Source organism: Muscardinus avellanarius (genome assembly GCF_963383645.1).
Source record: "Muscardinus avellanarius genome assembly, chromosome: 12".
In the NCBI taxonomy this organism is placed as follows: Eukaryota; Metazoa; Chordata; class Mammalia; order Rodentia; family Gliridae; genus Muscardinus; species Muscardinus avellanarius.
Window position 1 is genome coordinate 54,573,886 of NC_137798.1, and position 114,876 is coordinate 54,688,761.

Below are 114,876 nucleotides of genomic sequence, written 5' to 3' on the forward strand. Positions count from 1 at the left end.
TTTCAAAATAAAAAATAAAAAATAGGGCTGGGGGTGTAGCTCGGAGGTAGAATGTCCCTGGGTTCCATCCCCCGTACTAATATATATATATATATATATATATATATATATATATATATATATATACATGTAGAGCATTTAGAACAGTGCCTGACACATAGTAATTGCTCAATAAATCTGAGTAAAAAAAAAAAAACAATGGGCCAGAAAGAATGGGATATGATTATTATGATAATGTTATTGCAAGACCCCTAGCCTGTGGTAAATCACTTAGAAGCTGCCTTTTCATCCCATAAGGCAAAAAGCAGAACAAACTAAAAATCCACAGTTCTTCCTAGATCTGTCGAAGCAGCAAGGCCACTGGGCAAGCTGCTGCGCCCCAACCTGCGAAAACAGTCTGGCAGGTCTAGAGTGCAACTTACAACGGCGGAAACCTCCGCAGGAATCAGTGCTGCGATGGGAAAACCGTGGGACTGCTGACGGCTCTGTGTGGACACACCTGAGAGTTCAGAGCTCCGAGGGGACCCAGTCATACACAACATCACATTTTGTGAGTTTTACCCCCAGAAACTCCACAAGGTTCTTTTTTTTCTTTTTTTTTTCTTTTTTTTTTTTTCTGGCAGTACTGGGGATGGAACCCAGGGAATTCTACCTCCGAGCTACAACCCCAGCCTGGTTTTTTATTCTTTATTTTGAAACAGGGTCTCACTGAGTTGCAAAGGGCCTCACCGTCCCTGAGCCGCAATCCTCACGTCTTCAGCCTCCCAAATGCTGGGATTACAAGCGTGCGCCACCACGCCCCGCTCAAAGTAGCTCTTTCCAATCATTCGCACAGAAAGGCAGGAATTTCTCTTTGTAAAACTGAAGAAAGGCGTAACTTCTCTGTACAATTTCATATAAAGTTTTGGTTTTTTTTAACTGTGTGATTACTCTGCCATCTAGCTTCCTAAGCCTATACAGCTGTTGGTGAGATTTTCTTGGGGCATATTATAACTGAGCACTACTTTGGTTTAACGTGGACTGTTAAGAACACTTAATGTTCCATGATAGTAAACAAACATGTGCGCATACACACACACACACGCACACACACACACCCCACAGCAATAGCAGGAAGTGTTATGTCTCCTCCACAACAGGAAACAGTCTTTATTTGAAAGGTCAACCTATAGTGTTGTAAGAGACCCCTGAGCCAGCTGAGGTTTCTTCCTGTTAAGTAAAGGTCAACTGAACAGCACTCTTTCTTTTTAAGAATCTGGAATGAGATTTTGGATTTGCACTGAGTGAACTTAACATAAAAAGCCAACTGATAAAACACAGAGCATCTGCCCATCTGCCTAGTTAATAAGAATAATATAGACTTCCGGGAAGATGGCGACCGAGAAAAGCGGGGCTTAAGAGCCCCACTAACAACCAATTTCCATTACCACAAAACCAGCGCCTTTCATAGCCAGAAAACACCATCACCAGAAAAACAAAAAAACCACCAGGCTCCAGAGAGAAAGCGGACTGAGAACAGAGCTCAGGGCCACAGAGGAGACACACGCGCCCGAGGACGCGGCAGCGGCAAACTCAACGGACGGCTACAGCAAGCCGAGGTGAGCCACTGCGGAACAGCCAGGCGGGATCTTTCGGCGCAGACAGCATTTAAAGCTCCCAGTGGCTGAGCTAAGCACACGCTGCAGGGATTCAGAGTGGAAATCAAAACCAGAGAAGAAAAAATAACGCCAGCTTCACGGCCGAGGGCGTGGCAGCGGCGCCATATTGCCACTGGCGGCAGCAGCAGCAGGGAATTCACCGAGTCCAGTACAGCTACATCTGTGTACTCAAGAACAGTGAGTCAAATTGCGGGCCACAGAGGAGAAATCCCAGTACTGTACCCCCTGGGACTTGACTCAGTGAGGGGGTGGCGGTGGCAGAGATATCACACCATAGGAGAACGTGCAACCTGGCGCCCCCCACAGTCTAAAGCAGCCTCTATCGACTCCCTGGGTCGGAGACTCTGTGATACAACCCAGTAAAGGAGTAGTGGGGTCTGAGATAATACAGACTCGAGATCCAGAGCACCTTAAGTGAAGCCATAGTGACCCAAGTGAAGAACCCAGAGAAGGAACAAACCTCCGAAATCATGGGAAAGAGGAATAACACTGGAGTAATGAATGCGCACAACCCCACAACATCAGAACCCGATAAAACAGAAAATCAGAGATTTCTAGAAGATCAAATCAGGAAAATAACTGTAGAAATAATAGAGGTGCTTCGAAAAGAACTCAGAGAGAGCCAAAAAGAGATAAAGGATGCAATTAATGAAGTAAAGGCCTCAATTCAAAGCACAAACAACCGATTAGACCACATGGAGAACAGAATCTCGCTCTTAGAAGATGAGCAATCCAAAAATGAACGCATAGTTTCTAATCTAGAAAAAAATATCCGACAGCAGGAATCTGACATTGAAGAAATATGGGCCCATCTTAAGAGAGCTAACCTAAGAATAATTGGAATAGAGGAGGGAAAAGAAAGTGATACCAAAGGGATCAACAATCTCTTCAAGGAAGTAATAGCAGAAAATTTTCCAAATATAGAGCAAGAGGTTGATACACAGATCCAGGAAACTTATAGAACTCCCTTTAGACAGGATCGGAGAAGAGGATCCCCACGCCACATAATTGTCAAAATGACCAATGTGGAAGCCAAGCAGAGAATCTTAAAGGCAACAAAAACAAAGGGCCAAGTGACATTCAGAGGCAAACCAATTAGAATCACTCCAGACTTCCCAAACCAAGTCATGAGAGCCAGAAGGGCTTGGAGTAACATATTCCAAACTCTGAAAGAAAACAACTTCCAGCCAAAAATTTCCTATCCAGCAAAACTTTCTATCAAATTAGATGGAGAAATAAGAAGCTTCCATGACAAACAGAAACTGAAGGAATTTATGTCTTCAAAACCAGCGCTAGAGAAAATACTCAAAGAGATTAACTACAAAGAAGAAATAGGTAACACTCACCAGAACCAGAGAAACAAGAGTTTCCATCCAACAGACAACTAAGATTGGTTATCTGTGGAGATTCATTATTTATGTTAGTCTTTTACCTATCTCTAAATTGTATTGTTTGCCTTTATTGTTGTTAATTTTTAGGATTTCTAGTTGGAATATTAATATACCTTCAGATATAGCATTTGGAAATATTTTATCCCATTCTATTAGTAACTGTTAACTCTGTTTACATTGTCTTTGGATATACAATATTTTCTTTTATTTTTTTAGGGAGCTTGTATATTCTTCTGTTGCCTGTGCCATTGAAATCATATCCAAGAAATCACTGCCAATTTCAATGTTGTGAGGTTTTATGACCCAGATTTTCTTCTAAAAGTTTATAGTCTTAAGATTTATATTTAGGTCTTTTATCTATTTTGAGTTAATACTTGTATGAGGGATTAGGTAAGGGTCCAATTTTATTCTTTTCCATGTAATTATTATTTTTCAACAATATTTAGTTAAAAGACTATTATTTCCACCACCAAATGTTCGTGGAAACCTTGTCAAAAATAACTTGACAATATAGGGAAGAATTTAGCTCTAGGCTTGTATTTAACTACAATGGTCTATATATCTGCCTTTAGAACAGTACTACACTGTTTCAATTATTGTAGCTTTATATGGTTTGAAATCAGAAAATATATATCTGCTAGCTTTGTTCTTTTTCAAGATCGTTTTGGGTATCTAGAATTCATATTCCATATTAGGATAGATTTTTTTTCTGAAAAATAAATATATAAATATATGATAGTTTCACCTAAAAAAACAGAAAAAAATATGCTCAGGTAAGAAAGAAAGCAAAAAGAAATATTGAAATGTTATCTTTAAATCATCAAAAGCTTGGTATCAGACAAATGAAACTGTTATGTGAGATTATCATTTTTAATTTTGGATAAATTGCTATAATACTAGATGTCAACCACTAAGCCAAGCATGGGAAGGAGGGATGGGGAGAGAATGGGGTGGGGATCGGGTGGGGGTTGACTGGGCGATGTGTGCATATATGTCTACAAAAGTTTGTATCCCACTATGATGTATGAATACAGTGCACCAATAAAATAAAATTAAAAAAAAAAAGAATAATATATACTATAGCCGGTCGTGGTGGCGCGCGCTTGTAATCCCCGCTCTTGGGAGGCTGAGACAGGAGGATCGCACACGTTCGAAGCCAGCCTCGGCTACTTAGTGAGGCTCTCAGCAACTTAGTGAGACCCTGTTTCCAAATAAAGTATAAAATAAGTCTGGGAGTATAGCCAGGGGTAGAAAAGCCCCTGGGTTCCACCTCCAGTACAACAAAAAAATAAATAAATAAAAGAATAATATATATATTATAGAGTGTTGTTGCTAGGAAAAAGTAACTTACCTCCAAGAGAAGGAACGGAAATCTGTCTTTTGGCATGAAGCTGGGTTTGAGATCAGATTAAGCACTATTCTTGAGAAGAGTCACTAATATCAGACAGTAAATGTCCTCCTCTCCCAGGGGCTAGAGGATTGCGTGGCCTAGAAGCAGGAAACAACTCAAGCAGCGGAGAGACCCTTCGCATCCAGCATAGGACCTTGCCCTGAGGTCTGTGTTTCTCCCAAATGCCCCCACACACACACACACACAGTGTATATTTCTTTCTATTGAGCTACCTAGTTTAAAAATGTTGCCAGGCGTGGTGTCACATGCTTGTAATCCCAGCATTTGGGAGGCTGAGCCAGGAAGATCCGCGATTCGCGGCCAGCCTCAGCTACTTACTGAGGCCCTCTGCAACTCAGTGAGACCCTGTTTCAAAATAAAGAATAAAACAGCAGGCTGGGGGTGTAGCTCAGCAGTAGAATGCCCTTGCATTCCATTCCCAGTACCACAAAAAAAAAAAAAAAAGAAAAGAAAAGAAAAGAAAAGAAAGAAAGAAAATGTTATCTTAGCTTATTTTTTTAAAGTGTTTTTTGTTTTTGTTTTTGTTTTTGTCTTTTGGAACCAGGGATCAAACCTAGAGCGCCACACCTGCAAAGCAGGCACTTTGCCACTTAACTACATCCTGGCCCCAAAGAAAATGTTTTCAAGCCAGGTGTGGTAGTACACACAAACACACACACACACACACACACACACAGAGTACTTGGGATGCTGAAACAGTAGGATTGCAGGTTCAAGACCACCCTCAGCAATTTAGCAAGATTCAGCAACGTACCGAGACCGTTTCAAAACAAAAAATAAAAAGGGCTGCAGATGTGGCTCAGAGGCAGAATGCCCCCTGATGAATTGCCTTTATCTTTTCCTCCTCCCACTTTCTGGCCTTTTTAATTAAATGTAGGACTTCTAGAATTTTTATCATAAGCATCTGGGACTCATTGGGTTACTGTGTAATCATAGTACTGTGATTCTCTCCATGCTCATTCATAAGTTTATATATCCTGTCTCCTGTCAGCTCATTTTAGTGAAACTTCGATTGGAGACATTTTCCCTTCACTTCAACACTGTCCTGAACCTTAACCTTGAGAACAACAGCTTTTCTGAGTCCTGTGAAAATATGTAGTGAATCATTGAGCCTGAGGGTGCTGCTCTTAGGAACCACACAAAAAAAAAAAAAAAAAAAAATTGCAAAAAAAATTGCAAAAAAAAAATCTTTTTTGTGTTTTTCTGCTCTAAAAGGCTCTAAATAAATGTAATAATAACAACTGATATTTCAACAATAAATTTGCATACAAGGACATAGCTTTCCAATTTATACAACAGAAACTTTAATATGGAACAAATGTGTATTGTATAAGTTTGGATGAACTCAAAACGCTTTACTTTTGAATATGCGCCATGTAAGTAAAGTGAAGAAGAAACATCTTGAGACACCTCAAACTGTGGGTTTGAGGGTTATTTTCATGAATTTAGCATTTGTTACGCCCTAAAGTTTTCCTATACTGTGACCGTGTGTGTGTGTGTGTGTGTGTGTGTGTGTGTGTGTGTGTGTGTGTTTACTGGGGACTGAACCCAGGAACATTCTCTCTCTCAGCTACACTCCCAGCCCTATTTATTTATTTATTTATTTATTTATTTATTTATTTATTTTGCAGTACTAGGGATGGAACCCAAGGGGATTCAATCTCCAAGCTACACCTCCAGACCTATCTTTTTTTTTTTTTTGGTGGTACTGGGGTTCCTGGAAGCCCTTTTACCTCTGGGCTACACTCCCAGACCTATTTTTACATTTTTATTTGGAAACAGGGTCTCCTAAGCCAGTGCGCGCGGCTGGCTTCGAACCTCCTGTCTCTGCCTCCCAAGCGCGGGGATTACAAGCGTGCGCCACCACGCCCGGCCAGACCTATCTTTTATTCTTTATTTTGAAACAGGGTCTCATTGAGTTGCAAAGGGCCTCACTAAGTAATAGCTGAGACTGTCTGCGAACTGTGATCCTCCTGTCTCAGCCTCCCAAATGCTGGGATTACAAGCATGCGCCACCACACTCAGCTTATTATTATTATTTTTTTTTATAAATAGGGTCTCACTACATTGCTGAGGGTTTTACTAAATTGATGAGGCTGTGCTCAAATCTGTGATTCTCAGCCAGGGGTGGTGGTGCAGACCTGTAATCTCAGTACTTGGGAGGCTGAGACAGGAGGATCGCATGTTTACAGCGAACCTCAGCTACTTAGTGAGGCCCTCCATGAGCCAGTATTGAAAAATTGCTTTGGTATTAATTTCCAAAATGTAAAAGGTAGTCAGGGCCTGGGTGCAGCACAGGCACTCCAGTAAGGAGTGTCACCCCCAGTAGAGGACTGTTTCAAAATAAACAATAAAACATGGCTGGGAGTGACTCTCAAGTACTGGGATTACAGGCATGGTACCACCACCCGCAGCTTAGTGTTGGAGCTCTGAGCCAACCTGACCTCCAGAGCGGGGCCTTGGAGTGGGAGGATGCACTTCAATCACTTGTAATGATTCAGTCAATCATGCTTACTTAATAGAATTCTGAATTCTAGCTGGGTACAGTGGCACATGCCTGTAATCCCAGTATTTGGGAGGCTGAGAAAAGAGAACCGTAGGGTCAAGGCCAGTCTCAGCCATTTAGCAAGGCCCTCAGTGACTTAGTGAGACCCTGTTTTAAATAAAAAATAAAATAGGGCTGGGAGTATAGCTCAGAGGTGGAAGCCCTAGGTTCAATCCCCAGTACCACACACACAAACACAAAACAGACACACACACACACAACTCTGAATTCTGAAGCACAGTGGAGCTCCTGGTTGGTGAGCACGTCGAGGTTCTGGGAGGGCGTCATGCTGATTCCACCCTGACATGGAAGGTTTGTGTTTGGGACCTTCTCAGGCTTCATCTTATGTGTCTCTTCATTTGGCTGGCCCTAATTTGTGTTCCTTATAATAAAACTGTAATTGTAAATACAACATTTTCACAAACTGTATGAGTTAGACTAACAAACCGTCAAACCTGAGAGGATTTGTGGGAAGCCTATGGATTTGTGGCTAGTTGGTCAGCAATGCATGTGGCCTGGAGACGCCCACTGTGCAGCTAGCAGATGACAGCTTGATTGAGGGCCACGCCCTTTAACTTTGGGGTCTGGATAACTCTAGGAATTAATGCAAGAAACAACTTTCATTATATTAGCTGGTGTCAGAACTCTTTTAAATCTTTGCACATTATTCTTTTAAGCCTCCCCCCACTGTTTAATTGGTATATTTTCCTGTCTCTGAAAATTGTCAGAATCTTGAAACGGAACACTAGTAATGGAATACATACTTTCTAATAAAATAATGGAATTTTCTTCATTTAACAGTTTTTAACAGTGGTACGGTCTTCAGGAACAAATTAAAGTCATTAACAAGGAAGAAATGTATTATAAAAACCTATAATAGCCCGGCACAGAGGCACACACTTGTAATCCCAGTACTTGGGAAATCTGAGACAGGAAAATCCAAGTTTGTGACCAGCCTCAGCTACTTAGGCCCTCTGCAACTTAGTGAGACCCTATTCCAAAACTAAAGAATAAAAACTAGAGCTGGGGATATAGCTCGGAGGTACACAGCCCCTGGGTTCAATCCCCAGTTCCAAAAAAAAAAAAAAAAAAAAAGAACGAAAACCTATAATAAATGTCCCAGATGAGAAGTAGCTATTGTCAACATGCTTTGCTCTCCTGGTAATAAAGAAGCTACAAAGCCAGGCATGGTGGTACACACTTGTAATCTCAGTACTTGGGAGGCTGAGACAGAAGATCACAGGTTCGAAGCCAACCTTGACAACATAGCAAGGCCCTCCACAACTTAGTGAGACCTTGTTTCCAAATAAATCAAATTAGGCTGGGGGTTTACCTTGGAGGTAGAATGCCTCTGGGTTCAATCCCCAGTGCCACACACAAAAAAAGAAGCTACAAGATGGGCCTGGTGGCACACAGCTGTACTTGGGAAAGTGAGACTGAAGGATCACAGTTCACAGCCAGCCTTAGCAATTTAACGAGAACCTGTTTACAAAGAAAAAAAAAAAAAAAAAAAAAAAATATATATATATATATATATATATATATATATATATATGAAGTGTGGCAAAACTTTAAAGGAAAGAAAAAACAAAAACAAAAAATATCCTCTAGCTTCAGCAAGTAATGAGACTCTCATCAACTTAGCAAGACCCTATTTCAATCTAAAAATAAAATAGGGCTAGAGTGTTCAGCTTGAAGGTAGAATGCCCCTGGCTCTATCTCCAGTGCCAAGAATAAAAATAAAAAAAATAAAATAGGCCTGGGAGTGTAACTCAGAGGTAGAATGCCCCTGGGTTCAGTCCCCAGTAACAAACAAACACACACACACACACACACACACACACACACACACGCACACCCCAAAAAGTAGGGTTAACAACATCAATAAGATGGCACAGTAAGGGAGATAGCCTTGGAACTTTGAGTCAGACAATTAAATTATAGCTCCATGATTTATCAGTTGTGTCTTTGAGTAAATCACTTTATCCCTACCAGTCTCAGTTTTATGATCTTTAAAACACAACAATCCTTGATCTGCTTGTCTGGCAAAGCTGTTTCAAAGATCAATAGAGACAGTGAATATGGAAATACCCTATAAAAACTAAATCAATGCAAAATCCCGGCATTATAAAATTTCAGATCCAAAGATATCTTTTCAAATGTAACATCTGAAAGATAACAATTCAGATATACAAGAGTAGTGTTTTTCCAAGAACTGTGAATGTCTCTGCCCCGGCAACAGAAGACAAGAACATAGAGGAATGTGAGCGATGAAAACCTGAAAAAGTTGAATTTTTCAGCCAGTATATGAAAGGCGCCTTCACCCATACGTCCTGACAGAACACCAGTAACTAAGCCCTGCTGGGCACAGAACTGCTCAGAATTGCAGAAATTAAAATGTCTGACCCAACTGGCCTGAAACCAAGTCGTATAATGGTAAAGTTTGGCTTCTGTATCCTTCTTACCCTGGGTAGCTCAGGCGCCGTCAGCACTAACGGAGTGGACCAGCCCCATCTTCTAGGCTGCAGTTCCAAATATGAGTCCTCTCCTTTCATGGCTGACAGACATATCCTCTGTACTAGATGTCCACACTTAATCTTCATGCATGTTAATAAGAGTTAATAGCCATCAAAGGAAGAACAGATGCCCGAGTATCACCATGAAATGGAATTTGTCAGTATGTGAAACAGGAGCACAAGGTGGCCCCGACTCCGCCCATGAAACTCAGCTGAACAGATTGCCAAGAAACGGTTCCACTTCTTTTTATTTGATTCTCTTATTGATTTGTCTGTGCTGCCATGAATGTTTATCACTCTGTCAACTAGTCCTTTAATTTGCAATCTTATTATTTTAGGAAATAAAACACAAACCTCCCTTAGCATTAATATAATGAGATATTACTCTTTATGGACGCCTGTTAGGGGTTTTAGTAACCCACATTTCTTTGGATCCCGGGGAAAAAGCTTATTGATTTTTCCAGCACTTGCTGTTTGTGCTGGATGTTTGGCAGTAGAGTCGTAGCTAGTCGACACAGGGGAGCTGTTTACATTATCGGCATAATTACTATTAGGTTGCACAATGTGCATCATGCAGCTGGTACTTACAGTCTTGCAACATTATGAAACTAAGCTGTTCTTTTTCTCTCACTGCTACAACAGCTAAAATCATGTACACATGTACACTGCTTTTCTTCTGAACCCAGATTATTTATAGTAAGAAGTCACAAAGTTAGCTCCTAAATGTGGGCCTCTCGGAAGGCTTGTTCAGAGAGATCAATGGGATCCTGCATTCCTAGTGACAGAAATACTATAATATATATATGCAGACTATAATAATTATTATATATTATATAAATTATATATTATATGTTATTATATATAATTATTATATATAAACAGACTATAATAATATATATTATATGTATGGAGAAAGAAGGCATGACTTTTCTCTGAGCATCAGCCTCCCCTGTTTTACACCCATTTCTCCAGGTACCTTTTCTCTCTCCTCCCTTTCTTCCAGATCTTGAAAACTTTAGCCAGTCTGTTTTGATGGTAATGCACTCCCTTTCCTATTTATTAATGATGCTATGTATTTCAAGATTATCTGAAGCCAAACATGGTGGTACACGCTTGTAATCCCAGCATTTGGGAGTCTGAGAGAGGAGGACTGTGGTTCATGGATAGTCTCAGCTACTTAATGAGTCCTTTGCAACTCAGTGAGACCCTGTTTCAAAATAAAGATTAAAAAAACAGGAAGCTGGGCATGGTGACGCACGCTTGTAATCCCAGCAATCAGGAAGCTGAGACCAAAGGATCGCGGTTCACGGACAGCCTCAGCTACTTTGTGAGGCCCTCTGCAACGTAGTGAGACCCTGTTTCAAAATAAAGAATAAAAAATAGGGCAGGGGGTGTAGCTCGGAGGTCAAATGCCCCTGGATTCCATCCCTAGATCTGGAAAAAAAAAAAAAAAAAAAGATTATCTGAATTAACAAATGTTTCACAATAATGCTTTAATGGCAGCATGCCACATCTGGTAAACTGACCAAGGACAGGGAAAGCACCATCCAGGAGTTACCCATGCATAAATGGGAAGGTCTGCAGGCAGAACAAGAATCCAGGAAAATATATAATCAGATGGTATGTATCCAAAGGTGAAGGTTGGTCATTGTGGATGAGAGCTCAGCTTCCTGAAGTGTGTTCTTTGGACTCCCGGGATAGCATCCACTCGAGGTCCACCTGTGCCACTTCCACAGCCAGACTTAGATCTTGCCCCAAGATTGGGGTTCTCAAACTATGCAGGGGAGCAGGAATGTTTTTATAAACAGAGAGAAAACTGTCAGGGTTCTAAGGGGCCCAACCAAAACAATGGAGAGGGTAAGTGATAGGACATTATGGTTCTACAGGCCTTTCAGACATCTGTCCAGAGTTGTTTTTTTCAGTCAGAAGGTATAGTCTAAGCCTGGCATGGTGGCACATGCTTGTAATCCCAGTACTTGGGAGGCTGAGACAGGAAGATCACAGGTTCGAAGCTAGCCTCAGGTACTGAGTGAGGCTCTCTGCAACTTAGTAAGACCCTGTTTTAAAATAAAGAATAAAAAATAGGGCTGGAGGTATAGCTCAAGTTAGAATATACCACAAAAAAAGAATGTTCTAAGAGTTTACTCTCCAGTACAGTACCATAAAAATAAATATAGACTAGAATCAAATCCAGCAGTACTCACCATTGACATATATAATAAGCTGTTTTAACAGAAGGATTTTCAGTAAGCAAAGAAAGCCAGTTCTAGCTTTCTAAAAATTCTTTCTAATTAATCAAGTGACTTCGAGTTCAAGACACTGAATGATAATTTATACAACTAGATTAAACTTGTTACTTCCTATTTAGTTTTTTTTTTTTTTTTTTAGGTACTAGGGATAGAATCCAAGGGCATTGTACCTCCAAGCTATACCCGCAGCCCTATTTTTTAGTATATTTTTATTTTTGAAACAGGATCTGAGTTGTGAATGGCCTCATTAAGTAGCTGAGGCTGTCTGCAAACCATGATCCTCGTGTCTCTGCCTCCCAAATGCTGGGATTATAAGCAGGTGCCACCACACCCCGCCTCCTATTTAGTTTAAAACTCTAAAAAACATGGGACACCTGGAACTAGCACAAATTATCATCTAATTTTTGGCCTTTATAAAGCCTTGATTCCAGAGCCAGGCGTGGTGGCGCACGCTTGTAATACCAGCATTTGGGAAGCTGAGACCTAAGGATCACAGTTCGCGGACAGCCTCAGCTACTAAGTGAGGCCCTCTGCAACTCAGTGAGACCCGGTTTCAAAATAAAGGAAAAAAAAATTGGGGCAGGGGATGTAGCTCAGAGGTCGAATGCCTCTGGCTTCCATCCCCAGACCCACAATAAATAAATAAATAAAGCCTTGATTCATACACACTCCTATAGAATAACAACAAACTAAGCCTTCTTCTACATTCTCGATTAACCCTTGGAAAACATCTTTTCTTCCTTTTTCTTTTTTTCTAATTTTTGTGGATATTGAGTAAAATCAGATACTTTTGTTATGCCCCTAGTATAGTCTGTACCCAAAAGCTCATATTCCTAAAGCACCAATGATTTGTGCATTTGGTGGTGGTGAGGAGATACTACAGATTGAATCCAGAAGTGTTCTACTCTTGAGCTACACCCTAGACCCTAGCCCTGTTGTTATTATTACTTTGGTGGTACTGGGAATGTTTGAAATCCAAGGGCATTCTACCTCTGAGCTACACCCCCCAGCCCTATTTTTTATACTTTATTTTGAAACAGGGTTTCACTAAGTTGCAGAGAGCCTCACTAAGTAGCTGAGGCTGTCCACAAACCCCGATCCTCCTGTCTCAGCCTCCCAAGTACTGAGATTACAAGTATGCACCACCATGCCTAGCCCTTAGCCTTATTTTACTTTTTATTTTGAAGCTGGGTGGGTTTAAGTTGCTGAGGTCCTAAGTTGTTGAGACTGGTTTCAAACCTGCAATCCTCCTGTCTCAGCCATTTCTGGGTGAGAACTACCTTTAATGGTAATTGGCAGCCAGGCATGGTGGTGCATGCCTGTAATCCCAGTACTTGCAAGGATTCCAGGTTCAAGGCCAGCTTTAGCAATGTAGCACTGTTGCAATGTAGCAACATAGCAATATTGACCCTTTTCAAAATAAAAAATAAGGGCAGGCATATGCTTGTAATCCCAGTACTTGGGTGGCTGAGACAAGAGGATCATAGGTTTGAGAGATCAGTCTCACCAATTTAGTGAGACCCTGTTTCAAAATAAAATCAGTGCTGGGCATGGTGGTTCATGCTTTTAATCCCAGCATTTGGAGGCTGAGACCAGAGGATCGTGGTTCGAAGACAGCCTCAGCTACTTATTGAGGCCCTCCCCAATTTAGTGAGACCCTGTTTCAAAGAACAAAAATTAAAAGCAATCCAAATTGGTCACTTCAGCTTCCCTCCTGTCATATTTTCCTTCCTGTCAGATGAAACTTCAGTAGAGATCAATTGTATCCTAACTAGGGGCACAAAATCCAGTTGATCAGTTCCTGCTTAAACAGAGTCCTAGCTTGGCTTCTAATACGTTTTGGTTTTTCTTCCTGTCTACTTCACTCAATTACAGGTATTCACCAGCAAGCCTGGCTCACCAGTGAACTCCTTTTTTGTGGTGCTGGGATTAAACCCAGGGGTTCTACCTCTGAGCTTCTACTTCAGTTCTGCAAGAGGGCCTCAGCTCTAGCCTCATCTTATTTTCAAACAGGGTCTCACAAGCAGGGAGTGGTGGCACACGCCTGTGGAGACGGGACTGTAGGCTTAAGTTCAGGGCTGGGGATATAGCTTGGAAATAGAATGTCTCTCTGGGTTTAATCCCCAGTATCACATACACACAAAAGAAAAAAAAAAGAAACCAAGCTACGAATCAGGCCAGAGCCGGGTATGGTGGCCCCGGCTTGTAATCCCAGCATTAGGAAGGCTGAGATAGGATCAGTTCCCAGACAGCCTCAGCTACTTAGTGAGGCCCTCCACAACTTAGTGAGACCGTTTCAAAATGAAAAATAAAAAAGGACAGGGGGCGTAGCTCGAGGCAGAATGCTCCAGACCCGCAAAATAAATGAAAACAAGCCAGGCATGGTGGCACATGCTTGTAATACCAGCATTTGGGAGGCTGAGACAGGATCATGGTTTGTAGATAGCCTTGACTACTTAGCAAGGCCATTTGCAACCTGGTAAGACCCTGTTTCAAATTAAAGAGTAAAAAATAGGGATAGGGGTATTGCTCAAAGGTAGAATGCCCCTGGGTTCCATCCCCAGCTCCACACACAAAAATATAAAACAAAATTGTTATTTACCAAATTTCAGCATTTATGACAGAGAACAAATCATGTATTTTGAGAAACTGAGCCAGGCAGGCCTGACAGCACATGTTCATAATCCCAGTACACAGGAGCCTGAAAAGAGGATCACAGCCGGGCGTGGTGGCGCACGCTTGTAATCCCCGCGCTTGGGAGGCAAAGTCAGGAGGATCGCGCAGGTTCGAAGCCAGCCGCGCGCGCTGGCTTAGGAGACCCTGTTTCCAAATAAAAATGTAAAAATAGGTCTGGGAGTGTAGCCCCGAGTTAGAAGGGCTTCCAGGAACCCGAGTACCACCAAAAAAAAAAAAAAAAGAGGATCATAGGTTTGTAGCCAGGCTCAGCGACTTACTGACACTGCTTAAAAAAAAAAAAAGGCTAGGAGGTAGAATACACTCAAATCAAAGGTTTTTCTTAAACATTTTATTTTATGTACAAAGAAACATGGTCTTTCACTGGGTAGGCATCATGGATAATCCATTCAAGGAAGATCACTCAGTCCAACTGGAAAAAAAAAGAGGTAATTTTTATAATGCTTTAATTTCAACCTACCCCCCCACAAAGACTGGCTCATTCTAGAATGTTTAACTAGAAACACAATATGCCCAAGCTAAAGACCCAGACTTAAGTAATTTATTTACTGAATGCCTACAAACCACTCTACAAACCCCAACTTTTAGTACTGGTAAATTCACTCCTTCCTTCAAGCAAAGTATTTACCAATAAAAATACTACATAGCCCGATATAGTGGACCACACTTGTAATTCAGTTCTTGGGAGGCAAGACAGGAGGATCATAGGTTCCTGGCCAGCCTCGACAACTTAGCCACACCCTGTTTCAAAACAAAAAATAAGGGCTGGGACTATGGTTCAGAAGTAGAATGCCCCTGGTATCCATTCACAATACCACCAAAAAAAAAGATAAAATGATATTTACCAAATGCTCAGGCCAGTTTTATCAAGTAGGTTACTATAATTCAGTGGGACAGAGTTCACTCTCATCTGTGACACACTTGTTCCCATTGAGTTATTTAAACTACATTTTAACACCAGCATATAATGATTACATATTTGGTCAATGCTGTTAAATTTGCATTAAGAACATTTTCTAGCCGGGTACGGTGGCGCTTGCTTGTAATCCCAGCATTTGGGAGACTGAGACAGAAGGATCAGTTTGCGGATAGCCTCAGGTAATTAGTGATGCCCTTTGCAACTTAGTGAGACCCTGTTTCAAAATAAAGAATAAAAATTAAGGCAGCGGGTATACCTCAGAGGTCAAATGCCCCTGGGTACCATCTCCAGACCCGCAAAAAAAAAAAAAAAAAAAAAAAAGAACAATTTCTACCTGTTACACTGAAAAGACCTCACATTAACTTACATTCACAAAATCAACCCAACATCTACTTTAAATGAGTTAATATCCTCTACAAAACTAATTATAAATCAAAATGCTGGTGTCTTTCTCTCAAAGAGCCAGCCAGAAATTCATTTTCAGCTGGGCATCGTGGTGAACATTTGTAATCTCAGTACTTGGGAGACTGAGGCAGAAGGATCACAGGTTCAAGGCCAGCCTCAGCAATTTGGTGAGACAGTTTCAAAATAAAAGTAAAAAATAAGAGGACTGGGAGTGCAGCTCAGACGTAGAAAGACCCCGGGATTCAATCCCTAGTAACATAAAGAAAATAAAGACCCCGGGATTCAATCCCTAGTAACATAAAGAAAATAAAATTAAAGAGCGGGGCATGGTGACACACACACCCACAATCCCAGTACTCGAGAGGCTCATACAGGAGATCAGCCACAGGTCTGAGGCCAGTCTCAGCAACTTAGCAGAACCCCGATTCAAAATCAATACTAGAAGCTGGGTGTGGTGGTGGCAAATGCTTGTAATCCCATAACTTGGGAGACTGCGACTGTAATACTGCAAACTGGAGGAGGGCCTCAGCAAATACTGAGACTTTTACCAGCCTAGCAAGACCCTGTTTCAAAAACACAAATAAAAAAATATGGCTGTAGCCCCTGAATTCTATCCCTAGGACCACACGAAAGAGAAAAGACTAGGGATGTAGCGCAGTGGCAGAGCGCCCGGTACGCAAAAAAAAAAAAAGAAAAAGTATGCCCTCAAAGGGCCAATATGTAAGGTAAAATTTAACCCTAGTGACTTCCGTTAAGTGAAATATTTTATCCAACTTTGTAAGTGACACCTAAGTGGCGTGGCTGTCTTAAGGGGAGGGGTAGCTAGGAAGGTTCATTTCTAAGGCCTTCACCCTCCCCGTCCAATTATCTGGCTGCTCAACCTCCCGCCGGCGTCACCGGCTCCAAGAGCCCGGCCGGCGAAGGCGCCCAGCCCTGGGCGCGCAGGGCCCGCACCTTGATGAAGCCGATGTCCTTCGCGTACTGACGGAAACACTGGCGGCACATGTTGAGGCCGTACTTCCGAATCAGACCGTGCCGGTTTGAACAGACGCGGCTGTGAAAGAAAGAGACGGCATTTTTGTAGGTGGCAGTTATCCCAAGGTCCGCACCCGCCCGCACCACAGGCCCGTAATGGCGCCGGCCGCGACTCCCATTCGTTTTGCTGCAGCGCGGCCACAAACTCCTCGACTTGAGACTTTGAGCAGCCTCCACACCCAGAGCAACCCTTCCGTAAAACCACACTACTTCTCACCAGGAGCGAGAGCCCTGGCCGAACTTCCGCGGATGGCTCCAATAGAGCTGCTGGTGACCCATCTTGCTTCCAAGGCTGCAACGAGGCAAAAGGAGGGAGTTGGGGCACGCAGGCGCACTTCACATTTTTTGCCCGGAACACTGCTTACCCAGAATGCAGTGCTGAAAAGTGACGCGTGCGCAGTGTGGCGACGTCGCTTTCGCCTCCAGCGACCGCGGAGTCCTTGCAGGCCGGCCCCGCTGATGACGTCACCACAGCTCACGTTCTAGTTCTACTTCAGCGCCGGGCCAGACCGCCGGGCGCGGTGGCGCGCGCCTGTAGTCCCAGCTACTCGGGAGGCTGAGGCGGGAGGATCGCTTGAGTCCAGGAGTTCTGGGCTGTAGTGCGCTGTGCCGATCGGGTGTCCGCACTAAGTTCGGCATCAATATGGTGACCTCCCGGGAGCGGGGGGCCACCAGGTTGCCTAAGGAGGGGTGAACCGGCCCAGGTCGGAAACGGAGCAGGTCAAAACTCCCGTGCTGATCAGTAGTGGGATCGCGCCTGTGAATAGCCACTGCACTCCAGCCTGGGCAACATAGCGAGACCCCGCTTCTTTTGAACATCTCAGAAGTAAACGTCTACTTTCAAGAAGCAAATCATTATTAAGTGTCTTTATTGGCTTTGCCTAATCGTGCCGTTTACATTTCTTTAATTATAATTTTACTCATGAAAAGCTGATCTTGATTTTGAAAAGCCTCGGCTCAGCACTGACACCTACTGGAAAGATTTTAAAAACAACTTGAAGTATACTGTAATAACTAGGAGTCAACGATAGGGGTATAACTTAGTGGCAAGAACTTTTGCCTAACTTGTAAAACACTAGGGTTGATCCGCCACTCTGCAAAATAAATAAATAAATAAATAATATCTACACACATACATATATACACGTATGTGTGTTTGCATATATATAACATTTATATATCATCTTTCTTTACATATCATACCTGTCATGAGCAACAGATAACTTCTGTGACTGAAAAAAGAATTTCAACACTCACCAGTTAGAGATAATGTAATTGCCTCAGAAATTTCCTGAGCCAACGCATTATGTCTTAAAATTATAAGCCTGGTTTGTTTGTTTTTTGTTGTTGTTGTTTGTTTTTGTTTTTTGTTTTTTTTTTTTTTGTTTTTTTTTTTTTTGTTTGTTTTGTTTTGTTTTGTTTTTTTGCAGTACCGGGGATTGAACCCAGGAGCATTCTACCTCTGAACTACAACCCCAGCCCTATTTTTTTTAATTATTTTTTATATTGAGAGAGGGTCTCACTAAGTCACAAAGAACCTCACTAGGTAGCTGAGGCTAGCCAGGAAACTGCAATCCTCCTGTCTAAGTCTGGGATTACAAGCATGCGCCACCACGCCCAGCCTTGGGCTTGCCTGGGTTTTTAAGAATAACCAAGCTCTGTTTCAGATTTTAAAACCACATATTCCATATTCCTTTCCTCCCCAATGCATCTCCTTTCTACCTAAAATTTTATTTCATCTATTCTACTTCATCAATACCCAGTGTTTCTCACAACAGACCATAAAGCAAATAGAAGGGGATGAAAAACAGTGAAAATATACAGCAAAACTGGGGAATGAAGGTGAATTTAAACCTCCTTGTGTGAGCATTGCCTACATACTTTATATTGATAAGTACAGAGAAAGATGTATCCATATAGATACATATATAATAAAGTGTATCTATAAAGTAACTTTGAAATGTGTCTTTCTTATAAAGTATATCTATAGATATAGAAGACAAACCATTATAAAAATTTTGGACTAGGCGTGGTGGCAGTGGTACACACTTGTAATCCCCACGCTTGGGAGGCAGAGACAGGAGGATCCTGCAGGTTTGAAGCCAGCCTCTCTGGCTTAAGAGACCCTGTTTCCAAATAAAAATATAAAATAGGTCTGGGAGCGTAGCCCGGAGGTAGAAGGGTTTCCAGAACCCCAGTACCACCACCAAAAAAAAAAAAAAAATGGAGTTAGAACTACCAGGCCAAAGAATATAAGCTTTCATACAAATGTATTAAGAACTTGCCCCATAGAAATTATAATAAATAGCTGGGCGTGGTGGCTCACGCTTGTAATCCCCGCGCTTGGGAGGCTGAGACAGGAGGACCGCGCAGGTTCAAAGCCAGCCTCAGCTACTTGGTGAGGCTCTCAGCAACTTAGTGAGACCCTGTTTCCAAAAAAAAAGTGTAAAATAGGTCTGGGAGTGTAGCCTAGAGGTAGAAAAGCCCCAGGGTTCTACCCCCAGTACCACCAAAAAAAATAATAATAATAAGTAAATAAGAAGAAGGAAAGAAAGAAATTGTAATAACTAAGTCCTGCATAATCCCAGCACTTAGGAGGCTAAGACAGGAGGATTGCAATTCATGGACAGCCTCGGCTACTTTCTGAGGCCCTTTGCAACTCAGTGAAACCCTGTTTCAAAATAAAAAAAATACAAAATATAGGACTGGGGATGTAGCTCAGAGGTGGACCCAGTACCACAAAAAATAAAATAAAGAAATTGTAAAAACCTTACTCTTATCCACAGAGTGCCTATTTTCCCACATTCTCTCAACAGAGTGAACTAGCAAGCTTTTTTTATACTTGTCCTTTTCATGGAGTAGAAATGGTAGTGCTATTTCAATTTGATTCTTTTTTTTTTTTTTTTTTTTTTGTGGGTCTGGGGATAGAACCCAGAGGCATTCGACCTTCGAGCTACACCCCCTGCCATATTTTTTTTGTTGTTGTTCTTTATTTTGAAACAGGGTCTCACTGAGTTGCAGAGGGCCTCACTAAGTAGCTGAGGCTGTCCGCGTACCTCGATCCTCCTGTCTCAGCCTCCCAAATGCTGGGATTACAAGCGTGCGACACCACGCCCAGCTCTTTCTTTCTTTCTTTCTTTCTTTCTTTCTTTTCTTTCTTTCTTTCTTTTCTTGTCTTTCTTTTTTTTGTGGTACTAGGGATTGAACTGAGGGACATTCTACCTTTGAATTACACCCCAAGCCGTGTGTGTGTGTGTGTGTGTGTGTGTGTGGGTGTGTGTGTGTGTGTGTGTGTGTGTGGTGTTGGGGATGAAATCCAGGGGCCTTCTACCTCGAGCTATACTCCTAGACCTCTTTTATATTTTATTTGGAAACAGGGTCTCACTAAGTAGCTGAGGCTGCCTTTGAACCTGCTCGATCCTCCTGACTCAGCCTCCTAAGTACCAGGATTACAAGCGTGCGCCACCACACCCAGCTTCCAAGCCCTATTTTAATTATATTTTTGAAACAGAGTCTCCCTAGGTTGATGAGAGTCTCACTACTTGTTGAGACTATCCTTGAACCTGCGAGCCTCCTATCTCAGCTCCCCATATACTAGAATTACAGGTGTGTGCCACTACCCCCAATTTATTTTCAATTTTTGATGAAGCAGAGACTATTTTGAAATACTTATAAGCTTTTTTATATATCTTTTATATATCTTTATTTGAAAACTTTGGGTCCATAACCCACTTTGTTTTCATTTTAAATTATTTTATTTTGCCAGGTGTGGTGGTGCACGCTTGTAAGGCTTGGGAGGCTAAGACAGGAGGATCACGCAGGTTCGAAGCCAGCCTCAGCTACTTAGTGAGGCTCTCAGCAACTTAGTGAGACCCTGTTTCTAATAAAATATAAAATAGGTCCGGGAGTATAGCCCGGAGGTAGAAAGCCTCTGGGTTCCACCCCCAGTGCCACCAAAAAAATAAAAAAAAAATTATTTTATTTTTATTCTGGAAATTATATATTTACTTAAAACCCAACAGGGAGCTGGGCATGGTGTTGCACACTTGTAATCCCAGCATTCCAGAGGCTGAGACCTGAGGATCAAGGTTTGCGGGGGGGGGGGGGGGGGGGGGGGGGGGGGGGGGACACGACAGCCTCAGCTACTTAGTAACTACTTGCAACTCAGTAGCATGCTGTTTCAAGAATAAAAAAAAAAGACCAAAAAATAGGGCTGGGGGTGTAGCTCAGAGGTATAATGCCCCTGGGTCCCATCCCCAGTACCACACACACAAAAAAAAAAAAAATTGGGTAATAAGATCCATTCAGCTGTTGCATAAACATTTTCAGTTTACTCATGATGTATCCTTTTATTTTTATTTTTATTTATTTATTTATTTATTTTTGCAGTACTGGGGATAGGACTCAAGGACATTCTACCTTTGAGCTACACCCCCAGCCCTATTTTTTATTCTTTATTTTGAAACAGTCTCACTAAATTGCAGAGGGCCTCACTAAGCAGCTGAGGCTGGCAGTGAACCTGCGATCCTCCGGTCTCACCTTCCAAGTACGGTGATTACAAGTGTGATGATATTTCCTTTAAATTATCTCATATAAAGTAAACTACTTATAAAGTACACTTTAAACTATAATGATGATTTAAAAATAAGTACAAACCAGGTGTGGTGGCACACATTTGTAATCCCAGAACTTGGGAGGCTGAGACAGGAGGATCAAAGTTTCACAGCCAGCCTCTGCTACTTAGTGCAGTCTTCCACAGATTAGTGAGACCTTGCTTCAAAATAAAGAATATAAAAAATAGGGCTCAGGGTATAGCTCAGAGGTATGATGCCCCTGGGTTCCATCCCCAGTACTGCAAAAATAAATAGATAATTAATTAATTAAAATAACCACAACAACATAAAGAACTCTTTAAAAAAAAAAAGGTTTTCTTGTGAAGTTATCTTTTAATGTTTTTGGTACCAATTTTGGGTGAACCAGGACGGCCACTTCCTGATTCATTCAACAATCTTCCTGCTCTGATGGTGTTTGGATGGTGTCTTGCCTGTATATAGCACTAAGGTCCCCATCAGAGGAGCTTTCTTCTCGTTTCCCTGTTGTCTGATTGAGTATATATATAATTTTTCATCTTAATTTCCATTTCAGTGAATTGCCATTGTTTGTCCTGGTTAGAGCATTTGTTCCTCTTTATTTTTGAAACAGGGTCTGAGTTGCAAAGGGCCTAAGTAGCTGAAGCTATCCATCAACCGGGATCCTCCTGTCTCAGCCTCCCAAATGCTGGGATTACAAGTGTGCATCACCACACCTGTCTTAGGCTATTTTTATAGTTTAATTTTCTCTATGGCCATGAAATTAACATTGCTAGTTGCCCAGTAGTTTTGATGCTCAACTCGATGTACAAGCAAAAATACTAAGTGGAGGGCCTGCGTGGTGGCGCATGCTTGTAATCCCAGCGTTCGGGAGGCGGAGACTGTAGGATAGAGGTTTGTGGACAGCCTCAGCTCCCTAGCCTCAGCTCCCTAGCGAGGCACTTCACAACTCAGTGAGACCGTTTCAAAAATAAAAGGACTAAAAAATAGGGCTGGACATGTAGCTCAGAAATAGAATGCCCTTGGGTTTCATTCCCAGTACCGCAAAAAAACTAATAATAATCATTAATAGTAAGTAGAAAGGTAGTCATTTATTATCATAACCACTCTTTTTTCCTGAAAAAGTACGATTTTCAGAATGCAGAATCAAGCTGGGTGTGATGACGTATGCCTGTAAAGTACTTGGGAGACCGTGACAGGAGAATCTCAGGTTCGAAGCCTGCCTTGGCAACTTAGTGAGGCCCTCCTCAATTTAGTGAGATCATTTCAAAGCAAAAATAAACTAGGTCTTGGAGCTAGGGATAATGGTGCACACTTGTAATTGGGAGGCTGAGAGACAGGAGAACCGCCGTTAGAAGCCAGCCTAAGCAACTTGTGAAGTTCTCTGCAAGCCAGGCATGGTGGCAAACGCTTGCAATCCAGCATTCGGGAGACTGAGACCCGATGATCACGGTTCTCGGACAGCCTTAGTTAGCTACTTAGTGAGGCTCTTTGCAACTCAGTAAGCCCATTTCAAAATAAAGAATAAAAAATAGAGTTGGGTGTGTAGCTCAGAGGTAGAACGCCCCTAAACTCTATCCCCAGTACCTCAAATAGAAGGAAAGAAAAGAGGAAAGGAAGAAAGAAAAGAAAGATAGGAAGGAAGGAAGGAGCGGGACGTGGTGGCGCACGCTTGTAATCCCAGTGCTTGGGAGGCTGAGATAGGATTGCACAGGTTCGAAGCCAGCCTCAGCTACTTAGTGAGTCTCTCAGCAACCTAGTGAGACCCTGTTTCCAAATAAAGTATGAAATAGGTCTGGGAGTATAGCCTGGAGGTAGAAAAAGCCCCTGGGTTCCACCCCCAGTACCACAAAAAGAAAGAAAGAAAGAAAGAAAGAAAGAAAGAAAGAAAGAAAGAAAGATAAAAACTGGGCTGGAGGTGTAGCTTGGAGGTAGAATTCCCCTGGGTTCAATCCCCAATTCTGAAGAAAAAAAAGGGGGGAGGCTGGGAGTGTAGCTCAGAGGTAGAATGCCCCTGGGTTCAACCCCCCCCCCCATGAACAAAAAGAATGTGGAATCAACAGGTAACATTTTGGGTTCAACACGTTGTATGTAAACAGGGATCTTCATTTTAGGGTAAACTATAATTTTTGCCACCTTTCAATCGAAAAATAGTATTTCTGAACACCATCTCACAATTATGAAAGTGCAATTTAGACCAAATGAAATGTAGAATATAAAACTGGAACAAGCCGGGTGTGGTGGCCCTTGCTTGTAATCTCGGTAGTTGGGAGGATGAGACAAAAGGATACCAGGTTCTAGAACAGCTTCCTAAACATAGTGAGACTCTCAGCAACCCAGCAACACCAATCGTGCGCGTGGACACACACACACACACACACACACACACACACACACTCAAGAACCAGGGTAAAGCATGAAGCTTCCAGGCTCTCAGAAACCTATCAACACACACACACACACACACGAACCAAGAGCACAAACTTTTTTTTGTGTGTGTGTGGAACTGGGGTTCCTGGAAACCCTTCTACCTCCGGGCTACACTCCCAGACCTATTTTTAAAATATTTTTATTTGGAAACAGGGTCTCTTAAGCCAGCGCGGCTCCTGTCTCAGCCTCCCAAGAGCCGGGATTAAAAGCGTGCACCACAGGCAGTAACTTTCTCAACAAAACCTCCAAAGCTCAGGAAATTAAAGCAAGAATAAACAAGTGGGATAACATTAAACTAAAAAGTTTCTTCTCATCAAAGGAAACTATCAATAACCTAAAGAGGAAGCCTACAGAATGGGAAAGGATCTTTACCAGCCACCATTCTGATAGGGGGCTAATATCCAGAGTATACAAAGAGCTCAAAAGGCTCTACACCAACAAAACAAACAACCCAATCAAGAAATGGGCAAATGAACTAAATAGACACTTCACAAAAGAAGAGATACAAAGGGCTAATAGATACATGAAAAGATGTTCTTCATCACTGGCCATCAGGGAGATGCAAATCAAAACTACACTGAGATTCCATCTAACCCCAGTGAGAGTAGCAAGCATAAAGAAATCAAACAACAACAAATGCTGGCGAGGATGTGGGGAAAGAGGAACTCTTTTACACTGTTGGTGGGAGTGCAAACTAGTTCAGCCACTATGGAGATCTGTGTGGAGATTCCTAAGAAAGGTGGGAATAGATCCACCATATGATCCAGCTATACCACTCCTGGGTATCTTTCCAAAAGGGTTGAATTCAGAGAAATACAGCAACATATGCATACCTATGTTCATAGCAGCACAATTTGTAATAGCCAAAATATGGATCCAACCCAGATCACCATCAACAGATGAATGGATAGCAAAACTGTGGGAAATACACACAATGGAATTCTATTCAGCCATAAAGAAGAACAAAATTTTATCATTTGCAAGAAGATGGAAAGCCCTGGAAAGCATCATGTTAAGTGAGATCAGCCAAGCACAGAAGGAGAAGATACACATGTTTCCTCTAATATGCCCAAACTAGAAAACACAAAGGATACCAGTAGGACCCCAGATATTAGAGGGGAAATACTAGCTAAGTTTTAATGGAAAGATAGGAGAGGAGAAAGGCCGATCTTGATTAAGGAGCATCTTCACCTGAACATGTGTAAAATTATGAATAAGACATGGTTAACCTGGCCAACCATTGGTGGGGGGGGGGGAGAAAACGGGGGCGGGGGGAGAGGGCACCAAATATAGTGTAAATGTATACTATTTATGTTCAATAAAAAAAATTGTTAAAAAAAATAAATAAATAAATAAATAAAAAAAAATAAAAAAAATAATAAAAAAAAATAAAAAAAAAAATAAAAAAAAAAAAAAAAAAAAAAGCGTGCACCACCACGCCCGGCAAGAGCACAAACTTTTAAGGAGGCGCCACTCTCAGGCTCCTAGTCTTGCCTCGTTAAAGTCTAAGCCTCGGACGCCTTTCTGCCCTCGAAAGGTCTCAAATAGAATAAGGAGTTCAAAGAGCACGGGAGGGGCCTACCCACCATGATAAAGTAAGATTTGTCCAACGAGAATTGCCAAGTCAAATGCTGTCACCTAAAGTTGGCTCTGGATTGACAGGTGTCGTCTCCAGGGGACGGCCACCAAAGAAGCGTCAACTCGTCCTGGCCGGCTGGTGGGAAAGCTCGTAAAGTGCCCAGTGCCTGCCCTGGGCAAACTCTACGTCCCAAACATGCCGGTCCTAAATCCTACGTGTGTGGCCCTCGCCAAGCGCCAAAGCCCTAAGCGTGCTGTAAACCCGGTGCACTGAGAAGGCCGAGCCTGCAGGAGGAATCCGGCACCAACAATAACACCGCGGCCGCCAGCTGCAGGAGCCCCGAGGTGGGGTAGGACGAGTCGCCCTCGTCGGCCGCCGGTTTCGAGAGGGTGCAAGCTGAGTCCTCGTGGGGTCCACTACGAAATGCACGGCTCACGGCCACCTGGAGGGCTCGGTCCGGCGGCAGGGAGCGGACACGGCCATCTCGGGACTCGCGGAGCCCGAGAAGTCGACCCTTACAGCTCAGGCGGATCCGCGGGCAGCCCGCGCGCTCGAGGACCCCGGGGGCTTGGCGCGGCGCGGCGGGAAGAAGGAAGTTTCAAAGCGGAGCGGCTCGGCGGCCGCAGCTCGGGCAAGATGAAGCTGCACTGCGAGGTGGAGGTGATCCACCGGCACTTGCCGACCCTCGGGCTGAGAAACACGGGCAAGGGTGTCCGAGCCGTGCTGAGCCTCTGTCCGTCGCGGCCCCACGCGAGGGGCGAGCCGAGTAGTCCTCCCACCGCCTGCCTGCTCATCTCCACCATGAAGGACAGGCGCGGGACCCGCTACCAGGTACGCGGAGGTGTGGCGGGCAGGCACGCCGGGGGAGTCAGCCCCGCGCGCCCGGGTGGAGCCCGGCCCGGCACTCGGTCCCTCCATCACTCGGACCTAAGTCCCGCGAGTCTTCATGCCCACCGAAGGAAGGAAGCTTTTGAGAGTGCACTTTTTTCCTTGCCCTTTCTGCGATTCTGGGGTTACGATGTTGCTATTCAGTGGTAGAAAACTACCCCGCCCCTTTAAAGCCTTTGCAGTTTGAGCCTGCGCGAAACAACCTCCGGTGAAGCCACTAATTTGGGGGAACAGTAAAGTAACTGCACTTTACTGTTCGTAAATATGCCTTTCCCCTCGTTGACTTTACATATGTTCTCTACTGCTGTAACTGTCCCATCCGTCTCATCCATTTGTCCAAAATCTCCATAATTCTTAAATTCTCACCTTTAAGATCACCTTCCTACTTCTAGAATAGGTAAGATTTCCTTGTCTAGATTCTGGCAGCCTACACTTCTTTTGTCTAAATACTTGTCCTAATTACTTGTTTAAGCTGGGTGTGGTGGCGCACACCTGTGATCCCGGTGTTTGGGAGGCTGGAACAGGAGAATTGTAGGTACGAAGCTTGCTTGCCTCAGCAACTTAGGCCGTCGGCAATTTAGCGAGACCTTTTTCCAAATAAATAAAATAGAATAGAATAAAATAGTGCTGGAGGTGTAGCTCAGGGGTAGAATGCCTCTGAGTTTAACTCCCAGCATCACAAAAAAAAAAACAATCTTTTTTTTTTTTTTACTTGTTTAATAATTGTGTCATCAGATTGTCAACTTTGTAAGTGTAGTTACCATGCTGGTCTTATTCACTACTATTTCTCATACCCCTGTCATAGTACCTGGTACATACTGGCTTTTCATTAAACAGTTATTGAAGTCAAAAGTAAAAGCAACACCAATCATGAAAAAATTGGGGGCATATATCATGTTTCAGTAACTGTTCTAGCTCTGGGGATACAGTAGTAAACAAGACTCTCAAGCCTTTCCCTTTCATGGAATTTGTATATAATTTAGGCATGTCCACCCCACATTAATGGAATGAGGTTATAAAAGCAATTAAGTGCCAGGAGTGGTGGCACACGCTTCTAATCTCAGCATTTGGGAGGATGAAACAGGAGGATCACGGTTCAAAGACAGCCTCAGCTACTTAGATTCTTTGCAACTCAGTGAGACCTTGTTTTGAAATACAGAATAAAAAATAGGGCTGGAGGTGTGGCTCAGAGGTAGAATGCCCCTGGGTTCCACTCCCAGTACTGGGGGAGGGGGGGTACTATTGGCAGTTCTTATTGTGGCAAGATAGTTGAAATAGGAGAAGAGGGACATTCTCCCAAAAATGGGATTTTGCTCTCAAAAAAGAGAGTATCTGAACAGAGCAATAATACCTGCCACAAGCCAGGAAGAAGGAAAACTGCTCAAATGCTAAAAATAAAAAAAATCAAACAATAAAACTATGAAACACCCAGATTAAAGGACTAAAAGACAAATCGAAACATGGCAAAGTATCTGACATATTCTATTTCTAGTGTTATTAAATGACAACACCTAGTTTTGTCCTTTTTTTCCCATTGGTTTTAAACAGCTGAAGGGAAACATTGAGCAATTCTTCATCAAATTTGTGGATGAAGGGAAAGCCACTGTCCGGTTAAAGGAGCCTCCTGTGGATATCTGTTTAAGTAAGGTATGGTATTAAAAACAGTAATGGGTAGGTTGCTTGAGTGTGTTTGAAGACAGCTTTGCCAGTTCAATCTCTAGTACTGTGCGTGCACATGTACACACGCACACAAACACACATACTTTTTTGTTTGTTTGTTGTAGTGCTGGGGGTGGAACCCAGGGGCTTTTCTAAATCTGGGCTATACTCCAGACCTATTTTTTACTTCATTTGGAAATAGGGTCTCACTAAGTTGCTGAGAGCCTCACTCAGTAGCTGAGGCTGGCTTCCAACCTGTTTGATCCTCCTGTCTCAGACCCCTAAGCACCGCTTTGTAAGCGTGCACCACCACACCCTGCCAAACTTTTTTTTTTTAATGGTGCTGATGGTAGTGGGGATTGAACTCAGAGGCATTCTACCTCTGAGCTACATCCCCAGCCCTCCTTTTTAATTTTTTATTTTGAAACAAAGTCTCAATAAGTCACACAGAGTACCTAAGTTGCTGAGGCTTGCTGTACCTGCTATCCTGTTTCAGCCTCCTAAGTAATATGAATACAGGTATGCACCACCTGCCTGGCTTAAAAAAAGAGGTGTTTTTTTTTTTTTATTTTGGGGTTGAGGATTGAATCCAGGGACATTCCACTTTCAAACTATACACCCATTCCTTTTTTTTTTTTCTCAGTACTGGGGATGGAACATATGAGAAGTCTACCTCTGAGCTATACCCCCAGCCCTTTTTTTTTTTTTTTTTTTCCTGTACTGGGGATGAAACCCAGGGACATTCTACTTCTGAGCTACATCTCTAGCCCTATTTTTTATTCTTTTTTTTGAAACAGGGTCTCACTGAATTGCAAAGGACCTCACTAAGTAGCTGAGGCTGGCCTCAAACTGCGATCCTCCTGTTTGAGCCTCTCGAATGCTGGGATTACAAGCATGCAGCACCATGCCTGGCTCTAGAATGGGTATTCCAAACACAATTCCTAGCCGGGCGTGGTGCACGCTTGTAATTCTAGCGCTTGGGAGGCTGAGACAGGAGGATCGCACAGGTATGAAGCCAGCCTCAGCTACTTAGCTACTTAGCGAGGCTCTCAGCAATTTAGTGAGACCCTGTTTCCAAATAAAGTATAAAATAGGTCTGGGAGTTTATAGCCCAGAGGTAGAAGAGCCCCTGGGTTCTACCCCCAGTACCATAAAAAATAAATAAATAAACAAACAAACAAACACTTTTTTTTTGGTGATACTGGGAGTGGAACCCAGGGGCTTTTCTACCTCAGGGCTATATACTCCCAGACCTATTTTATACTTTATTTGGAAACAGGGTCTCACTAAGTTGCTGAGAGCCTCACTAAGTAACTAAGTAGCTGAGGCTGGCTTCAAACCTGTGTGATCTTCCTGTCTCAGCCTCCCAAGTGCGGGGATTACAAGCATATGCCACCATGCCCAGATGTAATATATATTATTATTATTAACTAAGCAGATGGGCAAATGCTCTGTGTTTTATTAGTTGGCTTTTCATGTTAACTTCACTCAGTGCAAATCCAAATCTGCATTCCAGATTATTGAAAAGAAAGTGTGCCACCACATCCAGCTAAACACAATTCTCTATATAACATTTTTCGAAAACTCTTAAGCTTGAAATTCAGACCGAATAAAATACTAAAAAATTTATTTTTACAGCTAATTTTAACAAATGATTATGTCACCTTCATATATAACTATGGAATTTGTTTTTTGAAGATCTGTCCTGTATGCATTATCTAAAAAATAAATTTAACCAGGCATGGTGACACATGCCTGTAATCCCAGTATTTGAGAGGTTGAGAGAGGAGGATTGAAGGTTTGAGGACATCCTAAGCAGGTAGTGAGACTCTAAGCAACCTAGGAAGACCCTGTTTGAAAATAAAAACAACATACAGCTGACAGTGTAGCTTGTAGGTAGAATGCCCCTGGGTTCATTCCCAATCATCACAAATAAATAAGTAATTTATTTACAGGCTGGCTGTGGTAGCACACACCTATGATCCAGGTTCTTGGGAGGCTGAGACTGGATGATTACAGGTTTAAGGTCAGCCTCAGCAACTTAGTGAGACTCAGCAACCTAGGGAGACTTTCAAAGAAAGAAGAAATATAAAAAAAGGGCAGGGTATATAGCTCAAAGGTAGAATGCCTCTGGATTCCATTCCCAGTACCAAAATAAATAATTAACAGTTTATAATTGTACAACTTATTTTTATTTATTCAGGCCAATTCTGGCAGCTTAAAGGATTTCCTTTCAGCTGTGAGACTGACTCACAGAGGCTGTGATATCAATGCACCACTTTCAACACTTACACCAGTGAAGACTTCAGAATTTGAAAAATTTAAAACTAAAATGGTTATCACATCCAAAAAGGACTATCCTCTCAGCAAGAGCTTTCCATATTCTCTGGAACATCTTCAGGCTTCTTATTGCGGGCTTGTCCGAGTTGACATGCGCATGCTGTGTTTAAGAAAACTAAAGAAGTTAGACTTGAGCCACAATCATATAAAAAAGCTCCCAGCTACAATTGGAGACCTCATACAGCTTCAAGAACTCCACCTGAATGACAATCACTTGGAGTCATTTAATGTGGCCTTGTGTCGGTCTACACTCCAGAAGTCACTTCGGAGTTTGGATCTCAGCAAGAACAAAATCAAGGCGCTCCCTGTGCAGTTTTGCCAGCTTCAGGAACTTACAGATTTAAAACTTGATGATAACGAATTGGTTCAGTTTCCTTTTAAGATAGGACAACTCACAAACCTTCGATTTTTGTCAGCAGCTCGAAATAAGCTTTCATGTTTGCCTAGTGAATTTAAAAATCTATCCCTTGAGTACTTGGATCTTTTTGGAAATACTTTTGAACAACCAAAAGTCCTTCCAGTTATAAAGCTACAAGTACCATTAACTTTATTGGAATCTTCAGCACGAACCATACTAAATAATGGGTAAGACCTTTATATTCATAAAATGTAGCACTTTGGTAGCATCTTAGTATTCTCTTTAAACTCAGAGTAAAATACTCAATGTTTAATTTAGCTTCCAGTATACACAACCTGACCGCTTGGTGTTGTGATCTTTTTGATGTTTCCTACCTCTGCTTGGAATGATTTTCCTCCAGGAAATCTCATCGCTCACTCCCTTGCTTCATTCGGTTCTCAGCCCAGGAGTCATTTGAGAGAGGTCATAACCTGCAAACATTTTATTCCCTGCCTCCATGTGTGTGTGTGAGATATATATATATATATATATATATATATATATATATATATATATATATATATATATATATATATAGTTGTTTTGGTACTGGGGATTGAACCCAGGGACATTCTACCTCTGAGCTTTACTCCCTGCCTTATTTATTTATTTATTTATTTTGGTGCCAGTGATTAAACCCAGGGTCATTCTACCTCTGAGCTACACCTTCAGCCTGATTTTTTCTTTTCTTTTCTTTTTTGCGGGTCTGGGGATGGAACCCAGGGGCATTTGACCCTTGAACTACACCCCCTACCCTATTTTTTATTCTTTATTTTGAGACAGGGTCTCACTAAGTTGCAGAGGGCCTTACTAAGTAGCTGAGGCTGGCCGCCATCCTCCAGTATCGGTCTCCCAAATGCCGGGATTACAAGTGTGTACCACCACGCCCGGCTTTTATTCTTTATTTTGATACAGGGTCTCACTAAGTTGCAGAGGGCCTCACTAAGTAGCTGAGGCTATCAGCAAACCATGATCCTCCTGTCTCGGCCTCACAAATGCTGGGATTACAAGCGTGTGCCACCATGTCCGGCTGCTTTGAACTCTTGTCTCAGCCTCCCAAATACTGGGATTGTAGGTATGCACCACCATGCCCGGCTAGAACTTGCATTGTGTGTGTGTGTGTGTGTGTGTGTGTGTGTGTGTGTGTGTGTGTGTGTGTGTGTTACTGATATTTGAACCCAAAGGCATTCTGCTTTCAAGGCACACCCCAGACCAATTCAATTTCTTACTTGGAAATAGGGTCTCTATAGGTTACTGAAGGTCTGACTAAATTGTTGAGGCTCTCTTCGAACCTGCAATCCTCCTGTTTTAGACTCCCAAGTACTGGGATTACAGTGTACGCCATCATATCTGGCTAAACTTGCATTTTTTTTTTTTTTTATGGTATTAGGGATTGAACCCAGGGACATTCTACCTCTGAGCTATACCCCCAACCCAATTTTTTATCCTTTTTTTTTTTTTTTTTTTTTTTTTTTTTTGTGGTACTGGTGTTCCTGGAAACCCTTCTACCTCCGGGCTACATTTTATATTTTTATTTGGAAACAGGGTCTCTTAAGCCAGAGAGGCTGGCTTTGAACCTGCGCGATCCTCCTGTCTCCGCCTCCCAAGCACAGGGATTACAAGCGTGCGCCACCACACCCGGGTATCCTTTATTTTGAAATAGGGTCTCACTAAATTGTGGAGGGCCTCACTATGTTGCTGAGGCTGGCCAAGAACCTGCAATCCTCCTGTCTCAATCTCCCAAAGGCTGTTATTACAATGGTGGGCCACCACACCTGGCTCAACTTGAATCTTTGTTTAGCAGTACTGGGGATGGAACCCAGGGGCATTCTACCTCCGAGCTACACCCCAGCCTTATATTTTCTTTTATTCTTTATTTTGAAACAGGGTCTCACTGAGTTGTAAAGGGCCTCACTAAGTAACTGAGACTGTCCGTGAACTGTGATCCTCCAGATGCTGGGATTACAAGCATGCACCACCATTCCCAGCTCAACTTGCGCTTTTTTTTTTTTTTTTTTTTTTCCAGTACTGGGGATGCGACTCAGGAATATTCTACCTCTGAGCTACACTCCCAGCCCTATTTTTTATCTTTATTTTGAAACAGAGTCTCATGGAGTTGCAAAGGGCCTCACTGAAGTAGCTGAGGCTGTCCATAAACCCGGATCCTCCTATCTCAGCCTCCCAAATGCTGGGATTATAAGTGCGCCATCACACCGGCTTCAACTTGTGGGGTTTTTTTGTTTTTTGTTTTTTGCTTTTAGCCCAGGAGCATTCTGCCTCCGAGCTGTATCCCCAGCCCTATTTTTTATTTTTTACTTTGAAGCAGGATCTTAATAAATCGTGGAAGGCCTCACTAAGTAGCTGAGGCTGGCCGTGAACCTGTGATCCTACTGTCTCAGCCTCCCAAGTACTGGGATTACAAGTGTGTGCCACCATGCCTGGTTTCAACTTGCATCTTTTAACAAATTCTCAAGTGATACTGATGCTACTTCTCAGAGGACCATGCTTTAAGAACCACTGTTTTTCAGTATTGACCCTTGCCTAGGAGTGAAGGATTACCTAAGCTTACAAATAATTTCCTAGAACAGTCCATGGGTTGTAAAAGATCTAATAAATATTTATTGGATGTCTAAATTTGTTTATCTGGTAAGTAGAGGTCAATCAATGCTATCATTAGGAAGTTTTTTTTTTTTTTTCCCCAGTACTGGGGATTGAACTTCAAGCTGGGAGGTACATTCTACCTCCCAGCTACACCCCCAGCCTTATTTTTTTATTCTTTATTTTGAAACAGGGTCTCATTGAGTTGCAAAGGGCCTCACTACGTAGCTGAGGCTATCCACAAATCATAATCCTGTCTCAGCTTCCCAAATGCTGGGATTACAAGTGTGCACCACCACTCCCAGCTAGGAATTCTTAAATAATATGGATGAAAAATATAGATGTCTAGATTTTAACTGAAGTCAACTAGCTCAGATTCTCCAGAGATGAACTTTATTATATGCCAGAATTTTAAAATGTATTTTAAGAGCTAGGCACATGTGTAATCCCGGCTACTTGGAGGTTGAGGCAGGAGCATTGAAAGTTTGAGGCCAGCCTGAGCAATTTAGTGAAATTGTTTCAAACTAAGTTACCAGGGCTGGCCTTGAACCTCATTCTCCTGTCTCAGCCTTTCAAGTACTGGAATTACAAGCATGTGCCACTATACGTGGCTGACAAGTGACTTTTCATTCTGTTGAGTTAGTTTTGCTATCAGGTGATCATGCTGAAAGATACTTTATGGACTGATAAATACCTTCTTTGGTTCAAAGTATGTCATAGGCAGTTTTGTAATATATTTGCCTATTGCCATTCAGAAAAATAAAACAATATGTGAAGTCCCCTTAAGTTGTAATTTTCTTTTTTGTACTACTGGGGTTTGAACCCAGGGGCATTCTGTCATTGAGCCACATCTCTAGTCTCTTTCCCTTCCCTTTTTTTCTTTCTTTTTTTTCTTCTTATTTTTGGTATGGTATTTGGGATTGAACTCAGAAATGCCATACATGTGAGCTACATCATAGCCCTGTTTTATTTTTTATTTTGCAACCAGGTCTCACTGAATTGCTGAGGCTGGTCTCATACCTGCAATCTGAGCCATGCATGGTGGTGTATACTTGTAATCCCAGTACTTAGGAGGCTGAGACAGGAGGATTGCAGGTTCACGGCCAGTCTCAGCTATTTAGTGAGGCCCTCAGCAACTTAGTGAGACTCTGTTTCAAAATAAGGAATAAAAAATAGGGCTGGGAGCCAGGCATGGTGGCACATGTTTGTAATCCCAGCATTTGGGAAGCTGAGACAGGAGGATCACAGTTCATGGACAGCCTCAGCTACTTAGGCTCTTTGCATATCAGTGAGATCTTGTTTCAAAGAATAAAAAATAGGGGTGGGATGTAGCTCCAAGATAGAATGCCCCTGGGTTCCACCACCTGTACTGCAAAAAGAAATAAAAATAAAAATAGGGCTGGGGGTATAACTCAGAGGTAGAATGCCCCTAGGTTGAATTCCCAGTACCACAAAAAAAATTTTTTTAATTAAATTTTAAAACCCCCTGCCATCTGTCTGTCTCAGCTGCCAAGTACTGGGATTATAGGCATGAGCCACCACACACAGCTTTCCCTAGCCGTGTGTGTGTGTGTGTGTGTGTGTGTGTGTGTGTGTGTGTGTGTGTGTGTGTTTTACTGGGGATGGAACCCTTCTACCTCCAGGCTACACTCCCAGACCTATTTTTTTTTTTTTAAACAGTCTCTTAAGCCAGCGCGACTGGTTTCGAACCTGTGTGATCCTCCTGTCTCCGCCTCCCAAGCGTGGGGGATTACAAGCGTGCACCACCACACCTGGCAACCCTTTTAAAATTTTAATGCAGGGTCTCACTAAATTATCCAAACTAGTCTCAGACTTGAAATTCTCCTGCCTCAGCTTCTTGAGTCACTGTGATTACAAATGTGCATCACTATACCTGGTTATAACTTTATTTTCTTATTATAATTCACTGTCCTAATAATTTGTTTTAATATATGAAATTCTAAATCTAGTAACAAAATATTTCACATTTTTTCCAACAGGATTCCATATGGCTCTCATAGAATTCCTTTCCATCTTTGCCAAGATTTGGACACTGCAAAAACTTGTGTTTGTGGAAGATTTTGTCTAAACTCTTTCATCGAAGGAACTACTAACATGAATCTACATTCTGTTGCCCACACTGTGGTCTTAGTAGATAATATGGGTAGTACTGAAGCTCCTATTATCTCTTACTTCTGTTCTCTAGCCTGTTATGTAAACTCTTCTGACATGTTAAAGTAAAAGGTGATACCACAGAAAGATGTTTCATTCAGTTATAAACTAGATTGCACCAGGCGTGTTCGGCACATAACTGTAATCCTAGTACTCAGGTAGGCTGAAACAAGAGGATCACAGGTTTGAGAACAGCCTCAGAAAGTAGTGAGACTCAGAAACCTGTTTTGAAACAAAATATAAAATAGAGATGAAGGTGTAGCTTGGTGGTAGAATGTCCCCGAGTTCAGTCTTCAGTACTACAATAAATAAATAAACAAATGAGCTTGGAACTCATTTATTACTTAGAATTTAACAGTGTCAAAGTGGAAAAGGAATCCTTTTGTGTACTTGCTTCAAGAAGAATGTGTATTCTGCTAACATTTTTAAGTTATTTGACTCCAAAACTTTATTAAAACTTTAATTTTAATTTTGTTTTATTAGCTTTATTCATTTATTACAGTTTAACTTCTCACTAAGTTTTCCAGGTGGGGTTATAGGGCTTTCTCTAAATTAGTTTTTAAAAAGCCAGGCATGGTGGCACACGCTTGTAATCCCAGTGCTTGGGAGGCGGAGACAGGAGGATCGCACAGGTTCGAAGCCAGCTGTGCTGGCTTAAGAGACCCTGTTTCCAAATAAAATATTAAAAAAATAGGTCTGGGAGCATAGCCCATAGGTAAAAGTTCCCTGGGTTCCATCCCCAGTACCACCAAATAAATAAATAAATTAGTTAAAAAGATACTGATCTGAATCACTCTGATCATGAAAATGTCTTTATCAACTTTCTTCTTGCATTTCGATGAAAGAAATTAAGTTTCTGCATGCATAAAATACTTTGGAGAAGTAATGCTCCAAATAGTCCAAATTTGTTTAAGATGAAACGATATACAAGTTGAGCATTTCTAATCCAAAATCTGAATTGCTCCAAAATCTAAAACTTTTGAGCACTAACATGCCAAGAGTGGAAAATTCCACACCTGACCTCATAGGAAGTGGTTGTAGTTAAAATGCAGACACACTTTAAAAATACTATATGAAAGTATGGCTATGTGTATGGGTATATATGAAACTAATTTTGTGTTAAGACTTGGGTCCCATCCCCAAGATATGTCATTTTATGTTTAAATATTCTAAGATCTCAGTCAGACATGGTGGCACATGCCTATAATCCTACTTGGGGGCTGAGACAGGAGGATCATGGGTTGGAGGACAGTCTTTGCAAGTAGTGGGACTCTCAGCAACCCAGCAAGACCTTTCAAAACAAAGGGCTAGGGGTTTAGTTCAGAGGTAGAATGCCTCTGGGTTCAGTCCTCAGTACCACAAAAACAAAATACCCCCATAAATATTCCAAGATCTTTAAAAACCAGAAATCTGAAACTCTTCTGGTCCCAAGCATTCCAGATAAGGATACTCCATCTACATAAGTTGCTAAACACACCACTTTTTCATGTGTCTTTTTTCTTTTACTGGGGATGGCACCCAGGAGTATTCTACCTGCGAAAAATACCCCCAGCCTCTTATTTTTTATCTTATTTTATTTTTTGCAGTAGAGGGGATGGAACCCAGGGACACTCTACCTCCGAGCTATACTCCCAGTCCTGGTTTTTTTTTTTTTTTTTATTCTTTATTTTTGAAACAGGATCTCACTCAGTTGCAGGGCATCTCGCTGAGACGTAGCTGAGGCTATCTGCGAACCACAATCCTCCTGTCTTAGCCTCCTGAATGCTGGGATTACAAGTGTGTGCCACCATGCCCAGTTTATTCTTTATTTCTTGAAAGTCTCACTGAGTTGCAAAGGGCCCAAGTAGTTGAGGCTGTCTTCAAATGATGATCTTCCTGTCTCAGATGCTGGGATTACAAGCATGCACTCCCACACTCAGCTTTCATGTGTCAGACTACATATGGAATGCATAGTCACCAAGCATTAAGTAGGAATTGCCTTAATATCTGTCTTTCACAGCCAGTAATGGTACAGATGGGCACCTGTAATCTCAGCACTTGGGAGACAGAGAAAGGATTACAGGTTCAAAGACAGTCTTGGCAATTTAGCAAGGCTCTCAGCAACCTAGTGAAACCCCGTTTCAAAACAAAACAAAAAAATAAATGGGGGTGCAGTTTGGACATAGAATGCCCCTGGATTCAATCCCCAGTACCAAAAAAAAAAAAAATAGAATGGCTTTCACATAATATTTGTTGTGACTTACAATTTTTTTTAAGGTTGAGTGAGGGAGCAGAAATTTGCCTTTATTAATTGCAATCTATTTACTTGAGGGTGGATATAGTTGTTGGTTTTATTTTAGGGCCATTTTTTCCTCCCCTTTGACAGCACTGGGGATGAGACCCAGGAGCATTCTATCTCCAAGCTACTTCCCTAAGCCCTATTTTTTATTCTTTACTTTGAAACAGTCTCACTGAGTTGCAAAGGGCCCAAGTAGCTGAGGCTGTCCTCAAACCATGATTCTCCTATCTCAGCCTCCAAAACACGGGATTATTACAAGCATGTGCCACCACGCCCAACTTTTTTTTAAGTGTTTTTTTATTTCTTTGCAGTACTAGGGATGGAACCCAAGGGCATTCTACTTCTGAGCTACAATCCCAGCCCAATTTTTTATTCTTTATTTTTATTTTTTTTGGTGGTACTGGGGATGGAACCCAGGGGCCTTCTACCTCCGGACTATACTCCCGGATCTATTTTTATATTTTATTTGGAAATGGTCTCTTAAGCCAGCTGAAGCTGGCTTTGAACCTGCACGATCCTCCTGTCTTAGCCTCCCAAGCACAGGTGCGCCACCACACCCAGCTTTTTATTCTTTATTTTGAAACAGGGTCTGAGTTGCAAAGGGCCTAAGTAGCTGAGGCCGTCCACAAACCCTATTCTCCTGTCTCAGCCTTCCAAATACTGGGATTATGTACCACCACACCCGACTTTAACTTAAAAAAGTGGTGGCAGCCAGGAGTGGTGGCTGCAAGTTTATAATCCCAGCATTGAGAGGCTGAGACAGGAAGATTGTGGTTCATGGACAGCCTAGGCTACTTAGTGAGGCCCTGTTTCAAAATAAAATATAAGCTGGGCATGGTGGCACACGCTAGTAATCCCAGCATTTGGGAGGCTGACACCAGAGGATCTCGGTTCGAGGACAGGCTCAGCTACTTAGTGAGGCCCTTTGCAACTCAGTGAGACCCTGTTTTAAAATAAAAAATAGAGCAGGGGGTGTAGCTCGGAAGTTGAATGCCCCTGAGTTCCATCCCCAGATCCAGCCAAAAAAAGAAAAAAAAAGCGGGGGGGGGGGGGGTGGCAAACACCTATAATCCCTGTCTGTACTTGGGAGGTCGAGGCAGGCTAATCGCAAATTCAAGGCCAGCCTCATTAATTTAGCAAGGCCTTGTTTCCAAATAAATCAAAGAGCTGGGATTATAAGAGGTAGAATACCTCTGGTTCAATTTTCAGTACCAAAAAAAAAAAAAAGAGAGAGAGAGAGAGAAAAGAGGCTGGTGATGTAGCCCAGGGATAGAGTTCCTCTGGGTTCTACCCCTTGTAATGAAAAGAAAAAACATACTTGGTGCTCAGAACTATGCAGAGTTTTAGGCATACTCTCTGAGGTTAGAACTATCCTCAGTTGATAATGGGAGGCTAATATATATGTGAAATTAACCAAAAAACAAAAAATATTTAAGTAGTTATTTTCCCTCCATTGCATCAATTAGCTCTAACTTGGTTGTAATGTTTGAAGCAGGACTCCTGTTTCCTTAAAAATACAAAATTCTAACTGTTGGGAACCAAATTTAGAAGGAATTTCATAAGAGGATAAACCTTAATTCACTTCCAAAGAATTTACTCGTTCTCTTAAGAACTACATTTTAAAAAGCAAAAAAAGGGGAAAATGCTATATTAAACATGCAATTCTACTTCTGAGTAAGAAAGGTAAGAAAAAACAAAAGTCTGGGTATCATTATCACTGTATTTATTTTCCTACAGGTAATCTTTTATAGCGTCAACATTTTCCCCTCAAAAGGACAAAAGGAAAAGAGTCACAGGTTTAGAACTGGATCACTTGGCCCTTTCTCTTCTTGTCTCCTCCCAGTTCAAAATGCTTGCATCTCTTAATGGCCAGCATCCTCTTGGATCTGCAGTTGGGCTCAACGCATTCAAGCCTTAGCACAATCTTCTTTGTGGTTTTAGCCTTCTTCCGGAAAATTGGCTTTGTCTGCCCACCATAGCCGCTCTGCTTCCGATCATAGCGCCTCTTTCCTTGGGCATACAGAGAATCCTTGCCTTTCTTATACTGGGTCACTTTGTGAGGCTGGTGCTTCCCACACTTTTTACAGAATGTCCTTCGGGTCTTGGGTACGTTGACCATCTTTAAAGTTGAGCTGTGCACACGATGAAAACTAATGAAATATTTAAGGTAGCAGATATTAAACTTTTTTTTTTTTTTGGTGGTACTGGGGTTCCTGGAAGCCCTTTTACCTCCGGGGTACACTCCCAGACCTTTTTTTTTTTTTTTTTTTTTGGAAACAGGGTCTCTTAAGCCAGCAAGGCTGGCTCCGAACCAGCATGATCCTCATGTCTCTTACCTCCCAAACGTGGGATTACAAGCGTGTGCCACCACGCCCGGCGATATTAAACATATTGAATGGTGAAAAGTGCTGCACTTAAGATATTTACAGAAAAAACTACTTTAGTTAAAATTAGTAAAGTATAAATCCACCTGGCATTCATTTTCCCCATAAATGTATGTACAAGTGCACACTTGTGGAACATTTCATTCACTGGACAGGGTTGGGGTGTTGAATGGTAGAATGCTGGCCCAGCATGAGAGAGGCCCTGGTTTCAAACCCAGCACCTTATATACTTATTAACTGGAGCATTTATTTCCTACTTATATTTTTTGGCAACGAAGCCAGGTGCGTTCCACCTCTAAAGCTACACTCTCAGCCTTTCTTTAAATTTTGAAACAGGGTCTTGCTAAATTGTGTTGGCTGGCCGGGAACCTGCGACCCTCGGGGCTCAGTTCCCCAGGATTACGACCACGAGCACCGCGCCCGACCAACTGGAGCGCGAGACTCACCTCAGCGAGAGGAGCAACAGCACTGGGAGTGGCCAGTAGTCAGTAGGCTACAAAGCGGCGTCGCTTAACGCTTTACAGTGGCTGTCGAGATAAAAAAAAAAAAAAATGGAGTGGTGTTTTATCTAGTTTTCGTCCAGAGGGGTTCAGACGTAAAAAAAACAAAACACGCGAATTTCTTTACGACCCCCCCCCCACCTTCCTCCATTTTCTAGCTCTAGCGTGGCTAGCGCACCGCGCGGGGCAGTCGTCCTGCTGCGGCCCGCCCCGTCCCTTCTCCCAGAACCACGTCGACGCGGTTTCACTTTCCCCGTGGAGACCCGGGGCGGTCGGCCGCCTCAGGGCTGACGTGTCACGAGGCGGCGGCGCGCCCGAGCCCCGGCCGCCATGCACGCGCGCCCGCCGGAGGGAAAAGCCAGTTCTCAAGCCCAGCCCCGCCGGGGCGGCGGGCGGCGCTGCCCCCTCCCCGCAGGGCCTGCCCTTCCCCGGGTTCCGAGGCTCGGGGGCTCCGGCCGGGACGGCTACCGCCCGGCTCTCCACATACCCGGTGGTTCACGGCCGCCGTGCTCGCCTCGCGACGCTCACGCCTAACAGGAAAGGGCGGCGCGGAGCGGAAGTAGGAACCGAGCTTGAGCGACAGGCCTGCGAGCCAGTGGGCGGCCGCCCGCGCCGGCACGGCGCCTGCGGACGCGCCAATCGGCGGCTCGCGGGGCGGGCCGAAGGGCGTGGGCCCCAGGGCCCCGGCGCTCGGCGGCCAGTGTCGGGTTGTCAGCGCGGCGCTGGCGCCGAGATCCGCGGCAGCGTCTCCGTTCTCGGCCGTCCGGGGCCGGAGGATGCGATCGCCGAGGACGCAGGGCGGCTGGAGGCGCAGGTAAAGAAGCCGGAGTGCGGCGGGGCTGCTTCCGGGACCTGCGGTGCCGAATGGAGAGGACCGAGGCGACGCGGAGCCACGGCTCCTAGTCGCGGGAGCTGCAGCCGCCAGGCGAGGATGTGCGGAGCCCGGGCGGCTCGGGGCCGCTGAGAGCCTTGGGGCCCCAGGACCCCCGGGCCCGGGATGAGTTAGCGAGGGCGGCCGCGGGGCCAGTTCCTATCGCCGCAGGCCCAGGCGCCCTCCCGCCCGTCCCGTCCTCGCAGAGGCCGCCAGCTCCTTTCCGCGCCCGCCCGCCCGGCCGGGAGACCATGAGGTTCCGCATCTACAAACGGAAGGTGCTAATTCTGACGCTCGTGGTAGCCGCCTGCGGCTTCGTCCTCTGGAGTAGCAATGGGCGTCAGAGGAAGACCGAGGCCCTTGCCCCGCCGCTGCTGGACGCCGAGTCGGCGAGGGGCGCAGGCGCCCGGGGCGGGGACCACCCCGCCGTGTCGGTGGGCATCCGCAGGGTTTCCAACGAATCGGCGGCACCCCTGGTCCCCGCAGCCCCGCAGCCCGAGGCGGACAACCTGACGCTGCGGTACCGCTCCCTCGTGTACCAGCTGAACTTTGACCAGACGCTGAGGAATGTAGATAAGGCTGGCACCTGGGCCCCGCGGGAAATGGTGCTGGTGGTACAGGTGCATAACCGACCCGAATACCTCAGACTGCTGCTGGACTCACTTCGAAATGCCCAGGGCATTGACAACGTCCTTGTCATCTTCAGCCACGACTTCTGGTCGACAGAGATCAATCAGTTGATCGCTGGAGTGGATTTCTGTCCGGTCCTGCAGGTGTTCTTTCCTTTCAGCATTCAGTTGTATCCCAACGAGTTTCCGGGCAGTGACCCCAGAGATTGCCCCAGAGACCTGCGTAAGAATGTAGCTTTGAAACTGGGATGCATTAATGCTGAGTATCCTGACTCCTTCGGCCATTATAGAGAGGCCAAATTCTCCCAAACCAAACATCATTGGTGGTGGAAGCTGCATTTTGTATGGGAAAGAATCAAAGTTCTTCAAGATTATGCTGGCTATATATTTTTCCTAGAAGAGGATCACTATTTAGCTCCAGACTTTTACCATGTCTTCAAAAAGATGTGGAAATTGAAACAGCAGGAATGCCCCGAGTGTGATGTTCTCTCTCTGGGAACCTATATTCCCAGTAGTAGTTTCTATGGCATTGCTGACAAGGTAGATGTGAAACCTTGGAAATCTTCAAAGCACAATATGGGTTTAGGCATGATGCGGGATACGTATCAAAAGCTGATTGAGTGCACAGACACTTTCTGTACTTATGATGATTATAACTGGGACTGGACTCTTCAATATGTGACTGTATCATGTCTTCCAACATTCTGGAAAGTGCTGGTTCCTCAAGTTCCTAGGATTTTTCATGCTGGAGATTGTGGTATGCATCACAAGAAAACATGTAGGCCATCCGTCCAGAGTGCCCAAATTGAATCACTCTTAAAAAATAATAAACAGTACCTGTTTCCAGAAACTCTAATCCTCAGTGAAAAGTTTACTATGGTAGCTGCTTCCTCGCATAAGAAAAATGGAGGGTGGGGAGATATTAGGGACCATGAACTCTGTAAAAGCTATAGAAGACTGCAGTGAAAAAAATTATCACAAAAGCAAAAGTGACAGTCTTCTATTTTTGATATTTGTCTCAACAGGCTATACAATTGTATGAAGGGGGTTAGGAACTGGTTTCTGCTTTAATACAAAAAATTTTCTTGTAAGAGATGTCCAAATACATAGTAATCTTTTTCAATTATATCCGATTAAGGTTTAAAACTGAAGTTTTCATTTTGAGTGTTGAGTTTTTAGAGCTAAGTCTGTATCTGCTAACGATAATTGTTAACTGATGTGAAAGGAGAGGGGAAATTTTATTTAAATTGCATCTGTTAATCTTTCTATCTGAAACTTTGTATACTTTTCCACTTTAAGAACTTATTTTAAGTACAGAAAAATTTATTTGAAACTGATAGCAGTAAAAAGTATTACAATGAAATCATTAAAGTATTAATGAAACCAGCCCAGTTTCACTCTTGACACAGTTATTAGGAAGGGATTGACTCAGTGGGTTAAAAACGCGAAAGTTTTATTTGAAGCCGAGAAGCCGGGCGTGGTGGTACATGCTTGTAATCCCAGCATTCAGGAAGCTGAGCCCGGAAGATGGCGGTTCGTGGACAGCCTCAGCTACTTAGGTCTTTTGCAACTCAGTGAGACCCTGTTTCAAAATAAAGAATAAAAAAATAGGGTTGAGGGTGTAGTCCAGAGGTAGAATGCTCCTGGGTTTCATCCCCAGTACCGCAAAAAAATTTAAAAAAAGGTTTATTTGTTAAACACCCTCTGAGAACAGTCATTTTCAGTATTACAGATTCCTGTGCTGTTGCCTGTGGTTTGGAACCTTCCTAGAACACACTTTCTTTTGGAATGTATTTGATTGGTAAGAAAGTTTAAACATCTTCACCTCATTGTAGAAATACAGTGGTCTTGATTTTTTTTTCTTTTAGTGCTGCCAAAATAAAAATACTCATTTTTGCATAAAAAAGTACTTAATCATTTTTTGGAATAAGTTTGTTTGCTCTTTATGCTGAATTTGTAAAGGCATTCTAAGTTTTTTTAACATTAGTGTTACATCTTAATATTTACTAGCTATACATTGTACAATGAATTTGAAATAAAAATCTGTCATGACATTGCATTCCCTTTTGAAGAAACTACTTAGCTTTCAAATTAGCCAGGAATAGATAATGAACAATAAGAGGCTGCTGTGTAAGAAAAATATAGTCTAAATTGTTTTTGAAGGCCAGAAATGATATAAAGTATAAAGTTCAGTTAGTGCCAAAGCACAACACATTTCAGTGCCAGCTTTAGCTGAGATTCTATTGTGTGTGTGTGTGTGTGTGTGTGTGTGTGTGTGTGTGTGTGTGTGTTACTGAGGATTGAACCTAGGACGCTTTACCACTAAACTCTACACCAAGAGAAATAAAAAGGGCTATTTTTATTTTCAGACAGGGTCTGGCTAAATTGCTGAGACTGGCCTTAGCTTGTGATCTTCCTACCTCAGCCTCTTGAGTAGCTGAGATTACTCAATTGTGCATTGTGCTACCATGCCCAGCAAAATCATGCTTTTAAAGAAAGAAGGGCAGCCGGGCGTGGTGGCGCACACTTGTAATCCCCTCGCTTGGAAGGCGGAGACAGGAGGATTGCGGAGGTTCAAAGCCAGCCTCGTTGGCTTAAGAGACCCTGTTTCCAAATAAAAGTATAAAATAGGTCTGGGAGTGTAGCCCGGAAGCAGAAGGGTTTCCAGGAACCCCAGTACCACCAAAAAAAAAAAAAAAAAAGGCAGCTGGGCGTGTTGGCGCAAGTTTGTAATCTCAGCATTCTGGAGGCGGACACAGGAGGATCACAGTTCATGAACAGCTTCAGCTACTTAGTCCCCTTGCAACTCAGTGAGACCCTGTTTTAAAATAAAGAATCAGCCGTTGTGGTGGTGCACGCTTGTAATCCCCGTGCTTGGGGGGCTGAGACAGGAAGGTCACACAGGTTCGAAGCCAGCCTCAGCTACTTAGTGAGGCTCTCGGAAACTTAGTGCGACCCGGTTTCCAAATAAAATATAAAAATAGGCCTGTGAGTATAGCTCAGAGGTAGAAAGCCCCTAGGTTCCAACCCCCAGCACCACCAAAAAGTAAAATAAAATATTAGGGTTGGGGGTGTCTCAGAGGTAGAATGCCCCTGAGTTCCATTCCCCAGTACCGCCAAAAAAAAAAAAAAAAAAAAATTATATATATAGTGAGACCCTGTTTTCAAATAAAATATAAACTAGGTCTGGGAGTATAGCCTGGAGGTAGAAAGCCTCTGGGTTCTATCCCCAGTACTACAAACAAAAAAAGTATGGGGGGAAAAAAAAGACAGGTGCAATAAATAATAGGAAGCAAGCTTAAAGTTTACTCCATTTTTTTTTTTTTTTTTTTGGTGGTGGTACTGGGGATGGAACCCAGGGGCCTTCTATCTCCGGGCTACACTCCCAGACCTATTTTATATTTGGAAACAGGGTCTCTTAAGCCAGGTGAGGCCTCTCTTTGGTAGTTTAGGTATTAAAACAATTGATTATGAGCTAGACATGGTGGCATGCTTCAAACCTGTGCGATCCTTCTGTCTCAGCCTCCCAAGCGTGGGGATTACAAGTGTGTGCCACCACGCCCGGCTAACCCTTTTATTTTTAAAAGGTCTCTCACTATGTTGCCGAGGCTAGTCTAAAACCTGTAATCTTCCTGTCTCAGCATCCCAAGTACTGGGATTACAGGCATATGTCATCAAGACTGGCTTATTCTCATTTTTTGTAAGGAAAAAAAAAAATCCTTGTTGCCCAGCACGGTGGCACACACTTGTAATCCCAGCATTTGGGAAGCTGAGACAGGAGGATCGTGGTTCAGGGACAGCCTCAGCTATTTAGTGAGGCCCTTTGCAACTCAGTAAAACCCTGTTTCAAAAAAAAAATAAAGAATAGAAAATAGGGCTGGAGGTATAGCTCAGAGGCAGAATGCCCCTGGGTTCAATCCTCAGTACTGGGGGGAAAAAAAAAAACCTTAAGATTTTCTCAGCCAGGCATGGTGGCACACGCTTGTAATCCCATTGTAATCCCAGTACTTGGGAGGCTGAGACAGGAGGATCGTGCAGGTTTGAAGCCAGCCTCAGCTACTTAGGCTCTCAGCAACTTAGTGAGACTGTTTCCAAATAAAATATAAAATAGCTCTGGAAGTGTAGCCCAGAGGTAGAAGGCCCCTGGGTTCCATCCCCAGTACCACACACACACACAAAAATCTCTTTGCCTGGTAGTTTGGGTACTAAAACAATTGATTATGAGCTGGACATGGTGGCATGCGCTTGAAATTCCAGTACTTTGGAGGCTAAGACAGGAGGACAGCAGGTTTGAGGATAGCCTCAGCAAATAGTGAGGCCCTGTTTCCAAATAAAGAAAATAGGGATGGGGTATAGCTCAGCGATAGAATGTCCCTGGGTTCAATCCCCAGTGCCACCAAAAAAAAAAAAAAAAAAAAAAAAAAAATTATGAAAGTGGCACACTTTTTTTTCCCCTAATAAGGAAGACTATTACTGTTCTAAAATTCGTAAATGGGCCAGGTGTGACAGCACATACACATGACAGCACATACCTGAAATTCCAGTATTTGGGAGACTGAGACAAGAAGGATCGCAGGTTTGAAGCCAGCTGCAAATTTTATGAAGACTTTTTAAAATAAAAATGGCTGGGGGTGTAGCTCAGAAGTAGAATGCCCCTGGGCTCAATCCCTTGTGTCAATAAAAAAATTCCAAGAAATTCTTTTTTGTGTTAACTGGGGTGGAACTTAGTGGCCTTTGACCTCTGGGCTACACCTCTAGCCCTATTTAACCCAGATGCTCCTGTCTCAGCCTCCCAAATGCTGGGATTACTAGCGTTCACAACCATGCCCAGCTCCAGCCCTATTTTTTGTTCTACCTCTGAGCTACACTCCCAGCCCTATTTTTTTTTTTTTTTAAACAGGGCCTAGGTAATAGCTGAGGCTGTTCACAAACTGCGACCCTCCTGTCTCAGCTTCCTAAATGCTGGGATTGCAAACATGTGCCACCTTGGCTGGCTTGTCCCTATTTTTTATTTATTTTGAAACAGGGTCTAAGTTGAGGAGGGCCTCCCTAAGTAGTTGAGGCTGATCATGAATCTGATTTTCCTGTCTCAGTCTCTCAATACTGAGATTACAAGTATGTACCACCACACCAGCTCCTATTTTATATTTGGAAACAGGGTCAAAGTTGCTGAGAGCCTTATTAGGTTGCTGAGGCTGGCTTCGAACTCACGATCCTCCCATCTCATCCTCCTAAATACTGGAATTTCAAACATGCTCCAGCATGCCTAGCCAAGAAATTTTTTTTTTTTTTTTTTTGGTGGTACTGGGGGTGGAACCCAGAGGCTTTCTACCTCCGGGTTATACTCCCAGGCCCACTTTTTTTTTTTTTTTTTTGTGGTACTGGGGTTCCTGGAAGCCCTTCTACCTACGGGCTACACTCCCAGACCTATTTTTACATTTTTATTTGGAAACAGGGTCTCCTAAGCCAGCGCGTGCGGCTGGCTTCGAACCTGCGCGATCCTCCTGTCTCTGCCTCCCAAGCGCAGGGATTACAAGCGTGCGCCACCACGCCCGGCCCCAGGCCCACTTTTTAAAAATATTTTATTTGCAAATAGGGTCTCACTAAGTTGCTGAGAGCCTCACTAAGTAGCTGAGGCTGGCTTCAAACCTGTGCAATCCTCCTGTCTCAGCCTTCCGAGCGCTGGGATTACAAGCGTGCGCCACCACACCCAGCCCAAGAAATTATTTTTATTTTATTTTTGGTGGTACTGGGGATGGAACCCAGAGGCTTTCTACCTCCAGGCTATACTCCCAGCCCTATTTTATATTTTATTTGGAAACAGGGTCTCACTAAGTTGCTGAGAGCCTCACTATAAGTAGCTGAGGCTGGCTTCGAACCTGTGCGATCCTCCTGTCTCAGCCTCCCAAGCGCTGGGATTACAAGCGTGCACTACCACGCCCGGCGTAAGAAATTATTTTGAAAATTTTAAAAACTCAGCTGGAAGACAGGCATGGTGACATACTTTGTAATCCCAGCATTTGGGAGGCTGACACAGGAGGATTGCACTTTGTGGACAGCCTCAGCTACTTAGGCCTTTTGCAACTCAGTGGGACCCTGTTTCAAAATGAAGACTAAAAAATAGGGCTGGGGGTGTAGCTCAGAGGTAGTTGCCCCTGGTTCCATCCCCAGTAATGCAAAAAAATCATTAAATAGCACAAGTTATAGAATTGATGCAGACAGTGTCCCTGGGTTCCATTCCCAGTACTGTATTAAAAAAAAAAACAAAAGTTCATTTGGTTATTTGTATTGTAATTTTTTGTTGTTGTTGTTTTTGAGGTACTGGGATGGAACTCGGAGCTTTGTGCCTCTGAGCTACACTGCCAGCCCTATTTTTTAGTCTTTTTATTTTTATTTATTTATTGCAGTACTGGAGATGGAACCCAGGAGCATTCTATCTCCAAGTTACACCCCCAGCCCTATTTTTTAGTCTTTATTTTGAAACAGGATCTCACTGAGTTGCAAAGGGCATAAGTAGTAGCTGAGGCTGTTAGCGAATAGCAATTCTCCAGTCTTGGCTTCCTCAATGCTGGGATTACAACCATGTGCCACCATGTCCAACTCTGTATTGTAACTGTTTAGATCATTAATATTTAAGAAGCTATATTTACAGTATAAATTCATACTATTCAGTGAGACTTAAAAAGTTGAGATTCTACTTTCATACACATATTTTTATTTCTATCTCAGCATTTTTGAGAATTACTTTTGTGTGACAAACAAAATTTGATAAATATCTGAACTTTAATAAAGTAATGGTAAACAAAAGCAAAAGTAAACACAACTCAATATATACAGCATATATTTAAACAAAAAAAATTTTTTTTGTGGTGCTGGGAATGGAACCCAGGGGCATTCTACCTCTGAGCTACACCCCCAGCCCTATTTTTTAGTCTTTATTTTGAAACAGGGTCTGAGTTTCAAAGGGCCTACGTAGCGGAGGCTGGCTTCAAACCTGCACAATCCTCCTGTCTCAGCCTCCCAAATGCTGGGATTACAATCGTGCACCACCACGCCCAGCTATTAAAACAATTTTAATTCTCCAATAGAAACAACACATCAAAAGAATACAAAACTTTTCTCTATAATTAAGGAAACTTTAACTTCTAAGGCAAAAGTAAGTAAACGTAGTTTCCCCACTAGAATCAAAATTGTAAATTTAATTTAATTTTGTTGAATAACTTTAAATAGATAAACTATTTTAGGTCTACATTTTTTTTTACTCAGATTTTAAATTCTATACAATTAATCCAAGTCATACAGCAAAGGATTCTCAAAACTGAATGCACAATGAGTCACATGATCCTTAATAATCTGCACAGTACCATCCTGCATATTGGTTTCTTTTATGCTGCTGAAATCAGATATATTGTGAACTATAGATTTGTTCAATAACAAAGATGTGTGATCTCCATCCAATTCTTTTTCTTTGGTTATTACTGGTTCATTTAAATTATCTTTTTCTTCATTTGAGTAAGTAACACTTTTTTCTTTTATAAAATCAGATTTCACTTTTGCCTCTAGATGCTGAGATTTTCCATCAGATTCTTGTTGAAAGCCTGCAATGGAACCACAAGTATCTGTGTCTAGAGCTTCAACTACCTCAGATGAATCAGAATCAGCTGTTGAAGTGGGAGGATGTTGTACATTTTTAGTTAGGTAACATTCTTCATGGACTCTTTTCTCCTTTCCTTGAAGCTGACCAGGATTACTACACTCCTGCAACTATCAATAGAAACAACATGTTAATAACTCTTTGAAACAAAACAATTAAATTGTAGTATGCTCTAGCCTGTGCTGTCCTCTGTGATGCACACCTGTCATCCCAGTACTTTGAGAAGCTGAGACAGGTTTAAGGTCAGCCTCAGCAACTTTATCAAGGCCCTTTGTTTCAAAATAAAAAAGGGCTGGGGGTATAGGTCAGAGGTAGAATACCCTTGGGTTCAATCCTCAGTACTGAAAACAAAATTATTTTTCACCCTCTGAAAATCAGACTTTTTATGTGGTACTAGGGATTGAACCCAGGGATTTTCTATAGTTCAGATTTTCTATCTGAACTATATTCCAGCCCTATTTTGCTTATTTTGAAACAGGGTCTCACTAAGTAGCTGAGGCTGGCAGTGAACTTGTGGTCCTCTGGTCTCAGCCTTCCAAGTACTGGGCTTACAAGCATGTGCCACTATACCCAGCTCAAGAGCACTGTTGAATTTGAGTTTCCTTAAATTTTATTTTGTGGTACTGGGGGTGGAACCCAGGGCTTTCTACCTCCGGGCTACACTCCCAGACCTATTTTATATTTTAATTTGAAACAGGGTCTCAGTTAAATTTCTGAGAGCATCACTAAGTAGCTCAGGTTGGCTCTCAACCTGTGTGATCCTCTTGTCTCAGCCTCCCAAGTACTGAGATTCCGAGTGTGTGCCACCAAGCCCAGCTTGAGTTTGCTTGAATTTCTGGGATTCTTCCGTATTACCCTTCCCTCAGTCCATGTGTGTGCCAGCCAGTGATACTAGTTACTAAATTCTTTTTATGTTCAATATTGAAGACTATAAATAAAAATGACCAAACCTCTGTCTGGTTCAGCTGGAAAGAATGAACTCTTATGACATAATCGCTATGGTTTGAGAGTCAAAAAAGACTTCAACCCCGCATAAACTCAAAACTTCCCAAACATCTGGTTCTAATTTGAGAGCTATTTGGGGATTAAATGAGGCCAAGTGAAAATAATGGAGGGTTTAGCACAGTTCGTGAACCTGCAACCCTCTTTTCTCAGCCTCCCCAATACTGGGATACAAGTGTGGGCCACCACACTTGGCAGAAGTCTTAATGTCATTCTGCCCAGCCACCTGGACACTTTGTTTACAGTTTGACATAAAGAAATCAAGAATTTAAGTTATTTGTTAGGCTACCACCCCCCACCAGTACAGGGGATTGCACTCAGAGGCATTCCACCTCCAAGCTACATCCCCAGCTCCATTTTTTATTCCTTTATTGGAAAAAGGGGCCGGGCATGGCGGTGCATGCTTGTAATCCCAGCATTCGGGAGGCTGAGACCGGAGATCGCGGTTCACAGATAGCCTCAGCTACTTAGTGAGGCCCTCTGCAACTCAGTGAGACCCGGTTTCAAAATAAAAGAATAAAAAATAGGACAGGTGGTGTAGCTCGGATGTCGAATGCCCCTGGGTTCCATCTCCAGACCCGCAAAAAAAAAAAAAAAAAAAAAAAAAAAGTCTCACTGTGTTGCAGAGGGCCTCAGAAGTAGCTGAGGCTGGCCATGAACCTGCCATCCTCCAATCTCAGCCTCTCAAGTCCTGGGATTACAAGCATGTGCCACCACGCCTGGCATATTTGTTAGGCTTTTAACTTTGCCTTTAGTCACTCTATAAATCCCACCAAAATCTTAACCTTTGCTTGAATTCGGATCTTCTCCTCAGAAACCTGAAGCACTTCAATTGCTGGTGGAGTTAGTGGCCTTGTCTGTGTGAAAGAAGAGCTCAAGACGTCTTCAATAAACTCATCAACATTCTCTTCATTGACAAACAACCTTTCCTAAAATAAAAAGGGGAAAAAAATTCTGCCTCACAGGTCACACTTGACAAAGTTGTACTTAAAAGTATCTCACAAAAGGTTTCATACAGTTCAGGGTTATACTCTTTAAAGTGTTTACCTTTTTGTGTGTAAAAATGAACACTACCACACACAGCTAAAATGTTTATGCCAGGTGTGGTGGCACATGCTTACTGTTCTAGTACTTGGGAGGCTGAAACAGGAAGATCACAGGTTCATGACCAGCCTCAGCTGTTTAGTGAGACAGTTTCAAAATAAAGAATAAAAAATAGGGCTGGGGGTGTAGCTCAGAGGTAGAATGCCCCTGGGTTGCATCTCCAGTACAACATACACACAATTTTTTTTTTTTTGAGGGGGTACTGGGTATGGAACCCAGGGGCACTGTATATATATAATTTATATATATAATTTAATATATATATATATATATATATATATATATATATATATATATATATATATATTTAAATTTATTTTTGTGGTACCGTGGGTGGAACCCAGGGGCTTTTCTACCTCCAGGCTATACTCCCAGACCTATTTTATATTTTATTTGGAAACAGGGTCTCATTAAGCTGCTGAGAGCCTAAGTAGCTGAAGCTGGCTTCAAACCTGTGATCCTCCTGTCTCAGCCTCCCAAGCACTAGAATTAAAAGTACGAGCCACCATATCCAGATAGTCTTTTTATTTTTTGAAACAGGGTCTGAGTTGTGAAGGGTCTCCCTAGGTCTGTTCACGAACAGATCCTCCAGTGTCTGCCTTCCAAATGCTGGGATTACAAACTTGTGCCACCACACCTGGCCCTTTGTTTGTTTTTGAAGATTTGAAGAAGTTTATTAGAAAGATAGAAATACAGAGGATAGGTACAGCTCCATACCAGACTGGCATGGAGGGGTGACTCGAATGAATACACCTTTTGTTTTTTGAAACAGGGTCTCGCTAAATTGCTGAGAGCCTCACTAAGTTGCTGAAGCTAGTTTCAAACCTGCAATTCTCCCACCTCAGCCACCCAAATAATGGGATCACAGGCATGTGCCACCACACCTGTATGCTGCCTTGGAAAAATAAATTTTATTATTGTCCAGTATGATACAAGCGGCCCCAAGTGTGTGTAATTGTATATATATTTTAAAAAGAACCTGTAGAGCATGGTGGCACATGCCTATAATCCCAATACTTGGCAGGCTACGACAGGAGAATCAGAGGTTCAAGATTAGCCTCAGAAACCAGGCGAGGTGGCACATGCTTGTAATCCCAGCGCTTGGGAGGCAGAGACAGGAGGATAGCACAGGTTCAAAGCCAGACTCAGCTACTTAGTGAGACACTGTTTCCAAATAAAGTATAAAATAGGTCTAGGAATATATCCCGGGGTAGAAAAGCCCCTGGGGTCCCCCCCCCCCGCCGTAACACACACACACACACACACACACACACACACACACACACACACACACACACATACAGAGACTAGCCTCAGTACTTGAGAGGCTAAGATAGGAGGATCACAATTTTGAGGCCTCAGCAACTCAGTGAAATCCTATTTCAAAAACAAAAAACCAGGAATAACTGAACTGGTGGATATGACAGGGTCACAGCTGGGAAGAGAATTCCGCAGGGCTGGAAGACTCTGGCAAAACTGAAGCCATTATCACTCTTGATTTTAGTTATAAGAATGATAATATTAATGAAATTTGAAAATTGCTTTGAATGGGGATTGCTGTTTTGAAATAATCTGAAAATTGATGTGAATATGACTGGAAAATACCCGTAAGATTTGTGCTGGGAATAGCACTAAGAATAATATGACTATGGGAGAACTTTCAAGAAGCTACATAGAAAAGAGCTCTTTGAGCCAGGCGTGGTGGCACACCCTTGTAATCCCAGCATTCAGGAGGCTGAGACTGGAGGATCGCGGTTCGCAGACTGCCTCAGCTACTTAGTGAGGCCCTCTGCAACTCAGTGAGACCCGGTTTCAAAATAAAGAAAAATAAGGCAGGGGTATAGCTTGGAGATTGAATGCCCCTGGGTTTCATCCCCAGACCCGAAAAAAAAAAAAAAAAAAAAAAAGGAAAAGAGCTCTTTGCTCCTCTGCTTACAACACCTAACTCAAAGTTTTAGCCATGTAAGGAAAAGTTAACTTTAGGCAAACTATACCTACTGTGAAAGGCCTTCCATATGTTGCTTATAAGTTAGGGGGTCGCCGGGCATGGTGGCGCACCCTTGTAATCCCTGCGCTTGGGAGGCTGAGACAGGACGATTGCGCAGATTCGAAGTCAGTCTCAGCTACTTAGGCTCTCAGCAACTTAGTGAGACCCTGTTTCCAAATAAAATATAAAATATGTCTGGGAGTGTAGCCCGGAGGTAGAAGGGCTTCCAGGAACCCCAGTACCAAAAAAAAAAGTTAGGGGGTCAACTGTAGTATCCCCCTTAGGGGACTAGCGATCATCAGAAAACTTTCCCACCTCCAACCAATCCTCCACTTTCCTATACAGGAGTGTATGATGAATGGAAAGCACAGAGTTAATATTACTGGAAAATGGCTCAATGTGAGGACTCTGCCACTCCTACATAGTGCTGGGCAGGCAGAGACGTCCTTGGTTGCCTGCTCACTAAAGCAAAAGAGTTCTCTTGGTAAACAACTTAATAGGTATTTTATAAAATTAGATGTAGGCATTGTATAATAGAGAAATAGAGTAAGTTTAGTATGGATTTGGTGGTTGGGTCAGAATAAATTAATAGACTACTTAGTGGTCAAAAATAGCAGATAAAATTAGCAGCTAATTTTAGAAGTAGAAACATTAGGTTTAACATTTAATAGTTAAGGATAAGTTTAGTTAAAGTTTATTATGAGTGATAAAGAAATTGGCCAGGCGGGGCTCCCCTTTTTGGTGTTTCTGACCAAAGAGCATAAAAATTTAAGAAAATAAATTGTGCGCTTTATATTTTAAAATATGAAACATAGAAAGTAAAATGTTTTATGCCCCTTAAAGATCTCTTAAAATCTTTGTGTTCCTTCTAATGGAGAAGCCCCTTGTTTTCTGTACTTTTGGGCTAGCCTTAGGTTTGAAGGTGCTTTGCAGAGCTCCACTGTTAGTTAATAATTAGAATAAAACTGATTTTTGTGGCTAGGTAACCAGAATGAATGGTATGATGTTAATTTCGGGTGTTTTTTTTTCAACTACGGTATTGGGATATGAGCTTATCGGGGCAGGTTGAATTGTTCCAGATAAAGCACAAAACGTACCTAGGTGTACTAAAAACATGTTTTGCTAAAAGCTGTTTCATATCCAGGTGTATTGAGGATATGTTTTGCCAAAAGTTGTTAATACCAAATATTTCCATGTAAAAACATATAAAAATAAAGCATCAACTCTGAATGACAGAGTCACGCCTCCAAAAAAGGCGGTCTCTCATTTCCTCAAGTTGCCGACTCCTCACCACCTTCAAGAACCCCTGAATTGGCCGGAGCTGGTCTTCGGCACTGAACCTCCCTTAGGTTCAATCCCCAGTAGCCCCCCCAAAAGATACATATTTATAAAACCAGCTCATTGTTGCCCCCAATAAAGTTATTTTCCTCTGTCCTTTTATATAAACATAATTACAATTTTTGAATTTGTGAATACATAACAAAAGTGAACCTTGGAACAGAATAAAAAAAAAATAGGGCTGGAGGTGTAGCTCAGAGGTAGAATGCCCCTGGGTTCCATCTCCAGTACCACATACACATATATTTTATTTATTTTTTGCGGATAGAACCCAGGGGCATCTACCTCCGAGCTACACACCCAGCCTATTTTTTCTTCCATATTTTGAAACAAGGTCTCAATGAGATGCAAAGGGCCTACTACTAAAGTAGCTGAGGCTGGCCGCGAACCTCGATCCTCATCTCAGCCTCCCAAATGCTGGGATTACAAACAGGCGAACCATACCTGGCCGGAACAGAAAAATTTTACATTTAGAGTAATTTGCCTTGCTATTATTTGAAGACATTTATCTTTGCCTTATTGCAAAAAAAAAAAAAAATCTTGATTTGATTTTTAGTTAACCGAAGAAAAATATTTGTAAATGCTTATTATATGTTTTAGTCTATTTATTTATTTTTGCGGTACTAGGAATGGAACCCAGAGGCATTCTACCTCAAAGCTGCACCTCCAGCCCTATTTTTTTATTCTTTATTTTGAAACAGAATCTCACTGAGTTGCAAAGGACTTCACTAAGTAGCTGAGGCTGTCTGAGAACCAGGATCCTCCTGTTTCAGCCTCCGGAATGCTAGAATTACAAGCGTGAGCCACCACGCCCAGCTATCTTTTTTTTTATTTTTATTTTTTGGCGGTCCTGGGGATGGAACCCAGGTGCATTGTACCTTTGAGCTACACCTTCAGTCCTATTTTTTGTCTTTTTATGTTTGAAACAGGATCTCACTTTGTTGCAAAGGGCCTAAGTAGCTGAGACTGTCTTTGAACCACGATCCTCTAGTCTCAGCCTCCCGAAAGCTGGGATTACAAGAGTGCGCCACCACTCCTGGCCCTTAGTCATGATCTTTTAATTATGTTTTCTTTTTTTCTGTGTGCTGGGTCTGAGCCCAGGGGCATTTTACCTTGGAGCAACACTCCCAGCACTATATTATTTTATTTGAAAACGGTCTAAGTTGCTGAGAGCCTTGGGTAAGTTGCTGAAGCTGGCTTCAAGTCTTTGGTTTTCTTGTCTCAGCCTCCCAAGTACTGAGATTACAAGTATGTGCCACCGCACCTGGCTTAATTAATTTTACATTTTGCTGGACCAGGCTCTCTGTAGATTTGTTATAATTCATTAGTCTTGCTGGGCGTGGTGGCACACGCTTGTAATCCCTGCACTTGGGAGGTGGAGATAGGAGGATCGCGCTGGTTCAGAGGCAGCCTCGCTGACTTAAGAGACCCTGTTTCCAAATAAAAAAATACAAAATAGGTGTGGGAGTGTAGCCCGGAGGTAGAAGGGCTTCCAGGAACCCCAGTGCCACCAAAAAAAAAAAAAAAAAAAAATTCATTAGTCTTCACATTTATTACAGCTGATGGGACCATAATGTCCAATTCTACTTCCGGCCTTAAAGATATAGAACACAGCTGCCTTAATTCCATTTTGGTTTAGTTTCTTTGCTAAAATGTTTCTTAGCATACTAGAAAATCAGGTTAAAACATACTCTTCAATATTCTTCTTCCCAGCTAGGCGTGGTGGCGCACTCTTGTAATCCCAGCATTTGGGAGGCTGAGACAGGAGGATAGCAGTTCAAGAACAGCCTCAGCTCTTAGTGAGGCCCTTAGCAACACGTGAGACACTGTTTCAAAATAAAGAATAAAAAATAGGGCTGGGAGTGCAGCTCAGAGATAAAATATCTCTGGATTCCATCCCAAGTACTGCAAAAAAAAAAAAAAATCACCAAAATCTTCCCACATTGTGAGTTATTTTTATTAAAACAATAACAGGAAAATGACTGCCCTTTCCTAAATTTCCCCTTTCTGATGACAGATATTAGATTTTATATTTTATTTTATTGTTACTGGAGATTAAACCTAGGGGCATTCTACCTCTGAGCTACACCCCCAGCCCCTTTTTTTTTATTTTGAAACTGGTCTCAGCAGGGGATGGGGGTGGTGCATGACTATAATCCCAGTATTTGGGAGACTGAGACAGCAGGCTCAAGGACAGCCACAGCAATATAGGAAGATTCTCAGGAGCTGGGCATAGTGGTACACGCTTGTAATGCCAGCATTTGGGAGACTGAGACAGGATTCCCAGCCAGCCTCAGCTACTTAGTAAGGACCTCTGCAACTCAGTGAGACCATGTTTCTTTTTTTTTTTTGGTGGTGGTACTGGGAACGGAACCCAGGGGCCTTCTACCTCCGGGCTACACTCCCAGACCTATTTTATATTTTAATTGGAAATAGGGTCTCTTAAACCAGCTGAGGCTGGCTTTGAACCTGGGCGATCCTCCTTTCTCAGCCTCCCAAGCGCTGGGATTACAAGCGTGCACCATCACGCCGGGCATAGACCGTGTTTCAAAATAAAAAATAAAAAATAGAGCTAGGGTGTAGCTTGGAGGTAGAATACCCCTGGGTTCCATCCTCAGGATTGCAAAAAAAAAAAAGCAGCAGCTTATAGCTGAAAAAGCATAGGATTCAGATTCATACTTGCATATGAGTTTTGTTTTGGCACGAGATATTGAACCCAGGGACACTGTACCTCCGAGCTACACCCAGCCCTTTTTATGTTTTGCTAGGTTGCTGAGTGTCTCACCATGTTGCTAAGGCTGTCCTGGTACCTTCAATCCTCCTGTCTCAGCCTCCAAAATACTGGGATGACGAAGGGCGTGAACCACCACGCTACTTTTTCTTTCCAGAAACATACTATTATTATTACTTTCTAACCTTGGAAAAAAGTGATTTCTCAATTTAAAATATTTGCACTTTGAGCCGGGTGTGGTGGCACACGCTTGTAATCCCAGCGCTTGGGAGGTTGAAAGAGAAGGATTGCACAGGTTTGAAACCAGCCTCAGCTACTTAGGCTCTCAGCAACTTAGTGAGACCCTGTTTCCAAATAAAGTATAAAAATAGGTCTGGGGGAATAGCCCAGAAGTAGAAAAGCCCCATGGTTCCACCTCCAGGAACACACACACACACACAATTGCACTTTGGAGCATTTCTTAAAACTGATTTGGGTCACAAACCTCTTTGAGAATATGACTTAGTTTTTTTTCTCCGGGAGATAGCGTCCTCAACTTTTGGCATCAATTCCAGAGGTCTAGTAATTACTAAAAATCCTTTCAGCTGGGCATGGTGGTGGCCCACGCCTGTAATCCCAGTATTGGGAGGATAGGATTGCAGGTTCCAGGACAGCCTCAGCAAGTAGTGAGTGAGACTTCCATCAACCTATCGAGACCCTATTTCAAAATAAAAATTATAAAATAGGCTGAAAGTATACTTCGGAGGTAGAATCCCCCTGGGTTCAATCCTCAGTAACAACAACAACAAAAAAAAATCCTTTCAGTCTTCTCGGAGGCGATGGATTCAACGAAAACAATTGTAGTAGGGGCAAATTTGCAGATTTGAAACCCACCCACCAGAGAGAATGTGTGTAAATCTTTTTTTTTTTTTGAAAATATGCTTAACAAGCACCATCATCACGTGAAAAGTTATGGAAAATGCTTTAAGATAAACGGAGAGGTGCCTGAAACTGCAAATTGTGGAAGTGAGATGGAATATTTCAAATATTAAGGCTCTAGAAAGAACTGTTACCTCCAAAGAATCTTTGTTTAAGCCACAATACCACTCTCGCCAACTTCCATGGCTCTCTGGAGATTTGGCCAGTACTATGGCGGCATTGTGTGCAGAAACGCTAATCACGGGTTCTTTGGTGCTCAACTTATTCTCCGGAGCCACTTGCAAGAAGAAGGAATAAACCAGGTCTTGTGCGGAGAAGCACAATCTGTACCCGGTGGGGCTCAGATCCCCCTGGAGACTCTGCGGCCGAATCCGAGGCACCTGAACGAGCACAGTCAAGGAGTCTTCATCCTGACGACACTGCAGGGGAGGACACAAGGGCTCCCTGCGGTCGGCGCCCGGGCCGCCCATGGCTGGAACCGAGGGCTCGCCGCCCGGGTCCTCCGCACGCTCTCTTTCTGCCGGAGACCCCCAGGCAAGGCCCTGGGATGAAGTGCTCGGGGGGGCTCCGCCACCGTCCCCAGGTGAGATCTCTGCTTCTGGAGGATGCTGATCCCCGAGTCCCGGCGGCGACCCCGAGCTCGTTCCCACGTCCTGTTCCAGGGACTCCGGGACCGCTGCGGCGGCGGCGGCGGAAGTGCGGCTCGGGCCGGAAGCGCCGCCCGGGCCGGGGTCCCCCTCGCGGGCGGAAACGCGGGCCGCGCCGGCGGGGCCGAGTCCTCCCGCCGACTCTTCAGTTCCGGGTCCGTCCGCCGACTCTTCAGTTCCGGGTCCGACCGCCGACTCTTCAGTTCCGGGTCCTCCCGCCGACTCTTCAGTTCCGGGTCCGTCCGCCGACTCTTCCGGCTCCGGGGCGGGCTGGGGGCGCGCGGCGGACGGCGCCACGGGCAGCGTGACCACCAGCTGGCGCCGCGCCCGGACGAACTGGGCCTGGCCGCGGCTGTCGTCCACCGCGTAGGGGAGCGCGAGCCGCAGCCGGTAGTCGGGCCGCCGGGAGTCGAGGCTCAGCAGCTTGCCCGTCACCTCCAGCGCCACCTGCTGGGCCGAGCGCAGCAGCGGCAGCTCGACGGTGACCACCAGCTCGTGCGGCACGGGGCCGGGGGCCGAGTCGCGCGAGCAGCGGTAGTCCTGCAGGTCCACGCGGTGGCGCTGCACCACGCTGCAGCGGGGCTCGGTGGGCGCGGGCGGCCGGGCCGGCTCGGCGGGGCAGGGCGCGGGGGGCGTGGGGGCCGCCGGGCGGCGGTAGGGGTAGGGGGGCGCGGGGAGCGGGTCCTCGGCCTCGCCGTCGGGCCGGGCCGGGGCGCCCCCGGGGAGGGGCGAGCGCAGCACGGCGGCCTCGGGGGTGCCCTTGTACTTGATCTTGAGGGTCTTGGCGTTCCGGCCGTCCAGCTTGACGCCGAACTGCCGCTCGACGGCCTCCAGGGCCGTGGCGTCCAGCATCTGGCGGAAGCGCGGGCTGCGCCGGGCCAGCGCCAGCGCGCCGGGGTGGAACACCACGTCGTAGACGGTGTAGCGGCCGCCGCGGCCCGCGTACTGGCGGCCGGGCGCCAGGCTGTAGGGCAGCGACCAGTGGCTGCCGGGCGCCCCGCCGCCCCCCGGGCCCGGCCGGCCGCGGGGCGCGCCCACCAGCGCGTTGCCGCACACGTTCACGAAGCAGCGGCGCGCCCCGTCCAGGCTGGTGCGCAGCACGTAGCCCGGCTCCGGGTGCACGAACTGCACCCGCACGCCGCGCTCCCGCTCCAGCGCCGCGATCTCCTGCTCGTAGCGCCGCCGGTTCTCCGGGTCCTGGAGCTCCTCGGCGTACTCCGAGAACATGCGCCGGAACTCCGGGTCCTGGAAGGCGGAGGTGAGCCGCTGGACCTCCTCTCCGCTCAGGTCCAAGTCGTCCAGCGGCGAGGAGCCCGCCGCCTTCGCCATGCTGCGCTGCCGGGGCCGAGGGGACCCGCGGAGCCGCAACCGCCCGCGCGTGCCTGTTGTCATGGCAACGCCGCCGCGCGGGGGGCGGGGCGGGGGCTGTCGTGGAAAGGCCTTGTAGTTTCTTCAAACCAACCAGCCGCTCTAATACTCTGATGGCTTCCTTTTTTACATTATGATGCCAGTTTTGAGATGGGCTGCAACACTTTTGCAGTTTTTTGCAGTCCGTTCTAAAAAAAAAAAATGGCAGAATTTCCGACTTTAGGTAACACTCCTTCGTTGTTCATAAGACTTTTAAGAGAAACCTCATCCCTTTTTTTAAATTTTTGCGGTACTAGGGGATCATTCTAACTCCGAGTTACACTCCCAGCCCTGTTTTTTAATCTTTATTTTGAAAGTGTCCGAGTTTGTAAAGGGCCTCACTAAGTACCTGAGGATTCTGTTCTTAGCCTCCCAAATGCTGGGATTACACACATGTGCCACCATGCCCGGCTTAACGCTCATCCCTTTTTTACAGACAAGATGGGACCAGAGATACCTGTCCAAAGTTACATAGTATATTCACTTTGCTAAAGAGGATATTTTTCACTTTGCTAAAGAGCATTTCAGTAATGGGGATCAAATCCAAGGCCTCAAAGTATGCTAGGCAAGCGCTCTACCATTTCAGCTACACCCTCAGTACATTTTTTATTTTTACTCGGGATCCTTCTGACTCCGCCTCTTGAGTAGCTGAGGTTACAGGTGTGCACCACTGCCTCTAGTCACTACATTACAGTGGCATAAAACAAAATAGCAGAACATCTGCTTTGGTTTGAAAGTTGTGTTGGAAAATTAATCCCCAGCGCAAACGTTGGGGTTGGGGCCTCATGAAGGGTGGCTGGGCCCTGAGGCCAGAATGTGTGGGTTAGTTGATCAATTCTACCCCCTCTTTCTCTGCTCTTCTACCATGAGATGATACGGAAAGAAAGGTCTCACTGAGCATGGTGGCATACCTGTAATCCCAGTACTTGGGAGGCTGAGGGAGGATCACAAGTTTGAGACCAGCCTCAGCAATTTAGTACAACTTCTCAGCAATTTAGTGAGAACTTGTTTCAAAACCAACAAACAAAAACAGGGCTGGGGTGTAGCAAGTAGAATGGCCTTGAAGCCAGGAGTGGTGGCGCACGCTTGTAGTGCCAGCGCTTGGGAGGCTGAGACAGGAGGATCACACAGATTTGAAGCCAGCCTCAGCTACTGAGTGAGGCTCTCAGCAACTTAGTGAGACGCTGTTTCCAAATAAAGTATAAAATAGGTCTGGGAATATAACCTGGAGGTAGAAAAGCCCCAGGGTTCCACACTCAGTACCACAAAATAAATTATTGAACCTCTGGTATTGTTATGGCAGCAAAAACACACTAAGACATGTGCTGAATCAAACATTATGAGCCATGTAAACGAAGCCTGTAAACCCAGTACTTGGGAGGCTGAACAAGGATCATAGGTTCAAAGCCAGTTAGCAACCTACTGAGACCTACTGTTTACAAACAAACAAAGAATGGCTGGAGGTGTAGCTCAGAGATAGAATGCCCCTGGGTTCAATCCCTAGTACAACACACACACACACAAATTAGGGACTGGGGGTGTAGCACCAGTGGTAGGGCCTACTGTCTATTATGCTGGAGGGCTTAGGTTCAATAGATCCACAGCACTGTAAAAAGGAAAAAAAAAAAAAAGTATTATAGCCAGGCGTGGTGGTGCACACTTGTAATCCCAGCATTCGGGAGGCTGAGACCAGAGGATCGTGGACAGCCTCAGCTACTTAGTGAGGCCCTCTGCTACTTGAACCTGACTTCAAAATAAAGTATAAAATATAGGGCAGGGGGTATAGCTTGGAGGTCGAAAGCCCTTGGGATCCATCTCCAGCCCTGCAAAAAAATAAAATAAAAATAAAAAAGTATTATAATTGAACTTTTGTGGGTTTTTTGTTTCTGCAGTACTAGGGATGGAACCCAGGGGCATTCTACCTCCAAGCTACACCCCCAGCCCTATTTTTTATTCTTTTTATTTGGAAACAGGTCTCACTGACTTGAAAAGGTCCTAAGTAGCTGAGGCTGTCTCCAAACTGCAATCCTCCTGGCTCAGCCTCCCAAATGCTGGGATTATAAACGTGTGCCACCATGCCTGGCTTGAACTGTGTGTGTGTGTGTGTGTGTGTGTGTGTGTGTGTGTGTGTGTGTGTGTTACTAAGGATGGAACCCAGGGGCATTCTACTTTAGAGCTAAACCTCCAGCCCTATTTTTTAATCTTTATTTAGAAACGGTCTCTCTGAATCACAATGGGCCTCACTAAGTAGCTGAGGCTGTTCTTGAACCTCCTATCTCGGCCTCCCAAATGCTGGGATTACAAGTGTGGGCCAGCAAGCTCAGCCACAAACTTTTGTTTTTAAATGCAAATGTGTAGTGTATCTTAATGCAGATCTACATATTTTTTAAAGGTGGCAGAAAATATTTTTCCTACAAAACTTCAAATGTGTACCGTATTTGTTAACTATCAAAATTTCATAAAATATAAGTTTAGGCAGAGCAAGGTTTATCATAATTTTATTATAAATATCATAATTATGTTATAAAAAATTGTTCAGGAAATTGATGTTTTGTTTCTTCTGATGGTCTTTAAGAATCTCAAAAGCCTTGAAGTTTGCTGAAAATAGAAGAATTCATAAAATTATTGTTTATAGTTAATTCATTTTAAAAACAGGTCAATACATGCATATTGTCCCAAATTCAAAAGGTGACACTAAGAAATTTGTCAGTATTCTTATAAAAAAAGGAAAAGATATTCTAATCATATATAAAGTTGTGTATATGGGAGTTTATGCTTATACACAAGTGGCATGGTATTACATACCTGTAATCCTAGTACTTGGGAAGCTGATACAGAATAGCAGGTTCGAAGCCTCCCTCAGCAATTTAGCAAGACCCTATTTTTTTTTTTTTTTTTTTGGGTGGTACTGGGGTTCCTGGAAATCCTTCTACCTCCGGGCTACACTCCCAGACCTATTTTTACATTTTTATTTGGAAACAGGGTCTCATAAGCCAGCGTGCGCGGCTGGCTTCGAACCTGCGTGATCCTCCTGTCTTGCCTCCCAAGCGCGGGGATTACAAGAGTGTGCCACCACACCCGGCCCAGCAAGACCCTATTTAAAAAAACTTTTTTTTCATAAAAGGGCCAGGGGTGTCGCTCAAAGTGAGAATACCCTGGGTTCAATCCCTAGTACCAAAATATGTACATATAAGCTGGGCGTGTTGGCACAGGTTTATAATCCCAGTGCTTGGGAGGCTGAGACAGGAGGATCACACAGGTTCAAAGCCAGCCTCAGCTACTTAGGCTCTCAGCAACTTAGACCCTGTTTCCAAACAGTGTATAAAATAGGTCTAGGAGTATAGCCTGGAGGTAGAAGAGCCCCTGGGTTTCACTCTCAGTTACACACAAAAAAAAATTTATATATACACACATATTTTTTAAAAATGTACACAAGTGCTAAAATATGCAAAGTATTCTGTGCCTTTTCAACTAGTATATACATTATATTTATCTCTAATTCCTTTATAGCTGTAAAATTTAAGTAAATTACAAAAGGTCTGAATAAGCACATTTTGTTTTGGGGGACTAAAGGATTGAACATTTTTTTTTTCGGTACTGAAGGTGAAATTCAGGGGCATTCTACCTCCAAGATACACCCCCAGCCCTTTTTATTTTTTTAATTTTTTATTTTGAAACAGGGTCTCACTGAATTACAAAGGTCTCACTAAGTAGTTAAGGCTGTCCGTGAAACACAATCCTCCTGTCTTAGCTTCCCAAATGCTGGGATTACAAATGTAAGCCACCACCCTTTTTTATTTTGAAACTGAGTGTTTCTAAGTTGCTGAAACTGGTCTCAAATCTGTGATCTGTCTCAGCCTTTTTTTTTTTTTGGTGGTACTGGGGGTGGAACCCAGAGGCTTTCTACCTCCAGGCTATACTCCCACACTTTTTTTTTAATATTTTATTTGGAAACGGTCTCACTAAGTTGCTGAAAGCCTCACTAAGTATCTAAAGCTAGCTTCGAACCTGTGCGATCCTCCTGTCTCAGCCTCCCAAGCGCAGGGATTATAAGCATGTGCCACCACACCCAGCTCTGTCTCAGCCTTTTAAATACCGGATTACTGGCACATGCCACCATGCCCAGCTAAGTATGCACATTTAAACTGTTACCTTTATAACATCTGCAATAAAAACCACACCTACTATGCATAAACCCAAGTGTGTACCTGTGGGATAAATCCTAGAAAAGGAATTATACTTTAGGTCTTAATACATCTTGTCAAATTGCTCTCTGTAAAGGTTTTCACCATTTTTTCATTCAGATCCACTACATTGAGAAGGCACATTTCCCCACTACATCACCAATACTGTGTTTTCAAATAAAATTGTATCTGAAAGCTCATGTACTACCTCATAAATATGTGTAATTTTTGTGTCAATTTAAGTACATATTTAAGTATATATTTGTATAAAAATATAAGTACACACATTAGAAAAAGGAAAAGCATGTGTTGAAACAGGACTAATCTTATCTACTTAGACTATATTCTATGATTAAACTCTACAATATGATTTTTTGTTTTGTGTGTGTGTGTGTGTGTTACAGGGTACTGAACCCAGGGCATTCTGCCTCCAAGCTACACCCCCAGCCCTATTTTTAATTCTTTCTTTCCTTTCTTTTATTATTTATTTATTTATTTTGGTACTGGGGATGGAACCCAGGGGCATTCTACCTCCGAGCTATACTCTCAGCCTTATTTTTTTAGTCTTTTTTTTTTTTTTTTTTGATACAGGGAATGGAACCCGGGGTCTTCTACCTCTGGGCTATACTCCCAGACCTATTTTATATTTTATTTGGAAACAGGGTCTCACTAAGTAGCTGAGGCCGGCTTCGAACTTGTGATCCACCTGTCTCAGCCTCCCAAGTACTAGGTTAAACAAGCATGCACCACCACGCCCGGCCAGTCTTTTATTTTTTGAAATGGTCTCACTGAGTTAAGAAGGGCCTTGCTAAGTAGCTGAGGCTTTCCACAAACTGTGATCCTCCAGTCTCTACCTCTCAAATGCTGGGATTACAAGAGTGCACCACCATGCCCAGCTTTTATTTTTTTATTTTGAAAGAGAATTTTGCTAAATTTTTGAAGCTGGCCTGAAACCTGTGATCCTCCAGTCTCAGCTTCCCAAGAAATGGGATTACGTGTGTCTGTAGGCATATTTTAAAATCTCAAAACACAACTGGGCGTGGTGGTGCACGTTTGTAATCCCAGTATTTGGGAAGGTGAGACAGGAAGATTGAAGTTCACGGACAGCCTCAGCTACTTAGTGAGGCTTTCTGCAGCTTAGTGAGGCTTCTGCAACTTAGTGAGACCTTGTTTACAAAAATAAAGACTAAAAAATAGATGCTGGGCATGGTGGCACATGCTTATAATCCCAGCATTTGGGAAATTGAGACAAGAGGACCGAGGTTTGCAGCTAGCTTCAGGTATGGTGACTCTTTGCAACTTTATGAGACCCTGTTTCAAAATAAAGAATAAAAATAGGTCTGGGGGTGTAGCTCAGAGGTAGAATGCCCCTGGGTTCCATCACAGTACCACACACAAAAAAATAAAGAATAAAAAAACAGGACTGGAGGTGGTGTTTGGAGGTAGAATACCCTAGGTTCCATCCCTAGTACCGCAAAAAAAAAAAAAAAAAAAAAAAAAAGGGCTGATGGTTGTGTAGCCCAGAGGTAGAATGCCTCTGGGTTCTACCCCAAGTAGCGCCAAAAAAAAAAAAAAAAAAATCTCAAGACACCTACAGAACATGTTTCTTAGCAATACAACAATACAACACAAAGAGAGCCCCTGGCTGTTCTGTGAACACTTACCTATCTTCTACTATCTTATTCGAAGGGTAAAAAACTTTAAACGAGAATCCACTTCTTGGAAAAGAGCCCTTTGGAGAGAAAAATGCCCATAAGTGACTACTCAACTTTTACAAAAATAATTCATGTTTTAAATCAAATTTCTTTTTCATGGCTAAAAGTTACAAGGCATGACTATGAAATTATGTGACAGATTTTAGCATGATGTATAGAAAAAAAGGCTGTTACTTTAAAATATCTTGAAGCAAAAGTCAAGTTCACTAGACAGTCTTATGCTAACAGATGTGACTAGAAAATATTTAGGAGTAGCTCTTAGTGTAAGAAATAAACAGCACTGTGTGATGCTAGATATACATCTGACACACTCAAACATTAGTTTTAAGAAGTTGTCCCTGCCTTTTTCCTCAGTGAAAATAGGGTTTGAGCCTGGCATGGTGGCGCACCCTTGTAATCCCCACGCTTGGGAGGCGGAGACAGGAAGATCGCGCAGGTTCAAAGCACTGGCTTAAGAGACCCTGTTTCCAAATAAAAATATAAAATAGGTCTGGGAGTGTAGCCTAGAGGTAGAAGGGCTTCCAGGAACCCCAGTACCACCAAAAATAAAAAATAAAACAGGTTTGATTGCCTTTCCAGTGTGCCCCTAAAGCAAATGAGCAGTAATTGCACTATAAATTGTCTGCTACGAAACTTAAGGGGACTGAATAGGCTCTGCTCTTTCAGTCTTTGTGTCCCCAGCCCCTAAATTAATGTCTGGCCCATAGCAGGCATTAACGTGAGTAAGTATCAGGAGAATGAAGCAGTATCTAAAGTGAGTTATTAGCTTGCCCAAGATACAACAGGTTAAAAAAAAAAGATAAAATGATGGTGTAGGAGGTGGTTGTTTATTTCCAACATGGAAAAAGGAAAATTTAAATTTTATTTATTTATTTTGGTGGTACTAGGGTTCCCGGAAACCCTTCTACCTCTGGGCTACACTCCCAGACCTATTTTTATATTTTTATTTGGAAACAGGGTCTCTTAAGCCAGCAAGGATGGCTTCGAACCTGCACAATCCTCCTGTCTCCGCCTCCCAAGCGCGGGTATTATAAGCGTGCGCCACCATGCCTGGCGAAAATTTAACTTTTAAGTTTAAAAAGGAAAATTTAGAGATAAGGCACATATAACTAGAACATTAACTATAAGAGTGCCCTGAGAGTTCAACTTATTTATTTTTAGTTCCATAATTTGTGTGTGTGTGTGTTGTGTGTTACTGGGGATTGAACCATTTTAGCTTTAAGGTATACCACCAATCCTATTTTTATTTTGAAATAGGGTCTCACCAAGTTCCAGAGGGCCTTGCTAAATTGCTAAGGCTGGCTGTGAACATGTGATCCTCCTGCCTCACTCTCCTAAGTACTGAGATTACAAGTGTGTACCACCTCGCCTGGCTGAGGCCACAGATTTCAAGCAATTAAGTCAAACAAGTCAATTATGTTCATCCTTAGAGCAATGGTTCTCAAGTGGTAATAATTTTGAGCCTCAGGGGACATTTGGCAAATGTCTAGAGACATTCATGACTGTCAAAACTGGAGACGCTATTGGCATCTAGTGTTCAGAGGCTTTAACATGTGCTGTTCAACATGCTACAGGGCCAAGGTTGATAAGCCCTGCCACAGTCAGACATGTCTGACGAGCTGGGCCTGGTGGCACACGCTTGTAATCCTAGTACGTAGGAGGCTGAGACAGGAGGATTGCAGGTTTATAGCCCAGCAATTTGTGAGGCCCTCCACACCATAGTGAGACCCTGTTTCAAAATAAATAATAAATAATAGGTCAGGGGATATAGCTCAGAGATAGAATGCCTTTAGGTTCCATCCCCAGTACCACAAAAATAAAAATAAAAAGTTTTACAGAAGTAGTAACCAACAGTAAGGCATAACATTTCTAGAATTGACGGAGATAAAACATTATTAAACCTTAAAATTTACAAGAATCAGGAAAGCATACAGATTAAAAACAAGTAGTAGCCAGGTGTAGTGGTACACACTTGTAATCTCAGCATTTGAGTCTGAGATAGGAGGATCCCAGTTCATGAACAGTCTCAGCTACTTAGTGAGACCCTATGCAACTCAGTAAAACCTTGTTTCAAAATAAAGAATATAAAGCAGGGCATGGTGGCACACGCTTGTAATCCCAGCATTAGGGAGGCTGAGACCAGAGAGGATCGCGGTTTGTGGACAGCCTCAGCTACTACTTAGTGAGGCTCTTTGCCACTTAGTGAGACCCTGTTTCAAAATAAAGAATAAAAAATAGGGAGGGGGTGTAACTCAGAGGTCGAATGCCCCTGGGTTCCATCCCCAGACCTGAAAAAAAAAAAAAAAAAATATATATATATATATATATATTGAAGATTTTGATTGACAAATTCAGAACACTGAAGTAATTTCAAGGATCTACATAAAATTTAAATAAAATGTGTGCCAATGAAACTTTATCAGTCTTGGATTATTGACACTTTGGCCATTTCCAAAAATCACAATCCTCCTAAAAGGATAAGAACCAATAATATGGTAAAAAGGAATGAAAATCAGGGTCTGAAGAAAAGGGAATCTCACAGTATATTACTTTGAAGGGGAAATTTGCGTTTGCGGGCCTGTTCTTGTTGTTTTGTGGTACTGGAGATTAAACCAAGGGACACTCTACATCTGAGCAACACCCTCAGCCCTATTTTATTTGTTATTTTGAAATAGGGTCTTGCTATGTTATAGAGCAGTAGCCTTAAACCTGTCTCAGTCTCCCCAAGCTTTTTTTTTTTTTGGGGGGGGGCGGGGTGGTGCTATAGGATTGAACCAAGGAGCATTCTACATCTGAGCTATACCCCTATTTACATTTTTTTTTTTTTTTTTTTTTTTTTTTTTGGTGGTACTACCCAGAAGCTCTCTACCTCTGGGCTACACTCCCAGACCTTTTTTATATATTTTTATTTGGAAACAGGGTCTCACTAAGTTGCTCAGAGCCTCACTAAGTAGCTGAGGCTGGCTTCGGACCAGTGCGATCCTCCTGTCTTAGCCTCACAAGTGCGGGATTACAAGCATGCCCCACCACGCCGGCCTACTTTTTATTTGGAAACATCGTTTAACTTGTTGACAGCTTCACCAAGTTGTTGAGGCTGGCTTTGAACCTGTGAGCCTCCTCTCATCCTCCTAAGTACTGGGATTACTGACGTGCATCACCACGCCCAACCTGGCTTTTTTTTTTTAATGTCACATTACTTTATAGTCACATCCTCCTATGCATATCAAAGTAATGTCTCATTAATAGTATATTTTTACCCCAACAATAATTTTATTAAATATACTTTTCAAATTTAAACAAATGTTGTCTAATCTTGACAAGTGATAATTCTATAAGGTTGACTACATGCTTACAGGGTTTATGCAGAGGCACTCAGTGTTGGTCACGGTGAAAGGATCATATTTGTCTGCAATGACAAGTAGATCAGGCACAGGATACACTCGTAAAGCATAGTCATACGCCCAGTACACTGGGCAGACGTAAAGAGGGAGAGGAGTCAAATGTCCCTGGGATAAAATAGTCTTTACAAACTACAACAGAACACAAAATAAAGATTTCAGTTCATTTGTAAAAGTGAAAACAGCTAACAAGTCATTTAAATTAAGTAGTAAATACCAGAGGACCTAGACAAATAAGGAGGCTTTGAATCATAGAGCTTTGGGAAATACAGTTATGAAAATATCCTGTATGTTAGGAGGGAAAAAATCTATAAACTTTCATCTGATACCACATACCCTAACACTGACTTTCCCAAGTAGTCAAAATGGATCAATTGTACTTACAGATGTCTAATAAACTCAAGTGTGTGTGTGTGTGTGTGTGTGTGTGTGTGTGTGCGCGTGCCTCACGCTAGAGATTGAACCTAGGAACATTCTACCTCTAAGCTACACCCAACCTTATTTTACTTTTTAATTCTGAATCAGGGCCTCACTAAGTTGCTGAGGCTGGCTGTGAACCTGTTATCCTTTTGTCTCAGCCTCGTAAGTACCGGGATTACAAGCGAGCATCACCATGCTCAGCTCTCACTTATTCTGTTCATCTAAAATTAATTTCATAGCTTGAGTAAAGCCAAGAATCAATATTTATCCTATATAAACTTGCACGCGCCACAACACTGGGCACATCAGGGAATCTTAAAGCTACAAAAACACACTGCATATCTTCCTGACATGCATGTACCATGCGAAATGTGTAATAAATATGATAAATATAAAAATCTTGTTCAAGTATACATATGTTTTGAAGTATGATTTAACAATTTAATGGCAAAGCAGGAAGCTTCAAAAAATTTGCCTACTTGTTCTGGGCTTTCCACTGTACCCTTAGGGGATTCTTCAGTAGAAAGCTGAGAAACACTTTCTAAGAGTCCTGACTTACTAACAAAAGGGTATTCAAATTGCTTCGAACCACAAGTAGACTTTATAACCCAAAGGCAAATTACTTAGCAGAACTTTTTATAACACAAGATAGTTTAATAAAGAAGACTCTTTACTTACATGATTAGGAATATCCAAACTGCTACTTGGAAAACGGACACAGTTTCTACACATTTTATTCACTAAATCTTCGCGAAAGACAATAATTTCTTGTGTACAATACTGAATTCTAGAATAAGACAAAATTTGTATTTTACTTCCTTAGAAAAAAGTGAGGGGTTCAGGATTTAGCTCAGTGGCACAGGGCATGCTTAGCATGCACAAAGCCCTATTTTCAATACTTGGCACACACACACAAAATAAAATAAAAAGATAATGAAAGAAAAAATTATGAGATAAAATAAAAGAAGGGGGCTGGGGTGGAACTCCGTAGCAGTGTGTACCTAGCATGTGCAAGGCTCTGATTTTGATCCCTATCACTGCAAAAAGAAAAAAAGTTGGGTTTTTTTGGCGGTACTGGGGATGGAACCCAGGGACATTCTACCTCCAAGCAACACCCCAGCTCTATTTTTTATTATTTATTTTGAAACAAGGTCTCACTGAGTTGCAAAGGGCCTCACTAAGTAGCTGAGGCTGGCTTCGAATTTATATAATCCTCCTGTCTCAGCCTCCCAAATGCTGGGATTACAAGCATGCACCACCACGCCTGGCTGAAAAAAGATAATTTTAAAAACAAAGACAAAACTCAAAAGCCATTCCCACTTCCCACTATTTACCACAGCAAAATTCAACCAGTCTTTTTTTTTTTTTTTTTTTTTTTTTGCGGTACTAGGGATGGAATCCAGGGGCATTCGACCTCCAAGCTTCAATCCCTGCCCTAGTTTTTATTTTTTATTTTGAAATCGGGTCTCACTAAGTTGCGGAGGGCCTCACTTAGTAGCTGAGGCTGTCCACAAACTACGATCCTCCGGTCTCAGCCTCCCGAATGCTGGAATTACAAGCATGCGCCACCAAGCCCAGCTCCCAGACCTATTTTTTATTCTTTGTTTTGAAACAAGGTCTCACTGACTTGTGAAGGGCTTAAGTAGCTGAGGCTGTCCATGAACCGTGATCTTCCTGTCTCGGGCTCCCAAATGCTGGGATTACAAGTGTGTACCACCACCCCCAGCTTCCCAGCCCTATTTTTTATTTTTTATTTTGAACCAGGCTCTCACTGAGTTGGAAAGAGCCTCACTAAATAGCTGAGGCTGGCCGCGAACCACGATCCTCCTGTCTCAGCCTCCCAAATGCTGGGATTACAAGCGTGGACCACCATGCACAGCTGACATTGTTTTAAGACTAGACTAGAGAGAAGAAGGGTAGACACTAAAGGCCAATTAGAAGACTATTAGAGTAATCCAGGCTAGAGAAAATGGTAAAGGGTCAGAGAAGGGGAGGTGGAGAGTATGGGCCAGATTCTAGATGTATTCTGAAGCTGAACAGACTTCCTAAAAAGCCACATGTGAGAGAAACCACAAAGTTCTTGCTGGGAGCAACTAGAAGGATGCAGGTGGGAACTTAGGGAAGGTGCAGACAGGTGAGGGGTTGAGGCAGGGAGGCAGAGCAGAGTCCACTTTCAAGGCATCTGTTTGGCAGCCAAGGGGACAGTGAGTGAGCAAGTGGATCCATGAGTCTGGAGTCGAGAAAAGCTATATATATATATTTAGCTATTTTTAAATGTCCATCTATTATTTAAGTTCTTAAATTCATTACTGGTAAATTATTTAAATATACATTTAAAATATTGTCGCCAGGTGTGGTGGCGCATGCTTGTAATCCCCGCGCTGGGGAGGCTGAGACAGGAGGATCGCACAGGTTCGAAGCCAGCCTCAGCTACTTAGTGAGGCTCTCAGCAACTTAGTGAGACCCTGTTTCCAAATAAAAATATAAAAAATAGGTCTAGGAGTATAGCCCGGAGGTAGAAAGCCTCTGGGTTCTACCCCAGTACCACACATACACAAAAAAATAAATAAATAGCCGGGCGTGGTGGCGCACGCTTGTAATCCCCGTGCTTGGGAGGCTGAGACAGGAGGATCACGCAGGTTCAAAGCCAGCCACACTGGCTTAAGAGACCCTGTTTCCAAATAAAAATATAAAATAGGTCTGGGAGTGTAGCCTGGAGGTAAAGGGGTTTCCCATAACCCCAGTACCACCAAAATAATAATAATAATAATAAATAAATAAATAAAATATTTCCAAAGCCAGGTGTGCACACTTCTAATTCCAGTACTTGGGAGGCTGAGACAGGAGGATCTTGGTTCGTGGATAGCCTCAGCTATTTAGTGAGGCCCTCTGCAACTTAGTGAGACCTTTTTCAAAAATACAAGAATAAAAAACAGGACTAGGGTGCAGTTCAGAGGTAGAATGTCCCTGGGTTCCATCCCCAGTTCCGAAAAAAAAATTTTTTTTTCAAAGTTTTGAGAAATCTAAAAACAAAATTTATTTTTATATTTATTCTTTAATAGTCAAGAAACACAAAGAAAGCTAAAGAATTAAGTGATTTTTTTTTTTTTTTTTGGATGTGGTGTAGGTATTGAACATTGGGGCATTCTACCTCTAAGCTACACCCTCAGCCTTGTTTTATTTTCTATTAGAAAACAAGGTCTCACTAGGTTGCTGGGGGCCTCGTTAAGTTGCTGAGACTGGCTTTGAACCTGTGATCCTCCTGTTTCAGCTTCCTACATAATGGGATTATAGGAATGCACCATCATATCTGGCCTAATTTTTAAATAGAAAAAAAAAATAACATTTACCTGCAAGGATTAGTAGTAAAAACTGAAAAAGGTACCCTTTGTCTGAATTCATTAGTGATGCTTTCAGCAAGTGGTGGCCTACAAAAAAAAAATTTATATGATATAGTATATATTTTTAAATTTTACCAAATTTTCTTGAATATAGCAAAAATATGAATAAAAGTTACCTAGGTAAGATGGAACCAAATCCAGGATCCTCTGGACCAGGTACAAACACAAAGCGACTACTGCAACAAAATTCAACATAATTCATTTAAAAATAATAATAATGATGATGTGGCATCACTACCCAATACTCTAATAACAAGTCACCACCTTTAACCAATCAGGAGTTCTAACATTTTTTAATTTTGAGTTTTTTGGTGTGTGTGTGTCTGTGTGTCTGTGTGTGGTGCTAGGGACTGAACCCAGAGGTATCCTACCTCCAAGCTACACCCTCAGCTTGATTTTATTTTTATTTTAGTTGCTGGTAGCCTAAGTTGCTGAGGCTGGCTTCAAACCTGTAATCCTCCTGCCTCAGCCTTAACTTTACCCATTTTACTAAACTGTTAAGTCTCCAGCCCAAGCTGGGCATGATGGCACAAACCTGTAACCCCAGTATGTGGAAGGCTGAGACAAGAGAATTGCAGGTTCAAAGCCAGCCTCAGCCATTCAGTGAGGCTGTCAGCAACTTGATGAGACCCGGTTTCTTTTTTTTTTTTTTTTTGGTGGTACTGGGGTTCCTGGAAGCCCTTCTATCTCCGGGCTACACTCCCAGACCTATTTTTACATTTTTACTTGGAAACAGGGTCTCCTAAGCCAGCGCACGCGGCTGGCTTCGAACCTACGCGATCCTCCTGTCTCTGCCTCCCAAGCGCGGGGACCGTTTCTTAATAATAATAATAATAATAATAATAATAATAATAATAAAAGATAGGACAGCTGGGCCTGGTTATCCAAAAAGTTGCAAAGGGCCTCACTAAGTAGCTAAGGCTGGCCACGAACTGTGATCCTCCTGTCTCAGCCTTCCAAATGCTGGGATTACAAACATGTGCCACCATGCCTGGCTCTTCTGTTTTTTAAAAATAAACTACTTCAATAAAAAATATATAAAGAGGCATCATTACCTTTGGTGAATATTTGGGTGTTCACATATTATATCTGCCAAAGTTTTTAGGGAATCTAAAATTTTAAAGGGATATTAAATTTAATTTACATATATAATAAACAAAAATCAAATTATGTTTAAAGTATATTGATAAATGTAACCCTACATCTTTTGAACATAATTAAAATATTATGGATATTTTTATCAATATTAACATTATAATATGTTAATATTATAAACATTATAATAAACATAACATGTTTATCAATATAAACATATGTTTATCAATATTAACATATCAATAATAACATTGTTATTTAATAGATTCTCAATACCTCTCAAAGCTTGAACTTGATTTTTTCCATATGGTGCTGATGAAAAATTACCACAGAAAATAAAGCAGGTTGGAGGTGCTGGTGAATAACCTAGAGAATAAAGGAACAACACTTTTCTAGTCTGAAAATCAAGCTTAAAACCTTTCACTCATGAGCTTGAGCTTCAGCTTCTTGAGTAGCTGGTACTACAGGTATGTGCCACTGTGCTTGTCAGAATTTAGTTATTTATTTTGTGTGTGTGTTTGTGGTACCGAGGATGGAACCCAGGGGCATTTTACCTCTGAGCTACACCCCCAGCCCTATTTTTTAGTCTTTTTATTTTTGAAACAGGGTCTCACTGAGTTGCGAAGAGCCTCGCTAAGTAGCTGAGCCTGTCCGCAAACCGCAATCCTCCAGTCTCTGCCTCCCAAATGCTAGGATTATAATCGTGTGCCACCATGCCCAGCTAGAATTTAGTAATTTAGTTTTAAGACATGACCCCTTAGATCAAAAAAGAAGAAAGATAAAAAGAAAAAAAAAACCCAAACCCCTACCAGAAAACATTGTGTGAAGTTTTTCCAATACTTCCACTTGGTCCAACCAAACATCAGATAAAAATACAAACATAGCATCTTTATTCTCATCTTCCAGTTGTTTTAGTTTTGCAGATGTCTTCACAGATGTATTAGAAGGCCCTCCAAAAAAATTAGTATTTCCATAGTATGCCCTGTGTAATTAAAACATAATTATTATCTTCTATCCTAGAATCTATTCAATAAGAACAGCCATGGTGGCTCATACCTGTAACCCCAGTCCTCAAGAGGCACAGGAATATCACAGGTTCAAGACCAGCCTCAGCAACTTAGCTAGATCCTGTTTCAAAATAAAAAATAAAATAAGAGCTGGGTGTGATGGTGCACACTTATAATCCCAGCATTTAGGAGGCTAAGACAGGAAGATCGTAGTTCGCAACTAGCCTCAGCTATTTAGGGAGGCCCTTTGCAACTCATTGAGACCCTGTTTCAAAATAAAGAATAAAAAATAGGGCTGGGGGTGCAGCTCGGAGGTAGAATGCCCCTGGGTTCCATCTCCAGTACCACAATAATTAATTAATTAACTAATTAAAATAAGAAGCCAGGTGTGGTGGTGCACACCTGTAATCTCAGTACTTGGGAGGCTGAGACAGGAGAATCACAGTTTTGAGGGCACCCTCAGCAATTAGTGAGACTCTCATCAACCTAGTGAGACCCTGTTTCAAAATAAAAATAAAAATAAACTAGGGCTAGGGGTGTAATTTGGAGGTTGAATGCCTATGGGTTCAATCCCCAGTGCCTAAATAAATAATAAATTAAATAAATGCCAGAGGTCCTTGAGTTCAATCTCCAGTACCACAAAAAATAAAAATAATGCTAATGTCACAAATCACACAAAACACAATATTTCACAGTAACAAGTATTTACTGTATATTATTATTTTATTATTATTATTTTTTTGCGGTACTGGGGATAGAACCCAGGGGCGTTCTACCTCCAAGCTATACCCCCAGCCCTATTTTTTATTCTTTATTTTGAAACAGAGTCTCACTGAGTTGTAAAGAACCTCACTAAGTAGCTGATGCTGGCTTTGAACCTGCATGATCCTTCCATCTCAGCCTCCCAAGTACTGTGATTACAAGCATGCACCACTACGCCTGGCAATATAAAACGTTTTTATTTGTGTGCTGGGATTGAACCCAGGGCCTGGTGCATGCTAAACACTCGTTCACCGCTGCTCTCCACCAAAACTTGTGGAGTTTTGTCTGCAGTACTAGGGATTGAACCCAGAGGTACTCTACTACTCAGCCAGCCTTGAACTTCTAGTCATCTTGTCTCAACCTCAGACACTGGATTACAGGCTGTGCCTAGCCAAAAAATTGTTTTAATGACTCAGCTATGTATCCAACGCAGCATAGTGGCTGCAGTCGGAAGCTCTGGAGTCAAAGTACCCTCTGCTCCTAAGAAACCTTTGTGACTCTGGATGAATCAAGCCTTGATAGCCTCTTTTCTCAAATGCAAAGTGTCCAGACTCATACCTATTACCCAGGGTCACTAGAAGAAATAAGAGATAATGCACAGAAGGCCCTAGGGTACAGTGCTGGGTACAGGGTGAGCACGCTAACATTGGAGCTGTTACTGGTGACACCAAATGGATATGGCACTTTCTTTTTTTTGTGTGTGTGATACTAGGGGTGGAACCCAGAGGCTTCTCTACCTCCGGGCTATACTCCCAGACCCATTTTATATTTTATTTGGAAACAGGGTCTCACTAAGAAGCTGAGAGCCTCACTCAGGAGCTGAGGATGGCTTCAAACCTGCGTGATCCTCCTGTCTCAGCCTCCCAAGTACAGGGATTAAAAGCATCCACGCCCGGCTTGGATATAGCACTTTCAAAGAAATGATCTTGCAGTTTTTAGGGGAGTGCAGAAAGTTGATATAATTGCATGAAGCCTGAATTCAGGATATACCCAAACATAAACCAGACCATCACAAAGAAACACCAATTAAGATACATCTTGACAAAGCTGAGAAAAGACTTAAGAACATCTTTTTTCCTTGGTCCATGAAATGTAAGGTGCAAAGGCAGGAGCAAGAGAAATACTCAAATACCTACAGGCCCCAGGAAGATGACACCAAATTATTGAAGCAGAAACTAGCTGAGACCAACCAGCACACACACATGCCCTGCACCAGGTGAGCAGTCAGTGCAGGGCAAGTGTCGCCAGGTGAGAATTCAGGGGCTGTAAATGTCAGATCTGAAGGTTCAAGAGAACTCAGAAATCTAGACTTTTATGAGAAATCTCCTAACTTTTATACATTGGAATCTAAATTAAAATGTTCTTTTATACCTGGGGGTGGGCAGAGGAGGTCTACAGACCACATTCAACCCTCAGGTCCCTACTATAACATTTAGAGCCTCGTTTAGCCTCTGCTCAAATACCCCAAATGACAGAAAACACCTACCTTTTGGAATCACTGACACCTGTAATCCAAGTGCTTGGGAGGCTGAGACAGGAGGATCGCAGGTTCAAGACCAGCCTCAGAAACTTAGTGAGACCTGCTTTAAAATGTATTTCAGAGGTAGAATGCCCCTGGGTTTACTCTCTAGTACCACAAAGAAACAGAAATTTTAAAAAAGAGCTATTATTTGCCTCTTATAACTTTTACTGCTTAATAGAATGTGAAAAATCACACACACACACACACACACACACACACACACACACACACATTTACACACATTTTTGGTACTAGAGATGGAAACCAGGGGCATTCTACCTCCAAGCTACATCCCCCAGCCCTTTTTATTTTACGTTTAAATTTTGGAACAGGGTCTTGCCAGGTTGCTGACAGTCTCACCTGCTGCCCTGCACCTTATATTAACATAGGAATTACATTCTTCTAAGTGTTTTCCTATCTCTCTCATAGTACCTGAACTTCTATCAACCTTCTGGACAAGTCAGAAAAGAAAATTAAAAGCCTTTCCCAGTTAAAGCCAATGGGCACACATGCCACTGCAACTAATCTTGGTCAATATCCTAGTTTTCATTATTTATATATAAACCCAGTCTTCTTATCTTCCATTGTCCTTTCTATCTATCTATCTATCTATCTATCTATCTATCTATTTATTTATTTATTTATACATACTAGGGATGGAACCCAGGGGCATTTATTTATTTATTTATTTATTTATTTATTTATACATACTAGGGATGGAACCCAGGGGCATTGTACCTCCGAACTACACCCTCGGCCCTATTTTTTTTTTTTTTTTCAGTCCTGGAGATGGAAGCCAGGGGTATTCTACCTCCAAGCTACACTCCCCAGCCAGATTTTTATTCTTTACTTTGAAACAGGGTCTTACTGAGTTGCAAAGGGCCTCACTGAGTAGCTGAGGCTGTCTCCAAACCGGGATCCTCCTGTCTCAGCCTCCCAAATACTGGGATTACAAGCATGTGCCACCACGCCTGGCTTTTATTTTTTAGTCTTTATTTTTGAAACAGGGTCTCACTGGGCTGCAAAGGGCCTCGCCAGGTAGCTGAGGTTGTCTGCAAACCACGATCCTCCAGTCTCAGCCTCCGGAATGTTGGGATTAGAGGTATGTGCCACCATGCCCAACCGCTCTTTCCACTTTATAACAGAGCATGAAACCATGTAATAATTGAGATATGATATACTATCTTATATTTACTACTGCTAATATTGTAAAAAAAAAAAAAATTGGAGGGATACTGGAGATTGCAACCTTCTACGCCCAATCTTTCTATTTTCTATTTTGAAACTAAATTGCGGAGGATCTCACATTGCTGAGGCTGGCTTCGACCATGCAATCCTCCTCTCTCAGCCTCACAATTACTGAGATTACAGGCACCACCACACCTGGCTCCAGAATTATAAGGCAAAGAGTTTAAATAAAACATTTGATACCTAGTAGTATTAGAGGGCTCCGTGGGGGGAAATCCAAAGGCATTGACATGAAACACTTGATCTTCAAACCAACCTGAAAAAACGATAGGTGACAAATCACTTATTGTTGTCCAATTCTCTTCATTGAAAAGGACAAAACCACGTTACAAAGTAATAATGCTATAGTCTCCTGCCCTGTGAACTGACTACAAAAACTGCAAACCCCACTGAGCTGCTTAACACCTTCAGAGCCATGGAAAGTCGAAATTCTGTAAATAAAAACACCTTAAATAAAGAAACAGACTGAGAAGTGAGAAATAAAATGTTGTGGTTTGTTTTTGTTTTTTGCTTTTTTGCAATAGTGGGGATTGAACCCAGGGGCATTCTACCTCTGAGCTATCCCATCCTTATTTTTTTATTCTTTCTTTCCTTCTTTCTTTCTTTCTTTCCTTTTTTTTTTTTTTTTTTTTGTGGTACTGGGGGTGGAACCCAGGGGCTTTTCTACCTCTGGGCTACACTCCCAGACTTATTTTATACTTTATTTGGAAACAGGGTCTCACTAAGTTGCTGAGAGCCTCACTAAGTAGCTGAGGCTGGCTTCGAACCTGTGCGATCCTCCTGTCTCAGCCTCCCAAGCGCGGGGATTACAAGCATGCACCACCACGCCCGGCTCATTCTTTATTTTGAAACAGGGTCTCACTAAGATGAGGAGGGCCTCACTAAGTACCTGAGGCTGGCTACAAACCTGTGATTCTCCTGTCTCAGCTTCCCAAGTACTGGGATTACAAGTGTACCCCACCACGCCTGGCTATACATACATACATACATACATACATACACATATATATATGTGTGTGTGTGTGTGTATATATATATATATATATATATATATATATATTTTTTTTTTTTTTTTTTTTTTGGTACTAGAGATGAAATTCAGGGGCATTCTACCTCCAAGGTATACCCCCAGCCCCTATTTTTTATTCTTTATTTTGAAACAGGGCCTCACTGAGTTGTGGAGGGCCTCATTAAGTAGCTGAGGCTGTCCATGTACTGCGATCCTTCCATCTTAGCCTCCCAAATGCTGGGATTACAAGTGTATGCCACCAAGCACAGCTATCTATCTATCTATCTATATATATATATATATATTTTTTTTTTTAAACAGTGTCTAACTAGGTTGATGAAAGTCTCACAACTTGCTGAGGTTGTCCTCGAATGTACAATCCTCCTGTCTCAGCCTCTCCAATACTAGGATTAGTAGCATGCATCACCATGCCGGGCAGGATTATACTTTTTAATTTCATACTACATACTAGAGTATGTAAATTAGATACATAGATTAGAAAAATAACTCTTTTATGACCCTAGGAAAAAATCTAAAACTTTTTTTCAACATTATTGAAACATACCATACAATTCACCCTTGAAAGTATACAATGTGGTGGGTTTTGGTACACTTAAAAGTTGTGTAGTGCCGGGCGTGGTGGCGCATGCTTGTAATTCCAGCGCCTGGGAGGCTGAGACAGGAGGATCGCACAGGTTCAAATCCAGCCTCGGCAACTTAGTGAGGCTCTCAGCAACTTAGTGAGACCCTGTTTCCAAATGAAGTATAAAAATAAGTCTGGGAGTATAGCCCGGAGGTAGAAAAGACGCTGGGTTCCACCCCCAGTACCACCAAAAAAAAAAAAAAAAAAAAGTTGTGTAGCTAGCCGGGCGTGGTGGCGCACACTTGTAATCCCAGCATTTGGGAGGCTGAGGCAGGAGGAACTTGGTTCGAGGACAGCCTCAGCTACTTATTGAGGCCCTTTTCAACTCAGTGAGACTTTGTTTCAAAATAAAGAATAAAAAATAGGGTTGGAGGTATAGCTCTGAGGTCGAATGCCCCTAAATTCCATCCCAGTACTGAAAAAAAAAAAAAAAAAAGTTGCGTAGCTATCTCTAATCATTTCAGAACACTTTCATTACCCCAAAAAGATTCTATTAGCCTACTATCAGTCTACAAGTTACCTGGTTGTCAAGAATATGTTCTCATACTCAATGTTCTCCCAAATTATATCATGTCAACACATCTTACCCAACACAGAAATGGCTTTTCTGTAAAACAAAGAAGAGGACAGGAAAAAAGCAGACTGACTCACCTTCTGCTAAGACAAAGCACGCCTCTGTGTACAAACCACTATGGAACTGGTGCACGGCAGTTATGAAAAATAATTCTATTACAGGTAATAAAGTCGACATGCATTTGAGCCCCAAAAGATTTCTTTGCTTGTTCGTTTTCAATCTCTGGGGATTGAATCCAGTAATGTTCTATCTTTGAGCAGCATCCCCAATCCCTATTTTTTTTTTTTTTTAATTTGAAACAGGGTATCTACTAAGTTACCACTCGCTGGCCTGAAAAACTTCCTGTCTCAGCCTCCTAAATACTGGGATTATAGGCACATGCCACCATACCAGGTAGAACCCAAATGAATTTTAAAACTTCATATCTGAAATTGTGAATAGTCCACAGCCTAGATCACGGCTTAGAAATTTTCAGGATTAAGGCCGGGCGTGGTGGCGCACGCTTGTAATCCCCGCGCTTGGGAGTCAGAGACAGGAGGATCGCGCAGGTTCGAAGCCAGCCGCGCGCACTGGCTTAGGAGACCCTGTTTCCAAATAAAAATGTAAAAATAGGTCTGGGAGTGTAGCCCGGAGGTAGAAGGGCTTCCAGGAACCCCAGTACCACCAAAAAAAAAAAAAAGAAATTTTCAGGATTAAAACCCAGGCTAAAGCTTAGTAATACTGGCTATACAGTACACTCTTAAAATGTTATAAACTCTCTCAGTGATTTGTGTAGAATCTTTAATTAAGGAATAAATGTAGTTTTGTCTCAATCTGGACCTGGTGGCACACACTTGTAATCCCAGCACAAGAGAGGCTTATGGCCAATCTCAGCAATTTAGTGAGGCCTTGTTTGAAAATTAAAAAATAAAATAGAGTGGCAGGTATAGCTCAGAAGTAGAATAATGCCCTTAGGTTCAATCTCTAGTACCAAAAAAAAAAAAACATAAACTGAGACAAAACTACTTTTTTTTTTTTTTTTTTGGGTGGTACTGGGGTTCCTGGAAGCCCTTCTACTTCTGGGCTACACTCCCAGACCTATTTTATACTTTTTTATGTGGAAACAGGGTCTCTTAAGCCAGCACGGCTGGCTTCGAACCTGTGCGATCCTCCTGTCTCCGCCTCCCAAGCGCGGGGATTACAAGCATGCGCCACCACGCCCAGCTACAAAACTACTTTTTGTGTATGTGTAGTACCAGAGATTGAATCCAGGAACATTCTACTATAAGAAGTTACATTTTAACCCCCGCCCCCTTTTTTTTGTGGTACCGGGGATGGAACCCAAGGACATTCTATCTCCAAGCTATACCCCTAGCCCTAATTTTTATTCTTTATTTTCAAACAGGGTCTCACTGAGTTGCAAAGGGCTTCTTCACTAAGTAGCTGAGGCTTTTCACGAACTGCGATCCTCCTATCTCAGCCTCCAAAATGCTGGGATTACAGGTGCGTACCACCACGCCTGGCTCACTTTTTATTTATTGTTTTGAAACAGCATCTCCCTAGGTTGCTGAGAGACTCACTACATTGCTGAGGCTGGCCTTGAACCTGCCTTCCTCCTGTTTCAACCTCCCAAATATTGGAGATTACAGGTGTGCTCCACCATGCTCAGCTGCATTTTATTTCTATACTCCTATGCTTCCACTATATGAAAAGTTACACTGTAAGCTTAAACAGGTAAATAATCAATTCTTTCAACTCGAGCAACATAGTTATTGTTCTTTAATGGTCCTAGCCATCAAACACAAGACTTCACACATCTAGGTTAGCACTCTACCACTGAGCCACACCCCTAGCCCTGTAACATAAGAGAGTGTGTGTGTGTGTGTGTGTGTGTGTAGCACTGGGGATTGAAAGGGCATTCTAGCCATAAGCTATACCTCCAATCTGATTTTTTTAATTTTAATTTAATTTTATTTGTTGGACTTGGAGATTGAACTCAGGGGCTTTCTACCTCCAAGCTACATCCCCAGCCCTATTTTTCAATTTTATTTCAAAACAGAGATTTACTAAGTTACTAAGAGCCTTGACATATTGTTGATATTTTTTTCCCCCAGTACTGGGGATAGAATTCAGGGACATTCTACCCCCAAGACATACCCCCAAGCCTATTTTTCTATTTTTTATTCTTTATTTTGAAACAGGGTCACAATGAGTTGCAAAGGGCCTCACTAAGTAACTGAGGCTGGCCTTGAACTGCGATCCTCCTGTCTCTGCCATACCATACCCAGCTTTGATGCTGATTTTGAACCTGAGATCCTCCTGTCTCAGCCTTCCAAGTTCTAGGATTACAGGAATATGTGCTACCATGCCTGGCTAGAATTTTTTCTTTTTCTCCTCCTTCTCCTCCTCCTCTTCTTCTCCTTCTTCTTCCTCTTCTTCTTCTTGTTTGTTTGTGTGGTACTGGGGGTGGAACCCAGGAGCTTTTCTACCTCTAGGTTATACTCCCAGATCTATTTTATATTTTATTTGGAAACAGGGTTTCAATAAGTTGCTGAGAGCCTCACTAAGTAGCTGAGGCTGGCTTTGAACCAGCGTGATCTTTCTGTCTCAGCCTCCCAACCGCGGGGATTACAAGCGTGCGCCACCACGCCTGGCCCCGGCTAGAATTTTTAAAACAAAGGATATAGCTTTACTAAGATCCAGTTGTACAGTTCCAGTAGGATCTTCCAGAAAAAATTTTCCCTAAAACAAAATTAAACAAAATATATTCACATTTATGCAAAAATGAACACCATAACATAATAACTAAAATATTCACAAGTTTGAAACTGAGTTATAGTCAAGAGAACAAAGTTTCTAGTCTAGGCTTTTCTTTTATTTGCGGTACTAGGAATGGAACCCAGGGGCATTCTACTTCCAAGCTACATTTCCAGTTCTATTTTTCAGTCTTATTTTTTTAAACAGGGTCTCACTGAGTTGTAAAGGGCCTCACTAAGTAACTGAGGCTGTCTGCAAACCACAATCTTGCAGTCTCGGCCTCCCAAACGCTGGGATTACAAGCATGTGCCACCACGTCCGGCTTGGTCCAGGCTTTTCTGTTACTAATTTGTGAACTCAGAGTAATCACTGGAGACTCAGAGTCCTGACAGGTACTCCAAGAATGACTGCTACACACGGAAAGGCAGCAAGAGAGACCCTTACTGGCTGCCACATGCCTCGCCACCAGCACCTCTAAGGGACCGGATGTGGCCGGCAGCTTGCTTATTCAGAAACCGGGTATTCTCAGTTCAACTAGAGGTCACTGAGACCTACTTTCAGGGTATGCAAATTGAACACCTGGACGAGACAGTCCTTCCTGGTGTCTACTCAGGAAACCAAATGTCGAGGTTACTGAGAGATTGAGCGATCTGTGAGAAATGGGCACTTGTACCTGCTGCATTAATAGTCTATGGTACCAACATTTACCAACCCAGGTCTGAAAATGACAGTCTAACGCATATCAAGTTGAACTTACCTCTTTTAATTGTGTTATCATTCCAAGAACAATCACATCTCCAATTTTGGTTGTACTACCCAATAAGGTTTCTATTGTTTTAAGCTAGAATAAAACAAAACAAATTCTTAAAGATTAAAAATATATTCTTTTAGGAAACTAACTCTTTTTAGCTTTTTTTTGTGTGTGTGTGTAGTACTGGGGGGTGAAACCCAGCGGCTTTCTACCTCTGGGCTATACCCCCAGACCTATTTTATAATTTATTTGGAAACAGGGTCTCACTAAGTTGCTGAGAGCCTCACTAAGTAGCTGAGGCTGGCTTTTTTTTTTTTTAATTTATTTTTATTGGTGCATTGTAATCATATATCACATTGGAATACAAGACTTGAGAGGATATACAAGCACACATCATCCAATTAGCCCTCATCCACTCCCCATCCCATTCCCTCCCCCTCCCTCCGTCCCATGCTTGTTTGGTGATTAACTTTGATACATATGTTTATGTACCTCCTGCTTTTTAAAGAGGCTCCATCCTCCCCTATTCCATACCCTCTGATTGGTCACCTTAATTGCTTCACTATAGGGCCTTTTCTATAGCCCGACCACTTCCTGTTGCCCGTTTCCTCCTAGTTATTGCTGATTAGGGGAAGCATCTGGTTTTAATTTTCTGCGATATTTCTCTGTGCATGCCGCGTTGAAAATACCGATCCCATTCTTGACGGCCCCAGTTGTAGCCTGGCTACCCGGTGGACTGATCCAGACCTCGCTGGCTCAAGCAGCGGCCTTGCTGAGGCTGGCTTTGAACCTGTGTGATCCTTCTGTCTCAGCCTCCCAAGCACTGGGACTACAAGCATGCGCCATCACGCCCAGCCTGGAAACTAATCTTTTTATAAATACATTTGGGGTTCACATTTCAGTATTCACAAGTACCTTATAGTAGAAAAAAAAAAAAACCTAGTAAGTTTAATTTTACCCTTTAAAAGGTGTACAATGGACTGGAAGAATTATGCCTAAAGAAATACCAGTCAACTCAGGCCCTTACCAATAATGAAAGCCTCATAACATGCCATTCTGAATAACAAGTACATTTATTTTTTAAAATACAGACTATCCATTTATTTTACTTACTCATTACATCTCAAAAACTAAGTGTTGTTTTTGTTTTGTTTTGTTTGCTTTTTGTGGTACTGGAGATTGAACCCAGAGGGTCTTGCTAGGTTGCTGAGTCTCGCTACACTACTGAGTTTATCCTTGAGCCTTTAATCCCACTGTCTCAGCCTCCTAAGTACTGGTATTATAAGCATGTGCCACCAAAAGCTAGTTTGCCATGCTCAGCCAAAAGCTAGTTTTTTAAAAAGTTATATTATTGCCAGGCGTGGTGGTCAAGTCCCAGCACCAAAGCAAACAAACAAAAGATCAGCTAAGTCTCAAAGCTACTTTGGCAAAGAGGAGAAGAGAAATATACTTTTAGACTGTGGGCATCTGAGTCACCACAGGAAACCTAATATACAGGAGAAAAACACATGTAGAAGATGGTCTCTGGTAAGGAGATATAAGTAATGTCAATTTCCAAAACTTAATACAATTTATACTTCAAGTGAAAAGCAGAAACTGTCAAATGCTAAAATCATTTTCTCTTTGCTGTGCTGGCATCCAAGATGAATTTGTTTATGTTCTTAGCATAATAAATTCTGTCTAACAAAGGATCGCAGGTTCGAGGACAGCCTCAGCAGGTAGTCGTACTCTCATCAACCAAGCAAGACCCTGCTTCAAAATAAAATAAGAAAATAGGAGCTGGGCGTGGTGGCGCACGCTTGTAACCCCCGCGCTTGGGAGGCTGAGACAGGAGGATCACACAGGTTCGAAGCCAGCTTCAGCTACTTGGTGAGGCTCTCAGCAACTTAGTGAGACCCTGCTTCCAAATAAAGTATAAAATAGGTCTGGGAGTATAGCCTGGAGGTAGAAAGCCTCTGGGTTCCACCCCAGTGCCACCAAAATAATAATAATAATAATAATAATAATAATAATAATAATAAAATAAAATAGGGCTGGAGGTGTAGCTTAGAGGTAAAATGCCTGTAGGTTCAATCCCCAGTACCAAAAAAAAAAAAAAAAAAACTGTTTAGAGCCTGAATGGAAATGGTGAGGCCAGACAGAAGTAATAGCTAAGAACTCTTCCCTAGAATATCCTTCCTGCTACAGAGGCGGGACAGAGCCACACAGATGGACTGACAGTGGCCACACGTGTTGCTGGAATAAAAGTAATAGTACTATTTGGTAACTGCTTTCCAAAGTATAAGAGGATAGAAGTGGACTACACACTTTTACTTTTTTTTGGTGAACTAAAGTTGCGGAGTGTCTAAGTAGCTGAGGCTGGCCGTGAACCTTTTATCATCCTGCCTCAGCCTCCCAAGTACTGGGATTACAGGCATACTGCCACCATGCCAGGCTAGAAGCACCATTTATAGAATCAATGAGAAAACATGGACTAGTCCTAGGGTTGCTGAAACGTGAGGGACAGAGAAGAGAGGTAACATGTTTTCTGCTGATAAAAAGTAAAGGCATAGCTGGGCGTGGTGGCGCACGCTTGTAATCCCCGCGCTCGGGAGGCTGAGGCAGGAGGATCACGCAGGTTCAAAGCCAGCCTCAGCTACTTAGTGAGGCTCTCAGCAACTTAGTGAGACCCTGCTTCCAAATAAAATATAAAATAGGTCTGGGAGTATAGTCTGGAGGTAGAAAGCCTCTGGGTTCCACCCCCAGTACCACCAAAAAAAAAAAAAAAAAAAAGTAAAAGCATAGCTGGATGTGGTGCATACACCTGTAATCCTAGTACTTGGGAGACTGAGACAGGAGGATCAATAGGCTCGAGGCCTGTCTCAACAACTAAGTGAGGCCCTCTGTAACTTAGACCCTGTTTCAAAAAAAAAAAAAAATAGGGCTAGAGGGGGTGTGTAGCAAGAGGCAGAATACCCCTGGGCTTAATCTCCAGTACCAAAAAAAAAAAGATTCTACAGAACTTTTTTTTTTTGGCGTGGGGGATTGAATCCAGTGTTTCCTTTGTACCTTAAATATTTTTTTTTCACTCTAACTATACAGTACATTTTAGTTGAACAAGTGTGTGGTGATCACAAGAGGGATGGAGAGAACCATTATTTTGTAGGCCAGTCAGGTCAGTTAGTTACAAAACAGTTGCAGTTTTCATTTACAATGCAAAGAGTTAAAATTAAGCATTCAATATTAAACTCATACAATTATACGCCCTATATAATTAGGGTAATGTTCTAACCTGGAATTTGCTTCCGATTTCATCGGGGTGAGAACCTATCACCGGAGGAGTAAATAATTCATGTCTGTGAGTCCTCTATAAAAAAGAAAGATTCATATGAGTTACTCAAGCAGACATTTAAAACGAAGATTCAGCCGGGCGTGGTCGCGCAAGCTTGTAATCCCAGCATTCGGGAGGCTGAGACCAGAGGATCGTGGTTCGCAGACAGCCTCAGCTACTTAGTGAGGCCCTCTGCAACTCAGTGAGACCCGGTTTCAAAATAAAGAATAAAAAATAGGGCTAGGAGTGTACCTTGGAGGTAGAATGCCCCTGGGTTCCATTCCCGGCACCACAATAAATAAATAAATAAATAAATAAATAAATAAATAAATAAATAAATAATAGGGCTGGGGGTGTAGCTTGGAGGTAGAATGCCCCTGGGTTCAATTCCCAGTTCCACAAAGAGAAAAGAGAAAAAAGAGAAAACAAAACAAAACCAATAAAACACTGTGCTGAATGTGACAGAGGAAATAAACAAGGAGTTTGCATTCTGCAGAGATAAGCACCCTGAATGCAAGCAGGGTCCATCCTCGTAAATTGCATAGAAGAGAAACTTCTCAGTGTGGAAAGCAGGAGGAAACCGCAGCCAGCTGGAGATCAAGAAGGACTTGAAAAAGAAGGAATGTACAAAGGAAGGAAGGTTTCACAGTGGGGAGAGAGAGAAGAACTGCCAACAGGTTGGCAAAGTCACAGAAGTAGAAGAAATAAACATCCTGCCTTTCAGTTTTGGCTCCAGCACTGTACAACTAATAGAAAAATAGATATTGAGCCAAAAATAGATGTGTGAAAGAACTTACCTACCAAGAATAACTCGTATGTAATTCAATAACAGTAAAGTTCCTTGAAAGAATTCTATGTAAAACCATGGCACAGGCAGAGCTGTATTTGAGAAGATTCAGCTCTCAACCTGCGTAGGTGACAAGCAGCAGGGAACAGACATCCTCAGTGCTCAGCTCTGGAGTCTTTTCTTAGGGTCTGCCCTGCGGACATCTGTTCCTCCCTGAAACCTCCTAGCACATCTGCCATCCTAGCCAGCGCCCAAATCCTCTCCTCTTCCCTTCTCTCTATCACCTCTCTCAGGGCCTCATGGTTGCAGTTCGTTTTGTTTTGTTTTGTTTTGTTTGTTTGTTTTTGTTTTTTCAGTACTGGGGATTGAACCCTGGGGCATTGTACTCCTGAGCTACACCCCTAGCCCTACTTTTTAAGTCACTCTTTTTTTTTTAATTTATTTTTTGCAGCACTAGGGATAGAACCCAGGGGCATTCTACCTCTGAGCTACACCCCCAGCCCTATTTTTTATTTATTTTATTTATTTTTTTGTGGTACTGAGGGTAGAACCCAGGGTTTTTTCTACCTCGGGGCTATATTCCCAGAACTTTTTTTTTTTTTTTAATATACTTTATTTGGAAACATGGTCTCACTAAGTTGCTGGGAAACTCATTCAGTAGCTGAGGCTGGCTTCAAACCTGTGCGATGCTCCTGTCTCAGCCTCCCAAGAGCTGGGATGACAAGTGTGCGCCACCACGCCGAGCCTTATTCTCTATTGAAACAGGGTCTCCCCGAGTTTCAAAGGACCTCACTAAGTAGTAGCTAAGGCTGTCCTCGAACTGCGATCCTTCCGTCTCAGCCTCCCAAATGCTGGGATTACAAGTGTGCGCCACCAGGCCTGGCTTCTTTTTTATTTTTCACATAGAGTCTCACTGAGTTGCACAGTCTCACTACATAGCTGAGACTGTCCACAAACTGTTATCTCAATGGTCTCAATTACAGAGAACCCAGGAATATTCTGGTGAAAGACCAACTTTGGATTAAAAAACTATACCCTTTAAATATCCCTGAGGAGCCAGGCATGGTGGTGCATGCTCGTAATGCAGTACTTAGGAGGCTGAGACAGGAGATCACAGGCGCAAGAACAGCCTCTGCAAGTAGTGAAACTCTTATCAAACTAGCAAGACTCTGTTTATATAAAAATAAAATAGGGCGAGGGGGTACCTCAGAGGTAGGATGACCTTGGCTTCAATCCCCAGTGCCACAAAAAATTAAATAAATATATATCCCTGAGATTTCCTGAAGCTGAAATAGGCTCTTGTCTCTCCCAAGTTTACGTGGTGTATCCCCTCTCCAACTTACCTGGTGCAAAATGGTGTATCGTTCACGATACAGTTCTGCTTTATCTCTTGCTGTTCCGAATAAATTTGGAGCAGGGTAGTTGGTCATTAACAGACTAGAAAAAAGAAACACTTATTTTTTACTATCATAAACACAAAGGTAGGCAAAAAGTGAGACATAAGACTATATATCCCTTTTGAAAAAAAAAAAAAAAAGGTACACCTGAAATAAACTTAAAATCAATAGATGGGTCAGCATAATCTCAACATTTGGGAGGCTGAGACAGGAGGATCTCAGTTCAAGGACAACCTCAGCTACTTAGTGAGGCCCTTTGCAACTCAGTGAGACCCTGTTTCAAAGAATAAAAAAACGCCGGGCGTGGGGGCGCACGCTTGTAATCCCCGCGCTTGGGAGGCGGAGACAGGAGGATCGCGCAGGTTCGAAGCCAGCCGTGCTGGCTTAAGAGACCCTGTTTCCGAATAAAAATATAAAATAGGTCTGGGAGTGTAGCCCAGAGGTAGATGGGCTTCCAGGAACCCCAGTACCGCCAAAAAAAAAAAAAAAAGTAAAGAATACAAAATAGAGCTGGGGGTGTAGCACCACAAAATAAATAAATAAAAAAAAATTAATAGTATACTTACGGAAGAAATTTTTTCCTTTCTGAATTGTATATAAAACGTGGAATATCAAAAGCTCCGATGATATTGAAAATATGCTCTCTGAAAAACATCCCACAAAACACAGATGTGATTTACTAAAATGCAAGTGTACTAAGTGAACATAATAACTTGCATTCCAATGCTTTATCATACTCCGCGTATTTCCTCAGGCCACCGCACACTTTCTTACAGTGTTAAAAATAACATCGGGAGCCAGGCATGGAGGCACAGGCCTGGAAGGCCAGTACTTGGGAGGTTAAGACAGAAGGTTGATGGCTAGAGGCCAACCTCACCAGCTTAGTGAGACTCTGTTTAATAAAAAGAAAAAGGGCTGAGCGTATAACTCAGAAGTAGAATGCCCCTGGATTCACTTCTCAGTACAAAAATCAATAATCATAAGAAAGTAGTCAGGCATGGTGGCCTACACTTGTAATCCCAGTACTTGGGAGGCTGAGACAGGAGGAGCGTAGGTTCACGGCCAACCTCAACTATCATGTGAGGCCCTCTGCAACTTAGCAAGACCCTATTTCAAAATAAAGAATAGATCCAGGCATGGTGGCACACACTTGCAATCCCAGCATTTGGGAGGCTGACACAGGAAAATCACAGTTTGAGGACCGCTTCAGCTACTTAGTGAGGTCCTTTGCAAATCAGTGAGACTCTGTTTCAAAATAAAGAAAAAAAAAATAGTGCTGGGGGTATAGCTTGGAGGTAGAATGCCCTTGGGTTCCATCCCCAGGACCACACACACACACACACACACACACATAATAATAATAATAATAATAATAATAATAATAATAATAATAAAATAGGAAAACCAGGCATGGTGGTGCATGCTTATACTCCCAGCATTTGGGAGACTGAGACAGGAGGATCACAGTTTGCGGACAGCCTCAGCTACTTAGTGAGGCCCTCTGCAACTCAGTGAGATCCTTGTTTGAAAATAAAGAATAAAAAATAGAAGCTGGGCATGTTGGCACATGCTTGTAATCCCAGCATTCAGGAGGCGAGACCGGAGGATCATGGTTCTTGGACAGCCTCAGCTACTTAGAGAGGCCCTTCACAACTCAGTGAGACCCTGTTTCAAAAATTTAAAAAAAGGACTAAAAGATAGGGCTGGGGGTGTAGCTCAGAGGTGCAATGCCCCTGGGTTCCATCTCCAATACTGAAAAAAGATCCAGGCTTGGTGGTGCACACTGGCAATTCCAGCATTTGGGGGGGTAAAACTGGAGGATTGGGGTTCACAGCCAGCCTCAGCTACTTAGTGAGGCCCTTTACAACTCATTGAGCCCTGTTTCAAAATAAAAAATAAAAATAGGACTAGGGGTATAGCTTGGAGGTAGAATCCCCCTGGGTTCCATTCTCAGTACCGTAAAAAAAAAAGAAGTACTGCCAAAAATAAATAAATGAATAAAAATAAAGACTAAAATATAGAGCCGGGGAAGCCGGGCGTGGTGGCGCACGCTTGTAATCCCTGCACTTGGGAGGCTGAGACAGGAGGATCTCACGGGTTCGAGGCCAGCCTCAGCTACTTAGTGAGGCTTTCAGCAACTTAGTGAGACCCTGTTTCAAAAATAAATAAATAAATAAATAAATAAATAAATAAATAAATAAATAAAAGAGGTCTGGGAGTATAGCCCGGAGATAGAAAGCCTCTGGGTTCCACCCCCAGTACCACCAAAAAAAAAAAAAAAAATAGGGCCGGGGGTATAGTTCAGAAGTAGAATGCCCCCAGGGTTCAATCCTCAGCACCACAAAAATAAATAAATAAATAAAGTGACAAATTTTTTCTCTTGAGAGTATTGAGAATGCTTTCTTGTATCTTGAAAGGATACTGTGCAAGCCGGGCGTGGTGGCGCACGCTTGTAATCCTAGCATTTGGGAGGCTGAGACCAGAGGATCACGATTCGCGGACAGCCTCAGCTACTTAGTGAGGCCCTCTGCAACTCAGTGACACCTGGTTTCAAAATAAAGAATAAAAATAGGGCAGGGGGTATAGCTTAGAGGTCAAATGCCCCTGGGTTTCATCCCCAGACCCACAAAAAAAAAAAAAAAAAGGATACTGTGCAATCTAAAAACTTTACCCTCATTATTATGGTTGTTGTTATCTGGGGATGGGGGATTATACCCAGGGGCATTTTACCTACAACCCACACACCCATCCCTATTTTCTGTTTTTGAAACAGGTTCTCCTTAAGTCGTTGAGAGTCTAAGTCTAAGTTGCTGAGGCTGGCCTGGAATCTGTGATTCTCCTGTCTCTCAGTTTCCCAAGTATTCAGATTTTTTTTGGGGGGGTGACACACCAGGGACTGAACCCAGGGGCATTCCACCTCCAAGCTACATACCCAACCCTATTTTACTTTTTATTTTCTATTATAACAGAGGGTCTTACTAAGTTGCTGAGGTTCGCCTTGAACCTATATTTCTCCTGTCTCAGCTTCCCAAGTATTAGGATTACTATTTACTTCCCAGCCCTATTTTTTATTCTTTATTTTGAAACAGGGTCTCACTAAGTTGTAGAGGGCCTCACTAAGTAGCTGAGTCTGGCCTCAAACCTATGATCCTTCTTTCTCAGCCCAAGTACTGGGATTACCAACATGCACCACCATGCCTGGCTTTTTTTTTTAAACAGTGTTTCATTAAGTCCCAAGTACTAGTATTACAAGCACCACCAGGCTGGGCTTATTTCATTCTTTCTTTCTCTCTCTGTCTCTCTCCCTCTCTCTCTCTTCCTCTCCCTCCCTCCCTCTCTCTCTCTCTATTTCTTTCTCTCTTCTGTTCATAGTTCTAATCAATTCTAATGGGAAAAGATTAACAACTACTAACCAAAATAAGATTCATAACTACTTTCAATCATCTCCATTGGCCCAAAAAGGGAAAAAAAAGGTTAAAGTTAAACCCTGTCAGCCAGGCGTGGAGGCGCACGTTTGTAATCCCAGCATTCGGGAGGCTGAGACCAGAGGATAACAGTTTGCAGACAGCCTCAGCTACTTAGTGAGACCCTGTTTCAAAAATAAAGAATAAGCCGGGCGCGGTGGGGCAGGCTTGGAATCCCCGCGCTTGGGAGGTGGAGACAGGAGGATCGCGCAGGTTCGAAGTCAGCCACACTGGCTTAAGAAACCCTGTTTCCAAATAAAAAAATATAAAACAAGTCTGGGTGTGTAGAAGGTTTCTATCCCCAGAAAAATAAAATAAAATAAAAAAATAAAAAATAGTGCAAAGGTTGTAGCTTGGAGGTTGAATGCCCCTGGGTTCTATCCCGAGACCCGAAAAAACAAACAAACAAACAAACAATAAAACCCCCACCTCTCTGTCCATTCTTCTACATGTTTTCCTCCCATGAATCTGAAAGTCTCATATTCAAAGGAGGAAAGGAAAAAAGGGCACTCGGAGAAATAAATCCCCCAAATTATTACCCTCATCTGCCATTCACTATGTGACCAATGTTAATCAATCACTAAACTTCTCTGGACTGATCACTTGCCTGACACAAAAATAAATAATACTTCTGATACTTAATTCAGTTCATTTCCAGCACACAGAATATAAAGTCAGAATGGATGGTAAAGCAGCAAAAGTCAGTAATAGTACAAACAACACTATAATCTTACACCCTAGGGAAAAAACATCAAAGATGAGTCCTTTAATAATGAGATTTTTAACTGGGCGTGGTGGCACACGCTTGTAATCCCAGCATTGGGGAGGCTGAGACAGGAGGATTGAGTTTCAAGGCTAGGCTCAGCTACTTAGTGAGTCCCTCTGCAACTTAGTGAGACCTTGTTTCAAAATAAGGAATAAAAAATAGGGCTGGGAGTATAGCTTGGAGATAGAATGCTCCTGGGTTCCATCCCCAGTACAAAAAAAAAAAAAAAAAAAATGAGGTTTATAATGGAGGCTGTCACTTAAAAAGAAACACAGAAATACCAACTACCGCTATAGAATTGTTCATCACTATTTATACACTCAATGAACTCCTACTTCATGAGGCCCTTTACAACTCAGTGAGACCCTGTTTCAAAACAAAGGATAAAAAATAGGGCTGGCAGTATTGCTCAGAGGTAGAATGCTCCTGGGTTCCATCCCCAGTACCGAAAAAAAAAAAATTATATATATATGCTTATATATATAAATATATATATAAATTCTCTCTCTCTCTCTCTCTCTCTCTCTCTCTCTCTCTCTCTCTCTCTCTCTCAACACCCCCAAAGAAGGAGGGGCAAAGTTAATTCTGTCCACGTACATGGTCTCGTCGACCGACTGGCTGCATTCCTGGACTGCCGCCTCCACTACAGATCGTTCAATCATGTTTGATGACACTAAAAAGAGAATTTCAAAGTCAGATACTTAAAAACAGGCATAAAAATTTAGCTCTTTACACAGATAGCTCTTTTCCTGAAAATAATATGTAAATGCTAATTCTGGGAATACATTCAGTATCCCTTATAAAAACACTTGGCCATTGCCAGGCTTGGTGGCGCACGCTTGTAATCCCCAAAACAGGAGGACTGCACAGGTTCGAAGCCAGTCTCACTGATTTAAGAGACCATGTTTCCAAATAAAAATATAAAATAGGTCTGGGAGTGTAGCCCGGAGGTAGAAGGGTTCCATCCCCGGTACCACCAAAAAAATAAAAAATAAAATACTTGGCCAGGTGTGGTGGCACATGCTTGTTCTTGGAACGACAAGACAGGTTCAAACCCAGCCTCCACAATTTAGGGAGGCTCTCAGCAACCTAGTGACACCCTTTTCCAAATAAGAAATAAAATCATGCTGGGGGGGTGTAACTTGAAGGTAAAATGCTTCTGGGTTCAATCCCCCGTACCAGTAAATAAATTTTTTTTTTTTTTCCCAGTACTGGGATAGAACCCAGGGGCATTCTACCTCCAAGCTGCACCCCAGCCCTATTTTTTATTCTTTATTTTGAAACCAGATCTCACTGAGTTGCAAAGGGCCTCACTAAATAGCTGAGGCTGGCCGCGAACTGCGATCCTCCAGAATGCTAGGATTACAAGCATGTGCCACCACACCCGGCTTCCAATAAATAATTTAATTAAATAAATAAAATACTTGGAAGCTGGGCATGGTACACATGCCTGTAATTCCAGTACTTGGGAGTCTGAGATAGGAGGATGGAGGTTCAAGGACAGCTTCAGAAAGTAGTAAGACTCTTATTAACCTAACATGACCCTGTTTCCAAATGAGAAGTAAAATTGGGCTGGTGTGTACTTCAAAGGTAGAATATCATTGGGTTCAATCCTCAGTACCACAAAATAAATAAATAAACAAACAAATAAAATACTTGGGATCAGAAATGCTCAGATTGTTTTTTTTTTTTTTTCCCCCTGCAATACTGGGGATTGAACCCAGGGCATTCCACCTCCAAGTTTTTATTCTTTATTTTGTAACAGGGTCTCACTAAGTTGCAGAGGGCCTCCCTAAGTAGCTGAGGCTGGCCATGAACCTGTGATCCTCCTGTCTCAGCCTCCCAAATACTGAGATTACAAGTGTATGCTACTACGCCCAGAATTCTGATTCTTTTCTTTCTTTTTTTTTTTTTTTTTTTTTTGGATTTTAGAACATCTGCAAATACATAATGAGCTATGTTGAGGATGGGACCCAAATCTAAATATGAAATTCTTGTATGTTTTATATATGCCTTATATACATTGCCTGAAGGTAATTTCTTTTGTGGGGGCAGGGGTACTGGGAAATGAAACCAGGGATCTTCTTCCTTTGAGCTATACCTCCAGGCTTTTGTTTAAATTTTGAAACAGGGTCTAAGTTGCTGAAGTTGGTCTGGATCCTGCAATCCTCCTGTCTCAGCCAACCAACTACTAGAGTTATAGGTGGGTATCACCAAACCCTGCTGCCTGAAGGTAATTTCACACAATACGTGTAGGCCGCCTGGGACTGTCACATCAGGTCAGGTGTGGAATTCTCCACTTGTGCTATCATGTTAGTGCTCAAAAAGTCTTGGATTCCGGAGCATTTCTGATTTGGGATTTTCAGATTATGTATGCTCAAACTGTATAGTTTCAGGAGGAAAAAAGCCTTATAGCAGAACAATAACGATAGCTCTGTCTCAAATATCTTAATTTTCCATACTTGATTGCAATTATAATATCTGAATATAAAGTGAAATGCCTTCATTTGGTAATTATCTCCTAGTATAAATTTAGTTCTAAAACCATTTCCATAAACTCTTGATTTTTCTTTCTTCATAAGCCAGGCGCAGTGGCACATGCTTTTAGTCTTAGTACTTGGTTGGGAGGCTGAGTCAGGAGGATTGCTGGTTCAAGGACAGCCTCAGCAAGTAGTGAGACTCTCATTAACCTAGAGAAACCCTGTCTCAAAATAAAAATAAAATAGAGGTGGGGATGTAGCTCAGAGGTAAAATGCCCTTCAGTTCAATCCCAGTACCAAAGAACAAAAGAATTAAAAATGTGATAAAACATTTTCTCCTGTATCATGGAATATGTTACTTCCCACATAATCAAAGACATTAGCTTCTACACAACATGAAAGTGAACCACACCCACTTCTATCCTTCAGGGCACTAGAGACTGGACATTTTTTCCCCAAAGAAAAGAAAAGGATTTCTCCTTTGTAGGCCCATGCTTGTGGTATCAGATGAAATATTCAATTGACAGATCTCTGAAGAAAGCAAGAGACAGGGAGTTAACCCTGCTCACTTTCCTCTTTTTCTCCCAAACATTTAAGGGAACCTATCGTAAGACACAGCAACAGGTATGCAGAGAGACAAAAGTGACCATATGGAACCTGATCAAATTCAGGAGTCAAGCCGGGCGTGGTGGCGCAGGCTTGTAATCCCAGCATTTGGTGGCTGAAACAGAAGGATCACAGTTCAAAGACAGCCTCATCCACTTAGTGAGGCCCTTTGTGACTCAGTGAGACCCTGTTTCAAAATAAAGAATAAAAAATAGGGCTGGAAAGATGGCTGTGAGGTCTCCACCAGGGAGGTAGGGACTGTAAAGGGTTCCAGGGGAAGATCCTGAGGAAGGAACTGAACTAGCCGCATGAAGAGAAACGCTACCACACGCGTCCCACAGACACTGGAGCATCTTAATACAGAATCTTCAGCTTCTATTTAAATCTAGACTCTAAGCTGGGCGTGGTGGCGCACGCTTAAAATCCCAGCGCTTGGGAGGCTTGAGACAAGAGGATCGCACAGGTTCGAAGCCAGCCTCAGCTACTTAGTGAGGCTCTCAGCAACTTAGTGAGACCCTGTTTCCAAATAAAGTATAAAAAAATAGGTCTGGGAATATAGCCCGGATGTAGAAAGCCCCTGGGTTCTACTCTCAGTACCACCAAAAAAAAAAAAAAAAAGAAAAGAAAATGACAATAACCACTTAAATCAGTCTACATATTCAATGCAATCCCTATCGAAACACCAGTGGCATTGTTTTCCACAGAAATAGAAAAACCCATGCTAAAATTCATATAGAAGCCAGGCGTGGTGGCACAAGTTTGTAATCCCAGCACTTGGGAGGCTGAGCCAGGAGGATCACGTAGATTCGAAGCCAGCCTCAGCTACTTAGTGAGGCTCTCAGCAACTTAGTGAGACCCTGTTTCCAAATGAAATATAAAATACTTCTGGGAGTATAACCCAGAAGTAGAAAAGCCCCTGGGTTCCACCCCCAGTACTACCAATAAATAAATAAAATAAATAAATAAATAAATCTAGACTCTAACTTGCATAGCGCTATATTGACAATTTGAGAGTTAGCAAAAAATGTTACTTACAGGGCTGCTTTTCAACTGCATCGATGATCTTTTCCAGAGTATCCTCAAGCTCTACTTCATTGACGGATTGAAGAGCTTCTGTGAGGTACTTAATAGCTTCGCTGATAGGAGAAGACAAGAAAAGAGAAGGCAGGGCTTTGGTAAGTAAAGGCTAAAAATTTTATGTCAAAAAGTGGCAAACAAGCCTGGCATGGTGGCGCACGCTTGTAATCCCTGTGCTTGGGAGGCGGAGACAGGAGGATCGCGCAGATTCAAAGCCAGCCAGTGCTGGCTTAAAAGAACTTGTTTCCAAATAAAAATGTAAAAAATAGGTCTGGGAGTATAGACCGGAGGTAGAAGGGTTTCCAGGAACCCCAGTACCACACACACACACACACACAAAAGTGGCAAACACTTATCAATGTGGCCTTGAAATTAAGATCCATTCACTCCTCCCTTCAAGCAGTACTCTCCTTCCATCCTTCTATCCTGTGCCTGCACAACAGTTCTGAGAGCCCGACCCACTCCTTCCTCCAAGGGGCTGCCTGGACCAGTCCTCCATGGCCACAGGCTCCCCTTCCTTCTGAAATTGTTTAGAAAATCATGTATATGTATATATATGTATATATATGTATATATATATATATGTACATATAAATTTATATACACACATATATATATAAATGTGATATGTCTATTTGTATACAGGTTTGATACATCATTTGAACCTAGCATTATTTATTACCTTACTTTTAAGGAATTTGCCTTAATGTCAGGCACCACTTCCTGAACACAATACTCATATATTAATTGTTAATACATTTGCTCAAAATGAGTTCTAATAATTTCATCACTGTTTTTAACTGTAAAAATAAAAAAATTAGCCGGGTGTGGTGGTGCACGCTTTTTGGGAGGCTGAGACAGGAGGATTATGGTTTGAGCCAGCCTCAGCTACTTAGTGAGGCCCTCTGCAACTCAGTGAGACCCTATTTTAAAATAAAGAATAAAAAACAGGGCTGGGGTGTATAGCTCGGAGGCAGATTGCCCCTGGATTCCATACCAAGTTCAGTAAAAAAAAAAAGTAAAAATTAAAATATAGGGGTGTAGCTCAGAGGTGGAATGTCCCTGGGTTCAATTCCCAGTACAAAAAAAAAAAAAAAAAAGGTGGTCCATAAATATTTGCTGATTGAATTCCTAAAACCACACATTAATCTGGGTGACAGCTCTTAGGATGGACCAGAACCTGAAAAGCCAAATAGGATCTGACCTCAAGGCGGGTGTGGTGGTGCACGCTTGTAATCCCCGCGCTTGAGAGGCCGAGACAGGAGGATCACACAGGTCTGAAGCCAGCCTCAGCTACTGAGTGAGGCTCTCAGCAACTTAGTGAGACCCTGTTTCCAATAAAATATAAAATAGGTCTGAGAGTATAGCCCAGAGGTAGAAAGCCCCTGGGTTCCATCCCCAGTACCATAAATAAATAAATAAATAAATAAATAAACAAACAAACAAACAAATAGGATCTGGCATCTGTCATGTAGCATCAGGCTCAAACAGTGGCTCTGGCCTTACTGTTGCTGCTCTGCTTCAGGGTCTTTGTATGGTCATTTCCTCCTACCTTCTTTCTACCTTGTCACATCCTGCTGTGTGTGTGTGTGTGTGTGTGTGTGTGTGTTACTGCAGATTGAACCTAGGGCATTCTACCTCTGATGTAAACCCCAGCCTTTTTTTTTTTTTGGCGGTACTAGGGATAGATTGTACCTTCAAGCTACACCCTCAGCTCTATTTTCTAGTCTTTTTATTTTTGAAACAGAGTCTCATTGAGTTGCAAAGGGCCTCACTAAGTAGCTGAGGCTGTCCTCAAACCTGCGATCCTTCTGTCACATCCTCCCAAATATTGAGATTACAAGTGTGTGCCACCACACCCGGCTGCAAGACCCTTTTTTAAAATAATAAAAAATAAGGTAGGAGTGTAGCTTGGAGGTAGAATGAACCTGGGTTCAATCCCCAATACCACTAAACAAGCAAACTGCTCAACCTACCAGGAATCAAATCCTGCCAACCACTGAATAAACTTGGAAGTGAATGCTGGCCAGTCTGACATTTGAGATCACCCCGCCTTAAGTGTAGCCCTTGAAAAAAGCTGAAGTTCGGCCGGGCGTGGTGGCGCACGCTTGTATTCCCCGCGCTTGGGAGGCAGAGACAGGAGGATCGCGCAGGTTCAAAGCCAGCCGCGCGCGCTGGTTTAGGAGACCCTGTTTCCAAAATGAAAATGTAAAAAATAGGTCTGGGAGTGTAGCCCGGAGGTAGAAGGGCTTCCAGGAACCCCAGTACCACCAAAAAAAAAAAAAAAAAAAAAAGCTGAAGTTCGGGACCCAACTACAGCATACCTGAATTTCTGACCCACAGAAAATGCAGAACATATGTATGCCATTTTAACCTCAAAGTTTGAGGGCAATTTGGACCTATGAGTTGCAAAAGGAATGGAATAATTACTCTAGTGTAATTTTAAAAATAAAATTTATGGTGCTGGGTGTGGTGAGGCATGCTTGTATTTGGGAGGCTGAGAAAGGAAGATCACAGTTCTTCTTACTTAGTGAGGCCCTTTGCAACTCAGTGAGACCCTGTTTTAAAATAAAGAATGAGCCAGGCGTGGTGGCGAAAGCTTGTAATCCCAGCACTTGGGAAGCTGAGACAGGACAATCACACAGGTTGAAAGCCAGCCTTGGGTATTTAGTGAGGCTCTCAGAAACTTAGTGAGACCCTGTTTCCAAATAAAGTATAAAATAGGTCTGGGAGTATACCCCGGAGGTAGAAAAGCCCCTGGGTTTGATACCCAGTACCACACACAAAAATAGATAAATAAATAAAATTTTAAAAGAATTACAAATAGGCCTGGGGGGGTAGCTCAAAGGTAGAATGCCCCTGGGTTCCATCCCCAGTACCGCAAAAAAAAAAAAAAAAAAAAAAAGTCCAGTTCAACAGGTATTTAAATATGTGTAAAATATTGCATTATAAAAATACAGAACTAATTTAACAAGAGAGATCTTGGAATGTTCATTCTGTAAGTCCTAAAAACACAGGTATGATCAAGAAACCTGACTTTCAGAGAAATTATCAAGGAAATCTTAAAAAAAAAAAAAACAACGCCAAGTGGACACCTGAAAACATGCTTAAAATCTACCCATTTTTTCATTATCTAGAAAATAATAACTAATCCAAAACTGGCAGCGTTGAGAGGCGCATGACCTCTGCAACTACAGATGGTCGGGGAGCTCTCCCAGGGCTCTCACTTGGTGTCTCAGTAACAGTGTGGAGTAACACTGTTATAATTCGCTCTGCACAGGGTCCACACTTCCTCCAGCTGAAAGCGGCCCTGTCTCAGTCCTAACCAGCAGCTAAACCCAGATCGCCAATTCTCGGGCTAGGGGGGCGTGTGCGGAAGAGTCTCGCCGTGCCGGGAAGAAACATTTCTCCTCCGCGCCTACGCCCACGTCCGGGAAATTTAGGAACACTCTTCAGCCTCAAGATTGTAGCAAATCACGCCCATAATCTCAGTATTTAGGAGGCTGAGACAGGAGGATCGTAGGTTCAAGACCAGCTTCAGCAATTGCAAGACTCAAGTTTTTAGACTTGCAACCTAGCAAGACCTTGTTTCAAAATAAAAAATAAATAAAAAGAGCTGGGAGTGTAGATCGGAGGTAGAAAGCTCCTGCGTTTAAGCCCTAGCACACACACACACAAAAATGATCGTGCCAAATAGACTTCGCCTTTTAGGACTTTTTAAGGGTCAAGTCCCCATGCGCAGGGTGTCCCGCTGCCCCGCGGAGTAAATTGCACAAGCCGACTCACCCTCGGAGCAGCAAGCCCCGCAGCTTGAAGGCGGAGATCGTCCGGCTCCGCAACCGCTCCGGCGCCATGTTCACAATTTGGCGCCAACACCGCGGCCCCGCCCCTGGCCCCGCTCAGACCACGCCCCCGAGTGGACTAGGCCCCGCCCACTACGCCACGTCTCCAGACCTGGGCAGTCTGCGAGTGGAAATGGCCCGGCTCTTAGCAGCCAGAGACTGAAGGATGGGCGGGTCCTTCCTGGGTGGGAGTGCCTCCCTAGTCTAGTGCATCACCGAGCAACTCAGCGCCCTCAGGATGCTCTGGACCCTCCTCCACTCGGGTCAAGCTCGCCCAGACCAGGTCTCCCTCCCTTCTAGGCTATGAGAGCTACTGGGAGCCCTGTTTATTCACATTCCTCACGCCACAAACGTCCGCTAAGTATTCTGTGTGGTCACTTGACCTCCATTTACTCGAAGCTGGTACATATCTCCATTACTCCCGCCCACCCAGCATTTTCGTGGAGGCCTCCTCTGCACCATGCGCCCTAATATGCATTTTAGGTGTATTAATTGATGTGTTGCTCACAACAGCTGAATTAACTCTGCTGTCCACAACAGCCTCGTTTAACAAATAAGAAAACTGAGACACAAATACTGTAAATGGCAGGCCAGGCGTGGTGGCGCACGCTTGCAATCCCCGTGCTTGGGAGGCTGACACAGGAGGATAGAACAGGTTCGAAGCCATCCTCAGCTACTGAGTGAGGCTCTCAGCAACTTAGTGAGACCCTGTTTTCAAATAAAATATAAAATAGATCTGGGAGGATAGCCCGGAGGTAGAAAAGCCCCTGGGTTCCACTCCCAGTAACACACACACACACACACACACACACACACACACACACACACACACAATAAATGGCTGGCTCAGGCTGAGATATCCAACAAGTGGTGGAGCCAACACTAGTTTCAGAAAGAGAAGTGATAATGTGCCATACATCAAAATGCTTGCTCTGCTGGGCGTGGTGGCGCACACTTGTAATCCCTGTACTTGGGAGGCTAAGACAGGATGATCACAGGTTTGCGTCTAGCCTCAGCAACTTAATGATGCTCTCTGAACTTAGTGAGACCCTGTTTCAAAATAGAAGAAGAAGAAGAAGAAGAAGAAGAAGAAGAAGAAGAAGAAGAAGAAGAAGAAGGAGAAGAAGAAGAAGAAGAAGAAGAAGAAGAAGAAGAAGAAGAAGAAGAAGAAGAAGAAGAAGAAGAAGAAGAAGAAGCCGGGTGTGGTGGCACTGCTTGTAATCCCCGAGTTTAGGAGGATCGCGCAGGTTCGAAGCCAGCCTTACTGGTTTAAGAGACCCTGTTTCCAAATAAAAATATAAAATAGGTCTGGGAGTGTAGCCCAGGGGTAGAAGGGTTTCCAGGAACTCCAGTACCACCAAAAATAAAAAAATAAAAAAATAAAAGATAGGCTGGGCAGTGCATGCTTGTAATCCCAGCATTTATGTGGCTGAGATGGGAGGATCGCAATTCACAGACAGCCTCAGCTAGTTAGTGAGGCCCTCCACAACTCAGTGAGACTCTATTTCAAAATAAAGAATAAAAAACAGGGATGGGGGTGTGACTCAGAGGTAGAATGCCCCTGGGTTCTATCCCCAGTACCGAAAAATAATACAAAATAAAAGAATAAAATAGAGCTGGGAGTGTAACTCAGAGGTAGAATGCCACTGGTACTATCCCTAGTACCATACACACACATAAAATTTTTTTGTTCTGATGAATTCAATAAACCATAGTGGGGTTTTTTTTAGGGGGGGCACTAGGGATGAAACCCAAGAGCATTCTACCTCTGAGCTACACCCTCAGCCTTATTTTTTATTCTTTATTTTATTTTATTTTATTTTTTTATTTTTTATTTTTTATTTTTTGGTGGTACTGGGGTTCCTGGAAGCCCTTCTACCTCCGGGCTATACTCCCGGACCTATTTTTACATTTTCATTTTGGAAACAGGGTCTCCTAAGCCAGCGCACGCGGCTGGCTTCGAACCTGCGCGATTCTCCTGTCTCCGCCTCCCAAGCGTGGGGATTACAAGCGTGCGCCACCACGCCCGGCGCTTATTTATTTTGAAACAGGGTATCACTGAATTGCAAAGGCCCTCACCAAGTAGCTAAGGCTGTCCACGACCTGCAATCCTACTGTCTCAGCCTCTCAAATGCTGAGATTACAAGTGTGTGCCACCACGCCCAGCTAAACCAGGGTTTATAAGTGACACATGCAGCCTTATAAAAATAGGATGATTTCTAAGAGGCTATACACAGTGATCTCCAGGATACATGGTTAAGTAAAAAAAAAATAAGCAAAATGTAGTAAAGGAAGCCAGGCGTGGTGGCGCACGCTTGTAATTACAGCATTCGGGAGACTAAGACCATAGAATCGCAGGTCGCAGACAGCCTCAGCTACTTAGTGAGACCCTCTGCAACTTAGTGAGACCTTGTTTCAAAAATAAAGAATAAGCCAGGCCTGGTGGCACACATTTATAATCCCAGCATTCGGGAGGATGAGACCAGAGGATCCAGCCCTAGGAGGGGTGTATCTCAGAAGTAGAATCCCCTGGGTTCCATCCCCAGGACAAAAAAAAAAAAAAAAAAAAAAAATTAGTAAAGGAGAGAACAGTGTGTGTGTGGTGTATGTACGTATGTATTTATACATATATATGGAGGGAATAGAGACATATATAATTAATATTGAAACATTGGATTCAGGGCCAAACACCACTATGTCTCAAGTCTAAGGATGTTTATGTGTAACATGTTTTCCCAGTGAGGCACAGCACAGCCTTCTTGTGACTTGGGAACAACACTGGACAGCATTTCAGAACTATTCTCGGAAGCCGGGCATGGTGGCACATGGTTGTAATCCCCGCACTTGGGAGGCTGAGACAGAAGGATCGCGCAGGTTCGAAGCCAGCTTCAGCTACTTAGTGAGGCTCTCAGCAACTTAGTGAGACCCTGTTTCCAAATAAAGTATAAAATAGATCTGGGAGTATAGCCCAGAGGTGGTCCCTGGGTTCCATCCCCAGTACCACCAAAAAGAAAAAGAAAAAGAACTATTCTTGGAAGACCCTTAAAGTGGCAAAATCATGTGCAAAAATCACTAAAATTCTTAAAATCTGACACAACTACACTTTAAAAGGCTCACTTGTTTTTAGCAAGCAAGATGAAACAAGGTTATGGTTCCTTATTTGACCTCAGTTGGTAATATGCATGCTAGGCAACTCAAGTGTTTTGCTCCTCTGAGATGTCCTCAAATGACCATGAATATTGTTCATCCCAGTAATGATTAGAGAGTTACAGTTTTTGTGTGTGTGTGGTACTGGGAATTGGGCCCAGGGGAATCTATACCCCCAAGCCACACCCCCAGCCCTATCTCTCTCTCTTTCTTTCTTTCTTTCTTTCTTTCTTTCTTTCTTTCTTTCTCTTTCTTTCGATACTGGAGATGGAACCCAAGGGCATTCTTTATTTTGAAAAAGGGTCTCACTGCCACATGGCACACGCTTGTAAACCCAGCATTCGGGAGGCTGAGACAGAAATTGCAGTTCACTAACAGTCTCACTTAGCAAGGCCCTTTGCAACTCACTGTTTCAAAAATAAAAAGACTAAAAAATAGGACTGGGGATGTAGCTTAGAGGTACTGGGGAAAAAAAAGGGTCTCACTAAGTTGTGAAGGACCTCACTAAGTAGCTGAGGCTGGCTGCAAAGCTGCAGTCCACGTGTCTCAGCCTCCCAAATGCTAGGATTATAAGCATGTACTCCCACGCCCGACTCTAATTTTTTTATTTTGAAACAGTCTCACTAAGTTGCGGAGAGCCTCACTAAATAGCTGAGGCTGTTAGCAAACCTGCGATCTTCCTGTCTCAGTCTTGCAAGTACTGGGATTACAAGCGGTTACCACCACACTTGGCTTATTTAGGAGTAGCAAATGAATTATAGTGGGTAGGTGAATTCACAAACACAGAATATACAAATAAAAAGAATGAGCACACACGTTTGTAATCCCAGCATTTAGGAGGCTAAGACAGGAAGATCGCAGTTCACAGACAGCCTCAGGTAATACTTAGTGAGGCCCTTTGCAACTCAGTGAGACCCTGTTTCAAAATAAATAATAAAAAAATATTAGGGCTGGGGGTGTAGCTTGAAAGTAGAATGCTCCTGGATTCCATCCCCAGTGCCACAAAATAAAATAAAATAAAATAAAATAATAAAGAAAATCAACTTTATTTGCTTAACCACTAAAAAAATAAACAAGAAACAAATGTTTACCTATAGGCAGGAAGGTGGAGGGAATAGAGACATAAAATGATAAAAACCATTAAGTGAGGTGTTTTAGAAACAAGATATTTGCACAGTCCCAAAATAGCACCCTATTTTTAGTACTGGGGATTCAATCCAGAGGCATTTTGCCTCCAAGCTACACCCTCAGCCTATTTTTTTTGAAACTGGATCTTGCTAAGTTAATGAGAGTCTCGCTACTTGCTGAAGCTGTCCTCAAATCTGCGATTCTCCTTTCTCAGCCTCCCAGGTACTGGGATTACAGGTATGTGTCACCTCACCCAGATCTTATTTTTTATTCTTATTTATTTATTTATTTATTTATTTATATTTTGCGGTACTGCGGATGGAACCTAGGGGTATTCTACCTCTGAGCTACACTAGCTCTTTTTTATTCTTTTATTTTTATTTATTTATTTATTTATTTATTTATTTATTTATTTATTGGTGGTACTGGGGTTCCTGGAAGCCCTTCTTCCTCCGGGCTACACTCCCAGACCTATTTTTATATTTTTTTTTGAAACAGGGTCTCTTATGCCAGCGCGGCTGGCTTCGAACCTGCGCGATCCTCCTGTCTCTGCCTCCCAAACGCAGGGATTACAAGCGTGCGCCACCACGCCCGGCTATTCTTTTATTTTGAAACAGGGTCTCACTAAGTTGCGGAGGGACTCACTAAGTTGCTGAGGCTGGCCTAGAACCTGTGATCCTCCTGTTTCAGCCTCCCAAATACTGGGATTACAAATGTGCACCACCACACTAAGCTTCTGTTTGTTTGTTTGTTTGTTTATTTATTTATTATTTATTTATTTATTTTGCGATACTAGGAGTGGAACCCAGGGGCATTCTACCTCTAAACTACACCTCCAGCCTTATATTTTATTCTTTATTTTTTTATTTTTATTTTTTGGTAGTACTGGGGTTCCTGGAAATCCTTCTACCTCCAGGCTACATTTCCAGACCTATTTTTATATTTTTTTATTTGGAAACAGAGTCTCTTAAGCCAGCGAGGCTGGCTTTGAACCTGCACGATCCTCCTGTCTCAGCCTCCCAAGCATGGGGATTGAAAGCGTGCCACTACGCCCGGCTTATTCTTTATTTTGAAACAGGGTCTTACTGAGTTGCCAAGGGCCTCTCTAAGTAGTAGCTGAGGCTGTCCTCGAAGCACAATCCTCCTGCCTCAGCCTCCCAAATGTTGGGATTACAAGCATGTGCCACCACGCCCAGCCTATTTTTTATTTTTTATGTTTTTATTTTTTTTATTTTTAGTGGTACTGGGGATGGAACCCAGGGGCATTCTACCTCTGAGGTACACTCTCAGCCCTATTTTTTATTCTTTTTTTTGAGACAGGGTCTCACTGAGTTGCAAAGGGCCTCGCTAAGTAGCTAAGGCTGTCCACAAACTGTGATCTTCCTGTCTCAGCCTCCCAAATGCTGGGATTACAAGTGTGTGCCACCACGCCCGGCTTTATTTTTTATTTTAAAACAGTATCTCACTAAGTTACTGAAGCTGGAGGCTTCCCTAGTACTGAGATTACAGGCACATACCACCACTTTCAACTAGTAGTGGGATAATTTGATATCATGTTCCTATTATAATGCAATATGAAATGTACAGCATCATCTGTGAAATATTCTTGTAAAAAAATGTTAACCACAGTTTAACCAAGCCCATGTCTAGCTTCTAATTTAGGGAAATAAAGAAGAGAGAGGAACAAGTTAAACTACACCAGGAGGAAACCGTCAGATAAATCCAGAATGTGGGACATTCTAATAGCCAAGTTGGTCAGGTCTCCACCAAAATTTAGTATCACGGGGTTGGGGTGGGTCAGAAGGATCAATCCAGACTCTGCAAGTCACCCCCCACCCCAGTGATTTTTGCTTCCTGGCGTTCATATCTTGTGCATTCTCCTCCCAAACTGAAGAGGACTGACTTGTGCATTCAGTAGAGGGTATTATGGACAGAACATAAGAACTTCCAAGCCAGGCGTGGTGGCACACACTTGTAATCCCAGCATTCGGGAGACTGAGACCGGAAGATTGCAGTTCGCAGACAGCCTCAGCTACTTAGTGAGGCCCTCCGTAACTTAGACCCTGTTTCAAAATAAAGAATTTAAGCCAGGCGTGGTGGTGCATGCTTGTAATCCCCGCCCTTGGGCGGCGGAGACAAGAGGATCGCGCAGGTTCCAAGGCAGCTGCGCTGGCTTAAGAGACCCTGTTTCCAAATAAAAAATATAAAATAGGTCTGGGAGTATAGCCTGGGGGTAGAAGGGCTGCCAGGAACCCCAGTACCGCAAATAAATAAAGAATAAAAAAAAGAAAGAATTTTAAAAAATAGGGCAGAGGATATAGCTCGGAGGTCAAATGCCTCTGGGTTCCATCTCCAGACCTGCAAAAAAAAAAAAAAAAAAAAAAAAGAACTTCCAACCAAAGCCAAGTCATAAAAGACAAGGCTACTTCTACTTTGCTCCCTCTTGGGTCACTCTACCTTGGAGAAGCAACTGTCTTCCATCGGCTTTATGAAAAAGTCCATGTGTTAAGAAATCAAGGCCTCCTTCCAGCATGCCAACTTGTCACCCATATGCCTCTGTGCATATGAGCAATTTTGGAAACCCATCTTTCAACTGAATCAAGTTTGCAGATGACTACAACTTTTGTCAATATTCTAACTACAGTCTTGTGAGACCAGAGCCTAAACCACTCAATCATGCTGTTCCAAGATTCCTGACCCACAGAAACTGTGTGAGATAATAAATATCTATTGTTAAAGCCACTAATTTTGGGGCTAATTGTTACAGGTATAGGTAGACAACTAGTACATGACTTTAAAAAGACTAAAAATACATAACCAAATACAATATGCCAAGTTTGATTTGATCCCAGTTTGGGAAAAAATACTATGAATGATTTTTTTTTTTTTTTTGTGGTACTGGGGTTCCTGGAAACCCTTCTACCTCTGAGCTACATTCCCAGGCCTATTTTTTTTAATATATTTTTATTTGGAAACAGGGTCTCTTAAACCAGCGAGGCCAGCTTCGAACCAGCGCGATCCTTCTGTCTCCACCTCCCAAGCACTGGGATTATAAGTGTGCGCCGCCACGCCCGGCCCTATGAACGATATTTTGAAGCAGTGTGACTTAGGAATCTTGACTATGAATTGTATATAAAATTATATATTTTTCTTTTTTTTAGTGTTTACTAAAATAATAAAACATATAATTATAATATACATCCTGTACTTCTTAAATGGTCCTTTCCTAATTGCTTACATAGTTGAGTATGCTATATGCCCAATCTTTCTTGAACATCTCAAAAAATTATAAAATACTTCTAAGTACATTCTATCATCTTAAAGGTAAGCAAGTCAGACTTGTGGTCTTTAGTGCAACAGTTAGCAGGATTACCCCTTAGGGCCACTGTGGTTTAAGGTTTACTGTGATTTAAGGTGAAAGCAAGTAAAACTGAATGAGATCTCAGAAGAGTTCTCCTGTACAACTATATCTAGAACCTGCAATTCAAACATTAACAAAAACTTCCATCTTAAAGCCAGGTATGGTGGCTCATGCTTGTAATCCCAGCATTTGGGAGGCTGATACAGGAGGATCTCAGTTCACAGAGAGCCTCACCTACTTAGTGAGGCTCCTTGCAACTCAGAGAGACTCTGTTTCAAAATAAAGAATAAAAATTCGGGCAGAGGGTATAGTTCGGCGATAGGTCGGGTCCCTCACTTCCCCCACGGGATCTCGCAGCAGGGACAGAAAGGGGAACTCCTGAAGCCAGAAGTGGTGATATCGCGAGACTCCAGGTGTCACGGGACTCCAAAGATCGTGAGACAGACTCCAGGCATTGCGAAAGTCCAGATGTCGAGAGAGAATTGGCATTCACACACTGCTAGCCTCACCCCAACCCCCCCCACTTTAAATATCAGGGTACTTCTGCTCCCCCATGCAACTCTGCTGACCGCATAGGTCATCAGTCCCTTCCCGCACAGTAGGCAGACCCACCGGAAGGTGCTGGTTGATTAAAGTAGCTTTTGATAACTAGGCTGGTGTTTACCTCCTTCATGACCCCCCTAGACTCAACATCAATCATCTTTGCCAGGCCAGGGTAACTCTCAAGGTAGTGGGTAAGCCAGTTGCCGTGCACTACAAGTCCTCTTTTACAGGACAAAATTGCCCTGCCTGAAGCTCAGGCCAAAGCAGTCGTTAGCCTAATACATAATTCCCTACACGTGGGACCTATGGCACTTAAACATTTTCTAAGCCCCTTGTTTTATTCTCCCTTCTTGCAACAGCTGATTAGTGAAGTCAGTGCCTCTTGTTCTACTTGTGCTGCTGTTTCTCCCCAAGGAGGCCTTCGCCCCTCTTTTCCTACCTACCAAATGAGAGGACACTTGCCAGGACAAGACTGGCAAATTGACTTCACCCATAAGCCTTCTTACAAAAAAACTAAAATATCTTCTTACTTGATAGGCACCCTAACAGTTTGGGTAGAGGCTTTTCCCTCAAAGGACAAGACAGCTAGCACTGTGGCCAATGTTCTATGCTTGGACATCATTCCTCGGTTTGGATTGCCCAATTCCTTTCAGTCTGATAGTGTACCAGCTTTTATTTCTAAGGTTACTCGACAGGTGGTACAAGTCCTTGGAGTTTCTTGGAAGATCCATATCCCATATCAACCGCAGTCATCAGAAAAGGCACCTCCTATAACTTGACAATATATTGAAGAATTTATCTCTAGGCTTTTATTTAACTCAAATGGTTTATATATCTGCCTTTAGAACAGTACTACACTGTTTCAATTATTGTAGCCTTATATGGTTTGAAATCAGAAAATAAACATCTTCTAGCTTTGTTCTTCTTTGAGATTGTTTTGGGTATCTAGAGTCCATATTCCATATCAGGATAGATTTTTTTCTGAAAAATAAATAAATAAATGTATGATAGTTTCACCTAAAAAAAAAAAAAAGAAAAAAATATTCTCTGGTAAGAAAGAAAGCAAAAAGAAATATTGAAATGTTATCTTTAAGTCATCAAAAACTTGGTATCAGACAAATGAAACTGTTATGTGAGATTATCATCGTTAATATTGGATAAATTGCTATAAAACTAGATGTCAACCACTAAGCCAAGCATGGGAAGGAGGGATGGGGAGGGAAAGGGGTGGGGATCGGGTAGGGGCTAACTGGGTGATGTGTGCATGTATGTCTACAAAAGTATTTTCTTTATACCATTTTGATGTATTAATACATTGCACCAATTAAAAAAAATGCACCTCCTTAGGGAACGTGCTGACCAATATCTTCCCCAACCTGGGATTGAAGTAGCTGCTCCATACCCGGCAGTCAAGGCCCATAGGCCAGGGGATCAAGTCCTCCTCAAGTCGCTCCAACCAAAACATCTCCAACCACGGTGGACTGGGCCTTTTACAGTGATCCTCACCACACCTCCTGCAGCCAAACTGCTGGGTGACCCCAACTGGCATCACCTTACTCAGTTAAAAAGGGCTCCATTACAACAGCCTCTTGACAAATTCTCCTGTACAGTGTTGGGGCCCACTAAGCTCCATATTTTTCGGCATAATTCTTTTTAATGCATTTATTTCAGCAGGTCCACTTGTTTATGGAGTATGGTGCTCTCTCTCCAGATGCCAGACAGCCATAAGTATTAAACTAAAAGCCGTTACTGATGCTCTTGACCCAATAGCATGTTTTCCATTTGACCAGACTGACCCATACCTACTCACTACTGAAAAAGGTGGCATGTCTTTCTAAGGGACACTAATGAATCTGGTCTAATGAAGAAAACTGCTAAAAAAAGGTGGTGTAAACTATGACCAGGTTAAATGAAAATTTAAAAACAGTATTGACAGTCTACCTCATATCTGAAAAGGTTCAAAAGGCCAGTAGCTACTGGGCTCCTTCCCCTCCTGGTAAGGGCCAGTAGCTGTTAGGCTCCTTCCTTTCCCAGGACCCATTCTCAGGATTTGCCTTTTCTCTTTCTTTCTTCCTTCCTTCCTTTCTTTCTTTCTTTCTTTCTTCCTTTCTTTCTTGGTGGTACTGGGGTTCCTGGAAGCCCTTCTACCTCCGGGCTACACTCCCAGACCTATTTTATACTTTTTATGTGGAAACAGGGTCTCCTAAGTCAGTGCACACGGCTGGCTTCGAACCTGCACGATCCTCCTGTCTCCGCCTCCCAAGCACAGGGATTACAAGCATGCTCCACCACACCCAGCTTGCCTTTTCTTTTAATAGCTCCTGGTCTGTTAAAGTTTATTAGAATGCGCATTACTGAGCTGTCCAGGGTACCCTCCAATCACGCCCCATTGCAGCCATACTCCCACCTGCACACTTCCAAAGGACTTGACCTCTCCCGGCCAAGGGGCCCCTACAATGCCCCCTGTCAGCAGGAAGACATTATGGACTCTGTCGTTGCCTAGTATCGCCAAAAGGCCGGGATGCTAGGTCGGGTCCCTCCCATCCTCCATGGGACCCCGCAGCGGGGACAGGAGGTGGAACCCCAGAATCCAGAAGCAGAGACATCGCAAGACTCCAGGTGCCACAAGACTCCAAACATTGTGAGACAGACTCCAGGCATAGCAAGACTCCAGATGTCACAAGAGAATTGGCATTCCTACACTGCTAGCCCCCCCAGCCCCCCCACTTTAAATATCTGGGTACTTCTGCTCCCCAGCACGAATGCTTATTGGTCCCTTCCCCCATGGTCGGCAGACCCACCCGAAGGCGCCAACTGCTTAAAGCAGCTTTTGATAACTAGGCTGGTGTTTACCTCCAACTCCATTTCTTTTTTTTCGGAGGGTCTGATGATGGAATCCAGGGGCATTTGACTTTTGAACTATACCCCCTGCCCTATTTTTTATTCTTTATTTTGAAACAGGGTCTCCCTAAGTTGCGGAGGGCCTCACCAAGTAGCTGTGGCTGTCCGTGAACCAGGATCCTCTGGTCTCAGTCTCCCAAATGCTGGGATTACAAGCATGCACCACCACGCCCGGCCCTCTAAATCCATTTCAATGTTACACTCAGAAGTAGAATGACTCTGGGTTCCATTCCCAGTACCACAAAGAAAACAAAAACAAAAAATAAACTTCCACCTTAAATCTTGCCAAGTCAGAAAATAAAACTGTCAGATAGCCGGGCATGGTGGCGCACGCTTGTAATCCCTGCGCTTGAGAGGCTGAGACAGGAGGATCATGCAGGTTCGAAGCCAGCCTCAGCTGGTTTAAGAGACCCTGTCTCCAAATAAAATAAAAAACTAGGTCTAGGAGTGTAGCCCAGAGGTAGAGGGCCCCTGGGTTCCATCCCCAGTACCACCAAAAAAAAAAAAAAAAAAAAAAAAAAGGAGGAATGTGGATTTTAGTTTCTGGGATAAGACCCTGACTATCAAGAAATCTATTGCCATGGTGGTGCATGCTTGTAATCCCAGCATTTGGGCTGAGACAGGAGGATCATGGTTCGTGGACAGCCTCACTACTTAGTGAGGCCCTGTGCAACTCA

At 42.8% G+C, this 114,876-nt stretch overlaps 6 protein-coding genes across 6 annotated transcripts; 2 read left to right on the forward strand and 4 right to left on the reverse strand.

Annotated features, from left to right (window-relative positions):
• Window positions 1-14,780: 14,780 nt before the first annotated feature.
• On the reverse strand, window positions 14,781-17,119 carry RPS29 (ribosomal protein S29). The gene is made up of 3 exons (XM_080707613.1): window positions 17,041-17,119; window positions 16,743-16,842; window positions 14,781-14,876 (listed from the first exon to the last, which is right to left on the reverse strand). The coding sequence occupies exons 1-3, from the start codon at window positions 17,100-17,102 to the stop codon at window positions 14,868-14,870; spliced, it is 171 nt and encodes a 56-aa protein (XP_080563739.1). The 5' UTR covers window positions 17,103-17,119; the 3' UTR covers window positions 14,781-14,867.
• An 8,832-nt stretch (window positions 17,120-25,951) lies between these two features.
• On the forward strand, window positions 25,952-35,544 carry LRR1 (leucine rich repeat protein 1; the record flags this gene model as incomplete). Its single annotated transcript, XM_080706761.1, has 4 exons — window positions 25,952-26,252; window positions 27,858-27,956; window positions 30,172-30,893; window positions 35,304-35,544. The coding sequence occupies exons 1-4, from the start codon at window positions 26,058-26,060 to the stop codon at window positions 35,542-35,544; spliced, it is 1,257 nt and encodes a 418-aa protein (XP_080562887.1). The 5' UTR covers window positions 25,952-26,057.
• Window positions 35,545-39,551: 4,007 nt separating this feature from the next.
• On the reverse strand, window positions 39,552-39,872 carry RPL36AL (ribosomal protein L36a like; the record flags this gene model as incomplete). Its single annotated transcript, XM_080707403.1, has 1 exon — window positions 39,552-39,872. The coding sequence occupies one exon, from the start codon at window positions 39,870-39,872 to the stop codon at window positions 39,552-39,554; it is 321 nt and encodes a 106-aa protein (XP_080563529.1).
• A 1,887-nt stretch (window positions 39,873-41,759) lies between these two features.
• MGAT2 (alpha-1,6-mannosyl-glycoprotein 2-beta-N-acetylglucosaminyltransferase) lies at window positions 41,760-43,103 on the forward strand (the record flags this gene model as incomplete). Its single annotated transcript, XM_080707820.1, has 1 exon — window positions 41,760-43,103. The coding sequence occupies one exon, from the start codon at window positions 41,760-41,762 to the stop codon at window positions 43,101-43,103; it is 1,344 nt and encodes a 447-aa protein (XP_080563946.1).
• Window positions 43,104-49,421: 6,318 nt separating this feature from the next.
• DNAAF2 (dynein axonemal assembly factor 2) lies at window positions 49,422-60,847 on the reverse strand (the record flags this gene model as incomplete). Its single annotated transcript, XM_080707141.1, has 3 exons — window positions 49,422-49,901; window positions 51,579-51,722; window positions 59,006-60,847. 3 exons carry the CDS (start codon window positions 60,845-60,847, stop codon window positions 49,422-49,424), a joined length of 2,466 nt encoding a protein of 821 aa, XP_080563267.1.
• Window positions 60,848-70,165: 9,318 nt separating this feature from the next.
• On the reverse strand, window positions 70,166-103,131 carry POLE2 (DNA polymerase epsilon 2, accessory subunit; the record flags this gene model as incomplete). The annotated part of the gene is made up of 17 exons (XM_080707404.1): window positions 70,166-70,354; window positions 71,321-71,429; window positions 73,993-74,070; window positions 74,160-74,219; window positions 75,099-75,153; window positions 75,415-75,504; window positions 75,948-76,120; window positions 79,861-79,933; window positions 81,981-82,026; window positions 84,559-84,624; window positions 85,397-85,480; window positions 88,662-88,736; window positions 90,831-90,924; window positions 91,451-91,528; window positions 95,712-95,787; window positions 99,236-99,336; window positions 103,064-103,131. The coding sequence occupies 17 exons, from the start codon at window positions 103,129-103,131 to the stop codon at window positions 70,166-70,168; spliced, it is 1,515 nt and encodes a 504-aa protein (XP_080563530.1).
• Window positions 103,132-114,876: the final 11,745 nt, after the last annotated feature.

Bases quoted from the DNA above. Each gene is read 5' to 3' on its own strand.
- RPS29 (XM_080707613.1), bottom strand. From the start codon at position 17,102: ATGGGTCACCAGCAGCTCTATTGGAGCCATCCGCGGAAGTTCGGCCAG. The intron at 16,843-17,040 runs GTGAGAAGTAGT...TTTCTTTCACAG, and splicing joins GGCCAGGGCTCTCGCTCCTG to CCGCGTCTGTTCAAACCGGC.